This window comes from Molothrus aeneus, chromosome 1 (assembly GCF_037042795.1).
Source record: "Molothrus aeneus isolate 106 chromosome 1, BPBGC_Maene_1.0, whole genome shotgun sequence".
Classification (NCBI taxonomy): Eukaryota; Metazoa; Chordata; class Aves; order Passeriformes; family Icteridae; genus Molothrus; species Molothrus aeneus.
Window position 1 is genome coordinate 93,242,769 of NC_089646.1, and position 142,716 is coordinate 93,385,484.

General features: G+C 41.7%; 5 protein-coding genes across 8 annotated transcripts; 3 read left to right on the plus strand and 2 right to left on the minus strand.

Moving 5' to 3' along the window:
• The first annotated feature begins 660 nt into the window (after positions 1 to 660).
• RIPOR2 (RHO family interacting cell polarization regulator 2) lies at positions 661 to 53,761 on the plus strand. Of its 2 annotated transcripts, none has more exons than XM_066560949.1 (22): positions 661 to 816; positions 19,337 to 19,463; positions 20,605 to 20,760; positions 21,398 to 21,476; positions 21,692 to 21,715; positions 22,709 to 22,762; positions 25,578 to 25,727; positions 26,616 to 26,679; positions 30,404 to 30,447; positions 31,720 to 31,845; positions 33,244 to 33,392; positions 34,468 to 34,597; positions 36,619 to 37,308; positions 39,910 to 40,094; positions 41,867 to 42,035; positions 43,468 to 43,603; positions 44,502 to 44,663; positions 45,648 to 45,806; positions 47,252 to 47,454; positions 48,914 to 48,997; positions 50,895 to 50,985; positions 52,139 to 53,761. In XM_066560949.1, exons 1-22 carry the CDS (start codon positions 729 to 731, stop codon positions 52,237 to 52,239), a joined length of 3,171 nt encoding a protein of 1,056 aa, XP_066417046.1. In that variant the 5' UTR covers positions 661 to 728; the 3' UTR covers positions 52,240 to 53,761. The 2 variants fall into 2 exon arrangements, with proteins under 2 accessions (XP_066417046.1, XP_066417054.1); XM_066560957.1 differs by lacking the exon at positions 39,910 to 40,094 and adding an exon at positions 40,455 to 40,525.
• A 2,140-nt stretch (positions 53,762 to 55,901) lies between these two features.
• Positions 55,902 to 64,418, minus strand: GMNN (geminin DNA replication inhibitor). Of its 3 annotated transcripts, none has more exons than XM_066546089.1 (7): positions 64,335 to 64,418; positions 63,622 to 63,686; positions 61,862 to 61,960; positions 61,372 to 61,504; positions 60,626 to 60,708; positions 60,435 to 60,545; positions 55,902 to 58,873 (listed from the first exon to the last, which is right to left on the minus strand). In XM_066546089.1, the coding sequence occupies exons 2-7, from the start codon at positions 63,676 to 63,678 to the stop codon at positions 58,670 to 58,672; spliced, it is 687 nt and encodes a 228-aa protein (XP_066402186.1). In that variant the 5' UTR covers positions 63,679 to 63,686; positions 64,335 to 64,418; the 3' UTR covers positions 55,902 to 58,669. The 3 variants fall into 3 exon arrangements, with proteins under 3 accessions (XP_066402186.1, XP_066402194.1, XP_066402199.1); XM_066546097.1 differs by lacking the exon at positions 64,335 to 64,418 and adding an exon at positions 64,096 to 64,107; XM_066546102.1 differs by lacking the exon at positions 64,335 to 64,418 and adding an exon at positions 63,994 to 64,029.
• An 8,346-nt stretch (positions 64,419 to 72,764) lies between these two features.
• C1H6orf62 (chromosome 1 C6orf62 homolog) lies at positions 72,765 to 80,118 on the plus strand. Its single transcript, XM_066560970.1, has 5 exons — positions 72,765 to 74,974; positions 76,783 to 76,959; positions 77,370 to 77,492; positions 78,193 to 78,327; positions 78,831 to 80,118. Exons 1-5 carry the CDS (start codon positions 74,846 to 74,848, stop codon positions 78,954 to 78,956), a joined length of 690 nt encoding a protein of 229 aa, XP_066417067.1. The 5' UTR covers positions 72,765 to 74,845; the 3' UTR covers positions 78,957 to 80,118.
• Positions 80,119 to 86,850: 6,732 nt separating this feature from the next.
• ACOT13 (acyl-CoA thioesterase 13) lies at positions 86,851 to 93,033 on the minus strand. The gene is made up of 3 exons (XM_066560994.1): positions 92,881 to 93,033; positions 89,692 to 89,876; positions 86,851 to 87,536 (listed from the first exon to the last, which is right to left on the minus strand). The coding sequence occupies exons 1-3, from the start codon at positions 92,959 to 92,961 to the stop codon at positions 87,380 to 87,382; spliced, it is 423 nt and encodes a 140-aa protein (XP_066417091.1). The 5' UTR covers positions 92,962 to 93,033; the 3' UTR covers positions 86,851 to 87,379.
• Positions 93,034 to 93,052: 19 nt separating this feature from the next.
• On the plus strand, positions 93,053 to 99,045 carry TDP2 (tyrosyl-DNA phosphodiesterase 2). Its single transcript, XM_066560982.1, has 7 exons — positions 93,053 to 93,276; positions 93,351 to 93,439; positions 95,541 to 95,708; positions 96,371 to 96,462; positions 96,929 to 97,047; positions 97,427 to 97,597; positions 98,397 to 99,045. Exons 1-7 carry the CDS (start codon positions 93,091 to 93,093, stop codon positions 98,676 to 98,678), a joined length of 1,107 nt encoding a protein of 368 aa, XP_066417079.1. The 5' UTR covers positions 93,053 to 93,090; the 3' UTR covers positions 98,679 to 99,045.
• Positions 99,046 to 142,716: the final 43,671 nt, after the last annotated feature.

The following is a 142,716-nucleotide window of genomic DNA, read 5'->3' on the forward strand; positions in this document are numbered from 1 at the left end:
GTGAGTCTACCTATCCTGACCCAAATGGGGAAAGATGCAGGGATATGGGAAGGGTATCAGCATTGACTTCTCAAGCCTCCTTGGTAAATTGTGTATATTTACCAACCCCATAGATTTGCCAGGGATTTCCTCTGCCCCTCACTCCCTCTTCCCCCAAAAAAGAGCCACTTGCAGCTGTTTAAGAGGCACAAGGGAGACCTTGTTTGAAGGACCCTACAACAGTTTTAAATGCTGGCAGAGGAACAGCAAATCATATAGAAAATACAACGTATGTTTGGTACTTCTGTTGGCTCATGTAAAGTCCAGTATTAAAAAAAAGTCACAGAAGAGAAATGAAGTCCTAAAGGTAGCAACAAATATATGCAAAATCCGTATCTCTCTAGAGAGATATATTGATAGTAAATAAGACTATGTATTTTGGAAGGAACACTACATTTGAAGAAAATACCTCACAGTCTCTGGGAAAATACGGCCTATTTTTTCTTGAGGTAACAGAAAAGATGCTTAAAGGAAGAAACGCAAGGTCCATTCATTGCAATGTTCTTTCATTTATATTCGCCTTTAACTGCTGTCTTCAGCCCGCCCAACATCCAAATTTAGAGCTTTCATACACACTCCCGACGGCAGCGGAGGCTGCAGCGAGTGGTCCACCGGCCGCGGGCAAGGCAGGCGGCGGCAGCCCGTTCCCTGCCCCACTCCAGGCGGGAAGGGTCAGAGGGATTTTGCAGATGTTCCGCCTTTGGGACAAACGGCCTGAGGGGCCAGACGCATCGAGCGAAAAAAAGGAAGAGCAGCACAGCCGCTTCTCCCAAAAAGGTACGGGGGCACCGGGAGCGCCGCATCCCGCGGGGCCAAGCCCGGGGGGCTCCGCACCCCCGCACTGCCCGAGGGTGGGGGCGGGCGGCAGCAGCACCGCCTCCGCCGCCTCCTCCGCCCCCGCCTCCCTCCCGCCGCGGCTCCGCAAGGAAAAGCCGGCAGCGGCTTCGCTCGCTGCCAGAGCGGCGGTGCGCGGCGACGGGAGGCGAGCTGTCCTCGCTTCTCTTCATTTTTGATTTTTTGTTTTCATTTTAAAGCTTTAATTTTATCCTTTTTGTTTTTAGAAATTATTATTCGCTGTTTGTTAGTTTTCCAGCTGCGGGCGCTGCCGCCCGGGATGGGGCACCGCGGTGCCCGAGGAGCGCTGGGCGGCGGCGGGCGAGCGGCGTCCCGGAGCGGGCTGTGAGCCGCGGCAGCAACAGGTACCCGGCCGGGCTCCCGGAGGGGTGCGGGGCCCGAGCCCGCGGGGAAGGAAGGAACGAAGGAAGGAAAGGGGCGCTGCCGAGCGGGGACGTGGCCGAGCGCAGCTCCGGGGCTGGGGGGCTGGAGAGCCGCGCTCACAGGAGCGGGTCCCGACCCCGCTCAGCTGCCGGCGGCAGCGGCAAGGTTTTGAGAAGGGCAGAGATGCTCTTTTGGGGCGTCCCGGGCATGGTTTTGGGCTGTGATTGTGAAGAAAATCTTGAACGTGGGTGTTCGCTGAGGGACATGAAACTGGCTTAATATATTCTCACAGAGCGTGGAAGTGCTTAGCCCTGTTTCCATAAAAAAGTCTCGGCGTTTCCTTAGGTCTTGTCTTTCTATTTCCAGAGGGCTTTTATGGTATTACTGGTTAGAGGAGAGCTTAGACCCTCTTAAGTTCCCTTTACAGTCCTCTGGCTCGTTCCCAAGGACTGATGCAAACCCATTACACACTGGCATTGCTCTTCAGTTTACCTTTGAATGCCCTGGTTACAAAAGGTCACCCTAATCCTGTGACTGGTCTTTCTATTGCTGTGTTAGCCGAGCATTTTGCTCTCTCTCATTCAAAGTTTCAAAACGCTTTCTGGAAATTGTGTGCTTGTGGCCATGCTGCCTTTGCACCCTTTCATCCGTCTCGCTGGGAAGAGCTGAGTGTATTCCCAGTGTAATTTCAGCATTCATTAATCTGGCCATGCATCCAGCCACACTCATTTTAATTACTGTGTTTGAGCTGCTGTCACGCAGCTGGAGCCCCGGGTAGGGAACACGCTTCCAAACAGAAACATCATCTTCTCCAGTGGTTAATTAGGTTTCACAAGTATCCCTCTCCTGCATAAACAAAAGTAGGAGCATATCCAAACAGAGAGCTTAAGGAAGGAGACAGGAGGAAGGTGTATGTCCTGAAAGATTCCTGTGCTGGTTGCCCAGCTGTCTTGGAGATCTTCACACAGTGGGAAGAGATACAACGTGATGTGGTTTGTGTGGCCAGACTCAGAAAGGTATCCACTGGGATGGGTTCAGAGCCCTGCTTTATAACCAAAATGGGCAAATGTGACAGATTGTTCCACGTTTAAATGAGTGTGGGTGGGTATATATGTTGCACAGTGGGAGTCTAAAGGAAGCAAAGTTTCCTTTTTTCCCATAAATCCAGTGTTTTCTAAGCTAGCAACTGAAGATTAGGACAGTCACTTAAGATGGTGTCTGTGCTGCCTGCAAGTGCAGATAAGCACTTGTGCAAAGTGAACTTTGACAATCCCAGCATTCATAACCCGATGCTGGTTTAACTTTGGCATCCAAGCAGCATTTCGTTGACAAAGTGTGGGCTTTGGGGGTTTTCTTTGTTTTGTATTGTTTTTAAAAAGCAGCATGTTGAATTTCTTTCCAGGATCCTGCATAAGGAACAGAGCACTTAGCTTTGGCATGTTGCTACTCCTCTCTAGAACAACAGTACAGTTATACCTTAGAGCTTTTTCTGCTGCAGAATTAATATTTCTTAAATGCTTGGGAATGTGTAAGTGGAAAAGTGTGTGGTTTGTGAAGGAGCATCTGTAAGTGAAAAAGGTGCTTTTCTTCCCTTGTGCTTTCAAGGCACATGACCATTTTATTCACCTGTATCACAGAGCAAACACTTGGGCTAAGAGTGGTACCAAGCTCACAGTGGCATGCTTACATGCCATGCAGGGTTACCTTTTGCTCTTTGATATTTTTAAACCCAAACAGGCAGAAAGGTAACTTCCACACAAAGTGCACTGCTGGGAAAGGTCTGGGGAAGCCGCCTTGCTTTCCTGCTGGGGGAAGTGGGAGTGAGAGCTATAAGCAGCATTGGCTTTTTCCAAAAAAGGGATGGCTGGTTTGACACTTTTTTTTTCCTGATGCTATACATGTGGCAGTGACAAGCTGCTCCCAGACAACCCACTTAACTGGGGTAGTTTTCATCAGGCAAGCTAGGCTGGGAGCAGCTGGGAGATAGACAGCTTGTGTCTGTGGCCATTCAGCCTGCACAGAGCATCAGCTGAAAGCAGACTGGGAAGGAAGTGAGGACAGCAATGCCTGAACACACGCTCCTGGCACGGGCTTGTTAGAGAGGGCTGGGATGTGAATTAGTATCAGATAGGGGCCTGTCACATCGCTTTGAAGCTGTGTGGTTCCTGGATGACTCTATTAACAAAATGGGAGGGGGGAAAATGGTTATTTTCTCGCTTAGCAGGAGCTTGGAGGTAATTTTTTTGTTCACTCAGCTTAGAGTGCCTGCTGATTTTCTGAAAGGGAGGTTGCTAAAGGAGTTTCTTACTAAGAGATTTTCAAAATTAATCAGGAAGAGCACACACTGAATTTTTTTCCCCTCCACTAGTTTTGCACTGATTGTTGCATTGATTCCAAGATGTGCTTGCCCCTTTAGCAGGCAGAGAGAAAGAACTGGGCCCACTTGGAATTTAAAGTCAAATGTGAAGTCTTTTGAGAGCAGAAGCAATTTTGCCCTGGAAGACTTTACAAACCGTGGTGGCTGCACATTAAACACATCCCAGTGTCAATGAGAATTTAAGTTGCCAACATCTTTGTTTCCCATGCTGTCCTTTGTTCGGTTACACCAGGGCAAAGGGCAGTCTGTGAGCAGGGCTGGAGGAGGAATGGCCTGATGGGCTTTGCCAGCTCCCCATGAGAGAGCTGGAAGAAGGTCGGCAGCAAAAGCCAACCCTGGATGTAATAAACTGGATCATATTATAGCTCTCTGTCTAATGTCAGGAATGGCTTAGCTAAGGCTGGACAGTCAGCTCAGTTTGAACTCCGTGGCTGTCCCTTCCCTACATGCCCCAAATCAAAGCAGAAACTGTGTTTTCTTGTCCACAGCTCTTCTGCAGCTTTATTTCTGCTTCTCAGTGCAAATGCTGCTCATGCCCTCACTTATCTGCACCCTCGTAGGCTGTGTGGCTGGGCTGGGGATTAATCCTGTCCTGTCCCTTCCCATAAAGCTGGTGCTCTGGCACCTGGAATACCTCCAGGCAGGTATTTCAAGGGGAAAGGAAGCAGTGGGTACCTGGTAATCTTCTCTGGCAGCTGTCGTTATCCCCATCTGGTAGCTTAGGGACAAACAACCTTCAGCTCTTGTTTTACCAGTTTTATCTCAACCTTCACAGAATGATAGAATGGCTTAGGTTGGAAGGGACCTTTAAAGGCCATCTAGTCCAAGCCCCCTGCATTGAGCAGGGACATCTTCAACTAGATCAGGTTCCTCAGAGACCTGTCCAACCTGACCTTAAATGTTTCCAGAGATGGGGCATCTACCACCTACCTCTCTGGGCAACCTGTGCCAGTGTTTCACCACCCTAATTGTAAAAAGAAAAAATTCTCATGTCCAGCTTAAATCTGCCCTCTTATATTTTAAAACCATTACCCCTTCTCCTATCACTACAAGTCTGCATCCAGGGGATTTGGATTAAATCCCTTGAATTTTTGCTCTTCAGCTCTAGCTTTGAAGTGCTTTTGCTGCTGGGTCTGGTGCTGTTTGGGAAGAAAGAAGATTCCACCTCTCTAGTCCCATCCAGGTTAATTAGGGAGCTGCCAGGAGCCAAGCCATGATAAAAAATGACAGTCTCAATACATGCTGCCCCACAGGATTTGGGAGGTGTGGAGAAGGGCAGGTTTATGGTGTACTTAAATTGCTTTTTGGTAGCCACAGGTACAGACCTTGCCTTGTTCTTTGCATACAGGCTCTGCACCCAGTGGACTCAAGAAGTGAGTCCTCTAAGCATGACAGAAGAAGTAACTGGCCTTTTTTTCCTAAAGTTATCTTTTTCTTGTGTCTTTTTATGTTGCAAGGGTATCCTGTAATTTTTACTTCCCGACCAGCATAAAAGAAATGACGGATTAGCACAGAAGTATGCGAGCATCTTTCTTCTTTTCAATGGGAGGAACAAATTGAAGCTGACAGCTCCCTGGAACCAGTGCAACACATGAAGTAGTCACAATAATACATTTTATCTTCCAGCCCTTTTAGAGCATCAGAAGCTCTCTGGTCTCTGATGCCTCCAGTAAGCTGACCTTGGCTGGCAGAGCCAACCATCTCATTACTGCTGTCCCACTGCTCACAGCCTGCCCTCTGTCTGGGCCCTCAAACAGCCTGATTAGCTGCAGCAGCAGCTATTGCTTTCCAGGTTGTGCAGCCTGCTGGTAACCCTTCAGTAACACCAGAACTGTTTCAAATAATCCCTTCTGTAATCAACCTATTTCTTTTGTTTAAATGAAAAAACCTCATCTAGCTGCAACGCCCAGAGATTTGTTGTAGATGGTTTTGTCCTGAAAAGCCTTATCAACAGGAAAACTTCTAGTCATCCATTAACTCCAAAAAGCAGTTGCAGCAGAGCAAATCTATCTGGTCATCACCAAGGTTCTGGTTTTAGCTTGTGCCTTTGCCTCTGCAAAACACCAGTCTAGACCAACCCTACCTTTTACTATTTATACATTTGTATTTGAGCTGACCAAAAGAAGGAACTCATTTTCAGTGAAATCTGTAAGAGACAGGCAAATAAGCATCTGTACATAGTGGCAGAAGGTTCATATTTCAACAGACCATGCAAGGTTGAACACCTGAACTTCCCTTCTCTTTCCTCAAATTAACATCTTTCTGTCTGACAAGCCAAAACTGCTTGATTTGTGCCTCAGTGAGGTGTCTTTCTTCATTGTCAGATTTGTCTTGCATCCGCTAGAAGTCTGACTCTGAACAGAGGAATAAAACTTTTGCTTGTAGCGAATGCACCCCTTGAGGATGCCTTAGAAGCCTTGAGGATCAAGGCTTGTGCTTGAGCTTGAGATGGTGACAGTGGTCTGTGATACTGCTGCAGGCAGGGCAGATGGTGTCACTCTGTATTCAAAGTCTGATAGGCATTTTTTTGTTGTATAACATGAAGGAAAATGTATTATAGAATATTAGTCCTGATGTTTCTGGGTGTGTCGTGCCTGGCTTCATCTAGCCCTCACTGCTGGACCAAAGGCTGCAGCTGTGGTATTTTACCCCAGAGATACCTTTGGCTGGCTGGATGCTGCAGCTGGGCACTCGGAACAAATCCAGGCAAAGTAGGAACTCAGTTTACCTTTGGTGGAAAAGGTTCAGGCGACAGTGAAGAGAAAAGGAGCGGGTTCTATCGTAGAGTCTTAATCCAGAGTTTTATTTCAGGGTGCTAGACTTCTGAATGTGGTAACAGCTCACAATAGAACTCCCGCCCACATGGTCTCGTGTCCTTTTAAGCCCCGGGGACAAGGGGTGGGACAAGTGAGGGCCAACCAGGTGTGAGGAGGGGAAGGCTCAAGGGATACAGACGCTTGGACAGGCCAATGAACCCAGACCAGAGGGGCATCTTTTGAACTTCTGCCAACCACACGACGCCTTGCTGGAATGTTAAGATTGATGGACAGCTCTTAGGCAGGAAGGCAAGAGGGGGAGGGGGAAGGTTGGCACACCTGAGAAGTTGGGATAGGTGAAACAGGAAATCACATTGCAACAATGTATTCTCCATAATTAAGCAGGTCAACATCCTCTGTTAGTATTTAATTTTAAAATGTTTGGTTTTAAAACTTTTCAACTGTGGTACAGAAATAGTAGTGTATGTTACAGCTCTGTGCCCTAATATCCCTGCAAGTAGTCAATGAGTCTCCTTGGGTATGGACACACCTTTTTCTCTGGTCACCCCTGTAAGCATTGCTGGATCATGGCAGCAACCTGTGCACTTTCCTAACCACAGAGGCACGTCAGTGGGTGACAGTGCTGTTGCCAATGCTCAATTAAGTGTGTAATGTGTTGCCCTGCATGACTGACTGCCCTTTCCTTGTCTCATTCAGTACGTCCACAAAACAGTGTTCTGTTAGTTCAAAGAAGGACTTAGGTTTTCACAAAGAAGTCCTGCTGGCATTGGAAGAGTTGGCTGTGAGGTGCTCTTGGATTCATTCACAAGGCTTTTTCTTGAATTCACTGTGGCACTTGCAGGTCACATCTACTTAGATATACATAAAATCTTGTGTAGGAGAAGAGATGTTTGCTAAAATAGAGAAGAATGTTTAGTTTATTAGATGTTCAGATTAATAAAGCCAGGAGCTGGAGTTGCTCACTGCAGTAAGTCATCTGCACTACACAAAACCAAACCAAAGCTATATTAAAATGCTAAGACTCAGCTGAGGCCAGAGAATAATCAGCTTAAAATTCTGCCTGCATAAACTAGGGTTTTGCTTTCTTTGAAATCAGAGGGAGATGTTGTCATCATCTCCCCAGATGACAGCTGGACCACAAAGACTTGTTCTGTCATGCAGGTGCTGGACTGGAAGTACTTTCAATACATTTGATTTCCATGCCCTACACTGAAAACAGAAGTTCTCTGAATGTTAGATGGCTTTTCATATGCAGTTAACCAGCAAAGGGTTGCTTTTTTCCCATTCTCTCCTAGCTCTACCCTTAAAAAGAAAACACTCATCTTTCCTAGTAGAGAAGGTGGCAGCAGTGGATCCAGTGTAGCAACTCCTATCTTAAACTGAACCCTGTACACAGGGTTCTTCCAGGCACTGTATTTCTTGTGGGCATGCCATGCTGCCACCAGCTGAGGAAGACAATTGCCTCCATTGGCAAAGGGGCAAAATAATTTTCCATCCTCATGAAAAGCCATAATATCCTCCTTTTCCTATATCCTTAATGATGGTCTGTTAATAAGACATGAATAGGAAAATGCAGAAATCAACAGAGAAGGAAAGAAGAAAGGAAGGGCAGCAGAGGACAAGGTACGGGGTCATTCCTAAAAGCTTGTCATTAACCTGCAATGGCCCCAGTAGATCTTTCTTTTAAATGGCATACTGTGGAATAGCAGGGATGTGCCAAGATGCACTGCCTTAATTTGTGTAATGAAAAGTTACACAAGATAATTACCTTGTAGTTCAGTGACAAAAGCCCTGTCAGATCTTTTTGGTTCAAGCTCTGTTTATCTGTAATGTCTCTGTGTGTAGAAAACTCACATGGTAACTAATCCTATAGCATAGCTGGAGGATATGGCATTTTAAACTCAGGATTTGTTTTTTTTTTTAATGTCCACTACAAATTAAACTTATCAATTAACCCTGACTAGATCTACCTGCTATAGATTTAAGGTTTCATCCGGTTTGCATTGGCTTTGTCTGTGACAGCAAACTACAGACATTTGTGAATGTTTTTGGGCAGAAACAGCAGCAGGCACAGACCAGCCTGTATCTATGGCATTAAGCTCCCCTGCCTTTCAGAGGAGAGAAGTACATCAGGACTGCTTTGGGAATGATCCTTGGTCCACGCTTCCCAAAATATGCCCAGTAGTTGTGTAAGAAAGTCCTTTCTGGGCCAAACCAGAACTGTGCCAGTGACTGTTCAGCGTAACCTCCTTTGCCCCAAGGAGCAGAAAGCCATTGCAGAGACAAGAGGGAACAGTTTTTCTGTGCTGAGAAACTCAAAATTGTAGAATGGTTTGTGTTAGAAGGGACCTTTAAGGGCCGTCTAGTTCCAATCCTGCCCCTATCCTTCTAGTTCCAATCCTGCCCCTATCCTGAGCACCTTCCAGTAGACCAGGTTTGCTCAATGTAGAGTCCAAGTCAACCTCAAATGTTTCCAGGAATGGAGCATCTGCAGCTGCTCTGTTGTAGATTTTCCAGTGTTTCAACACCCTCATTGTAAATAATTTCTTCCTTTTATCTAGTCTAAATCTACCCTCTTTTAGGTTTAAAAGATTGCCCCTGTCCTGTTACTACAGGGCCTGCTGAGGAGTTGGATCCCATCTTTCTTATGAGCCCCCTTCAAGTACTGAAAGGCTACAATCCAGTCTCTCTGGAGCCTTCTCTTTGCCAGCTTACCAACCCCAACTCTCTCATCCTGTCTTTTTAAGAGAGGTGCTCCATCCCTCTGATCATGTCTGTGCCCTCCTCAGGACTCACTCCAGCATGTCCATGTCTTTCCTGTGCTGAGGGCCCCAGACATGGATGCAGTACTTGACATGGGGTCTCACCAGAGCAGAGGGGCAGTGTCCCTCACCCTGCTGCCCATGTTGCTTTTGATGCAGCACAGAATATTGCTGGCTTTCTGGGCTCCAGTTGCATATTGTTGAGTCATCTTGATAAGTGTTGAAATGAAATGTGGTTTCACAAAGTGGTGGCAAGGAGAGAAGGTCTGCCTAAAACTCTAGATGTTTTTTCAAGTGGTTCCTGTAAACACTTGTGTGTCTATAAAGCTGTTCTGCTCTTTTTGTGGATACCTGGTATAAGATAACTGTGTGGGACAGGGTTAGGATAGCTGTGTCTTGTGGCAAGTCTGCACACAGCTATCACCTTTTGTGTTTTGCTCAGCTGCCTTATTGGTCCTCAGCCCTCTTTTTCCAGCACCAGTGTCACAAACACAAGCTTTTCCCAAGAGGGACCCTAGCATAGACCCTTACCCCATTATGCTCTTTCAGATGCTTCTTACAAATCCTTTAATGACACTGACCAGAGAAAATAGTGATATTTTGGGAGAACTTTAGGCTGTTTCATGGTATTAGATATGTACTCTTATATCCTGTGGCTTCAAGAGGTTTTTGAAGCTTAAAATACTGTAGCCAAAGAGAATAATATACTCTGCCATAACTTTAAATAAAATTTATTGAAGTAATGTATGTAAGAAGACTGAAGTTTTGAATTTGAAAATGAGCTGAAGCCAAGAGACAAGCAAGTTGCATCAGAGCAGACAGGCATTCTTGGTTGTGCATGGGCAGTGTTCAGCTACTTGATGTACTGCAAGAGAGCTTCAGACAGATGCTATAGCCAAATGTAAATGAAGTAACACGGGACTTTTATGGCAATGCTCTTTAAGTGGCCACTCTTGTAAGGTGTCAAAAAGAGTAAATAAATCCATTTCTGCAATGCTCATGTCTGGGAAAAGAACATCCAGCTTTAAAGATCTTCATCCTAGGACATGTAACAGTGTATCTTGAACAGTATTTTAGGGAGCAGTGTGCCATTACGACACTCCTGGAAATAGAATGATCATATAAACATCCACAGAGCTTTAAGTCACCCTAATCCCATGTATTTAAAGAGGAGCAGCAAAGCGTTTGTATCTCATTAGTGGCTGAAGGGATTTGACAACAATGATGTTTTACTTTCCTTTCAGGGATGAAAAGCCTGGCGTACTTGTTTAATTTAGCTCACTCATGCTTATATTAGAACATACCTGGAGTGGATACCGAGAACAGCCAGTTTGTCTGTCTTGGCTGAGGGAAAACAAATAATCTCCAGAGCAGCCCACTGGTTATCCAAACCATCCTGCATGTGTTTACTTGATGCATTTACTTTCCTGCAGATGCAAAGAAATGGTTTCCTCAGCTTGCTGTCCTTGCCCATGTTGCTACCATCTGCATTAAATGAGGGTTGTCAAGCAGCAAAAATATTGGTGCAAAGTATTTAAAGAAATCTGCATTCTCAAGGACAACTTTGCTAGCCATTGCTTTTTTCTCCTGTCTCTCAGAAGATTTTTATATTCCTTCCTTGCACAGTCTGAGAAAGTGAAGACACTCTGTGCTGCTTACACTTGACATGCAAATTTAGGTCACTGCTCAGATTCTTCATGGATTTTGCCAAAGGACTCCCACTGGAGCTGCATCTATTGACATCAGGGCTGTCTTACTGCACTTGTGCTCAGATGGACTCCTGGGCTTGTTACTTCAGATGTTCCTGTTAGTCAGTAAGGGTCAAGGGAGACCACCCGCAGCACTCATGGGTTCCTAGGCCTCCCCTAACGCAAATGCTTGCCAAAATGGGCAATCAGTTGGTCACTTCTTGTGGTCTGAGCTAATAAATTAAAATTCTGCCCAACATCTATGGTCAACTGGGCATATGCTAAAAGTGGTAGAGAAGTAGCCAGGCTGCTCCTGGCTGGAGGAGTTCCCACAACCTATTTTGCATCCTGCTAGTCTTACTACTGCTCACAAGATTGCTCCTCGTAGTTTATCTCCTGATGCAGGGATAGATAACAGGGCTGCCCAAAGCCTTGCACCTTTATGACTGTGCAGTGCTGCCAGAATGGCAGTGTGGTTAATTGTGTGCTCAGGCCACTCTGCTGAACCGCTTGTTAGGGATTTTGTGCAAGGTGGATTTAAAGCATGAGAGGATTGTTCTCAGCTGGGTTTCAGAAGTGCTTTTTCTTTAGATTATTTGCCAGCGCTGGAATGGCAGTGGGACTTCGTTTTTAATTAAATCTTACATTGACATAAAGAATTATCAGTGATGAGTAGAATTGGAGTTGACTTCTAATCAAAGATAATTCTGCATACTGGGGTGGGTTTGAGATAAATGAATATCAAATGTAATTAGATGGTCAGATTTTGATCCCTCAGCCACACTTATAAGTACAAAAACAAATTTTGCTTATTTATGCTAATGCCAGCTGCATATGATTGCCCTATGTCTCTAATGCTGTAGGGAGCAAGATTAGGGAGGGCTTCATGTGGGCTCCTGCGCATGCTCACCCCAGCCACCAGTGTGAAATAAATGTTGGAACTGAAAAAAAAAAAAGGAGGTCAGCTGCCACGAACCCATCTGTTGTGTGCGGAGCCATTTAGGATCAAGTTTATTTTCCTTGGGTTTATTACAGTGAAATAACTCATTTGCATTTCCCTCTCCTTGGGTTTTCAGCTCTACCAAGGGGAAGGTGCAGTGTAGGTCTTTCTCTGAAGGGACGTTAAGCAGAGGCTCCCTGGCAACAAAAACAGAGAAACGGGGGCATTGCACTGAGAGCTCTTGTGAAGGAGTAGCTGCAAAAAGGGAAGGAGGAAGGCTAACTGTGGTATGAGACAAAAAGGGTGGTGATTTCACCTTAGCCACTGCCAATCCTTATTTCTGTGTTCTATGAGGTGATGAGAATTAGAGCCAAACACATGTTTTACAATAAAAATAAAATTAAATGCAAAGTCCTCACACTGACTTTGGTACCTAGACTGGTATGAGAGATAACTTACAGAATATATGGAGCTAATATATTGCAGTGGGAGCATCAGCTATCAGGTTCTATGCACTTACAGCCATATCTACTTTACCATTGTGCTCTTGACCTGGACTGTTAGCTTTCTTCTTACTGTTGCTTTTTATGCAATAAAAAGGTTCATGTACATCATCTAGTTTGGGTAGGAGGAGCAGAAGAAGAACATGGGCTGTTCCAGATGGTAGACAATTTGTATTTCTGGTCAGGGTGTCTAGTGATGAACTAGCATTTGAATTGAAAATGCTCTTACATGCAACATTTAAAATGTTCTTACAGAAATGAGGCCATAAAGTACAAGTCTTTTTCCTAAGGCTTGTTACAATTTGAAACAAAAGCTGAAATTTGGTACTGAAATACTACATTTTCATTTATTAGAAACAGGTAATGGCACCTTGTGCTCACTTGCAGGGATTTCTGCATGAAAAAGTAAAGCTCCCAGCTGTGGGCTTAAGAACTATAAAAGATGCATCAGTTGCAGAAACATTTCTTTGTGCGTTGTAAGAACAGAATCCACCTGAATTGAAGGTATTGAAATACAGCTAATACAGGAATCACTGCAGTGTCCCTGATGGACATAAAGTCATCAGTGAGAAGTCTGCTCAAGCCTTCAGAGAGATCCTGCTGGACAGTCAGTGCTGAGGATGTCCATGGTGAGGGAAGAGACCACCTCAGGGAGACAGGACAAGCTGCAGTGGGCTCAGAGAAGATTCTTGCTGCTGCAACAGGCGGGGCAGAAGTTTTCCTTCCTGTGCTGTGGCTGCCAATGGCTTTGATGCCCACCCAAGCGTGTCCCATGTGCTCCCACATGTCTTGTTTGAAGGAGGGGGCTCCATCTCAGCTGCAGCTCCTTCTCTGTGCAGCACTGCTCTTCAGCCATGTGGGGAAGCCCACGTGGCTCATTCTGTACGCTAAAATTAATGTGTGGAGCTCACGGGTGTGCTGGCCTTTCACCGGCTGATGTAGGCTTGGGAAGTGTGCCTGTCGGTGCAGCCATATGCTACTATTTAGGAATATCTCTAAGCCTTGGACTTGGGTGGAACAAATGCACATTATTTTATTCTGGCAACCAAGAATAGTTCGTCAGATGGAGCTCACATGTCTGTACAGTTCTAGCAAATGCTGCCCTGCACAAGGGAGGAGCAGCCCAATCGTTGGAAACACAAAATGTGCCATGGAAGTTGTAATTTGTGTAATCGAGTGACCAACAGAAGACACCTTTCTACAGGTGCTTTCAGGAGACCCCCACCCCACAGAAATCTTCCTGACACGTGAAATTATGAGCCTGCTCACCCATGCTTAAGAGTTTTTGTCCTGAAAGTGTAAAAACTCTTGTGCAAGAATTTAATTTCTTGTGAACGTTTTTATAATGCTCCTGAGCACTCTTATCCACATAGCACTGTCAAATTTTTATGTTTAAAAACCCAAAAGGATGTCTACTTTCTCATCCAAGATGCATGCCTCTGTACCTTCTGGGAGCCTAGGAAGCATGGAAATCATAAATTCCAGGTGGTTATTTGGGCTACTAGCCATGCTGGCCTTGTATTGCCAAAGTGATTCAGCTAAATCAGAAGGAAGAAGTTGGAAAACAAATATTAAAAATTACTAGACTTAGGCTACGAAAGCAAGCAGCATGAATTGAAGGTGCACTGAATGAACTTGGCACTGAGCTGAGCATGTGTAAGTTTTAGAATATAATTTTGCTCTTTGGGCTTATGAGTGCAAAGCAGAAAGAATTGACTGTTTTGGAGGATGACATGACTATTAGGGCATAACAGTTCCTTCCCTTATTGTGGTTGTCTTTTGGAGAGATGCAGGGTCCTAATTGTCATCTCATTGCATTTAAAAGTTTTTCTCCTTTGTAGGTCAGCCAGCCCAATAAGCAGAATATAGACCTTGGCATAGATGGGAGAGGAAAATGTTCTTTCCTTTCATTAGTCACAAAGATATCAGCTCTTTTGTCAGACATACCCCAGGTTTGCAGGTAAGAAATGTTCCTAGCACAGCAAACAGAATTGGTTGACTTTTGTAGCCATCCACTCACATTAGTTAGTGGACCCCCTCAGCTCACCCTAACCTAGATAATTATCACTTGATTTTTAACAGGCAGCCTGCAGACCATCATAAATCAACATACAAACCACCTCACTGCAGGGATTGCCTCTCCTTAGGTCCAGAATGGACCTTGAACCATGCATCACACAAGAAATAATACAGGAAGAAAGGATGATCAAGGATGCTTTCAGTCACTCAGCCCTATCCCACATTCCCATTTAATCAGTGATTATACATAATCCCAAAGTGTCCTCGAAGCCTCGGCTGCAGACAGCTCCCTTACACCTTACAGCAAATTCTAGACCTGGAGCCATAACTGTAGCTGCTACACAGAACAGGAGGAATCAAGGGCACCCTCCCCACTGTATATTGCAGCTTTACATGGCTGTTAGCACTTGTCTAGCAAAACCAACTTCCCCTTGTCATGTGGTAGGCAAAAAATACCATCTCCAAACTGGTCATGGGGAAGAAGCAAAGAAAAAAAGGCTGTGCAAAAGTTAGATTAGATTTAGCAAATATGTTTCAGCCTAAATTTCCCCTCTTAGCTTGAATCAAACACTGTTTACCAAATATTTTGGTACTGTGGGAGGTAGAGGTCTATGCTGAGGGTGATGAAGAGAGGGCAGCCCTGTGAAAGTGATTGTCCCTTCCCCACTCATTAGCTCAGGCTCAGCTGCTTCCCCATTTCCAGACTGAAAGAAGAGCTGAGAGAGGGGACTTTTATTTCCCTGGGGACAGAGACATCATCAATTATCTGCCATTCTGTGTTGCAAGCTGTCAGCGAATAGGGCAGAGGAGTACTGATAGGATTTCACCTTATCCCTTGACTCACTGATGGGCTCATCATTCAACTGCTGTGCACTTAGCATGGGCTGTACTAATTATATTAATTATACTTCTACACAGGGCATACTTATATTAGCAGTAAGGAGACTGCTGTCTTTTAAAATGAAACATCCCTGGTTCATTAACTATATAGATTTAAAAGTGTAAGTGTAGTCATTATACCCACTGCTGAAGTGGACCTCTCAAATCACAGAAGCATTTAATATCATTTTGGATGTGCAACTTGCATTATATTGAGAGCAATATTTATGCTGCATGTAGAAGACAGTAGCATTATATCACATAAGTGCTAAATGTAGACTGAGAAACTTGATCGCTCCCTTGGCGTAGCACCAGAATGCCCTTAGCAGTGTTCAGCTGTGGGGATACCCATCAGGTCAGTAAGAGAGCTGGGTGAGTCCTCAGGGGCTGAGCCTTGCTGAAATTATACTAGCAACTGCACCCATGCAGATCATCAGGATACAGCTGTATTATTAAATTCAGAGGTAGGTTTATGTAGTTGATAGCAGAGAGACCTGTGAATGGTTTCAGAGGCAGGAAGAGAAACGCCTCTCAAGAGAGAGTGTCACAACAACATGACAGATACTCATCACTCAAAGTGTATTTGTGAGATGGGTATCATTAATAATCCATCGATGCGGTGCCCATATGCAGCCATTGTTTCTGTGAATCTGGGCCAAGGGGCTGATGCAGAGTCTGCAATTTTCTGAGGTTGGTTGGAAGTGTCTGAGATGTCATATTATGAATATTAGTTTAAATCTTAAGGACAGATGGTGTTGGTGCAATAGAGTCAACCTTTATCCTGACCAGTGGAAAATAACTGAACAGAACTGGGAGATTTCACCAGTTCCTACTGCTACCTCCTTTTATCTCAGTTTTCTTCTGTACAGAAATTAAACATACATTATTCACCAAGATTATATATAATATATAGGGAGAGGCCACAAGCCTATCTGGGCTCTGAGTTCTGACCATTTTATGCAAAAGCAAAGCAAAAGTAGCTCCAGGCAGGTCTTCAATTTCTATTTCAATTGCACTTCTTGCACATTTTTCTAGTATCTTGGGGATAGTCTTAGCTACTAAAGCCTTTCAAAGCCATCTGAGTGCTTGAGCAAAATAAAGAAAATAAATAAGTACATTCCTTTTCCAAGATTATTTATTTTTTAAGTTTGCCCAAAGGAAAAGAAAATCAAAACAGTTCCAGTGTTTCTGCACAGTCACATTTGGACACTAAGATTCTGTTCAGAGTGAAAGCCATTAGTGTTCTGATCATGTTAATAGAGAAGAGACATCATGCAGAAGATGCTAGCATTTTCACTACAGTTTTGAATCTAAAGCCCTTTTCATAGCCAGTGTAGTTGTGGTTAGCACCCAACTTCAAGTTTTGTTTTATCTCTTATTTTTTGAGAAATTGTTGGTGTTTATGCTGCTAAATCTCCTCTGACTGTCAGTGTTGTTTAGCTCCTCCTAGGTCTCCAGATGTTGTCAGGGTGTGTGTGTTAATCATCCTGTCAAGCTGTGCAAGTACTGAACACTCGCAAGGGATTTTCTTTCTGCTCCTTGGCACTCTGGACCAGATTTTTGATGCAAATCCTTGTATGGGAGCATGCAGATTGCAGCCTAATTGTCTAAAGTTTATTTGCAAACCCAAAGGGAACTTGCTGTGCAGCCCCCAGAGTACTGTGGTCGGGTGGTTTCCGCTCTGTCTCGCAGGAGGTGGCTCTCTGTGCAGTTTGAACTGTTAGACATAAGCTGACCCAGGGAAACTCTCTACCTTCTATAGGGATGTGAGGTTTGACCCTGGAAGCTGCAAAATGCCTTCTGGCAAGTGCTGTGCCAGGTATCAGCAAGCCTCAGCACAGCTCAGCCCCTCAGAGGTGTGCAGAGAGCCTTATGCATGCAGGGGTGAGTACAGAGCCAAATTTGGGCTCTCATTGAGCAAAGACTCAAGTACCTCCAGCTGTGGCTGGAGCATGTTTGTCCCTGTGTGAGTTAGCCAAAGTATCTTCTGAGAATTTTCTGGTATCTTCTGAGTTGGTGAGGAGCAGCAGCTCCAGAGCCTTTCTACTCCTCCATGCTCTCCCCTTTCCGTAGGTTTCTGCCCAACACAGGTACTCATGGTCCTGCTCTGCCTGAAAGCAGCTTCTGTGTCCCAGGGATTTATCCTTGCTGTGGTTAAACTCTCTGAGCTGAGTTGGCTGCATCTGGGCTAGGCAGGGACACGAAGGGTGAAGTACCATTGCCCGCTATCCACAGGGGAGGAGAAAAATGTCTTTCACTGCACCCCGTGTGGTATCTCTGAAGCTGTTCAGTCAGGGGGACACCCTCACTTCCAAAACAGGAAGATGTACTCTGGTTGAGTTGTGCAATAGAGAAAATGTCTCATTAGCAGTAGTGCTGGCAATGCTGGGACTGGAAGAAGTGTTTCTGGCAGTGTTCTTGCAGAAATATTCCTGACAAAGCTGTTTCTTGGGCAATGCAGTCTCCTCCAAAGAGAAATAGTAGTTCCTACTGCCACCCCAAAGAGTATTTGCCCAGTTTAACACTCCAAATTAAATATAACTGAGCAGTGCACAATGTTTCCCCACATATTTGCTTTCTGCAGTGAATGTTTGCCATGCAAGCACCACGTAGCTCTGGTGCTTATCATTAATAAATATGTTCAGTTGTGAAGGCTCACAGTGTAGATCTCTGGCTTTCACAAATGGCTGTTTTATTGGGCACTCTCAGTCATTCCTGACCTGTGGGGATGAGAGGGTGGTTTAGACTTGCTGTCACCCCCTCAGCCCTGTAGGTCAGAGTTTCACAGAACATCAGCTCCACTGCCTGCAGGCAGCTCCAGCCCCTGCCATACCACCCTGCTTCATTACCAAGCTCATCCCTCAGCCCAGCTACTGGAGTGAAATGAACTGGGGCCATGAGGCAGGCTGGGTCCAGCTTTTAAAATAGATGGAAAAGAACTGCTAAAACCCCTCTTTTTCATTTTCTGTCAGGTTATTTTTAAGCTGGCCTAGTTTCTCAGTCCGTTTCACACCACAGTGGTGTCATCAGCTGAACTGACATCCCAAGAAGGATGGAGGCAGTGAGAGGATGGGTCCTGCAGGATGGGGGAGCTGTGTCTGGCAGCACCTGCTGACCAGCACCCTATTCTCCAACATCCCCAATTTCCTCCTGCTCCCTGCCCTGCTGCCTGACCTGTGTTGGCCATGGTGCTCCTCACAGATTGGTGGGGCCATTCCTCTTACCGGAGCAGCACAAAACCAAGCCAGCAGAAAAATCAATTTAATTGTCTGCCGAGGGCAGAGACAAGAAAAACAGTGGATTAAGAAGAAAAGGAAGACAAAGGTGTCCCCCTTTTCCCTTGTGGCAGCAGACAGAGCTGCTGTGAACCGTAGCACTTCTCTGCTATTTATTTGTGGATGGATTGAAATCATCCTAGTTTAGTGCAGATGCCAAGCTGGGCATTGGAAATGAGCACACAGAGGGCAAGGGCTTCCTCCCTGCTGAGCCTCCCCCTCCCCCCCAGACACATGAAATGCAGAGCATACAGTGCCTGGAGCTTGTTTACTCCTCTCTCTTCACAGTGGAGGGCATCCCTCTCATGGCATGTCATGGCTGCACACACAGCCACTGTGTCTTCCTTCTCAGCAGCCCCTGGGCTGAGCAGCCATGGGAGCAAGGATCAAAAGGGAGCTGCAGGGCATTCGTGATGTATCAATCCTTTTTAAAATTATTATTGCGTATAATCACACTTTGCAGTGATGGTGAGAGCCTCCAAGAGCTCTGCATGCTCCCATAATAATTCCCAGGACAGATCGGGATGCTGGGGCTGGGGGTGAAGCATGCCAGGCATGGCAGAAATTGGGGATGGAATTGGGATTATCACATTGAAGCATCTGATTTCTAGTCCCACATCCAGACCCTCTTTGTGTCTCTGATACATTTTTCAGTAGACCCTGGGCTGGAAGTCAGAAGTTAAAATAGGATTCTTTTGGTCTTGAGTGGAAATGCACACAGATTTGTGCCCTGGCTTGCAGCCCCTCGTGGGGTTCAGGTACCCCTTGATGTCATGGATGGATACCAAGCTGTCTGGCCTCACTGCCTGCCTTTTACTCTAATTCCACCCTCACTGACATGCTTTCTGTTGTTTTTCAGGAATATCTCCGAGGCTCCCTGACATCATGTCAATAGGATCACATTCATTCTCCCCAGGAGGTCCTAATGGGATTATTAGAAGTCAGTCCTTCGCTGGCTTCAGCGGGCTCCAGGAAAGACGGTCCAGGCAAGTGCCCTTGCTCTCTAAGGGGAATTTCAAAATCAGGCTGTAAGGGACTTCTGGGCTTTAGGGGATGAAAGGGGAAAGGAGGTGAGAGAGGACTTCTATCTTTCTGACTCTCTGCCAAATAAAATGTCCTAGGCTAAAATGTCTCTATATATTTTTTGTATAACTAAGGTGTTACCCTCAGCCTGTTTGCCTCTCCCCCATTAATGCAGGGCTTCCTCACATGCCTCAGAGCTGTGAGAGAATTTCAGAGAACAGTTTTAACTTATGCAGTGATCTTTTCAACATGTGAAATGTGCAGGAACACTGCACATATACACTTGCCATCATCTCCTGTTTAAGACCACTGCTGCCTAAAAGACAGTTTTCTCACTGCTGCACCACCACGAATCCAAAACAAAGCTGTTTCCCTGAGCTTAGCTGCTGAGCCTTTCTGTGCACTGCCACTTAGCTACACAGGACTTAGGGCTTTGAATCAGGCATGCCCAAGCCATGCAGTCCTGGATGCTCCCAGAGGCTACTTTACAATCGATTTTAACTTGTGTAGTCTCCCAGTGCCAGACCACCAGTTAGCAACTGAGGAGTAACAGCAGGCAAAGGGCTCCCACTGTCAGCCCAAGTCAATGATGGCTGTTAGATGCTGACAAAGCAAAGTCCCCAAAGAGGCACCTGTATGCAGCACAACTGTCCTCACTTTGCCATACACTGCATACTCAAGACCAGTGGTGTGATGCTGTTCTCCAGAAACTCTCTTAATCAAATCCCAGTCTTCCTTAGGACTTGCAGGCTTTACACCTGAGATTATCTGGGCTCCCCTTTCTGTTTAGCACCTGGATGTAGCTCAGCTCTCTCATGGACTCTCTAATGTGAGTTAGGACAGGTATAGTGTAGGACAGAGAAATGTCTGATGAGCCTCAGACTTGGCCTTGCATTTCCAGACAAGCACTTATGTCTTGGGAAGCAAATAGCCCAGGCTGCTCAGATTCTTAACCCATAAAGAAATGCAGACCTTTAACTGGCAGGCACAGAAGCAGATTCATTTTTTGCTAGCAGAGATAATATCAGAAGATTTCTTCAAGCTACACTCCTTTGAGATTTCTGATTTATAGGGATTTCTTCTCCTTTGATGTTCATTTTGCAGGTGTAACTCCTTTGTTGAAAATTCCTCAGCGCTCAAGAAGCCCCAAGCAAAGGTGAAGAAAATGCATAACTTGGGCCATAAGAACAGCACCACGCCCAAAGAACCCCAGCCTAAAAGGATGGAAGAGGTCTACCGAGCCCTGAAGAGTGGCCTGGAGTAAGAGCTTTTATCCTGTTTGAAGGATGAAGCTTTCTGTGACATTTTAGATCCTAGAGAAACAAAAACAGGGACCCTTCCTCCTAAGAGACGAAAATACACCTCTTGAAGTCTGGATTGTGACACTTGGTATCTAAAATATTTGTATGGGAAACAGGAACACAGGAGGCAGAATCCCATTTCCATTCACATTTTGAGAAAAGCTCCCAAATCTGGGATTTCAATTTCCCTCTGAGTTTTTTTTCCCTCTGAGTTCCCTAGAGTCCTATCAAAGGCTTGTATTGCCTTTCAGATAACATCCCAGATCATAACAGGGCTTTAATCAGCCAGATACAGGCATAGCGACTGGAAGGCACCAGGCCATAAACTGAGCAGCAGATTAGCTTACTTGAAACTGGTTGTTCAGTGTAAAGAGAACATTGAGCTCTTACACAGTTAAATAAGTGGGCTCCTATTTATTCCCAAAAAAGCAGCAGGGAGCTGCTTTTACGACAGATCAATGTAAATGAGTTTTTTGTCTGTAAACACATCCAGTGAGGAAAGCCATTTGTCAGGCAGATTTTCTTTTAGGATGGTCATCAGCCAGCTTGGTATGTGCTGCAGAGCTCATGCATCGTTCTCTGGTTTGTGTTTGCAGTGAGTATCTGGAAGTTCACCAGACAGAGCTGGATAAGCTGACTACTCAGTTAAAAGACATGAAAAGAAACTCACGCCTGGTACGTGCCATGCTTTTTCATGTGTAGATGTACAGTGGCCTTCTTGAGGTGCTGGAGCAGCCAAGGGATGGGTGTGGGATACAGGGAATTTGCACTGATGCTCTTCTTCCCTTCAAGCCATTGTCTTGTTTGTGATTTCTGTTGAATGTCAAACACTACTTTCTCATGGTGCTGTTGTGTTGCAAAATTAATCAGTTTTGTGTTCTCTGTTGCAGGGAGTCCTGTACGATTTAGATAAGGTATGCTACTCCCTTCAACACTCATTTTGCAAGGAAGCATTAATATCCATACAATGTACATGGAAACCTTTCTTAGAGGGATCTGCTGGCCATGCCAACACCTGCATTTTCAAAGGAAGAAGTTCCAGAAGTTCCACTCCCCTCCTCTTCCCAGGGGGTCTGGTATTGCCTACTAATGCAGCATCAAACACAGTGTGCTCACTGATCTGGCATCAAACGTACCCCACCAACCCTTTTTCTGAGGTCTGCCAGGTCAGACTGGCTCTGGGATGGCCACAGACAGAGAGACAGACCCCTGCCAGGCAAGGAAGGAAGGAAGCAGAGGAGAGACTTCCTTTTTTCTGTCAGCTGACAGCCATTAAATCCATTCCCTTGTGCAAATTCTCTTAGCCAGCTCCAGTCAGATGGGGGCTGATAGCAGTGCACCAGGGGGCTGGGGGGGATCCAGATCAAGCCCCAGTTCATTCCTGCTCCTGTGAGTTCTGAAGAAAGAAAAATTGAAAATACATTTTCTCTGCAGGAAAATTTGGGTGAAAGAAATTTTTCAAAAACATTTCCTGAAAAAGTCTGACTTTTTTTTCAGTCAAAATGCCAAGCTTGAGTTTATTCTCAAAACCAGCTTGCTAAGGAAGACAATGGATCTTGAAATGCAAAGCCTGATCAATATTAATATGGGATTTCAAAGTACTGAAAACATTATTTTTTAACCTAAAAAAAGCTCTGCTTTCTTTGTTGTTTTTTTTTAATAATTAAAAAATAATTAGAAAATGTAATTTAAAAATATACATTAGGTAAAGGAGTGAAGTCGCTCCATTGTCAGCAGCAGCTTAAGAGTAGTAGGGTGGGACAACTGATTCTGGATTCATGGTCATGGAAATCCTATGTGTTTTAAGGAGGAGTATCTTGGATCCATTGGGACTAGCAGAGCTAGCATGGCAGTGGCTTACTGATTTATTTAAACGTGCCTCACCTCTGCCTTTTCCTTTCTTTCAGCAAATCAAAGCAGTTGAGAGATACATGAGAAGGCTGGAGTTCCACATTAGCAAGGTAATGAGCTCTCTCCTATCATCTTTCTTCTGCATCTGTTCCTATATTATTGTGGAAACAAACCCTTGGCCTCCTGCTACCCCTTTGTGCTGGGGAGGCTGCTCCCAGATTGGTTGGTTTTTCCATGATAGGCTGTTGGTCCGAGCCAAAGAAAGGGTTTCCACATAGAGCCCCAAGGTCCAGCCATGCCCCGACACTCCCACATACTTTTAGGTACAGAGAGAACATTGGGTTGGAGACCTGCTGGGAAAAGTCTATCTCACAGCATGCTTATTGTCAGACTTGGGGTAGAAGGAGAGTTGCATCTGAAAGTAATTTAATTCAGCAGTTATCTCTAGCACACACAGCAGCTAGTTTGGATTTATTCCTGGATTTCACTGCTAATGCTTTTGCTGTGTGGTTTGGGGCCCACATCCACTTGAATGCATTGGTGAGAATATTGGTGCAGGTACTTGTGATTTACACTAATACATTTTAGAGCTGCATGAAATCCATGGCGTGTATTCTCTTACTTATAAACATATCTGCTAGTGATTAGTTACTTTTTTGAGCCTGACAAAGGAATGAATTATTTTTGACAGATGAAATGTCTTTTGAGAGTCATTTAAAAAGCATTTGTGCAGCTTCAAGTCCTCTAATTATGACAACCTATCCAAACCTTTTAATTTCAGTCCTCTTACTCTTGGAGCAGAAAATAAAAATATAAATCATGAGGCGATAGACTGAGATTTTGTTCCCCAAGCCACCTACTCCCTTGCTGGCAACATGAATGGCAAAAATTAGTACTTGAAGAACATTTCCATTCAAATCCTTCCCACTTCCGCCTGCTCAGAGCTAATTGGTTCTGGGTTTATAATAAGAGTGAAAAGCACCAAACGCAAGAGGTAATGCTGGTCAGTGTTACTCAGGCTTGCCAACTACGTGAGTTCACTCTCTGTAACCCATGGCAACAGAGACAAAAGGAACCAAGTGTGTGGTGTTAAAGCCCACAGGCTTGGGCAGGTGGAGAAACATCTTTGTTTCTTATGACGGAAAAGGTTTTTTCAGCAGTTTTTAATCAGGAACACAGAGATGCCCTCTGTCTTTTACCTGCCACTGCTTTGTAAAGGAAGCAAGGCAAGGAAAATGGGGTGCACCACAGCAGATCCCACATACATGGGGAGCAGATGAGCATGTCCTAGCTACGCTCGCATGGGCAGGAGCAGGATATCAATCCCAGACCAAGGCTCCACTCCAATGTCAGAAGTAAATACCAAGTGACAGCTATTTATAGTAGCTGTCTTTAGCTTGCTGGCTAGCAAGAGAAACAGGAATGAGTATGAGTGCAGAAAGCTTTTTTTGTATCTTCAAAATGGTAAAATGTTACCTGTGTCTTCATTAACTTATGCTGAACTCTTTCACTTTGCAAAGCATGCCCTGTTTTGGGTAGGGTGCCCTCAGGTCAGAGACTTCAGCCACCAGTTATCCAAGGTAGCCTTGTAAAAATTGACCCAAGGCTTTGAAGCCATCAGGAAGACAAGTCCTGTTCCAAACAAATTAGCAACATCACTTTTTGTTACAGGTTAAGCAGGCTTGAAAAATGGGGTTTGAAACATGCCTAGGTTGTCACATCAGGCTCATCTCTAATGCAGCACACAAAGTCACAGACTGATGAAGCCAAGGTGCTGGATGCTTTCATAGAGAGAAATTCTGCCATGAAAATCCATTGCTGAGCGGGAGCACTGTGGGACACAGAATGACCTCTTCATTTCAGTGATAACAGTGGAAAAAGAGTTATTTTAGGTAAAACCCAAATATCCTGTTTTAGGAAGGGTGTTAGAAGCAGAAAGAAGAGACAGCTTCTTCCATTCCTATCCTTCTCCTTACCCTGATAGTCAGGTTAGAAAACCCACATCTTCTGTATCTGACAGATTTAGTTTATAAAAATATAAACCACTATATATAGCTGGAGTATATATGTACATAGATTACTCAGTTGGAGTAAATGTGTGTGTTTAGTACAGGGATTAGAGGGAAAAGGGAAACCAAAACATGAGGTGTGTAAATCCATTGCTCCTCTGAAGCTAGATCCAGGTGAGACTTCATTCAAACTGTGTGTGACTGTGCTTTGCAAAACTTCAGAGCCCTTACAATATGTTGGGTCCCTAAGTTATGTCAAGGGAGCATAAAAAAATGACTGGATGTAAGTGTCTGGGGGGGGTTGAAGTTCAAAATACTGTTTTAACTTGACATCAGCTGCTTGTAAGCACTTTACTTGTGCTGATTCCTAGTATGACTCCCAGTTTCTGGAGGATGAATGGTAAGAGTTCAAAATATCAGTCCCAGCTTCCAATACTACCTATCAGTCAAATATTGCAGCAGCCTTGATCCATGGCTGATATTAGGGAACCAAAGCCACTGCTGACCCTGCTAAATGTGCCATTTACCACTTCCAGTTGCATTTGGCAGTGTGGGTATTGCAATTGCCTTTTAAAGAGCTCTTCCACAGCGAGATGTTTGAGAAGCTGGCTGCATTCCTGCCTCGCTGGTACGATGGGGAGGACACGAGTAACAATGCTTAGAGGCGTGCAGGGCAAGCAGGTGAATTGCTGGCATCTACTGTTGCTCTACTGAGATTTTTACAGTGGAAGTTACTTTCATCTTGTGTTTCTTTTCCACAGACTGTTACACTATCATAGCTTCATTTCCTCAGCCTCTCCATAGGATATAATGGTTTGGCTGAGTTTTCTTTTAATTCAAATTACTTCATTGTGTTGGCTTTATTTTGCTGGGGTTTCTGGGGTTTTTTTCAGTACACTTTCCTTGTTCCCACTAGGTGGATGAGCTTTATGAAGCCTATTGTATCCAAAGACGTCTCTGTGATGGTGCCAGCAAAATGAAGCAAGCTTTTGCAATGTCTCCTGCCAGCAAAGCTGCTCGAGAGAGTTTGACTGAAATCAACAGGAGCTACAAGGAGTACACCGAGGTACATCCCCATCAGTTCATTCTTTTCACTCTCACACTGTTTATAAGCCATGGGAACTTTACCACTAATTTCAGGAAGAGTTTCATCCAAAAATAAAACTCATCAAAGAAGAATTAGTATTTGTTTTTCTTCAGGTGAATACCTGATAACTGACAAAGACAGGTTACATGGGCCCAAAGAGTTCTTTGAAATAACAGTTTAGACTCTATAAGAGCAGGATTATACTGAGGAACTGCAGCACAAGAGCAAAAGCATAAATCTGCCCAAACCTACTTAAACTCTACCTCCTTCCCACCTGCAGATGTAGGGATGGCAGCTTGACTGGAAATGATGCGCCTACAGACATATGCTGCATCCTGTGTGTTGTACTTGCTGTGATCAAAATCTATTTTATTAAACAGACAGGAGATGATGAACAAGTGTAATAGTGTTACAGACTTCCCAGCACATAAGCTGTGACAACCTTCCAAAACCTGAAGGAAGAACTGGAGAGGGACTAATATCCATCTCTCACAGCCTTCTTTCTTAATGTAGTCCATGTTTCTTGAGAGATTAAATCATGCTGGGAGCCACTTTGCCACAGAGCTGCTGCTGTTGGCACAAGTCCTGGCTGGAGAGGACCAGAACAGTGAGTAGGTTATCCTCCACAGCCCAAAGCTTCCCTTTTGCCATCATGAGGATTAGCATGCAGCAGCAGAGAAGCTGCTGGTTGAAGTGTCAAAAAAAGCAAGCATAGCTGCCATTTTTTAGGGCCAGACCTAGTTAAACAAGAAGGATGGTTCTGAGATTGATTTTCTTGCAAAATATATTGAATCTATCCTTACAAACAGACCTTAAAAAAAATCCCAAAGAAGTTGTCTGGCCTCACTGTTCTCTTTTTCAACACAGAACATGTGTACCATAGAAGCAGAGCTAGAAAACCTATTGGGGGAGTTCTGCATCAAGATGAAAGGTAAGTGCCTTTTCACCTTTCCCTTCTTTCTCAGAAACAGTAGCAGTTGCTGCACACATTGGTGAGGGAATTGAGACATGCTGTGTGACATGCTTTATGACAGGTAGGGTTTCTCACCCATTGCTGAGCCTTCAAACCCTCTATTCACACCCCTGCCCACTGGAAAGGATTACAGAAACAGGAGCACCAATGCTTACAGACTTTCTGAGATTCTGCTTTTTGTTTTCTAGACTGATTACTTCCCACAAAGACTCCTCCCAACAGCCAAAGCAATTCAGTTTTGAAGACTGCTGTAATTTTTGCCTCTATTTTCAGTAATTCTTTGAGAAGGTGACTGGGAAATTATCTGAATTTCCATGGAGCTGAACTTGAAATTTAAAATAGCTTTTTAATTTGACATCAGCTATTACTAACTCCTTTACTAATTGTGACCAATACTATTTTTGACCAAATGTAAAAAGGCAAAAAGCTGGGGATGGTTTTCCTAGATAACTCTGTGATGACATTCACCTTTCCATTTTATTCCTTGTCTTTATGACAGGGGAGTTTATGGGATTGAATACAATAGACTCAATTTTACTGGAAGCCTCAATGGATCATCAGGTATTGCTAATGCTGTTATCCCTTTAAGACTCAATGTCTTAAATAAGAGATTGGGAGGGGATATCTTTTTTGGATCTTCAGTCACTGGCATGAGAATAGTTCTATAAAACAAAGTCAGCATCTAAATATCCATGAACTCTTAATTCTTCACTTGGTATCTTGCCATTTAAAACATCCACAGTATTGCTGGTGGAGTGTAGAGAGCTCACAAATCTCATACAAGGTTTTGATTCTGCCTGCCTTGTCGCAGTTGTTTCCTATGATTGCATCGCATAAGATTAAGATTAATCTTAGATTAAATTAAAATAGCTACTCTGCGCTCTCATATTAGAGAAAACAATCGCAGCAGATGTTGGAGTTCTCCTAGCTCCATCCCTCAGGTTTTAGATAAACACACAGAGACAGATATTTCTGTACAAGAACCCACAGCAGAACCACAGCATGGACATGTTGAATGAAGCAATGTCACAGAGTGTGTAAGGGGATTTTCCAGCTCCCTTGGAGCATTTCTTTACTTGCTGTAAATGCAGTGCACAGTTCCTGTTGCTGAAGGTGTCACAGTGTCACAAATGTCTTGTCTGAAGAGGTCTGGCCCCTTCTCTTTTGGATGCCAAATCCTCTGGCAGAACTCAAGGGCTCTGGAGAAGGCAGGTACAGCACTCATGTGCAGGAGCAGAGCACAGAGCACAAGCAGCAGCTGCTTCTGAACACAGTTCGCATCACGTGAAGAAGCCCAAATTAGAAAACAGCAAAGAGAAATGCCATACTAAGTATTCTCTAATTAGGGCATCTGAGATTTCTATCTAGATAGTTTTCCCTAGGAATAGGAATCCTATAGGACAATATAGCCATCGCTATTGCTAAGGCTTGCAGCAGCTCTGGCAAAAAAGCCTGCAGATCACACAGCAAGTTTTCCCCTTAAGTTATACTGCAGCATATCCAGCTAACTTTAGGATCTAATTTAAAATCAAAGCATTCCTCTCCCTAAAGCTTATCTGTTCCTAGCCATTCCAGTGAAAGTTATTTTTATTTTGTGCCCTCTGTCACTTACACTGAAAGCAAGCCAACCTACACAATGCTGTCAGGAAGCAGGGGAGCTGCACAGAGCTTTTATGACTGATACTTATAGAAAAAGAAAAGCCTAATCATTTTGCAGAATCAAGATAATAAATGTGCCAGCAGGCTTAGCTAACTGGTCAGGATTAATCAGTTGTTGAAATTTACCAGGGAAACCGAGTGTGGAAATTCCTGTATGGAATCTGTGTGTCCTGTTGTGATGTACAGGAAAGTGCCCTTATAGCTGTTTGAAGAGCCAGGACAGCAGGAGGTAAAAGCCCAGATGTTTCACTCAAGAGAGAACAATTTGCTAGCCTGACACACCGGTGGCTCTGCTACACAGAGCCCACCACCAGCAGCCAGGAGTCCAGCATCCTGCACACCAGCAGAACTGCACGTGCTGCATGAGCTCCAGGTGGCACTGCCTCCTTACCACAGCCCCATGATCACCCTGTCCCCCTGTTGTTTCATATGAAAGTGCTTATGCCCTATTGTCAAGTCAGCATTTAGCCTCCTCTTCGTCATGCTGAAAAGACTTGGCCAGCCTGGTTGGGCCAGTCACAGCTCACATACTTCAACATCCATATGGAGTTTTAAGCTGGAGTTTCCTCACCCACCCTCCCCATACACTGGGCAAAAAAAGGACCTTTTATTTTCCTCACATGCTTTTGGTGATGTGTCCCAGGAGAGATCAAATTCACTTTTAAAAGCGTGCCTGGGGAGAGAGAAGCAGTGGTAGAGTGCTAGTAGTCTTAAATTATTTATTAACAGTAAATAAATTAGAAAGGAATTGGTAATATGAGCTCTGTGCAAGGGCCTCTTTGTTCTGCTGAACACTAAGATGAGCAAAGAAAACTATTTTCTGGTCGAAGAAGTGGAAGAGGCAGATAAGCAGGGACAGCCCATGACTGTATGCAGGGGTTGAGTTGCTCCTACAGTACAGCTAGCAGGACTAATTCATCCCTGCAAATACAGCCAGCACTACTAGGGCTCCTCATACTTGCCTTGATTTTAACACACCCCTGTGTGTTCTGTTGGGGCATCCCTTTCTCTGCCACAGGCTTTGTATGTGGCCTCAAGACAGTTTCTTTGGGCACTGCAATACTAGAGGCATAGATTTAGGCTCACACAGGCAAAGCTGGGTAAGTTTTTATACCAAAACAAGTGCAATGGCTGCATACTGAGGGGAATATGTGAGAAAAAAGAAGCTCCCTCTGTGGGAAAAACAACCAGTTGAATCCTGTGCAAATGCAGGTCAGCAGGCCAGGAGTGGGGTGGTAATTCCCCTTGGATTTCAGTGTGGAGCCTTAGGAAGCTTTCATTTCATATGCACAGTGCTGATATAAAAATAGCATTGTTATGTCCTACCTTAAAAAACCCCAAAACCAAACATAGATCACAAGTGCTTTGCTGTGCTACTTCTCCTGCTCTGGGGAAAAATGGGATTAATCTGGTATTAAAGATGTCAGTCATATTTTGTGATGCACTTACTATTGAAAGACACGCAGCTATTATGGGAATGATAATGTTATGGAAACACCAAGCAGAAAGAGGCCCTGTTGCTTGCTGTGTGTCTCTGAAGATGTACTAAAAAGGGATCTGTGTTGAAGTGTGGAGCTCGGTCAGACAGCGCTGAGCAGTACTGCAGGGGGCTCAGCAGCTCGCCTACACCTCGCCATGGGAGGGGCTCTCAGCTGAGGGTCTGAAGCCAGATGATGTCAGGAAGGTGTTTCTCCTTTTTCTGTAGTTACTATATGAAAGGAAACTTCAGGCTCTAATAGGAAAAAAAGCTGGAAGGTATAAATCTTGCATGTGCAAGAAACCACAGTCCAATGAATTTTGCACAAAATAAAGAAGAAAATTAAGGTGGTGGGTTGTGTAGGTTCAGAGGGTGCACAGGCAGCAGTGAGAGTGGGATATAAACAGCAGCTGGGGGGCTGTAGGAGAGTGTTGGTCTCTTCTGTCCAAGTGTGGCTCTGGGCACCCCACTGCACCCCATTTCTGGGCTCAGCCACACTTGGCAGCCCAGGCCCTCCCACAGCCCCTCTGTGTCTTTCCTTCTCAGGTCTGGCTGGCTTCGCTCGGCTCTGCCCAGGAGATCAATATGAGGTATGTCTGCATCAGTTTGTTTATTAAATAGCCAAAGAATCAAAAGGAAGGCATACCTCTGCTGCTTTTTATGTCATGATGAATAAAACCTTTTCACATCAGCACCTCAATGAACAGCTATTATTTTTCCCATATGTTCTCTGAAAAGCCTTGCGTTCTCTGTATGTCTGCTTTTGTCAGGGCATCTGTCAGAAGACCTGGATTTTGCATTCAGAGAACTGTGTGATAGCTGTTAGAAGAACTTTGAGCTTTTTTTTTTTTTCTTTTAAAAATCTTATTTTTGACAAAAGTTTCTAATTCCCCTGGAAAAACTCATATGCCCATCCCATACACATAGGGCAAATGGAACACATCCTTGCAAGCATCCTTTACTGAATGCATAGGCTCTACTTCATCACAGAGCTCAGTGGCAGAGAGACACTGAATAACCATTTCTCGAGACCCAGATGTTACCTGCTGTGAGGCTGCATCAGGATCTCTGGTCATTGTAGTGTTTCAGTAGAGATCATCAGGAGTGTGTTCATTACAGATGGATTAAAATAAATTCCATTTCTAATCCTCCAGCTCTACCAGAACAGAACCAACCTTGCAAGAAACTTGCTTTGGATTGATAGTGGATCCCTCCAACCAGTATAGTACTTCCTAGCTGCCTTGATCACAGATTCATTTGTTGCCACTCTCATTCCCTGTGACAAATGACTCCTGCTTCCTCTGTGGGGTCAGTTAGTTGGTGCCGGTGTCTCCCACCTGGCCCAAAGTGGTCTTCCTGCTCTTGATCCTTCAAATTGGGTTACTGCACTACAGATGTCATCCATTTCTATCATGAGACAGCCAAAACCTCACAGCTGAGGAGGTCTCTGATGGGGAATGGCCAAAAGCTCACTGCCTAGAAAGGCAGATGATCCAGCAAGTTGTAGATGTTAGGATAGACCACTGGTGCTTTCATTCTGCCCACCCAAATCTCCCTTTCTATGCCACTTTCCCTGTAAGTGGAATTAAATGCCTTGCAGCTTTGTTATGAGTCATCAAGTTACATGAAGTTAAAAATTTGAGTCAGGGGTTCACTAACAAAAGGAGCAATTAGGAGAGCTGAGAGAGATCGATCCTCCAGTAGATTTTTCCTTCTGACTCAATGGGAAGTGGAAGGGGGGCAGCACCTATGCCACCTAACTCTTCCAGCCTTTCTCAGACTCTTTCCCCAGTTCTGTTTTTGATATTTGTGCATCATGAGAACAGATTTCTCAAGAAAATGAGAGGATTTTTCTTTTTCAGATTTTCATGCGTTACGGTCGCCAGCGCTGGAAACTGAAAGGCAAGATAGAAGTGAATGGCAAGCAAAGCTGGGATGGAGAAGAGATGGTTTTCCTCCCTCTCATTGTTGGACTGATCTCCATTAAGGTATGCATGCTGACTCCTTTGCCTGCAAGCAACGCCGGAGTCAAGAACCTGCCTTCTCATGCACCATCAGCAAAAACAGAGAAGCAGATCATCAAACTCTTTAGAAATGAGCCATAATTAGTATTTCTGACACACCTACTAAAATGCTGTAGTATTGTCCAGTTTAGATACTACAAGACTAATCCGTTTGTGAGAGTTGTGGAAGAGATTTTCTTCCCAGACTGGAGTCTTTTCATCACTGATCCATATCTTCATTGCCCTCAGTGTCCCAACACAATTTTCTCCTGGCTGGAAGTCAATGTGCTTTCTCTTCCATAAGCCTTCAACCTAGAGATACCCATTCTCTCATCCCTGTCTAGAAATTGCTCCTAGAAACCATTCCAGATGTCCCTGGTTAGGAAGCCTAAACAGAAGAATGTCTTGAAAGTTTTAGGGGAAATGGCTCTCTTAGACACTGCAAAGACTTTATGAAAAAAAATGCAGGTGATTACAAAACCCACAACCAAAATAATCCCAGATGCATGAGACAGTAGGTTTTCGATGAAAGGCAAGTTGTGACACATGCTGAATCACTCTCCTCAGTCTAACACACAGGTTTAAGGTGGAAAGTTAGGAGAGAACCCCTTTTTATAGTACACAAGAATCCCAGTATTATTAAGGTTAATGTGTATATTCTCTTCCCTTTTTGGACTCTGTCCAAACACTTTCACATAAAAGGCTCAAGAACTGACTTTCAAGCAAACAGCCAAAGGCTGATTTGTGTAGGAGCTGCATATAGAACTGTCACTCTGAATTCCCAGGCAAATATATCTCTAAATCTGAATAGTGCTCTACTCCTACTGTAACAACATACACAGAGGTGTTTCCTCAACAGTAGATCCGTGGAAGTCCTCACCAAAGGCCATCCTTGGTGCAAACAATTACATGGCTTCAGAGTTACAAGAGAGATATACCTGGAAGAGAGCTCCCTTGGGAATTATTAATTAGGCAAGTTACATCAGGAGATTCCCAGTCGGGAATTTGTCAGCTACTGAGACACTCCATGGCCTCCCTGTTCTCACTCTTCCCTTGGGCTCTGGCTATCATTACTGCAAAAGATCAAATACAAGACTAGATAGGCCTTTGGTCTGAGCCAGTATGTTTGTCCTCTTCTGACTCCTATTAAAAACATAAAAATAACACGGAATCATGATCATATGCAACTATGCATTTCCAAAAAAAACCCCAAAACAAAACCACCATCAAACCCAGATTTTTTCCTTAAGTAATGCAACAGACAATCATATTTTAGAAGCTCTTTGGCAAGGGGGCCAGGCCAGACAATCAAAACTATTATCTTGAGATTAGGGATTGTAATGCCTTTTGTGGTCCTAAATATCCTGTTCTTGTCTCTTACAGGTCACAGAAGTTAAAGGGCTTGCTACTCATATCCTTGTGGGAAGTGTAACCTGTGAGACAAAAGACCTGTTTGCAGCTCGGCCTCAGGTGGTTGCAGTAGACATTAATGACCTTGGCACAGTAAAGCTGAACCTTGAGATCACCTGGTAGTAAGTAGAACTCCTTGGTCAATCAATCAATCAATCAGCCAGTCAGCTGTAAAACTTCAACCAAAGAAAAATGGTTCATCTGTGTGGGTTGTTCTCTCCATATTTTTCCCTGCTGAGGAAGATTGTGAAGGAACTGTGCCCCAAATTTGGTATATGAGAAATAGTTCATGGTCAGCCACAGTTTGCCTGCTTTTCCTGTGGTTAAGAGGGTTGTGCCTAGTTTCAGCTGTTAAATAAGGTTTGGTAAGAACTGACATTACAAGGTATGGGAACTGCTTAGTGATGATTGATCTCGGAATTGCCTAAAGCTTACTTCAAAGCTTAAAAATGGGATATGACTGATTGCTCATATATAAATATATATATAATTTCTATATCCATATAATTTTTATTTACATATACATATATATGTATATTTTTTTTAAATAATTTTATGGCTTTACACTAGCATAGCAAAGTTCAGGAGGTGGCCCATCTTGAAAAGCTGGCTTTTAAGGGCTTCATACACCACAAGAGTGATGGTAGATGTCTTGGTGTTTTCTATTCATTGGTCAGCATAGGTGAGCTGGTAGCCTTAGGATACAAACCCAATTCTCACTGCATTTTAATGAAATAAGTAAATGTTATTTCTGAAGAAGCATTGATGCATTTAACTTTTTACAATCATGTGTGCTGTTTCTTTTAATGCAATAAACATGAAGGCAGCAATAACAGCTCCTGGTTTCCTTTACAATGCAACAGCTCTATTAATAGTTGAGCACCTTTCTCATTAGCATGTGTGACACTTGGCAACTCAAATGCAAGAATACTTTTCATGTGAGAAGAATAACATCAGACTACACTACATAAATGATTTCTGAGGGAACACTTTTATCAGAACCGAAAACCACACTTCTGAGACTGCTGTCTAATTAACAACATTTTCTTTAAACACTTCAGTTTAAAAACTTGCTACCTCTGGGTTTTGATGTGCTAATAAACCACCCTTTCAAAAATGCTTTCTATGGACCTGAAAGTCCCTCTTGCTCAGCCTAACAACCTCTTATTTTCTCCCCTCTTGCTTGTGTATCTGTAGCCCCTTTGATGTTGAAGACTTGACCCCATCCACAGGAAATGTGAGCAAGGCATCTGCTCTCCAGAGGAGAATGTCCATGTACAGCCAAGGCACTCCTGAAACACCAACCTTCAAGGACCACTCATTCTTTGTAAGCTCTGTTTGGATTCGTGTTTATGTAATGAGAAACCTTAGAGTAGTTCAAACACTGCAAACATTTCACTGCTTTACATGTCTAAGCTTTTTTTTTCCCTGGTTCCAGCAGGTTACCCTTACAAATACTTATAAAGCAAGTGCATTCCTAGCTACTAATCCTAAAAGAAGGTGACTATGATCCTGGCATCTTTGAAACTATGTGGCCAATTAATGCATACCTATCCTTCCTGCCTGACTGCTGTGATGCTTGAATAATCTTAAAAAATGTGTTTTCATTTTGCAACAGTAGTTAAGCAACTATTATAGCACAAGTATTTTTAAGTATCCTGTGATAAAATTTGCCCCTGTACTGAAGATATTCACAGGGTGTTCCTACATTTTGCATGAATCGAATTCTGAATGCTTAATCAGGCCATCTGTACAGAGATTAACTTTGCAAGTGCTGCATCCCATGCCTGTAACTTAGTACTCTGCTGCAAAGCATTCATTTAACTTGCCCTTCCTCACACCCTCTTTGCTTTAACTGTTGAAGAAATGGCTGCATCCCCTGCAAGACAGGCCAAAGTTGACAATCTTAGATGCTCTTCAAGACACTTTCTTTGACAAGCTTCGTCGCAGTCGCTCTTTTAGTGACCTGCCATCGCTCAGGCTAAGCCCAAAAGCAGGGCTAGAGCTATATGTGAGTCCTGGTTTTTGTTTGGTGAAGGATTTTTTCAGTTCCTGTGTGGCATTTCCATTCCCACGCATGCTTTGTGTGTCGCTCTCTGTTGCAACTCGCTCATTTTGCTGACTGATTAGAGGGCAGGACATAACTGTGAGCCCATGCAGCTCACATTGAATCAAAATTCCTCTTGGTTTCTACAGAGATAATGATCAGAAGTCAACTATCTGTGGGCAGAGAGCAGGGCAGGAGTACAAGCCACCAGTGTTCTTGAAGATCACCTGCTACACTGATTGACGCTCTACATTTGCCTAGTAACATGACTTTCAGAAGCTAAAAGCATACCCATGTCAAGGGAAAGAAGAAATAAACCTTTGACTGTGATTATGTTTAGGGAAAAAAAGCTCCTAATAATACTAGAAAAAAATTTCAAGTTTTGGACACTTAACCCTTAAGCTTAACAACATGTGGATGCCTGCAGTTCTTTCCAGCAAATTGTCAGCAAAATAGTAGTTGCCTTCCATCTGTGTCCTGTATTTCCATGAGTTGGCCACATGAGCTGGCCACAAAGCAAGGTTTGTAGGTTAGATAGGCAGGTTGTCACTCCTATAGTGATTTTTTCCCCATATATCAGTCAGAGATGAACATAGATATATATCTGCCCTGATAAGTCTGGAGTCTGCATAGGCTGGTTTTGCTTCTTTAATGATCAGTGTCCTGCTCAATACACCACCAATTCTGCTGACTCATTTGAGCAGAAACTCATGTTAGACAGGATATAACTCTAGGTCAACAGTTGTTACAGACATCCATGCCACATGCAGGACATTGGATAAAAAGAAATAGCACAGTATTATCACCACTTAACCACCACAACACTAGAGAAACTTTTGGAGCAAACTGTGTTACGTTTTACAAATTGCTACTTTGGAAGTCAGAAAATAAGTAGAACAGAAATCTGTAATGAGTAGGAAAATGCAGACAATGTGGTTTATGTACAATCTCATTAAAAAGAGCCATGGTACAGGAACTAGAGCAGTGCACTGGAAATGCTGTTTGAGAGGATATAGAAGGATGAGCAGATTTCATGACTCTCTCTGGAGATCATTTCCTAGAGCTCTCTATTTAGCAGAGGCATGGCTGAGCCCAGGTTTTCCAGAAGTTTTCATGCTGAAATTGAGGAGCTGTGCCAGATGAAAGCAGAAGTTTGATTTAAAATATTTTCTCCATCTCTCAAGTCTTGAATGCTTCTTTAATCTTTTGCCTTGCCTTTTTCTTTCCTGGGCACATGCTGTTATTTTTTTCCTCTTTCCAATGCTGCATTGATAAACACTTTCTCCCTATTGTCTTTTCAGTCGAATTTGCCAGATGATGTCTTTGAAAATGGCACAGCGGCCACTGAGAAGCGGCCTCTCTCCTTCACTTTTGGTGACCTGCCTTATGAAGATGCTGTGCCCCCTGCCAACTCAGCAGAGTCCTCCTGTGCTCACGTCAGCTCCAGCCCTGACATCACTGCCACCCCCACCCAGCACCGAGCCCTGGAGTCCTCCCAGAGCTCAAGCCTAGACTGTAGCAGCAGCGACTCCCACAGAGACTCTGTTGCTGAGCCAAAGGACCTGCTGTCCCACGGAGAGGGAGCGGTGGCTGAGAGCAAGAACACCCCCAGGGCAGCTCCTGAAGTTTGCCAAAAGGTCTCTGATGCTGGGAGCAATCGTGTCTTTGTGGAAACGAGTGTCCCGGTGTCTCTCCTGCAGGACACGGATGAAGGCTCAGAACTCAAGCCTGTGGAGCTGGATACCTATGAGGGCAACATCACAAAGCAGCTGGTCAAAAGGCTTACATCAGCAGAGACACCCCTGACCCCAGAGAGGCTGCCTTGTGAGGGATCCATTAGTGGGGAATCAGAAGGATATAAGTCTTATCTCGATGGAAGCATTGAGGAAGCCTTGCAAGGGCTTCTCTTAGCTCTTGAGCCACATAAAGAGCAGTATAAAGAGTTTCAGGACCTGGATCAAGAAGTGATGCATCTAGATGACATCCTAAAAGTGAGTACATTTTCAGAAAATGCTACCCTAAAGAAAATCTGAGCAGGTAGAATGTCCTTGCCTGCCTTGCAAACATCAAAGTAGGCTTTCTGGAGAATAGTAGAATTCCCTGGTAGCAGTAGATTTGCTCCTGCTTGGAGCATCCTTTCACAATGTTGCATTTTTAAACTTTTGTCAGCAATGTGCTTGTCATAGCCTTGTGTCCTCAAGCAACAGATCTTTTGTCAAAACCTGGGGGAAAGAGAAAAAGGTGCTGTGACAGAAGGGTAATGAAATTATACCCTTCTCTGAATGCCTTGTGAACCATTGTGAACCACCTCTTGTGAACCCATTGCTTGTGCCATACTGGGGATCAAATATAGCCAAACTTCTGCCTTTGAAATCTGTGAGTCACATCCTCAGTGGGTGTACTTTAGCATACTGCCCCTGAAGTCCATGGAGCTGTGCAAAACTGCACCAGCTGAGGATCAGGCCTTGTAGCCATACAAGCCGAATTTTCTAAATTGCCAAAAGGATTTAGAAGCACAAGTGTCACTGAAGGTTGCTGTCTCCATGTCACCTAGGCATGGCCTTTTCCTTTTTCCCCTCATCCATTTTCATAATGAAAGACATCCTGTCATCACATCAAGATGCAGAGAATAATGTTAAAAATCAGAAGAAAACTGTGTTGTTAATATGTTTACTGCAGGTCACTGTTACTTGTATCTCCCCCGTGAATAACAACTCGTGACACGTTACTCTGCAAACAGTATTATATGGAAAATAATCATTTCAAATGCTTCATATTCATATGCAAGTTGGTCTGCTAGTCATTTAAGCCTCATTATTCAAAAATATGGCTGAGGAAGAAGCAGGGACTAATTTATTCTTCTGCATTATCTTTTTACAAAGAAACTTTGTTTACCTCCTTATTTCCATTGCATGGTACTTTCCCAAATCAAGCATTTTTTGACAGCCTGCAGCCCCCCGTTCCTTGCATTATTTATTCCTAGAGAGGTTTGAGCAGGCAAAGGTATCATTACTATTATTTTCTAACTTGGTACAAGAGGTTGACTATCCAAAGGCCAGAGAGACACTGTTTATGTAGGCTGCTTTGATCAGAAGTTACAAACAGACAGACATGGGATGGGGGCAGAGAGGATGGATGTGTGCGGACAGGATTCCTGCACACTCGAGATGGATGCCTCTTCAGATCTATTGAAGTCTGGGTGTCACCTGTTGATCAGCTCACAAACTGGCACTCAGCATCTCCAGCAGCCATGCAGAAAAGGGCTCTTCATGCAGAAGGGTTGAGCTGGAATCCAGCTGTGGCTGAAGAAACCTCTCTTGGCCATATTAGATGAGCAGAGAAAATGGCCCACATGTTGCTGTTTCCATATGCTTGAAGAAGCTGCACTACCAAGCCCTGAAGAAAATGGAAGCTGAAACCATTGGTGCTGCACAAGAAGCAGGATGCAGCACTCATCCTTGTCACAGATGTGTTGGGAAGTGAGTTTGATCAGCTATTGACTGTACAGTCAGTTTAAGGACTCAAACATCCTAAGTGCAAATGTATGACCATTAGTATTGTGTGCAAATGAATTGCAAATGGAACTCCAGCTCCCTTCAGCTCTAGAGCACCTGGTGCTGGATCTGAACTCCTCAGAGGCCAGTGCATTCTTCTGTGAGCTGAGACGAAGTCATGGGTCCTGCTTGGGACTGGAGGATGTGGCCTGTGTAATGGCACCAGTGACTCATGACTGTTTCTGATCAAATAATCACATGGTCTGAAAGATGTTGAAGTCATTGCACCAACCAATGGAGATGATCCCTTAACTTATATCTGATTCTTCAGGATAACCCTGGAAGCAATTGGGCACATGTGGATGAATTGCCGCATGAGGCCAGGGTATTTCATACTTCCTACAGCAACAGCAAGGTTCCTTTGCATTTCTTCCCTGCAGTGAGGTGGGGATGGTTTCCCCCCTCTCTCTAGCAAGGTTAATTTCTGAGTTACAATACTGCCTTTCTCTGTCACCTAGCAATCTGATACCTTATTGGCTTTTCCTTGATAATCCATTTGGCTTCAAAGGCCGCAAAACTCCTTTCATTCCATTAATATATGTGCAGCTATGGGATGAAATTCATTCCTGGCTAAGGTCTGTTAGAGTTACGTCTGGAATAAATCAGGTAGTGCCATTGGATATGTATAAATTGGCTTCTGTAGCTAGAACAGCAATTAAGGAATGTGCCTTCCCCTTTCAACTTCCATTGCATTAATTCCCCTCATTCCTTTTGGAAAATGCCGAGAGCTGCGAAACTTGGATTCAAGAAGTACTTCTCATTTTTATAAAACATGTTGACTTTTGCCTTTGAGGGTTTTCCTTTGGGGAAGAGAGTGTGTAGCATGAGGAGGGGAGGAGGAATGAAAGGCTTTCCCCAGTTCTCAGGCTTTGATTGTATATGCTATGAATATGAAGGCTTGAAATGAAACACCCAATAAAATGAAGTTTTAAAAATAAAATGAAGAATTTGAAGTTTTAAGCTTTATCAATTTTTTTTCTTATCTTTCTTGTAGTAGCTAATATGTGGGGTTTTCATTGGTTCGTTCTGCCTTTGCAGTGCAAGCCAGCAGTAAGCCGAAGCAGGTCCTCCAGTTTAAGTCTAACAGTTGAAAGTGCTTTAGAAAGCTTTGATTTCCTGAACACCTCTGACTTTGATGATGAGGATGGTGGTGGTGTGGAGGTTTGTAATGGTGGAGGAGGTGCAGACTCGGTATTTTCAGATACTGAGATTGAGAAGAATAGGTAAGTTTGTAGTACCTGTCAGCTGTGCTTATGCCAAACTGACACCCTGGCTCTTTGTCACTAACAGGGGATCCTGGTGCACAATTTATTCAAGGAAGACTGACTAATCCTTGATGAGTTTTAGGGTCCGAGGGCTCCCCATGGCTTCTGCATACAAAATCTTTGGTTTCCAGGACCATTTTTTTCCCTCTGTTCAAATATATGCAATCTGTCCTCCAGAGGAGAAGGGTAAATTAAATTAGGCTGACATCAATACTGGCAGAGCCTCTTCCTTGACATAGGTTTGGACCTGGCTTTCCTTGGATGTAATTACTAATTCCTCTGTGGTTTTTCCCCCCTCCCTTTGTCTTTTCTCTCTAGCCGAATGAGTCTTTGCAGTGGATTAAGCTTGTCAGTAACACTAACACAGGGCCAGATTTAAGCAGCATGATGTAGGTTGCCTTTGGAATGTAAGAGTGATGACTGGTACTCTGTTCATGGCCCTGCGTGTTACCTGCCCTTCTTTCATCACTTTTGGTCTTTCTGAGAAAAAAGAAAAAAAAAGCAAAAAAAAAAGCAAAAACAAAAAAAAAAAAGCTGTGGTGTTGTGCCGTGGCCTGCCATTGTTGTGTGACTTTAAGATGCTGTGCTTCAATCATTAGATCTTGAAAGCATGTTTGCCTCCTTTGAGCTGACACGATGCCCAGCAGGCACGTAAGCGGCACTAGAGCTGGAAAAAAAGAAAGGAACACCGTTCCCTCCCTGCCTGTGCTCTCCAGCCAGGGAGCTGTACTACTCACAGCTTGCTTAAAGCAGTTTGAGTGCAATGAGCAACCACTGTGCAGTTCCCATCATCTCATGTCCTCATTCCAGAATAAGGCTTGGTGGGAAAAAAAATTTGGGAAATTGTGTTGCTTGCTAAACTGGCACTCTGACCTCAGTCCAGTCTGTGCTGGATTTAAGGATCTAGCTTCAACCAGTTAAAATAGAAATTAAAATTTCTTTTTTTCCCCTCTGGCTCATCCCCAGACAGTGCAGATTCCCGCTTCCATTTTTAGATGTGTAAGTGTGTGACTCAGTGTAAAGATTGCAAGTGTTGAAACTTCTGAACTTGCAGCCAAACACACTTGCCATCTGGGGACTGACCTCAGGCTTTGCATTTAAACACAGGGAGGATCATTTGTACAGCAAGACAATATTGGAAATAATGATTTAAAACACAGTAAGACTAGCTCAACACTCTTGCAGAAACAATTGGCAAAGTAAGCTGTACACATTGTGTCTAAAACTGCATATGAAAACATCATGTCTCTTACTTCAGACGTGGTTTTCCTTTCCTTCTGCAATGAGCCTTAAATTTGATAGCAGGAGGACTCTGCGAGCACAGAGCTGTTCTTAGCAGCTCAGTGCTTGGGAAGGTACAAATTGTCATGGTTCTTAATCCAGAGTGACTGGGCAGGTGATTCATCACAGATGGGAGAAAGCTGTCACCACCAAGGGATAGTAACAACGACAAACCTTGCTGTTGAGGACATCACATCACTCAGGGCAAGCCAGTCAGGGGACAGGTCTGTCCCCTAGATGGGCACATCCCTCCTGTACCCAGGCAGGGCAGCCCTGCTCCTTTGTGGTATGATGTACCCATCACCAGGTTTCTGTGCACTTTCAGCTCTTCTGCCGTGCTCTTTGCTCATCCCCTTGTGTGTGAGTGGGGCTGTGGGTGTGGGTGTGTGTCTGCTGTGGCAGCTGCCAGCCCTACACTGACCTCCTCCTCCTCCCTGCCTCCTCCCCAGTTACAGGACGGAGCACCCAGAGGCCAGAGGCCACCTGAGCGAAGCTCTCACCGAGGACACAGGCGTGGGCACCAGCGTGGCTGGCAGCCCTCTGCCCCTGACCACAGGCAACGACAGCCTGGATATAACCATAGTTAAGCACTTGCAGTACTGCACCCAGCTCATTCAGGTACCAACCCCACCTCATTTGGGCATTTATTTTAAAATCATTCCTGCCTGCAGGCTGGCAAGGTCAGTGCTGCTCCTGCAAGGCAGTGGGAGCTCAGGACTGGGACAGACACCAGAAGCTGGGGTTGGATGGTGACACCCTGACCCCAGCCAGAGGTGCCTCCATCATTTCCATCCTGGCTGGTTTCGGAGCAGACCTGACATGTGAACTAAGGGGGGCTTGGCATGAGCTGCCCAGGAGGGCTGAGGGGCAGGGCAGGGTGGGACAGGGGCATCCCCTGCTCTGGGTTACAAACTCCTGCTGGCTTTGCTGGGAGGTCCTCAGTGAAGTCGGTTCCCAGTTAAAGCAGCCCATGTCTTCAGAGGTAAAACAGAAACCCTGTCTCCACTGTTTAACTGAGATGAGCTTGCAGCATTCAAGAGCAGAGATTAATTTTTGCACGAGGCAGAGAGATTCTGTCTGCAATAGACACAGTGAAGGCAGCATGAGACAGCCCTCTCTGGGATATCAAAATTGTCAGTTCGTGCTCACAACTAGAGGGGTTTTTCTGTAGGTTTTTTTTCAGAGCCCATGCACAGCAAATGCAAATTTAAACATCCAGTAGGTGAGGTCATCAGGGTTTTCCTGACAAATCAAAACATGCTGCAACTTCCTCATCACAATTATTTTACTCTTCCATCTTAGTTAAAATTAGCTTTATTTTCCCAAAGGCTCATTGAAGCAATAGAGCGTGAGCCTGATTCCAGCACCCTTAGTGCTGAGCTGGAAACTCTGCTGACTCACGCTATGAGAAAAGGGGAGGTTTTTTTGGTTTCAATACAAGAGTATTCAGTAAATATGCAGGTGAGCGAGGTGAACTTGAACAACATCCACACACAAAGCAGATCTGATATGAATATTATTTACATAGACTGCTGAAGAAGATGTAGATAGCAGCAGCAGGGAGTATTAGCAAGGATTAATTAATTAATAAAATTAATAAAGGCACCTAAGTAATTGAGCAAAGCTGAAATGGAATAGAGAAAGAGCATCTTGTGGTCTTCCTCTATGCAGGGTTGTCCTGAAAGTCTATGGCCTGTGTTGTGTGAAAGTCAGACTGATATTCTTGCCTGGCTTTAAGTCTCGTGCTGATGGGTTTCTTTAGCTTTGTGGAGTGTGTAAATCAGAAATTACTTACACAAATGGCTACTTGGATTCTCAGGTGTCTGGATGTGAATGTAGATATTGAAGGTGCAAGTAGGGATGCAATATCAACCAGGACCAAAAAATATCCCAACAACGAAAAAAAATTTAAGTTAAGGAGATCCTGTGGTTTGAGGAATGAATTTGTTGTTGCACTTCAGGTGGTTTGGAGTTTTTTTGTTTTTTCTGAGGCTGGGTTTCTTTTTGGTTCAATTACTCCTTTTTGTCTCTTCCCCTTTGTCTTCACTAGCAAATTGTGTTCTCCAGTAAAACACCATTTGTGACAAGAGACCTCCTGGATAAGCTGTCCAGGCAGATCCTCGTGGTGGAGAATATTGCCGAGATCAGCACTGAGAACTTGGGAAACATCACCTCTCTTACTGATGGTAAGAAACAGTTTAGGGGCTTTACTTCTGACAAGGATTTGCCTGGGCATGTGTGTCTGCTGAAATAATCACTGTGCAGAGCTCACCAGCAGTGCACGAGAGGCCTCTGTAGTAAGGGCTGGTTCAGGGTCACCAGGAGGTGCAGCAGGCAAGGCAGGTGTCACCTACATCTGTCTTCAGCACTGGTATCCAGAAGCATGCAAGTGAGAAAAGAAAGGACTTCTTATCCAGCTTGATGTGCAGAAGATGGACAGGTGTCATTGGTGTTATGTGGATACTTCCACCTCTGAAGACCCAAATTCTTCTTCCACCTTTCTTTCCTGAGGAAAGACAGGATTTGCATTACAATATCAAAGGCATAATACAACTTCCTGAACATTTTAATTTTTTTCTCTATGGAGAACTTCTTAGTTATTTTTCTTTTTGCATCTGTTTTAATACTTGGAAGAGTTTGACAAACACATAGTTACCCTTGTGTACACTCTGGCAGGATAGGTAAATACTACAAGGTGTATTTACTATATCAGAAAGTTGAGGCAAAAATTGAGTGATTTACTTGAAGCCATAGTGTAGTGCTAGGACAAGGACCAAACTTGTGCAAACCATTTGTGGTGTGTTCCCCTAGAATTTTGTGCTATTTAAAAGGAAGAGACATCAATACCGAGAACTGGATCAGGAGCAAATTTACTCACATTACCATAGGAAACAGAAAAAACACATTACAAACCTGGGGTGAGCACATGATCATGCTCTGTGAGGGTAATGGCTCAGGGAGACCCAGCAAACAGTAGCTGTTTATCAGTGGGATTGGGTGAGATGTCCTTTATTCTTACCTTCTTTTTTCAAAGCTGATGTTTCCAGCATGGCTTTGTTTCATTATTCATTTTGTCTTCCCCAGCAATTCCAGAGTTTCACAAGAAGCTGTCACTGCTGGCTTTCTGGATGAAGTGTACTGGCCCTGCAGGAGTGTATCACACCTCTGCAGACAAGATGATGAAGCAGTTGGATATCAATTTTGCCACCACTGTGAATGAGGAGTGTCCGGGACTTGCAGAAACAGGTACAAACTGCTGCAAAAAAATGGAGAACAGTTGTGTACTGAGCTTTGTTTTCCAACCCTTCAGAGATCTGTTTGGTCACAGTTCCAAGATCTAATTTGAAAACTAATGCTACAACTCTTGAAACAGTTTTGGCCCCAAATAATGAAACAAACAAAAAAAAAAAAAAAAAAGGTGAGGTTAACAGAAATGAAAATACTGTTTTAAGGTTATTGAGCTAACCAGAAAAAAAGTCTATTCCCAAATACAGATTTGTAAGTGATTCAGTGAATCAGGAATCCTTGCACTTAATTTTGTGTATCTGTATAATTCCTACACCCCATTACAGGGCACTGGGATGAAATTAATCCACATTCAAGTGAGTTTGTCTGAGCACAGGTTCTTATCCTGTGGAGGTTGTAGCACACCTCAAACTCCAGCTATACTGACTAGCTCTCCCTTGGACAGAATGGGGATGGAGGCTGATTTGCCCAGGTGTCGCCACCTGCACTGTTGATGCCTACACAGGGCAGTGTTCTCCTTCCTGCTCCATGCTACAGCTCTCACAGGCAGTGCCTCAGACCAGCTTTCTGCCTGCCACACTAGTGCAGGAACATGAAAAATAGCAAAGCCAAATCCTGCCTCAGTGGCACTGTGGGGATGTACAGGCAGTGCATATGGAGAGGGGGTTATGATGCAGGATATTGTTCAGGTAGAAATGATGCTCTCTTGATTGCACAGGAAGGTGCACTAGCCATCTGTAAACTGGCAGAGGTTCATCCTTACAAAGAAATTCTCTGGCAATGAGACCCAGACAGGGAGAAGGCCTGTCCAGCTTCTAACCTAACCACAGCTGAGCTTAGAAACATTGGGCACATCACTTAGAAACATCACTTATCTGGCCTTGCAGATGAGGTTCTTTCTTCCCGGTTTTGAAGTGGACTGTGTAATTTTGCCAGCAGCTTTTGCTCTCACTAACCTGTGCCTTTATCCATGGCCTCCTGCAGTCTTCAGGATCCTGGTGTCTCAGATCCTGGACCGGACGGAGCCTGTCCTCTACTCCAGCATGTCCTCCGAGACCATTACTGTCTTTCAGTATTACAGCTACTTTGCCAGCCACAGCGTCTGTGACCTTGGGAGCTATTTGCTGCAGCTTGCCAAAGAAGGTAGGGTATATAAATTCTGCTGGCTGGTTAGGGAGTACCTCCCTGTCCTTCTGAGCTCAACACAAGGCAGGCCAGCCCTGAGGCTGGTTTTACAAAAGGAGGAGAGAAAAGAGACAAAGAAGTGTCCTGGCTATTAAGTGAATGCACCTGAACTGTTGTGCATGTCAAGGGAAAGGAGGTGATGCAGATAGACTCTCAATCATTTCTATTTCCATATTCAAATGGGAAAAATTGTTTTGAAAGCACAGTTTTTCAGGGAATGGCTGATGGTTGTGGGCTGAGCCCATGGTCTGGGAAATTTTCTGTGCCCACAGCTTGGATGATTGTGGTGGTGTTCACAGGGGTCCCAGAACGAGGAAAGAGACGAGAATCTTGACTCCATGTTTCAGAAGGCTGATTTATTATTTTATGATATATATTATATTAAAAGAAAATTATATATTAAAACTATACTAAAAGAACAGAAGAAAGGATTTCATCAGAAGGCTTGAAAGGAAAGGAATGGAATGATAATAAAATCTTGTGACTGACCAGAGAGTCCAAGACAGCTGGACTGTGATTGGCCATTAACTAGAAACAACTAACACGGACCAATCAAAGATGCACCTGTTGCATTCCACAGCAGCAGATAACCATTGTTTACATTTCATTTCTGCTGCCTCTCAGCTTCTCAGGAGAAAAAATCCGAGCAAAAGGATTTTTCATAAAATATGTCTGTGACAGATGATGTCTTGGTCTTTCACCACCTGTTATGGAGAGACCTTCTGAAGTGCTGAGCAATTCTCAGGAACCAAGGGATCACAGCACCTCAGAGTTTTGCAGGCTCTGCCACCAAGAGCTAAAGAGAGAAGCAGATGCTGCACAAAGTGTGCTGAACTGCAGTCCCTGGCAAGCCAAGTTTTCTTCTCTGTCTGAGAGGGAGTTTGAGCAACCTTGCCTAGTTTTCCTTTTTATTTGGGCATACGAGGGAGCTTTTGCTCAAAAACCTTGGAAGCAAAATGGCATTTCAACTCACCTCTGAAACATATTAGTCTAGCTCTTGTTGGCAGACATCAATCTCTCCAGGAAAAGCTCTCACAAGGATGCTCTGAAAGTCAATACACTGGCAAGGATTTTTGGTCTCAATTGTTAGAGTGAGAATTGACATCTTCCAGCAGAAAGCAAAGATTTGACAGGGGTGTCTGTAGCTCTGGGTAGGCGTAAGGGCTGCACTTGGGCCCATCTTCTCATCTCCTCACTTGAAGAAGGTATGAGAAACTGGCCCAGCTTAAAGCCCAGACAATTCCCCATGCAGACACACTGCCATTCTGCAGTTGCTCAGATGGCAATATTTTCGTATCCTCAGTGTGTGTAGTACAAATCAAGGATTGCTAGAGAGGAAAGGATCAATCCAAAGTGCTGAGAGGACAAAGTAAGTAACACAGACCTTTTTCTTGCACTTCTAGCATCTGTGGTTCAGGTGCTGCAGTCAGTGAAAGACGGAAAACTGCAGCACAACATGTCCAAAATAAACTCCAACAACCTTCCACCACAGCAGGAAGTTTTAAGAGCTTTGGCTTTACTTCTCAATGAAAATAAAAATGAAGTCAGTGAGACTGTGGCATCACTTCTGACAGCAACTGCAGAAAACAGGCACTTCAGGGAGAAGGTAAGTGGCAGAAAATCACCTGTCACATGACAGACCTGTGTCATCATGACTTTTTCTACCTGTATGTCTCAAATATCTGTGCATATGAAATCACTGATCCAAGCTTGATTTAAACTGATCCAGAGGGATATCCTGTCTAATTTTTCTGCAAATGTGAAGGTCTGTTTCTGTCTTTATGCCAGTCTGCTTGTACCTGTCATTAGGCTAAACAGGTACCAATCAAAACTGCAAATACTTACTGAGTGCTGTGCTCTCTAGCTATCTTCCACACTTCAGCATTTCTGCTGCCCTGTCTCAGACTTGGCTTCAGTCCAAGGCTTCAAGGTAACAGTCCCCAGCACCATGAACATGCAAAGATGTAGGTCTCAGATTTCTTTTTTTCCCCAAAGGAGTCTGCCATCTATGGGACTTGCCACCATTTCCAGAGGGGACAGACTGCCTTGGGCAAACACAGCTCAGCTGTGAGAACTAAGATTTGAGTCTATCTCTGATACCAAATGCAACAAGCAGGGCCAGGTTAAGCACAAAAATTAAATAGATGGGAGAAGGAGGAGTAAGAAAAAATTAGGGATTGGCTCCTACCCTTTCATGGCAGACCTTTTCCTGCTATCCATCTTGTTCTCTGTCAGGAAAGAGCAACAGAAAAGGCAGCTGGAAGAGGAAGAGTGGCAGAAAGAAGGCAAAGGGAAGAGAAAAAGTCTTTGCTTTTCTTGTCTTCTCTTTGCTTGCCCTCGCACTTCATCTTCCATTTTTGCAGCCTCTTGGTATTTCATACCATCCTTCTCCCATCCCCAGCTTCCTGGAGGCAGCATCTCAGGGCAAATATAACCTTCTCCTGGAACAGGCATGTGTAGCTGATACCTGGTCCACTGCCTGCAGGAAGACCACACAGTGGCTTCTGTGAGGGTATTATGCAGCCTTATGCTGCAGATGAATTCACTGTGCAGCTGAGTGCTGCTGAGATTTGCTGCTCAGTAGTAACTACTAATTTCCAGGGTAAAGCAGTAAACTGGTCTAGCAGCTCATGCTGACATTGTAATCATTATTTTAAGTCTCCCTGGGGTCTATACCAACTAGTTCATCATCATCCCTACATTAAAGAGACCATCACAAGGGCCACCTCTTGAGATATTAGACTCCAAGGCCCATTGGAGCTCAAGGCCCTCAAAGCTCTTTGGTGATATATGGTGAAAGGCCTTCAAAGGTGCCAGATTGTGCATCTCACTTAACCATGAACTTCTCCCCACCAAAAGCTGCCCTGAGACTGCTGATCTATAACTGGTGGTCTGGCCTGGATCTGCTGTAGGGAATTATCCCACCTGTGCCATCCCACATGCTCCCTGCCAGGGAGGCAGGCTGCAATTGCTGTCCTTTAACAGGGTAGCAATACCTCCATGCTCCACCCTTCTCTGTGGAGGCACAGACATTTTCATTGCTGTTCTTCTTTATCTGTTTTCAGGCCTTGATTTATTACTGTGAAGCACTAACCCAGCCCAACCTCCAGCTGCAGAAAGCAGCTTGCTTGGCTCTAAGATACCTCAAGGTAAGAGACAAGAAATACACTGTGGTGCTTGGCTTTGCTTTTGAAAGGACATCTGATAGGTACAAACAACAAAACAGAAATTTCAATAACAGCAGCACTAGTGTTTTTGTTTTGTGTTGCTGTGCTCCATCCTTTTTCAGATAAAGGGAATGGTTTAGAACCTTCTAAACCACAAACACCTGGGTTCTGTGACCTTGGCAAAGTTTTATCTTTTGCATATCATCTTTTCCTCCCTCTCATAGTGACTTCAGGAGACTCAGTTCCACATCACAGACAAAAAAAATGTTAATCTGTAAAGTATTGACTGAGAAGGATAAAAGAATGCTTTCCCAGGATAAAATGAGCTCTAATGTATGTGGGCTACAGTAGCAGAAAAGAGAGATCACAGCTTGTTTTGTGACAAATAACTGGTCATAACATGTGGGCACTGCAGCTTCAGCTAGCATCTGGTACCATCTTTGCATTCCAGCCTATGACAGGATGGGAAAATTCACTTTTACTTTGGTTGTATAGAGCCATGGGAGACAGCAGCCACCCAAGCCTGGCTGGTATGGGACACTGGGGCAAAAAATGTGTTCCATGAGACAAATGCACTTTGGACTGACTATTTCTCCTTCTAATCCGTCCCCTGGAAGGCCGTTCTAAACTGTAACTTCATCCCAGTCACAACTGATGCTATCCTGCACATAATCCAGCATTGTTTAAATATGAAAAACCTTTCCCTTAAATGAGAAGCTAGCAGGCATCCCTGAGAGGCAATGGTGAGGGACATGTGGGTGCAGTGGGGTTTTTCATTGCTCAGGAAAACTCAGACTAGGAACCAGTGGTGGGAACTGGAGCTAGGCAAATTTAACTTGGGCAATGTGGCAGTGAGTCTTGAATGGTGAGAATGGCTGTGGGAAAAAAGCTACTGAGGGAAAGTATCTTCATGTGGAATCTTCAAAGAAAAAGCTGAAACTGGAAGTTATTATTTCAGAGATGGAAATGCTACAATGGATAGGTGGCTGTGGATGGGGTAACCCAGGAGCAGTTTAATCCACAATTGGTTGCACAAGGGCCCAGTGAATCTCTGAGGGGTTTTTCAGATGGCAGCAAGCTCTGTGTGGCTGTGCCCCATCACTTTCAGGCATTTGAGCTGTAGTCACCAGTGCAGCCTCAGCCCAAGTCACACACGAGTGGCCACGCTGAAGACAAGGTGGTGAGATGTAATGGCTGTGGCAGCAAAGCCCTCATTCAGAGCATGCAGAGCAGGCCTTGTGCCCCTTGGATTGACAGGTCTCATACAAATACTGACTCTGTGGCTCAGTGCCTCTTCCAGGTGTCACACTGGGGCAGTACCTGCCCTTCCTTTCACTCATCTCTCTTGTAGTATTAAATAACCAGCCAGAGACACTATGATAGCTGCTCTCCCCAAAGACCTGACATTTTTGTTGCACAGAGCAGGATTATTCCTTGCTTTCTTCCCAAAAATAGCAGAGGCAAGGCAGAAGTCTGCAAATACTGGTGAGCACAGGCTTGACATGCTTTTTAGGAAACCTATTTGCTAGATCCCTCCTGTTCATTTCCCTGCTATACCCTTGCATTGGCATTTTATGGCCTTGGTCCACAGTCCATCACCTATCCTACAGTCAGAAGTGGCAGACATAGCTGGTCTGTCAGATTTATGTATGTAGTGCATAGGGTAGGAAAATTAGGAAGGGTCCACACCAGCAGCAGAAAATACACCTCCTCCAAATGCTTCCCCTCAGGGAAACCCCATTCCTCCTGTCTCCACCAAAGCCCTTTGCTTGGAGTGGGGAGGGCAGTGCAGAGGATGGTTACTGTTTACATGCAAGGTTGTGGAAAAACCCCAGAGTGTCCTGTGTGGTGCTAATGCAGTTCTCTTTGCTCTTCCCAGGCTACTGAGAGCATTAAAATGCTGGTCACGCTCTGCCAGTCTGACAATGAAGAGATCAGAAAAGTGGCATCCGAAACCCTGCTCTCCCTTGGTGAGTTGCCTGGTTTAGAGCAGTATTTAATTTTATTTTTTAACAGGGCAGCATGTAAGACACCTGAGCTGTGTAAACGTGAGACCGTAAATTGAAACAACACTTTACAGAGCGACTTAAACCAGTCAGAAAATACAGATTCTTAAAAATCATTCCTTTTGAAAACGAGCTAAAAAGAGAAATTGAATTTTGTGAGTCTGGAGGGGGAAGTAGTAAAAGGAAGGATAGCAAAGGAGAAGGAGAGAAACAGAAGGAATTGATAATTAATCTGCACAGTTTCTGGGCACCAGTACTTCAGTGGCACAGAAAAATTGTGTTTTTCTGGCCTTTCGGCTAGGCATGAATTTCTGCTCTAGGGGGGAGGTGTCCTTGTGTTATTTTAATTATGCAAACCCTTCAAAAATGCTCTCTTCCATTCACCACTTCAGCAGGAATTCCGTCTGCTGTTGGACGTGTTATTGCTCAGATTATAAAACAACTAGCCCAAGGACACTTGAAAACTCTGATTGTTCTGCCATTCTTCCAGACAACATACAGAGATCATTTTTGGTTCCTAATTGCCAGTTCAACACATTAGGCTCAATGCTGTCTTAATGGAAGTGCAGTTAGATGGCAGTAGCTAAGGAAAAAGGGGTTGAAAGACACAATAATATTTAGCAAACATACTCCTTCCTCATTTTCAGCAGTATAGAAGTAACATTGTGGATAGACTCACTTCTTTAAAGTGCCAGGAAGTGGGAGGTGGATAAACTTTATATTTTCCAAGGTTGAAGTGGATAAACATTTACCTCAAGTACATCACAGCAGCAGCTGAGACCTTGAGAAACACAATAGGTCATTCAGTATGACAAGTGTGCAAGATACTGTCACCTCATCACAGAAGCCACATCTGCTTCTGTTTGGCTTTAGATAACCTAACAGGTTACATGAGAAATTTAAAAAAAAATAATAATTTGAACATTCAGGGCATGTTTAACTTTTCCAAATAATTTCTGAAATTGCTTCTAACAAAATAAAGTTTAGGAATGGCCAGAAGTTACTGGCCAATCAGTACCTTCTAACAGCAGAGAATCCAGTATTTTAAATGTTCTAGGGCAATGACATAATATATTATTATGCTAATATATATCATAATATATCATTTTGCATTTAGGTGAAGATGGGAGACTGGCATATGAACAGCTGGACAAATTTCCCCGGGAATTTGTTAAAGTTGGAAGCCGCCGTGGAACTGAAGCTGCCACAGCTTTTTAGATGGAAAAGAACCTGCTAATATTTAACAGACATTAAAGTAGAAGGAGTTGCACTTCAGTGTGGGGAACAAAAGGAAGACTTTAAAGAATTCTATAAGAATGTTCCAAAATGTAGCAATTTACAGACTTCTTCAAGAAAAGCAAAATCTAAAATCCAGCTTAAGGATTCCTATTGGCTCCTAGTTGCAGCTCATGATGGAACAGTCAGATGCTGAGGAACAATACTTTCTTGACTGATTCTAAACAAATAATATAATTGCAGTTATTCAGCCTCAATGGACTTCTGTGAGGTTTTTAGAATTTGGCATCTCCATATATTTTCCTATTATATTTACCTCCTTGAAGTTGTTGTGAAAGCTTGAGACGTGATACCGTATCTATCAAGGACAATCACGAGGCCACCTGAGCAGGCATGCAAAGTTTTCCCTTGAATCCCAAATGAAGTGTCTGCTGCCTTGCAGTGTCCCCAGCAACACTCCAGTAGCAGGAAATGCTGCTCAGCTTTCTCAGTTGTGTCTTGGTAATGAAATACAGGGAAAGTTCTACAAGTTTTGCCTTGAGAAACAGCATGATGTAAACCCTGGGAGGTGTCACTTTGGTGACTCATTCTAAATGCCTCCACTGGTCTTTTATTCCCTTCTCTTGCCCTCCAGCAGCAAACCATCATTAATCCAGCAATTTCTGAGGGGGATCAAACAATCATGTAGGTTTCTGAAAACTAAATGAAAAGGTAAAGTGCATTTATTTATTCTGAGAAGAAGGAGTGAATACCGCTAATTGCACGAGTCCCCAAAACCATTTTGTCCCACAAGTTGCAGGCAGGATTGGATTTTGTACATTCTAATTAGAGGAGCATAGTTTCTATAGAGTGATTTCCATATAAAGAACAGAACAAACTCAAGTGGACCTCAGAGGCAGTAATAAACAGAGGGGGAAGTGAATGCACCTCCCCTCCCTGCACTGCAAGGCTGAAAGACAGCGAGTGCTTCAAACTGTTGATTACAAGCCTTAAGTTAACAGAGGAGGTGAATAGAATTTAACAGAAGAGTGTTCCTGTACTGTGTTCATTATGCATGAAATGCTATTTAGATGTCAATTGAAGTATCCAAATTTGCATAGACGACATAGAAAATATTGCAAACAGTTCACATCAAGAGGAAACCTTGTGAGCCAAACACTTTGGCAGGCAGGGGTCATTTGTTTTGTTTTTTTTACTCTGAATGTTACAAGAATGTACATATCTGTATATTTATAAATATATATATTCTTCCTTTAATTAAAGAAGTACATTTTGTACAGTGCAAAATGCTTACTTGTTTACTGAGGAATATAAACTTTTTGCAGAAGGTGAAATAGTCATGTTATGGTTTTTATATTACACCTGTCCCATCAGTTGAATTCTTTCAAGGTGTCCTTTTGTATCTACTTTTTTTTTTAATTTTTTCTTTTAGTTTTGTGGCATTTGTACTCACCATATTTCCTATCACATTTAAGTTATAATAAAGATTATTTTTAATTACTAAGCACATCAGTCCATATGTATAGTCACCCTTTCCATCAGCAGTCCTTCACTATCAGCCTCATAGTTTAAGTTTAGAGCAAGCCAGTTTTGTGTATCATTCAAGATGCTTACCAAGAAAGGCTCCACAGGGACTACCAGAAAATGTGCTGGAGAGCCTCCAGGATTGTTACCAAACTTGCACTATTTACTTCTCCCTTCTACAAAGACAGACTCTCCTCAGACAGAAGACATTCCTTCCATTCATTTTCCCTTTTCAAACATTAAGGCTTACAGCACACACCTTGGGGAATGTAGAGCTACCTATGGAGCAGGGAGCCAAAGCCACAGGGAACAGGGAGCAGCTCACATACAGAGATGCTGCATCAAATGGAGGGTGTATCTCATCTCCCTGTAGTTTAAAGCCACCCTTGGAGAAGTTCACTAGCTACAGCTGATCTGCTACACCATTGCAACCAGGATTCTCCACAGCTGTGACAAAGTGAACAAACCTTAACGCTTCCAAAACCTGAAGGCAAAGAAAAATGACCAAACCATTTATCTGTCTCCAAGCTTGTACATGTTTATGCTTGCAGAGCTGACAACACTGCCTTTTCCTGGCTCCTTGGTGGAGTAGGAAAACCAGATGCACAGAAGTGAGCATCACAAGGCTTGTGCTTGCCAACTAGTAAAGAAGGAAGCAGCAGGCAGTAATTACAAAAGTTCTTAGGGCTGCAGCAGGCTTACCTGGACAAATTGAAAGGTCAGGGCCACCCCAGGAAAGTGTGTTAGGAAAAAGTTCCCATACAAAGTAGCTCAGCAGCAGTGCAGATGGAAGAGATGGGCAGCTCGCTATTAGTGCACTTGGGAAAGGGGTTTGTTTATCTGGTGGTAAAGGTATCCTTACCTTATGCTGTGGTGGTTTTTACTACTGTGGCATGCTGTCACTATCTCAGCATGTGGCCCCATAAATAGAAATCTGTAGCACCCCTATACTCCTGTAGCTACAGCAGCAGCATGTTAGGCTGCCCAGTTTCACACTGCTACTGGCAAGGCTTTTGTATCCATCAGATTTTCAAAAGCTATGCTCTATAGCTTCACCCTGTCCTGCAGTCTGTGATATATACTTTATAAATAATACTTATCAATAATGTGGACTTCAAAATTAGGAGTCAACAACTGCCAGACACTGTATCTTAAGTATGGCTCCCTGCTTTGCAGTGGGATTGTCCTGAGAGGATCCACAGCACCCAGGTTCAAATGGATGCAGTGTCCTCGAGGGTAGGATAGATGTGTCCTCACATTTCTGATCACATTTCATTGCAGCCATCTGCCAGCAGTTCAACAAACAGCAGCAAATTACAGTTCCTCATAACACCATTATCAGCTGCTACACTGTTTTGTCTTATTACAAGAATGGAAAGATAAATGAATAGCACAATAAACAATAAATGCTGAAAAAAAACATTGATGACAATACAACTCAGTCTTAAGAACACTGGAGTGCTGGAAAAGCACAGCCTTGGCAAAGTTTGCACTTCTTATAAAATTCTTAAATCCAGTTCTGAAAACAACCAGAGATGGCCCTTGAGGAGAAGTAAATGAACATGCATCACATGTTCTTAACAAAAAACAACCTATGACTAACTTCATGACTTATGCAGAGGCCACACCATAAGCTGCAGCACAGGACAATGCTGCAGCCCTTACATAAGCAATCCATGCAAAAAAACAAGTGAGTTTCATCTGCCCAAACAAGGAGCTATTATGGTCTGATTAATTTCTCTACACATTGTCTTAAGTACAATGGGTGCTTAGCAAAAATAACAATTTTTAGTGTAAACCAGTTATGAGTTCTTCCTCACACAAACAATCCACCTGCCCCATGGTTTGCTTGTCCCTGCAGAGCTGCTCATTCTTGAAACATCTGCCACCTGCAAATGACCCACCTGCCCTTTGCTTTTGCATGGCTGAAATTCATGCCCTGCTCAGACACACACATTTTATGTGAGAAGTGCTAGGACACTGTAGATACATCCCACTTGCACACAGCCTGAGCCTGCCTCAGTGAAAGACAGATTGTGTCTGTACCCTCTGCAGTGAAAAGAAGTCAACAGGCAGGTAGCACAAATGCATTTGGCTTCTTGGAAAGAATCACACTCTAGTTAGGTTCCAGAACTGATACTTTTATTGTGCTAGATAGAATGTTCTCTCTGTAACTTAGCTGGATATAAAGGTTGTCTTTAGTGATGCTGATTTTCAGCTACTACATGGTCATGTTCAGTGACAAATGAGTTCCCCTATATACTTAAAATGTCAGATGGTTTTAAGATAACTGATCACAAATCTCTGTGTAATTTCTACACCTTTGACAAGCTGTGAGCACATAAATACCAAGTTCCTAGACTTAATATGTAGCACAGTGCTGCTGCATGCATGTTCAAAAAAAAGCACTCAAGAATTTTCAGAACAACAAACTCAATCCTTTTAGAACTTTTTAAACAGCAGTTAGTGCAGCATCCTAAAACTGCTGGGAACATTTCCATACATTTATGTCTGATACAATAGGTACAGTCAGTGTTTGGTCAAGGTTCAGTGCATCTGTGACAAAGCATGTGTAGAGGTTTTATTACTGTGGCAGTTCAGCTCTCACACCTAGCCTTCTGGGGCATCACGGGTTTTTTCCATTTATACAGCAAACTACCCACTCTGCTAACAAATTGCACTTAATGAAACCATAGTAGTTTTGGTTTAAAACATCAGTATGTATGACTAAGTGGCACATGCCTTTTTGATGTAAAAAATTTACTCTATTAGAGGTGGGCCAAATGCTGCAATACATCCATCAGCCTACTTGCAGAACTTCCATGATTTATTTGTACACAGTCTATTTCATCAGAAGGATCCAGCATATCAACAGACTGTCACATTTTGTTTTTTATTTAAATAAAATCAATCCAGAAAAAGCTTAAGAGTTAAACCTAATAAGCATTCTTCTTGATCAGCCTGAAGGTAAGAAACACACAGATGCAGATACTGCACACAAATTCTGGATTTGTCTTTCTGGCAGTTCTGTTCCAACAGCAGCACCTGTACTACAGCAGTTCACACAGCAAGAAGTGAAATAGTAGAAAAGTTGCACTTGCTGTCTCATTTTGGTTTGCTAGTCATGCCACAGTCCTTTCTTCCCTTCTACAGCCTCTGCAAATACAATATGCCTGATGTTCAAAAATAAAGCCACCCCTAAAAACTACAGTTAACAATCAAACTAAATTGAACTGCAAAAAACAACTACATCAAAACGAAATTTGTGTCCTTATTTACTAATGTTGAATTACTGTGTTAAGAAAGTTGCTTAGAATGTGAGATAGGAGAGGTCTAAGTCACTCGACAAGCATTATCCACTTCTCATTAACAGAAAACCAAGGTTACTCTACAAAGCATTTGCCCAGCACCCAGTTTAGTTTCTTCTTCAAGACAGCATCAGTGCAAAATAAAGGACATCTTTCCCACCTTCATCCTGTGATGGAAAGGAACATGTCTAAGCAGCCCTTGGAGCACACACTGCAAGATACAATCTTGTGCTTACAAAGTCCACAAGAAATTGTGATGCTTTGTTTTCTAATCAGTATGCTTGAGGTAAAATGGCAGCCAGGAGTATTACCTCCTACAGTGGTTTCTGACATTTCCTGGATGTCACAACTAAAATCACTTGTAAAACATCTGTTAACTTATCAACAGCCACAGGAAGTAAAACAGAAGGAATATAAAAGTGCCCATCTGATAGCTCCAGAGCCATTCACACATACTCTGAAGCAACCATCTTTGGCAAGGCCAGAGAGAGATCCACGAACCAGGATGCTGCTATTCACTTCTGCCTCCTGAAAGCCACTCAGCTTTAAGCTCCTCCCAAGATATGGCAACAGGTCCCATTATTAAAGCCTTGTCACAGAACAACTGCCCCAAGTTCACTCAGTACTGGAAAATCGGTATCCAACTTTCCCGCTCCATCACAGCCCATGCAGATACCAGATAAGGTGCTCAAGGTTTTAAAGACCTTTTCTATTCCTGTAAACTTTCAGAACTGAAGTACCTTGGTAAAAGGGTGTCTCATCTCTTGGTAAATATCAGAGCAGTACCTTGAAAACACCAAGTTTCCTTTTAGAACAGCTCTGAAGTACAGGCTGCTTTGTCTCCAGCTAGTTTTCAGCACAGCTGCTACTGGGACCAAGAACATACCACCTTCTCTTCCTAAGCCAATTAAAGTATTACTAACATAAATGGTCTAATACTTCCTATTTAGGGTCTCATTACACAAATTGCAAAATGTTTCCTTAGCAGGCAGAGTAATTTTAAAAAACCTGAAAACCATAAATCTAACTGACCTTTAGATTTTGACTCTCATTACCCAGGAAGATTTTCTGAAACCTCACCAACAGCACACAAATTTTTGCTTTCCCCCCCCCCCTCTATCCACAAGAAAAGCAATTTTGTTCTCCAGAATTCTGCAAATCTAAAAAGAACTAAAAACTGCCCAGGCAATCCCCCCAAAAACTGGAAAGCTTCCATCTACAGGAGTCATAATTGGTTTGAACCAAGGATTAACTATTCCCCTGTCAATTAGGACACTATTTTGGTAATGCAAAGATTTATTTATCAATTTTCATGCACCATGTCAGAATAACTGATAAGAAAGATATTTACACAACAGTTGAAATACACAGTATTTGCATTTCCTACAGGCAACTACATGCAGCCTGTAGTAAATTTTCCATGCAGTATTCAGATACTCCTCCCACTGCTACATAATTCCAGTTAAAAATACCAACATCTGTAATGTTCCCACAAGAGTTTCTGTACCTGAGGTTCAGTATGTGCTTTCAAGAGGAAGTCTGCAATTAAAAGCCACATACATAAGCCTGTTTAAAGGTTGTCATTCCAGTTGCAAATGGCTTGCTTCCTTTGAAGGAAGATCTGATCTATTCTCCCTTAAACCAGACAATATTTGTGATGGCTCTTCTTCAGAAGGGCTGTCTGCCTCATCTCCACAGTTGTGGTCCTCATTTTCCTGTCTGGATTCCTCTAGAGCCAAACTCTCCAGTGTCTCAAGATTGTCAGGTGCTTGCCCAGTTAGCCTCTACAAAGGAACAGAAGACAGCAAATTTAATATTTTTCTACTCAATAACTATGAAATAGTGAAAGAAGACTCTGCATATGAAATTAAGCAACCTAATTACATTCATTTGGAGGTTGTTGACATAGTCAAAACATTCCTCAGTTACAAAAACCTTAAGATATAAGTTCAACTCCAATTACTACCTCTTGTAAATCACATTTGCTTGTTCAGTTTTTCTTAGGTTCTTCAGTAGGACAGGTTTCATCTCAGGCAACCTAAAACATGGGAAACTGGTTCCCAAGTTAAGTATTTACTATAGTACCCTACAGATTTAATTTTAGAAAAATTACTGTACAGCCAATTTACTCAGTTTTTAGTTAGAGATGAAGCTACATTAAGTCGAGATGAGCTTTGAGACCCAGCAGTCTCTAGCACTTTATCAACCTAGAAGTTCCTCACCTAACCTGATCTAAGGAAGATAAACAGGACTGTGAAGAAGCTGATTTTGAAGCTTCTGGTTGTTTGAAGGATCCCTTAAGGCTCATTTAAGCCTCAGAAGGGAGCAGCTTACAACTAATAAGTGATCATAACTTTCGAGAAACTGCAGAGACGTTTCCATCTATTAGTTCAAGTCCTCAAGTAATGTAATTTCTGCCAATGGTTTTATCACTAACAAGCAGTAGTCCCCAAACACCAAAAAAAATTCAAGTGTAGCAAAGCAGTCTTTCAAGGCTGATCTAAATAACTGCACTAATTGAAAAGTAACTCAATGAAATTTAATTCTCGATTACACAAGTTACTTGCAATAATATCGCATTTTGTTTCCACCTCTCAGTCCAGTCATCACAGACTCAAGGTATTTGCCAGGCATCCACCTTCATACCCCAGCTTAATGAGAGCTTAATTCCTGCAAAAACAACCTCATGGCTCCACACCTATCTATGTATTTATCACAGCTTCAGAGGCTCTTACAAACAATTCTCTCCTGCTGAAGGAGCCATGGAATTAGTGACAACCACTCACCCCAAGGAACTCTCAGAGGGAGCTGTTACGAAATTTGAGTTTATAAACCCTAGAGACTGTGTACAGCCCTTTTCGGGCAGTGAAACTGGCACTTGACAAGAAAACCTTGACCTTAAAGAGAATGGTGCTCCCTCTCACTGCTCTACTTTGTGACTCTGTTGCAAGTTCAGTTTCTCAAAGGACACAGCCAGTACCAACCTATTAAGCATATTAATTTAAGTAATCCCAAAAAAAGTGAAAAACCGACTCTTCCTTCCCTTATCACAATCTCTAACATGCAAATCCTAATGCTGTTAAGAGAGTAGATTGAATTCCTCCTTCTTAAAACATCAATCTTAGTATTCTCACTACTCCTAGGTTCTAAGATGGGAAAAATTCATCCCCTAGAAGGAGCTTTTTGACTCTAGAATTAGAGTTATCCTGCAGTAAACAGGTCAGAGAGCAATTTAAAATGAAAACTCATGTGAGCACATATAACAAGTCATGATTCATTATAAATACTTTGGCTGGTTTCTCACTGGTTTGTTCCACAACATTAACTGAAAATTACTTTGAGTACCTCAATCACACTGGTCATATAATGCACATGCTCAGCAAGGGACATCAGCTCTTCATTTTCTTCTTTTAGGCGGGCAATTTCACCATCCTTCTGCTCAATCTCTTTGTGCAACTGAGTTCAAATAACAAAATGTTAGAAGAGGAAAACAATAACCAGGTGATCTTAGCAGTTAGACATCTTTGAGCAGCTACCTTTTCGTTTTCTTGAAGCACTTCATACAGAGCCTTCCTCCTTTCTTCAGCCACTTCTTTCCAATACCGAGATGAAGGATCTCCTGAATTTAAGAGGCCGCATTAAGTCTGTGGTAAGACTGACTTCTTAAGAGCACCTTAAGATATCTAACTTGTATACAAGTATTCTGCGAGCTGTGATGCTAAAAATTCGCTCCATACAGTGTTTTCAAAGATTAGTTGTAGAACTACAACTAGTGACACAAGCTTACAGGAAACAGATCCTACGCTGCATTAATGGCTGTACAGTGCCTTCAGGAAGCCACCTCAAGCATGGCAGCAGGCTCTGCAAGATGGCCACACTTGCAAATCCTGCTCTGAATGTGCACTTTGTGGAAGACAAAAGTGTTACTTCCAAGTCACTGTCCACACTGGTTCTGAGAAACTGCACAAACAACACACTGTGGCAGAACAGGCTTTGGTTTCATCTTAATTATTAGTCAATGGAAAACTTATTTCCTTTGTCATTTAGATAAAGGCTTTGTGAGTTTTTCGTGATGTCTAGCGGGAGTTGATGATACTTATCCTCTATATTTAATATAGATGTCTGGTATTTAAGGAGTTCATGATAACCAGAAGCTGAGAAGCATTGTGTGCAGCAGTGTTGTACCTTGTTATTTTGGCTGGGCTATATGTTTCAAAAGTAGCACTCCAACAGCAGCATAGCATTTAAAGTGCAAGAAAACATTTCAGGAATTACCACGTACCTTTCATCATGAGATCTTCAGCTTGAATGACACCATTCTCATTCTCTTGCTCCTTGTTCACAGACACCTCAGCTTCAGAAGACTTTGAGGCAAATTTGTTATTCCAGAGCTTCCTTCTGACTGCAGATTTCTTCTGCATAAAACATGGGCAGGTTTAAGTTTAGAGGAACATCTCAGCCTACACAAAAATACAAACTTCTGAGCCTGCACACTCATGACTGCAAGTGTCTAAGTCCTGCTTTCTTCACATTATAGTTCTAGTTTAAACATCTTCCTTAATACCCAAAGAACTCAAATTGCTAGGTTTTAATATTGTTTATTACTAGAACAATTAATATTAATTAATATTGTTTATTACTAGTAAGCTTGTGTCATTCTAGTTAGCACATTGCATTTTTTTCAAATATATTAGTTTTCAGTTAACAGCTCAAAAGCACTTCACTATGACTAGAAATAATTCCATATTTACAAATTATCTTTTAGTTTATACCTCATTATGCCTGCCAACCAGGTTACCAGCTGCTGAAGGCTGGATCATTTTAAGAGTTGGTCTTCGGGCAGCACTGCATGTGCTGTCTGTGAGGTACTTCTGAAAAGACAAAAATGGGTCAGACAGCAGCCACTCTTCTTTACATCTACTGAAAATTAGGGATCCATCATGCTTCATTAAGGTAACACAATTCATCTTTTCAAGACAAAAAAAAGTGACACTGTAGCCTATATTAAGGCTTTTGTAAGGAAGGGGATCTAATTATTTCTACCAGAGATAGATCTTAATCACATGAAGCTATGATCAATCCCTGCCTCTCAGGAAACATTTACCTTTCATAAAAGAACTTCAGCAGAAATACTCTGATTAGATTTCAAGGCCAGTGACTTTAGCTGGACCTCTCAAACTCGAGTTTGAGAGCAGCAGTCTCAGACCCTTGGGGACAGGGACAAAAGAGACTGCAGGTGCAAGGTTAGGTGGTAAAGGCACATCAGGCAGCAGCTGTTTTTGTAACCTGTGAACACACCGTCAAACAGTGTTTATTTAAATAGATGTGTTACTTTGATTATCCATTAAAATGGATCAAAAGTTTCCTTGCTCCGATCCAGAGAGTCTATTGTTTTGCCTAGCCAGTATGTTTATCACCCTTGCTATCATGCATAAATGCCTCTTTCCTGCATCAAAGCTTTCTGACTGGGTTGGTTACACTGCCACCATGGGATAGCAAACAATGGCAGACAACCAAGCAAGAGCAGCCAGGATACAATGCCACAGCAGCGTGAGAAAGTCACCGATTCACACCGTACTTCATAGGACAAGAGCTCCCATTTCCCACGGTAGTTTCTGCCACCAATTATCCTACTGTTCCACTAAGGACAAACATTAACTGCTGTGGGAACAAGAATCACACCGTGTGTCAGACACTGCTTGCTGTTACTTAGGATTAGAGTTAGCTATACTCTGCCAAGAAATTATTGGCCAATACTCAAGTTAACTCACTGAAAGCGCAAAAAGCCACACCGAGCAATTCACACCCTAGAGACACTATGGGACAAGATTGCCATAAGTCAGATCTATCAATTAGCAATTTTCACTAATACCTGAAGCTTCCATTCCAGTCACTATGCCTCATCATACAAGAGCCACTAGCCTCTATTTTATACCCTTCTGTACCATTCTGATTAGGGCCTACATTGAAAGACTTATCAAGAAAAGTTACTAAGATTTATTCCTAATCAGTTAACTCTTAAAAGCCTAAATTATTTAAGTATTTCCACCACTTCCAAGGCAACTATTATTCACAAAAGTGACTTCAGAAAGTAAATTGCCTGCTTGAATACTTCAGTTAAAACATGTCCAACATAAGGCAGAACTCTTCATAAGTTCCCACTCACAAAGAACAGCCTACAAAACCTACCCCACAACCCCTAAACATAAGCCAGACAGCTTCAGTAAGCAAAGGCACATAGTCAGGACAAACAAACCAAACCAACCCTGAAAACTTAAACAGAGAGACAGTAAGCTCAGTGTCAAAGTAAAAAGGACTTGCTGAGCAATAGGAAAAAAAGTAGTCATAAGCACATAGACCCAAGCAGGACAGCATGTTCCCAAGCCACAGTGTCTGCCCGGACGTTACTCAAGCCAAATGGACATAAGCCAGGTGGAAGCACATTGCAACAGATCCCTTTATTTTCCTTCAGTGGACAGAGAAGCTTGTGTCACACAGAGAGGTACTAGCTTCAAGGCTTTAAAGCCTATACCTGCAAAGATCCTGAGGACTTCTCCGCGGTCAATTTGTGTTTCATTTTGGAATTCATGAGATCAACTGCAATAGAAAAACACTACAATTAATACAGCGTCCCTCTACTCCTGAAGTTCGGGAAACAGTAGTTAGAGAACATTACCATCTGGTATTACCGGCCTTCATGGCTGCCTTAAGCAGTCAGCCATGTACGGCGTGGTCAGTGGGCCCCTCCCGAGGCTGCACCGAGACACGAGCGGCGGAAAGGCACAGCGCGGAGCGGCCTACCCGCAGGGCTGGCGGGCAGTCCCCGGCGCACACCCGGAATGGCTGTGGGAGGAACGGGGCACGCACCCACACTCGGAATGGCTGTAAGGAACGGGCCACTCACCCACACCATGCCCTAGCCCCGCTCCCACCAGCCGAGCTCGCAGGGCTGGCGGGGCTGTCCCAGGCGCACACCGGGAGTGGCTGTAAGGAACGGGGCACTCACCCACACCATTCCCCCGGCTCTTCTCCCGCCAGGAGCTCGCAGGGCCCCTCCCTCCCCGCGCGCCGCCGCGGCCAATGGGGAATAGCGAGGCAGGAGCCCGCCAACACCCGAACTCGGCCACGGAACCTTGCGGCCCCAACCCGCCGCCGGTGGCAGGGGCTCAGCCGAGACGGAGAGCAGCCTCTTCCCGCCTCTCCTCGTCCTTCCCGCCCCTCTCCCGGGCCCGAGGCCCCGCTCACCGGCGGCTGCTCCCGCACGGACCCCGCAGCGCGCACTCGCACACACGGCCACCTTCTTGCGCCCGGCGCGCGGCTATAAGGAGCGCGCCGCTGGTCACGTGACGCGGGGGCCCTCTACGAGCCAATCGCGGGCCCCGTTCCCCCCGCCCCGCGCGCTGCGGCCGGTGCTGAGGGGGCGCGCGCTGCTGCGGGCTGTCCTGCGGGCTTTGGTTCATTTCTGGCTTTTGGTTTTTTTGTTTTACTTATAAAGGAATTGTGCCAGATCAGATTTAATCACGTCTCCGCTTATTCTCATCACTCCTGTCTAAACGCGGTACGACCTGCAAAACCGGGGAAGAAAGTTAGCAGTGTTAAGCCACAATAACTGCTACACAACACTAATTTTTCGCATGATATAGACTACAGCTCTTATTAATTATGCCGCATGCGTGCTATTAAATTTGTTAGAAGCCACTTGACAGTTATATTCGTGCAAATATTTGCACATTTATCTTTTATTTATACTAATGGTATCTTCTGCTGACTTGTGAATAAACAGTTTGTCGAGTTAGGGACACGTTCCTTACAATCAAGGTCTCACAGAACAGCTATCAACGTTTTTCCCAGGCAATATGATGGAGCTATTAGAAATTAGGATAATTACAGAGAGAAGCATTTATTTAGCCTGCCATTCTGTCGGTCTCCTGTTTGGAAATAAATTCTACGGCATTTACGAGAATGTTTTAAGTAGAATGTCACGGTCCGATGAAAGCAAGAAAGGCAGAACATAAAAAAAGGATGCATTAGGAAATCTTTAAACAAGGATAAGGAAATAAAGCTAATCTCTCTTGTTCAGTGTGTCATTGACCCATTTAAATTTTCATTGTCCACAATATCCTTTGGCACATACCTCTAGAGCTCAAATAATCTTTGGTCTGAAGAACACCTTTTTTTTTTTTTTTTTCTTTGAACCTGATTCCAATAGTCACTTGATGTCCCCAGTCCTTGTACTGGAAGGGACAACAAACAACCTGCCCTCATTTAGACCACTGTTACACAGACTGCTCTTCAGTTCTCTCTCCCAGGCCTACTTAGCCATCCCAGACATGAAAGCTGTTCCATCTTCCTGCTCTTTTGTGAACTGTATGGCATTTGATTTGCCACTGCTGAACTCTGGGCTGGCATTTCGGTGAAGAAATCTGCCTTAACTCCGAGATCTTATTCTTGAGTGATGGTCAGTTCAAAGTTTTTCATTCAATGTGTGAAATTAAGAGATTCTTTCTTATGTATATTCTCTGATGTTTATCTGCATTGAATTTCATTGCTGAATTTGCCCATCACTCAATGCCATAATGTCCTTCTGCAGTTTTTCAGTCAGGTCCCTTCTTGTTATTTTGAATAATGCATTGTCATAAGCAAGCTGTCACCTCAGTAAGCTTTGTCTTCTATACAAAAAATGAAAATAACACATGCAGAAATGTCATCTAAATTAACATTGTTCTGTTACAGTATTTAAAAAAAAGTTAATGCTCTTAGGTTAAATTCTTGTTGAATCTGGAAGAAAAGTTGAAATTTCTGGGTTTCAAAACACCAGCAGGTATTCGTAACTGGTTATATATGCACACAAATCCTACCAGCATTGAATGTTCTTTCAGAAGAATCTCGATACAGGTAGCGCCTATATGAGCACAACATAAAAACATTACTATTTTTACATTTTATGTTTTCTTATTCAAAAATTTTAAAATCCAATAAAAACTATACTAAACATTTAAATTAGATGCATGTTATTTATGATGGTCAATTTCTATCATAAATCATACTTTAGAGGCACTGTGTGCATTTTAGGGCTGCAATATATAAATTGTACATCTTGTAAATACTATATTTTTGAACTAAACTTTCTCAGACATTACCTTTTCAAAATTCAAGTTTAATTCATAAAAAAAATTTCAGCTGGATTTACAGTTCAGAAGTGGAATAACTGCTTTTGGAGATGTTGGTAATTGGAAAGGTCCAAGGTAATGGGAGATGGTTCTGATGTGACAGTCTTGTTTGTTTTTCCTTTTAATTTGTTCCTTGCTGGAGGCATACAATCTGGAGGTTTATTACAAAGCTGCCACTCCTTCAATTTATCCAGCTGAAGAACCTGTCCTCTTACGAACCATGTCCCAGAGTTCAGTCTCTTCAGTTATAAAGGTTTGTAAAGAACCCCATCACCATCTCAGAAAGAACACTTGGAGTTTATTATTAGAAGCCTATTCATGGCCTTAATTGTGGGAAACCAGTATAAAGATATAAAAACCTCACCAAAAGAACCAAATTAAAAAAAAAAAAAAAAACCAAAAAAACCCAAAAACCAAAAAAACAAAGCCAAACAAGCATCCAGGTTATTTTACTGTATTAATTCCCCTTTTGTAGCCAAAGTTCCAAAGTTTTAATTTAAACAGGGAATAGGGCATGTTTACATGCAAAAAATCTGTCAACCCAATGCTAGCAGAGTACATTTTTCTTCGGACTGAGTGCAATATAATGTATTTCAGCTTGTTTGTTTCATAAAAAAATGAAACCCTCTGTCATGAATACTTATGACTATTTGCACTTCAAGTGAGCCTAAGCAAACACTCCGAGGTTTCCCACAGAACTCAGCCAATTTGTTAGATTATTCATGGCAGCAGAGAATGTGTACTTTTTAGAGCTTTTGTATTCCATTGCTGTTGATAAATGTTATCAGTTTTTACAGCAAATGACAACTTGGAGGACTTCATGTGCCTGAGAACGTGGGAATAGGTGGGTCTCCAGCAGCTTGGGAGTCCTGTATTGCTGACGTGCCAGTGTGTGGAAACTTCCTAAGCATTGCAGAGGGAGAGTCTGGACTTGGCTATCTGAATGAAGTGCTGGCAAGGACAAATTTGTACTTGACAGTCACACCGAGCCTTTTGTCAAGGCCCTTTCTGTTCTTTGCAGATAATGATCTAGCTCTGGGCTGCCTAAGGACTCTAATTCTACCTGCCACATTAAGTACAGGTAAACCACATTGTGATTTTTAAAAATTTTGTGTACTATGTTATTACATTAATATCATAAAAGAGCTCTTATTTGTTAATGTTTACTGTAAAAAACGACTGTAATTGTTTGGGATGCAGAGGAACACCCTGGGAGAGGGCCAGGGAATGTCTCACCGCAGTCCTGCCCTGGCCGCAGCCCTGCAAAGGGCCCGGGGAAGGAATCCCCGAGGCCGCCTTTGGAATCCCTGACCCAGTTAAGACCTGTGTCTCTCGGGGTCCCTCGCTGATTTTCCCTTGGCCCTCTTGTCCGATATTTATTTCAGGGATGAAAGGGCTCCCCGCAGTCCGCGGGGTGACAGTAGGTGGCAGCGTGGCATCATGCTTCCCCTCCCTCTGCCTCTGGTTTCTCCGTCGTGCTTCGTGTGTTACCGACAAGAAATTCACGGTTTGTCTTCTTTTCTCTGGGTTAATCAGCATGGAAAGCTGCATGCTAGTGAAACTCGTGGATTATGTAGGCGGCACAATCCAGGTATAATTCATGAGGCCGACTGGGTTTTGGTGATGGCCACTGTTAATAATTAGATCTCTCCAGAGAGTACACAAATTTCATGTATCAGAACAAAAGACTGTCCTATGAGCCGTGATCCTGAGGGCCTCAAAGGTGAAAAGTTAAAAGAAAAATCTGCATCTCACCTGGTTATTTTTTTCCCTAGTTGAGTATTTTGTGAGCCACTAAGACATCCTTTAAGATACTGTGAGGTCCTAACCCACAGCTTCAAAAAAAAATTTATAAAAGTGCTTAAAGATTTAAAAATTAAACATGCTCTATAAAAGCTACAAATTAATAATAAGCTAAAGCTGCTGTTGCCTGCAAGTATTTAGAATATTATTTACAGACTGAACAAATAAAACAAGTTTTTTCAAATTTTACTCTTATTCTTGCAAGCATCTGCTGATTAAAACACAAAACCTACATTGTTTAATACCAGTACCTCACATGCCCAAGAACTTATGTCCCATTTTAAGACCACAGCCCCCTGAAACTAGAAGGTGGGGCATAAGGAAGTGCCAAACAAAGGTTAATATTGTAGCAACAGCTGTGCAGTGGTGTGCTGCTTTTGGCAGGGGTAGAGTTAATTTTCTTCTGTCCCCTGCTGTCCATCACAAGAAGAAGTAGACAGTGGTGGACAACCCAAGTCTTTCTATGATTCTGTGATTCTAACTGGGTTCAGAACACGATATAAGGAATGTTGTACACATTAAACACTGACATTTCTTTGCACAAAAGCATTCCTCTTATGCCTTAGAAACTGCTTTCTCTGAATGTAGAAAGGAGTGAATCAGTACATTCTGAAGTATATGAAAGAGTTTTAATTACCACCTAATTTGTCTTGTTTGAATTTACAAAGAATACGAATTTATTTTTGTCTGATGCATAAATATTTGGCACTGAATTAATCATAGTTCTGTTTTTGAAGCAAGTAGCTTCAGGGCTGATTCTACTTCTAACATACAGTACAGTATGTGTGGAATGTACAGAAGAAAGATAACAGAATCCATCTAATCTCTTCCTAAATATGTCTATAACGTACATATCAATTTCTGACAATTTATTAAAAACTAATTATTAACATGAAATTATTAATTTTTAAGTAATCATTAAGCTGGAAATTAAGAGCAGAGGCATTAGAGTACAATCTTGCCCACATGCTTATGAGTAAACATGTAATTTTGAAAACAGGAATTAGACTCTGAAATTAGAGAAATTTTAGGAAAAAGAAACCCAAAACAACAAGGTGTATCTATAAAGTTATCAATGGTTTTTAATTTACAGAAAAAGCACAAGTTATTATGCAAAGGAGTGCTTGGTTTCACTGAAAATAGTGAGGATATGACAACATGGTGACTAGAATATACCAGGTTTTCAGAGAAGCATAGCCGGCAACCAGGTATTTTAAACTTTCAAACTTTTTTCAAACAGATATTTTAAACTTTTGCTTCTCAAAATTCCATGACTCACTTTCTCTCCCAAGGAATATATTTTTAAGACAGTAGAGTATGTGACTACCTTCACAGGGGCCATTTCCATGTTGCTGGATTCTGTATTTCTGCAGGATGGCAGCCCTGATGCTGCGATCCCAGTCCTCAGAGGGGTCTGTGTGCACCTGACTCCTCCAATGGTACAGGACTGCAGCTTTGTGCTGGTGTACACAATCCTCCTCACTCAGTGGAAAGCCTCAAGGACACCAGCTGATCTGTGCTGTGCTAACCAAGCAGAGGCTGACCCACTCTGCTTGGCTGTTTTACTCAGCCTGGATTTATCGTGCAAAAGAAACACTATTTTTGCTGTGTTAATGGGATTTAAGCCTAAAAAAAAGAGAACTATTACTGCATATAATGCCACAACCTACTTGTCAGGTTTTTTTTGTATAACATGCACATTCCTTTCTTCTCAGTGATAAGCCTTACATTGTTTTAAATTAGATTTGAAGAGAGGCTGTCTATCATTGGATCGAGTGTTATAATTGCAAAATACACACCCAGCTTCCAGGGCCACAAGCTTCTTTTATAAATGATGCAACATTGCATAACCAGCATGAAGCATAACAACAATATGCAATTATGTAGTCAAGAGAATTATGGATCAATAGCATACAAATATTAATTTTGCTAAGTCTTAACTCTCCCTTCATTAAGAGATGTTATTTTTTGACAAATGTTTTAACTAAGATGATGAGATTTTTCTACCCTACAAGCTTCTTCAGGATGGAGAAACAGAAGCACAACCATATAAAAGTAGGACAAGACTCAGCCAGTATTCATGAATTTAATAGTGCAAAATTTCTGCATGTAAATGTATAATAAACATACTTGGGTTGGTTAATTGACTCATTTGCGTAAATGTTGTCAGGGTACCTTTACTAGACAATGAGCAAAAGGGGAAAAAAAATCTTCTCTGAGCTTGCTAAAGAAAGGAAGTAGTCTGTATAAGGAGGAGCACCAGTCTTTACAGAAGGAAGCTGGAGTGATTCCAGCTCCCCATCCCTTTCTGAAAGGATTTGAGCAGCCTGAGTTTGCAGAAGACAGGTGGTGGCTGCTTAACATGTAATACTTTGTACTTGATCTCCCTTTTCCTTTACACACAGACACACACATCTATATCTGTATATGTATATTTCATCTAAGTATATATATTCCTCTCCTCATAGCTCTACTATAAAGCCCTCCAGAAGGAAAAGTGCTCTTACGCCAGCACTACATTTGACAAAATTTTTTGGGTGCATTCCTCAGCCTGAGGCTGGGCAGCTGCCCGATCCCTTGTGACTGCATCCCTACACTCAAAAGGGCAGCTGGAGTCCCTGGGCTGGAAGAAACGCCTTCCTTTCCCCTCCGCAGGAGGGCAGGGCGCCAGTCCCCCCGCGGGCCCTCTGTGCCGGGGCAATCCCCTCGTCAGGCGCTGCCGAGCTCTCGCTGCGCTGGCACAAAGAGGGTCACAGGCCAAGCGTGAGTCATGCCTTAAAATAGCAGCGGGCGCAAGACTGCAGCACAAAATGTCGCACAGGGCAGCGTGGAAAACAAAACTGGACCGAACCGGCTGGAAGAGCTGTTATCTAAACGCTGCTCTCCTTAAGGACAGACTGATGTTGTTAAAAAACTCATGTCAGTCTGAAATAGCCACAGAAGTGTGGAGCTAATGTAATCCTCCTATTTACCTGCCTTGCTTTTTACCACCAAATAAAGGGTTATTTTCATCGGCATTGCCAATTAGGACTGAACAGCAATCTCTAAGTAGGTAAAAATTATGTTTCTGCTCTGTTCTTGTTCAAACAACAGAGGAATGTTCCGGGCAATGCCCGTGTCAGGGAAGAGGACTGCTCGCATCGGAGAGTCTGGGTAACACCCGGGGAAGATAACGAGGTCCAAAGACTGAACACAGCTCCTGACTTCAAGACAGGCAGGAGAGACATGTCCGAGGGAAAGTATGTAGAGGAAAGGTGTGCTAAAGGAAAATAACTAATTTGAGGGTCAGGAGAGAACAAGGGGGATCGGCAGGGACGAGTAAGAGACTGGGGGACCAAACACTGAAATGTGGAATTACTGGAGAGTGCCATTGGCATGCTACATGGGCTTTGAAACACGATCAAGTGAGAGAGAGGGTGCCCGCACTTGTCTTCTGCCTGTAATCTCTGTAGTATCGCCGCTGTTCCGTGGAGTCACAGGCGCCAGCTTCCAGGGAAAGGTGGGAGCGCTGCGCTCACCCACCCGGGCAGCCCGGGCCGTGCTGAGGCACACACCAGCCGCTCAGCACCCCTCGGCTCCCGGCACTGCGAACCTGCGCTGCCGGCACCTCGGGAGCAGCCCCGGGCCGGGGCATGTCGGACAGCGAGGAGGTTTCCTTGGCACGCAGGGATGGGCCAGCAAACGACCGGTGCTGCGATGGTGATTCCTCCTACTCGCCCTGGGCCTTCCCACAGGGAGAGGGCCCAACAACAGGCTGTGTCTCGCTTGGCGTCCATTGGTCCCATGACATTCGTCCTTCCTTCCAAAGAACGGGAAGGAAAGGAGGGCATTAGCCTGTCCTTGTAGTGCAGAAATAAAACCGCTTACTTCTCTCCAAGGATTAGGTTTGTGTCTCTGGAACAGCAAGTACTTATTTATCAAACTTAGCCAGCCTCCTCGGAAGCGCTGCGGCCGCCATGGAGGAATACGGACTGTCACACTGGCTGCCGTGGCGAGATCAGCGCTGCAGACACGCCCTTCGCCATGTCAGCTTTGAAAGCATGTTGGACTTTAATTGTTGTTTTATTTACAGTTTTACTTTGCATACGTGGGACAGGCTGAATACAAACCGCGATGGACCAAATTACACAAAACATGCCATTACAAGACTTGTTTACCTATAACATCACCACACTTAAGACTGATACAAGTTTAAGTATTCCTGCAAAGTAACGGAATTTGAGGATCGGGCGTTCCTCGGGTGGGACGGAGGGGAGCTGCCCCAGGCACATACCACCTCGGGCGGGCGGGGGGGTGGGGCATGGCTCTTCCCTCCCCTTTGCCTCGCACCCTGCCCGTTGTCGTTCCCCGGCCCGCCCCCCCCCCCCCCGAGAAGGGCGTTGAGCAGCCCCATCCGGGTCCCCGTCCCGCGGGCACCACGCGGGGCGAGCGGGCGGTTACACGAGGCGTGACCGCGGGGGGTGGAGGGGAAGAAAGTGTAGGGCAATGCTGATTCCTGGCGCGGTGAGAACTCGGAGGCGCTCCAAGCCGCTGTTGTACTTTGCTTTCTGCCATTCCCGACAAGGCGTCCCCACGGTGGTTACCGAGGTTGAGCTCTACCGCCTCGGCCACAACAGTGCCTCGCCCCCCCCCCAGAAGCACGAGGGCTTGGTACGCGCCGGCGGTGCGGGTAGGGCGGTGCCTGTGTGACTCAGGCGCTGCCATTTTGAGGGGTCCGTGGTGGCTGTGTAGCTGCACTCCGCGCTCGCTCCGTGCCGAGGCACAGGCACTCCCGCTCCCTCCTGCCCGCTCCTGCCGTCGCCCTCGAGGACGTCCCGGGACCGCCTGGGCGAAAAGAGGCTCTCCTCAGCCCTTTCATCATTCTTCCCGGCCGTCCCGGTCCTGTTCCGACGCCGCTCCGGGATCTCTCTATGCCCGCCGCCCTCCTCCGTAGGAGCCGCTAGCGCAGGGACAGCGTCCTCTTCCTCCTCCTCCTCCTTCCGCCGCCGTCGCCTCTTCCTTCTCCTCTCTCCGCCACCATTTCCCCACTCCCCGGCCCCGGGGCGCTGAGCTAGACTATGGGGACCAGGTCGGGGCCGAGCAGCGGCAGAGCGGGCGGCCCGGTCACCGTGTTCCCTGCGGCAGGGATGGGGGGGCTCCGCGGCTTCGTGGCTTTATCTTGACATGGCTCCTCTCCGTGCTGCCAGCACTGCTGCCACCTCCTCCTCCACTGCTCCTCCTGCGCCCGCCGGCTGCGGGTAGCGAGCGGGCCACGGTCCCGGGCTCTCGTCGGAGCCTCTCAGTCTCTTGCTTTACTCGGGGGGAAGCTTTGGGAGGGGTTCTTTTTTTGTTTGTTTGTTTTTGTTTTCCTTTGGTTTTTTGTTCCTTTCTCTCCAGGGAGAGAAGGGGAGAAATACTTTTTTTCCCCCCTCCTCTTCTTAACCTGGTCCGACGAATTTGTTAACCTAAAAACTTTTTAACCCCGGCTAATCAAACACCTGGGGAGGGGGAAAAATGTCTGGAGAGAGGAAGAAAATAACCTGATAATTGGAGATTTGCTTTTTTTCGGGGGAGGGTGATTTAGAGGTTTAAAATTGCAGCCTAGGTTGCAATTAGAAAAAAAAAGCAAACAAAAACCTCGCGAAAAAATCTGTCACCGAAAAGCAGGAGCAAAACGCACTCCATGTTTTCCGAGTCGTGGCCATGAAGTGAGAGAGGCGGTGCTGCTGTGGGTGTCCCGCTGCCCCGGGCGCGGCCGCCCTGCGCGCAGAGAGAAGCCGAAGGGAAATCCAAGAGCGCCGGCCATGCACAGCCTCGGCTGACCGTGCTCGCAGCAGCAGAGAGAGAGAGAGAAGGGAGGATCCCCGGGGGATCAGCAGCCCAGGGAGTGTATGAGGTGTCGGGGGATGTAGGGCTCTCCCACTGCTAGGGAGCAAGCCCGGGCTTGGGGCACTGATTCAGGTTTAAGTCTCTCGGTGAGAAAATACTGTCCTTTGGAATCCCTGCCCGCCCCTTGTCAATGGCCATCATGATCCCTCTTCTCTTGGGCAGCAGTAGCCTCAGGGTAGTGATGAGCAGGATGAAGTTAGAAATGACTCCGCTGTCTTTTCTCTTTGCTCCCCTGCAAACCAGCGCTGTGTTGTCTGTAGTTGATTTTGTTGTTGTTGGCGGCAGAGAAATGTCATACTTCCCGGGTTGTGCACTCCTCCTTTGCACCCTTTTCTCTGCTCTCCACCAAGTGTAATAATTCTAAAGAAAAAGACAGGCAACATAGCAATAGTGGAAGGCTGAGAATAATAATCAGTAGAGTCATGAATCTGGCTGGGGTAGAACGCAGTTTGTAATTTCAGCTTCGGGTTTTTTTTTTGTAAGCAGAGCAAAAGTACCCCCCCCCATGGATTGGGCTTGTGCCAGTTGCTTTTTATTGTACACATAAATTGTGATAAGATTTGTTTGGGGTTTGTTTTTCTTTTTTTCCCCCTTCATTCTTTCCCACTTATTCCTGCAGCTAAACTGTTCAAATTTTTCTCTTCGAAATTCTTTGAGGTTTTTTTCTTGATTCATTGTAAAACCTCTTGTCCAGCCATGGCTGGACAACTACTTTCTTTGTTTCTTGACCCCTCCAATATGACATTCTCGTAAAATATTGCCTGAGGTGCGGTTCTGGGTTACATTAGCGTTTGATCTATTCAGTTGTATTAGCAGGAATCGAACGACTTGTTTCTGTTGTACTTAAGTCTTACGAAAAGGTGCCCATAGTTTAGCGACAGTTTCCAAAGGCTTTAGTACCACCTATATTACAAAATGGGGGACCCAAACTCCCGGAAGAAACAAGCTCTGAACAGACTTCGTGCTCAGCTTAGAAAGAAAAAAGAATCTTTAGCTGACCAGTTTGACTTCAAGATGTACATTGCCTTTGTGTTCAAAGACAAGGTAACTTGGTTTTAAAGTATGTCTGTGTGTTTGTTGCATTTTAAGTGTTCTGTGCAAAGTCTTACTGCCTGATTGCATCAAATGTTTTATCCTTAACAGAGTCCACTGACTTTTAATTTTTTTTTTAAATTGCTAATTTCTATAATACTCACTTAGTTCACGTTTGTAATTTTGACTCTTTGTGTTTCGTAGTTTTGTAAGGCAGGGGGTTCCAGTGCCTCTTTAAATGGTTACTTAGTAACTTCTGTATTGGGTAGATATTTTTCAAAGTTAACACTGTAAATCGTTGAGCCTAATTGGGGTCTGTCCTGCCCCGTTGCCGGCTGTGAAGGCAGTCTGGCTGGGGCGATTGCCGAGTGTGTTTATCTGGTGAAAGCAGGAGGGAAGACCTGGCAGCTGAAGGGAGGAGTCGCAGGATGGGATGTGGAAATGGCCCAAGTGCGCAGGCACATGTGGAACTCTGCTGTCATCTTGAAAGGGAATAAGGAGGGCAAAGAGAAAATCTTCATTTGCTTGGCTGCCTCCTCTGCTGCTGAATTCCACACATCTGGGTGGGGAGCTGGGTCTTTCTAAAGCCAGCTATAGACCCGCAATTGTGGGGGAGTTTTTATCCACAGAACGTTAGGGGAAGTAGGTACTTAGAGGGAGGAAGTGAATGTGCTGAACACATGATGAGGAAGTGAAGGTAGAAGCAAAAGGCAAAAGGCAGCAGAGTACATAATGCATGTAGATGAGCTCTGAAATTGTTTAATCTCTTCATATGTATAGATTTTGTTTTTCCTTGAAAAGCTTCTTTAAAATTTCTGAGTTGAGTTTTTCCTCTTGTTTGGATTTTATTGGGATATAATTTCTGGGTGCTGTGTAATAGTAACATAAAAATGAATGTTTAAGCAGTGGCAACAATTAGATTTTTTTAGATGGTACAGCTGTAACTTTTAGTTGGACATTGATACTACTTTTTGGTTGCTTTGTAGAAATTCATGGCAAATGCCTGTTTTAAATTTGCATACATCTCAGTGAACTGAAGATGTCCATCCCATACCATTTTGCTTAAAGTAGGAGTTTAGCTCAAGTCAGCATGGTCAGCAAATAGTTGCCTGTTACCTGTGTTCTGATGGGGGGGGAAGGGAAGTGGAGCATTATTTGGTGAGATACATTTTGTCTCTTAAGTAGGTCAAGACTTCCAGTGCACTCTAAGAAAGCTGTTAGAAACAGACATAAACTTTATTGATTTTACATTCTCATAATGTTTTGGCCTTGCTTCAGAGATGCTGAAATATTTGTAATGAGTATAGAAGTTATATAGCAAATGAAAATAGTTCTCCTTTCAGAGGGGATCTCAGTCACCCGCTGTCACCAAATGTGGCATTGAAAGATTTCATTTTTCATAAAAGGCCAACTGTCAAAAATTGAAAAGGAGAAAAAAGGTGTTACCTGATTTGCAGAGAGAAGCTTGCAGAAGTTCTTGGTCATCCCAGAGTTGTATACTCTACTTGAAGAAGGAGTAATTCTGTTAATGTTTATATAGAATCTTAGTGTTTTCAAGATTGATATGTAAATGTGCATTTTTGGAGACTACAAAAATCCGTGCAGCTTTTATAAAAGTTGTCAGTCTTTTTCAGTTTCAGTTTAATTTATGAACTTTTTTGCATGTGAATTTTAGAGTGATTTGTGTTTTGTGTCAAAATCCTAGTCTGTGTGATGTGTACTTTATACATTATACAGAAAATCACAAATCCTGAAATAAACTGTTACCTATAGTTTCCTAAAAAGGATTGTAATCTTAATGTAAATTGTGCTTTTTTTAGAAGAAAAAGTCAGCGCTTTTTGAAGTGTCTGAAGTGATACCAGTCATGACCAATAACTATGAAGAAAATATCCTGAAAGGTGTGCGGGATTCCAGCTATTCTTTGGAAAGTTCCTTAGAGCTACTGCAGAAGGATGTAGTACAGCTCCATGCACCCCGCTACCAGTCCATGCGCAGGGTAAGGCTCCTTTTTATCCTTGCTCAATTGTACTTTTCCAACACTTGTGCTTTTCCTTGGGAATCTTAAGGCTAATCTTCTTGCCATCTTTGTCCTTTAGAAGGCATGTGTTAATAATTCTTGCAACAGCTCCTGCTGTACATCTAAGTGTTGTTGCTTTATGAATATTGGAAGACAGACAGTCTTTGCTAATGTTTTCTTAAAGTTGTAGTTTATATTAAGTAGGTGATGATGCTAAAATTCAGTGGAATGCAAGAAAGACTTCAGCTGTGGTACGAGTAATGCAAATGGAAAATCGAACAAATGTTGTACAAGTATCACCTCTCAAGTATGTGCCTGTATAGATAAGTTGCTTATCTGTGTCTTTGACCATTGGAGGGAATGTAACTAAAGAACTTTATTGCTCACAGGATGTGATCGGCTGTACCCAGGAGATGGACTTCATTCTATGGCCTCGTAATGATATTGAGAAGATAGTCTGTCTCCTGTTCTCTCGGTGGAAGGGATCTGATGAACCCTTTAGGCCTGTTCAGGTACTTGGTTTTGGATTTTGACTTCAGTAACTAACTTGTTCCTGGAGGGAGTGTTCTCTTTAACCACTAAGTTGATAAGGTATGCAAGTTCTGTGGATGCTAGAAAAATATGCTGTCTGCTTTTATTTATAAAGCAGTCAGTGTTCTGAATGCCAAATTCTGACTCCTATCTTTATGCACTGTTGTATTAGCCCTTCCAAAAGGGCCTTTGCAAATGACACGTATGTATAAATGCATTCAGTGTTTGTATTTGTAGGAGTGGATTAGATGTGCCTCTTAGTACAATTGAATCTTTGTCTAAATGTGATAGTGTTGTTAAGGTTTTGTCAGTATTCCAAGTTGCTGTATTTGATTAGATTGAAGAGTGAGATGGATGGAACCTTTCCATTATAAATTGTTGCACAGGGATCTTCTGCCATAGGAAGGTAAATTGGGTTTTGTATATGCTGCAGGTAAAGTTGTACCTTTGAGTTGTTAATATGTCATTGCAATGGCTGATGTCAGTGTTGGCAGAATGAAATTAGGGGATTCTTCAAATTGTGTCAAGACACTGCCGTGGTCCTCAGTTTCTGCTTTTCAGAACAGCTCAGAAAAGGAAAGAACTAAAGTGGTTGTAAAGCCTCAGACTGAAGAAAATTAATGGGTTACATGTGAGCTTTGTCTTGAAAAACATTTTATTTCCCTCCCTCACACCATGTAGGCCAAGTTTGAATTTCATCATGGTGACTATGAAAAACAGTTTCTGCATGTTCTGAGCCGAAAGGACAAGACTGGAATTGTTGTCAACAACCCTAACCAGTCAGTGTTTCTCTTCATTGACAGACAGCACTTGCAGGTAAGCTTCTTTTGTCCTTGTTTTAACAGGTGTACTTTAATCACAGAAAGCTTTTTCTTCTTGGGAACATCAGTGATTTTGCTGCAAGGTACTCAAGTAGAAAAACTGATCATGCATTCATGATTGCATTTTGGCAGTTTCAGGGGAAACTTACACTATAAATAGGACTCATATGTGCAAAAAGTAACTATGGGCCACATATGTGTTCACATAGAACAAGAAGACATAATGTTCTTGTATTAAAAATTAAAGAAGTTCTGAAATAGGCCTAACAGTGTATAGGAAAAATTAAAGCATTGGTTTGGTTTGGGTGACAATACGGAAATAATTCAAGTGAAAAATAGTGAAAACATCTTATGCATTAGAGTTTGCAGACTAATTTTAAGCTCTGGCTGTTTATGTGTATGAAATAGTGAATTTTAAATGTCTTTGGGGGTCTGCCTACTAGTCCTGAGTTAACTTCTCGGCTTAATACCTTTTCTTTGGGTTTTCTTTGCCTCTAGACTCCAAAAAACAAAGCTACAATCTTCAAGTTATGCAGCATCTGCCTGTACCTGCCACAGGAGCAGCTCACTCACTGGACGGTTGGTACCATAGAGGATCACCTCCGTCCCTACATGCCAGAGTAAGGTACTGGCCAGCAAAATGGGGAAGATCACAGAATGCAGCAGTGGATGTTCACTTTCCTCACCACTTCATTCTTTCAGAATTTAGAAGAAAATGGACTCATGTTCAGAACACTATACATTGTGAAACTTGATCATCCTGGATTTTTTTTATCAGTTGTATCTCAGAACTTTGCAATTTTTTTTTAGATGTTTTCTGCATGGACCTTGTGAAAGAGAGGATGCTCTGCACACTTCTGCACTGCATCAGCATCTTACTGAAATGTGAAATGAAGGGACTGTACATTGAAACAAATGTATCTGAAAGCACAAGGTGATCATTTGTGGTGGTGTTCCCATTTGTGCTGGTCATGCCCCCTAACATCTCTAATGTTAACCATCAATGTTTTGAGGGTGAGAAGTGAATGTAACGGGTATAAAAGCCTTATAGCTTTGCTGTTCATGATTGTATAGACGAGCACTATCATTCATTCTAATGAACGAAGAAGTGGCTATTGCAATAGCAAGTAAGTGTGGGAAAGAAATCTTCCTTAAAAAAATGCATCTCATTTAATGTATAGGCATTTTTTGCCTCTTTTATTTTGCTGGGCCATGTCTTAAGTTTACTGGCACTTTTGTTTTGGATCTCTTTCCCCAAGTTGCTGTATAATTGTATGAAGGTATTCTTTTGAGTTGGATGCATTTACACAGATGAGGCAGACCTGGAGTCTGAAGTTGCTAAAGCAGCTCAAAAAAGGTAAAATAATAGCTGCAGAAACAATGTTGGTAGAGGATTATTTTTTCTTAAGAGTTGAGACTTGTAAACTTGCAGGTGAACTGTGCAGGAAATACTGGTTTCTAAAACATTTCTTACAGAAAACCCATTGAGGTTGTTTTTTTTTCTTTCTTTTGGAATAGACATTATAAACCAATGTAAAATAGTGTTTGGAGTGTCAAAAGTTGGTTCTGACAGAACATTTTAAGATTGTGCAATGATAAAAGAAAGACTACTGTATAGTTTTGATGACAAAGAAGGCTCTGCTTAAGGGTTGAGTACTTTACTGGAGTAAAACTGCATAAGCCTACTCCCTTTGGATAAAACTAGTGCTTACCTGTTTAAAACTTGTATTTAGCTTTTGTTTGGAATTGGAAAAAATTGAAAATTAAATAAATTAGGTAAAAGATGGCTGGTTTTATTTATGGAAATCCTATTAATTGAATCTTAGTAGCATCTTGCATCTTAAGAGCGTCATCCACTACAAACATGAAAATGTACAGACTGTAAAATGTTAAGATGAGTCTCAGAGGTGTTCTTGCAAATGTGGGCTGTATGTTTTAAAAAGTACTGGTCAGAAATAATGGCATTGCTAGTATCTTACTGTATTGGTACATAAGTATTTTTACTTCCAAGGTTATAAGTTCCTACAGATTAATATGAAGCACTCTACAAAAATGCCACCTGAAAGCTCCAACTTCACTTTCATAGTTGCCTTAAGTTACAAAGAAATAATGCTAAGACTTTCTACAATATTTAGTAACTACCATGCCTGCCAATAATACTGAAAATTTCTCAGCTTTAAGTGCCTCTTCTTTGATTGATCTGTAAGACATAATGCAAAATGTCCACATAAAGCTTGAGCTAAGTTTCATAGGGTCTGGAACATTTAAGTTTCTGGATTTTAGAATTTGCTTAGTAAGTGCCACCCTTTGTTCTTAATTTGTCATTTTGGACATCATCTCACCACAGTGAGAATAGGGTTGTAGTTACCTTGATTAGCAAACAAATGACAGTTCTTGCATTAGGTGGTTGGGTTTTCTTCAATCTGGTTTCTCTTAGAAAAAGCCTTGAGATGTTGGTCTGAGTGGCTGTGTACACTGCTTTCCAAGTGTCAGCAACCATATGGATTTTAACTTTATTCTCTGTATTACAGGAAACAACCTGTTCTGTTTAATTCCATTTTTAGTTCTGTACACGGTCTGTAAGACAGGCTGCTCATTTGTTCCTCATGACAAACCATACCATGCTTCCTTGGGAGAGCACAGGATTAGAGGAAGCAAAAAATTGGAAAACTAATTTTGTTAAATGTGGTCTATACTACCCAGCTAGCAAACCTTATTCTTCTGCTGTGCTATCAAAGTGAGTTGAGAACCATCTGCATTGTCTACGTGGCGGGGGAAAAATGATAAAGGACCAACAGATTTCAGAGCTGAGAATGTGGGGGGATATATGAGTTTGTTCTTGTATCATTTGGCATCTTTGAAGTGTTTCCCCTTAAACAGGACAGCTTTTGAGGGAAGAGATTCAATTCTTGTTCCACTCTTTGTCAATGGAACTTGCAGTTCAATCTCAAAATATTCTTCCATTAAGTTACTTTAGCAAAATGCCCTTCAGAAGTGAATGGAAGTAGTTCATAACATCTAGCTTTTAGTTTCAGGCCCTCTTTATATAAGCTTAATGGCTTTTTGGTAGTCTTTTTTCAAAATGTAGGTTTCATCTCACAAAACTAATTTTCCAAAGCACAGTTTGTGATAGTGTGCACCTCATTTTTGGGGCTGTTTGTAAATACAGAAAGGCTCTCTTAAAAGAATTTTAGTTACTGCCTATTGTCAACTGCTTGTGTGGCTCCCTTGGTCATACTAATACCAAGAATTGAAATACACTCAATATTGCACCTGAGAATGGGAGTTTAACCGGGCTGCTGCTTAAGGATTTGTCATGAGACCTTGGTAAGTGCCAAGGGGGCAGGGATAAAATAAGTAAACAGAAGACTATTAAATATTAAATGCACCTCAGTGAATTGTCTGGTGAAGGGAAGCTTGTGTCAGGTGCTTCCTGGGTGATGAGAAGCTTCTTAAATGTTATAGTCTGTACATGACTATGAAGCTTCTCTTGACTTGTCAAGCTTTTTCAGCTGTGCAAGAGTTACCAAAATATGGTAAGATGGAGAACTTGTACAGAACTGCTGTACAAGTACTGCCAAAATGCAACAGGCCTGTAGTTAGTTGGCAGTTGATGTCCTTTGTCATGTGTGTCTCAAAGTTCCCCCTCAAAAGCTAGATTATAGCTTTAGTGTTATTTTATAAACATGAAAATTTATGTTAAGTGTTAGATAGTAGAAACACTGGGGTTAGTCAGTGTTTCTCTTAAAAAGAAAAAATTGGTTACTCGATTGGTTAGTAATCTCTGAGCATTGAGTTTTAGATCAAATGTACTGATCTCTCGTTGCAATTTCATTTTTTTTTTTCATTGCAAAATGTTAAGTTTGTTAGAAAAACAGCAGGTGGAAAGATGAAAATTGGAACTTGTAAAATGACCTAAACTTTTAAAAAATTGATGTTTCCGAAAGACCTATTTGATTGTACTTTTAAAATACAAACCTGAGGATCAGCCTGCACTACAGTAAGTGGCTGTGATCCTTGGGAATGACCACATCTATTCCTTGATACATAAGATGCAATGGATTAGTTTTGAAATTACTTTAAAACATCACACAAATGCCATAAAGGCTTGGTCCTTGCACATACTTGCAGCCTGTGAGCTGAGGAGAACTCTGTTTTTTCTTGCACTCGTGTGCTGAGTCGTTTAGGTTGCGTGCAGTTACTGAACACCAGCTTATGTTGAATCAGGATCTGGGGGGTTGAACAGTGAGAAGAGTCACTGAAGGGTTTTTTGCCTCTTAATAGTGAGATTAGTCTAATGGACTGTTGGAGGCTTCATTTAATATTGCATTAATGTTACTGCCATTGAGCGTGATAGCTAAAGTCAAGAATGGGTAGAGAGCATTTACATTCACCAAGCAGACAGACATGCCATGTGAGTTTACCTAATTGCTATTTACTTTTATTAGTCTGGAAAATCATCTCAGATTTTTCATTTTGCATTTATTGCAGCAGTAAATTCACAAGCTGTGTAAGCCTGCAGATTCTGGAACAGCTTTCTGGAGTGAAGCAATGAGACAAAACATTATTAGAACCTTTCAGGTCTGCAGCAGTAGGTGCTGCTTTGTGCACTGCAGCTGGGAGGGAGCTCATGAGGCTCACTGGACAGTGCAATGCTGCAGAGGGACGACTGTGTCAGCTCTACAGGTTAACTGAAGCTAAGTGTAATTTCTCTTCTGCTTGGGTGACTGAAATGCTTTTTAGGGCTGAAGATATCCGTGGCCTACTTCTGCTTGGAAAGGATTTACATATGGAAAGGTCCCTTAATTTAAGCACAATTACTGTATGCTAGAGCACCCACTAAAAAAATTGCTGTTCTGAACTCTGGAAATCTATTCAAGCAGCTACTGCTTTTAAGCAAAAGAAATCAAAGATCCAGAATTTTACTAGAGTTATAAGCCCCAGGTACTGTCTTAGTAAACAAAATAGAGTTGTTTTTTTTTGTTTAGTTCATTTATTTTTGGTGTTTTTCCTGAAGGATAGCAAATGTGTCTTGTTTGATGAAAGGTGGCAGGTAATTTATTCTCTTTTAAGTGAGAACTGTATAACTGTATATGCTGCTGTGTCCCACAGCCATGGCAGCTTGGGATCCTGGTCTAGTGATAGCAGTGGTTCAGTGAATGCATTGCAGAATCATGAAGGTGATAACTCTCATCATGTTGGCCCTGAACTCAAGTAGCAAAATAGGCATATAAGTGGGTTTTTTTTAATTCCTGGGGATAATGAGGTAAGGAAGGTTTGGGGGGTTCTGCCTAAATGTTTTATTTGCAGATGGAAATTCTAAAATTGTGAATGATATAATGCAGTCGGAAATTCTTCCATATGCCCTGGCAGTGGCTCAGAGCCAGTCAATGAAGCCGAAAAGATTTGAACTGCTGTTCAGGACAGTTACTTAACAGCCTAATTCAGCTGATATCCCTGCCCTCCTGCTCCATTCCTATTAAGTGGTGGTTTGTGAATTTGAGAATTGTAAACCAGCAGCTCAGCCACGAGAATACTGTGATGGGTGGCTTGACATACAAGAAGCAATTAGAAGGAATTCTGATTCTTCAACACTTGTTTCAGCAGTGGCACCCTTCCTTATCTTCTCCCTAGTTTATCACTGACATCTTCTCAAGAGCTGGAATCCTTAATGACTAAACCCCTTCTCACTGCATCTTAATTTGTGATCTGTATCTGCCCTGATCAGCATCTGGACCCCTGGTTTCAAATGCCAGTGGAAACAAGTCTGTTCTGATTGCTTATTTTCTCAAGGCATCTGTAAAGCACAGCTGTACATGGTGCAAGCCCGTGGGTATCAGTCCAAATGCGTTTGTGCAATAGCAGGGATCCGAAACCAGCATGAAACTCTTGGCTGGACAGGGTATTGCATGAAGTGGGAAGCTGAAGTCTCACTGAGAGAGACAACTGTTCTTCAACATTTCATACCACTGGTATGAAATGTGGCATGAAATGGCCACTTATGTGGCTTCTGTAAGAACAGACATCTAGATGTAAGTATAATTTGGGTGTTTGGTATATTTAAAAGAAAAACCCCAAAATACAACAAACTGCAATATGGGAGGGCTGGTCTCATTTTTAGCTGTTAAGAAGGAACTTGCAGTTGTCTGTTAGTTACTGGATATGTAATCTGGTGTACTACTAAGACTCACAAGATGAGCTCATGAAATCATTATTTGCTTGCTTGTGGGAATTATGCCTAAATCTGCAGTGATGGAACCAGGTCAGCTCCACAGGAGGTCTGTTTGTTCTAATGCCAGGTGGAGCCATGTACTACTTGTCCTTATTACGGTAATTTGTTTCCATTACTTTGAGATTCAGCTAAGGTAAGATACAGATTTTTCCACATGTCGGTTAGAGTGAAATCAGTAAAGAACACTTCCAAGTATTAAGTCTGATGCTTGACAGTTTACTCTCAAAGCTACGCAAGCTCAATTGTGTCAATTCCTTCTAAGATCATCTCTGCACCTGAGTTCAGTTTTAAAATAAATTATGAGGTCAACATACTGCTGCTGGTGAGGGATAACAGACAAGGTTGTCTTAAAATAATCCATTTAATTAACTGCTTCTGAAATAACTGGCCTGCATATTAACGATGTCCCTCTTATTAATTAGGCAGTTCTAAAATACTGTGTTGAATAGTCTATTGTAAGGGAGAAGAGAATTCACTTGTTATTTCAGGAAGGTTTATTTCTGTTTCCCTCTCAGCCTGAAACAGTCCTTGCCAGGCTTGAATGGGAACAGGAGGATACTGCTGTTTCCGTGTTGAGGTTTGCCACTCTCAATTGGCCTGGATGCTTTTCAGCTGTAATTATGGAGATATGATGAATGCTAAGTGATAGAATGGGACCACTTAACTCTGATAGGTTCCTGAGGCAGCCAGTGCTGATTGAGGAAGTCATGTTAAGTTGCAGTGGGACAGTTACACAAGGACAGAGTGGCCCCAGCACATGCAGCTGAGAGTCTTCTCAATATTTTGGCACATATTGAATTTGGCACCTGCGTCATTCTCACCCTCTGCCTTTTATTTCAGGTAATAGTCAAAATCACTCTTGTGTTCCAGTGAGGGGAATGGGTTTATAGCAATTGGAGGGGAGTGGCTTTAACTATCTTCTTGGACTCTACTACATGAGTAACCCGTGTAAGAAAACTGGTAAACTTAAGAGTGAGAAAAAAGGTAACTGGATATGCCAGAACATGTTAATAGGAAGAAACCAGAGCAGCAATCGCCAAAGTCAGGAAGTGCATCCAGTTGATTTGATGGATCCTCTCTGCTCATCCAAATAATTGCAGAGGAACTGGAGATGCTTAAGACTCCTAACAGTGCTCCAGGCTGAGGGAGCTGTGACGTGAGAATTTCGTACAGTGCAGCATCTAGCTCTGATGAGCAAAGATTTAAACCAAAAAAAGTTCCTGGTGTAGTAATCACCTTTGCAGAGCTGTTTCAGCAAAGCATTGTGTTCCTTTAAATAGGATTCAGGGATGATTTCTGAGTATGAGTAAGTGCAACTCCTGTGGGAAAAACAATCGCGAACATACTGCTAAAGAGAGGATGCTACTATTAAAAGTTAAACTAAGCACAGGCATGTAAGCCCTGTATGCTTCTGAGGCAGCCCCAGAGAAAAAGTTTTTCTGAGAATGTATATACCATGAAAAACTGTTCTAAACTTGCAGCAAAAATACATGCTGGTAGCTTGAGCCCACTGTAGATATTTTTTTAGAGAACTTCCACTGAAGGGTTAATTATCTGCTAATATTAGTTGTTTAAAAGTCATTTTGGAAAGATGATTGATACATTAGTAAACTTAATACAAGTTTGTATTGAAAATCAGTCTGCATGAACAGGTCACCTAACTCATTGAAAATTACTTCTTTTGGTTTAGGAATGCAGAGAAGAAAACCCTAACTGCTCATCACAAAAGTCAAATAACTGAAGACAATGACTCAACTTCCACAACGAAAAAGGACTTACACATGCCCTTTACTAGTGTAGATCAGCTTTTTGCTAGAGGAGACAAACATGAACTGTATATGTAGCATTGCTGTTCTTATTACAGCTTGATAATCTTGCCATGGATCATTTGTCAACAGTTTGAAGAAAGCAGTTAAGCCTGTCCACAACATTGCAAGAGGAGACTGGGCTTCAGCTGATGAACAGCAGCTTAACTCTACCACATTTAAGCCAGGTCAGATAATCTACAGCCTTAGCCTGAATGAAAGCTCACCAAAATTAGTTTTTTACATCTGTTACATGCAGCTGATGGATTTTAAACAAATATAACCACAACCTCAGCTAGAGAGAGCTGAAAAGCCTACATGATATAACTATTTTCACGTTCCAGGATCAGAGGGAGACGATGACATCTTGGGTGAATTTATGTACAAGGATTCCACCAAACCCTCTCTCAACTACTCCATGCTGACAAGCTTTTACTTAGTGCAAAGAGGCTACAAAACTATGAAACAATCCTTAAAAAGGTAGTTTCAGAAACCTTTATTGAATACTTCTTAATTTATTACAGCATCAGTAAATTACATTTTGCATTAGCCTGCTTTACACTTTCAAACCAGTTCTGGACAATGTTGCAGGAACTCTGTACTACCACCTCAGGGAACAAGTACAGTTGGGAAGCACTTCTAGTGGTGTTTGAGTGTGACAGTGACAGGCATGGAGACAGGGTTGCCTTGTCACATGATGCCACAGGTAGAGAAGGCAGATCTCTTAAAATGCTTTCATGCTGGTTAACCATATGGCTGGCCCAAAGGCTCTTCCCTTCTGCTATCTTGACCAAAAAAAGCCAGGTGCATCCCTGTGCTGTCACACTCTGTTGTTCATCCCAAACCCAGGCTGGTGGTAATTAAGAAATCTGTTTGCTTATTATATAATTGAGACAAATTCACTTGATAGCAACTATCACAACTTTGTGCAGATGATATTGCATAAGTGAGAAAATAATTCTAAATGGGATTCTGGAGTCCAACATTCTTATTTAAAATACTTTTTCATATTAATTTCCCAAGAACTTTGTATGTCTACCTTGTGCAATTAACTTTCCTGTAGCCTTATTTGTTAAATCCACAGTGGCAAATGCAAGAGTTTTTCCTTGCTTCAAAATCTGAGCTGTAATCAGTATGTCTTCTCCAATCTTAGCAGCAGAAGTGTATCTTCAAGGAAGAAAAAAAGGAACAGGTAAGGAATTGTACAGAGGATAAATCCAAGAATATTCCTGCATTTTATATTATCATGAAGGAATTAGTAGAAGCAAATAATAAAGCAACATCTCTGTCTGCCTGCCTACTTGCAAGCCCCCACTTAATGGATTTGAGCTCTTCTAACTACTGGCAGTAGTAAGTAAGTGTAAGAGTTCTCTGAGAAAATGGAGGCTAGAAAGAAACCCATTGGCATGGTTCTGTGGAAAAGTCTGTTTTGGAACAGAAACAATGAGGTATCCAAGACTTCAGTTAAAAGTTCAGCTCCAAGTCCTATTCCAACCACTGCTGGCTTCCTACAGCCTTTCTAAACTAGTTTGGCTGCTTCAGCTGCAAAATGTCAATGTCACAAAGGCTCCAGAAGGTCATTTCTGTATGGAACTGTAAGCATAGGTTAACTGTTCCTATACCCTGGTTAGAGGAAAGTCATGGTAATCTGGACACCCTCAAATGTTGTTTCCATTCATTAGAAAACTCTTTGTTTTATTTACATGAGCAGGAGGGTGCGCTTTTAAAACACACTCTTCGGGGAATAGGAAGAAATTTCTGCACAAAAAGTTCCCCTGGAACAAATTAGGAGGAACATGATCCAACCATGATCTGAAGTAAGGGAACAATATTCAAATGTTAGAGCTGCAGAGGAAAATGAAGAATTGCTGGATGTTAATCTTGTTGAGATAAATTTCATCAACGAGTCCATTTTTATACACGACGCCATGTCACAAGAATGTCAGCCACGCCTCATGCTGATGTAGCACCAGCTCCATTCTTGACAAGGGCAGGATTTCAGCCTTGTCTCATTTCCAGAAGCTACTGCTGATCCTCTTGTGGTTACCAAAAAAAATTTTCTCTGTTTCTCTCTGTTCTTTCCATTACTGAAATAGCTTCCTCATGACAACTTTTTAAAAAGCTCCTTCCCAAAAAGGAAAAAAGTTCTTGTAACAATATTTGATATCCAATCTCACTTGTTCAATGAATGCAGTAGTCCAAGTTAAAAAAAGATATTAATATTGCTTCATGTAACATTGCCTAAAGGTAATTTTGGATCACCTCCAGAGACAGCAACTTCAGATTTCAGCCCTTATGTAATTGGGTGAACATAACTGATAGTGTCAATAATTCAGATGTCGGCCTCTTGTTATACTACTGCAGGAAAAAGCCAATAATGATAGGAGAATTTTAGGTTTTAATTTCCAGTGAGATCCTAGTCATCACAGTGGTAGCATGAAGCTCAAATAAATGCTTAATCCCCCATCTGCCTAGTGGAGAAATCAGAAGGTGCTGGGAGAGAAAGGAGGGAACCTGGTAAAGATACAGATCACTCCCCACACACTTTTAAAGCTTTTTGTTTTTTAAAGGCAGTTTTGATGAGGGGTTACTTTTCTAACATTTTTAATGCTCTGTGTTAGTTATTCTAAGTAGGATTACTTTAGTTCCAATTGGTCATAATGCCTTCATTAAAAGTCATGAAGCAAAGCTGACAAGCTACAATAGCATGATCAAAGAAAGTTTCAGAACAATTGGTTTTTTAAGACACCGTGCTTTGAATTTTCATTACAGGAAGAACTATTCTCAGTATAAAAGTACCTTAAATTAACCTAAAGCAAAGGATTTTTTTTCCACTGAGAAATTCTGATTCAATCTGTAATTCACCCTCTATACACAACAGAGGTAAACTCTGCTTTTTCTCTGGTTTATGGAGTAATACTAAAAAAGGGTTTACAGAAAGCTGCTTACCCTAGAGCTTGGGTTTTGAGGAGACATTAACATACCTGCACAAGCAAAAACTGAAACCAAACCAATTTCTTAGGAGTAAAATTGTTGACATATCAACATCCTGTTACATGCATTCTGTGAAGGAATGGGCACTGTCTCATAAACACATATAACAAATAAAAGCTTAAGAAGGTCCAACTCAAAATTTGAAATCAAATGTCAGTCTCCAAAAACACACATGCAACCCCTTTAATTTATCAAAACAGGACTTCTGAAACCAAAGAAAGCACCCATTTTTAGTAAATGCCACAGCACAGAAAAGATGTACAATGGAGTCAGTCAATAGGGGAAGAAAAGTGAGTATGTTTTGGTAACCATAGTGGACGATACCTACGTGATGTTCATGTCCACACTGACCCCAGGCGCTGCTCTTTCTGTGTACAGCAATGCTGCTGTTGACACCACATCCACAAGGGTGGCTGTCAAACCTCCATGTAATGTGCCACCTCTGTTCGTATGCTCCTCCTCTACTTTCATTTCACAAACGACTTTTCCAGGAGTTGCAGAGTGAAGTTTCATCTGTATAACCAAAAAAAGGAATAAAAAGCTTAGTGACAGTAGTACCAACACCTAATATTGCCCTCAATCAAATTGAAAGTAAATTTTTTCTGACTCTGGACTCATGAGACAAATTAAAAGATGGAAAATAGAGTAATTCAACTCAATGCCCCATTAGATATTCCCATAGATTTTGAGCAGAAGACTGTTGCCTTAGAAAAATCTGTACTTCTAATGCAGACAAATATTTAAACTGACAGCCTAACAGAACTTCAATAGGTGCTATGCTGGCATGAATTCCTTAGGAGGAAACTGTCTTCAGTTTTCCTTTTGCTTTAAGCCATGAGTGAAAGACCAGATTAGAGGGAACACAAAACTGCTCTAAGTATCTGTGTGTACCACGGTTGTGAAGGCATTTGTTAGCTCACAATATAGTAATGAGACCACCAGTAATTCATTAATCATTACATAAGAGCAACCTCAATAAAAATCAGTATTTTGAAATGAGCGTTGGAAATACTAATCAGATCGGCCTCTCTGATCAGAATTCATATTCATGAGTAAAAGTATCCAAGGCTGTATCACAGTGTTACAGCATCATTATTTGCATATACAGTTTTATTCCGGCCCACAGGTGGTAAATCCAGAATTACAGTTCACCTATGGTACCATGCTTCCCCCTATAACAGCCAAAAGAAGCTGGAATTTTGACACCAAGAAGTTACTGCAATTCAGTATTTGAAAATCTCTATTTCAATTTCTTCAGTCAGTAGCACTATATTCAAAATCTGAAAGCAGATGCAAAACTGGGGTAAGTTCCACATATATTTACATGTATAACTAAGACTTTGAAGTGCCTTTAGACTATTAAAAGTGAAATGTGGACATAATTATATATTTCTTCTTACTAATTTTCAGGTTTTTTACAAGGGTTTTTTTAAACTTGAATGTTTCCGTTCTGTTACCAGCTGAGTTTAAATATTTTTTAATCTTAAACGGTATTAAGGTTGAAATGTTTCCAGTTTCATTATAAATTATATAAATTCAGTTCTTTATTTATGATGCAATGTAAGAGCTGAGTTTTACCCTTTCTGATAAACCAAAGTCTATCCAAATTTTGCAGACAAATGATACTAAGATCAACGATGATGTAGTACAGTCTTCTAATGGAAATAACTGGTATTAAACAGAGAGGAAATTACTGAGGCAACATCTTAATGCAGAAATAGCACCGATATCAATGAAAACCTCAAGTCCTAAATCAGGCATGCTGCACTGCCCTGGATGCCTGAGCTTCTGACAGAATTTCTAAGGAGAACTTTACTGATGCTCAACACTGGCAGCAGATTGCTTCCACTCCCATCAGGGACTGGGACTGGTGCTCCACCTCACCAGCGAGGTGAGGAAAGCATCTGGTCCCATTTGTCATTGCTCTGAGCTGGCACAACATGCCTGCTCTCCTTGACAAAAATAGTTCAGTACTTGAACGCTCCCAGGACCTACTCAGCTGGAGCTGCTGGTCTGTGCTTCTCCCAGCCCTGCTGCGCTTGTCCTCCCACGCGTCTGCCTCGGGGAACAGCACACTGCTTCAGCTTCCAGGCTTTAAACACACAGTCATTAAAGCCTGGGTAGATACCACATTGGAGTTACACCAGAAACTAAGTCTGAGGCTTGAGGTGAAAGGTTTCAGACTAAAATGTGTCTTCCCTGGAATAAGAAAAACCTTGAGTCATTTACTTATGGTAAGAGAGATTTCAGGGATCTCGCAGAAAAGCAGCAGTTACTTTTAATTCAAACTGCACTTTTATTGTTATTATCATCAGATTCCTAGCATCCTAATTCTAGAAGGTTGCAGGAAAAATCTGAAAGCATTCCCCAGGAAGACGGGAAACCTGTCTCCCAAGGCTCACTTCCAGGCAGTTACCTTTACAAGCTGAAATACTAATATCTGCTCACCACTAATCAGGATTTAAAAGGAGCGTGTATTTATCACAGTGAAGTGGTGACTAAGAACTAAATGGACTCCATAAATATATAAACTATCTTCTTAAAGCTTTATACATTTTTTAAAAACTTTATACTCACCTACATGTCTTGGAAAAACATGACTGTAAAAATTACTTTGTTAACAGTTGGTTTCTATTAAGTGTATCAGATCATGGTGCTGTCAACAAAAGCACTGCTTCCATTATAACATTTACTCCTCTATAATGCAAAGCCATTTTTACATGGCTGATTTTCTTAGCTATATTTACTCCATCACTCCATGTCACAGTTACACAACCAAATAAAAATTAAAGTGAAAATTTAATGAGAACACTGAAACTGCTTCTAGAACAAGAACTTTCCTACACAGCCGCTATGCTACTGCATGCTACACAAGTTGCAGTAACTTCAACTTTTTTTTGAGCATAATGTAGCATGACACTGCAGCAGTACCAGTCAATTACATTTCCTTGCACCAGAATGTGCAGTGAAGGTATAGCGTAAGGCCTTGTGTAGAAATTCAGAGAGCACTGGGGTGTGCATTGTGCTGTCAGCCTCACCTCAGGCTCAGGAGATGTCATAACGAGACACCTTTCTAATTTCAAACAGGGAAGTTTATTTTACAATTGCACAGTCCCGGAAGTTAATGGCTTCGCACGTACTGCGAAAGAAAGAATGCCACCTGCTGAATGACTCCTAAAGGTTATTCAGTACGGCCACCTTCAGAGAGCTGCTGGAAGGCAGCTGGAGGGTTTAACGAGAGTTACTGAATAACAATTGAGTAATTATTCTTATTGTAACAATTGTGTTTTCTACCCCGTGTTAGCAGCACGGCCACACGCCAGGGTGCGAGGCCTGGAATGCGGGGAAACACGGGCGGCCTCCTGCCGTGCCCGCAGCCCCGCCAGGCTCGGCCCCGCGCAGCCCCCGCGGGCTGATCCCGGTCCAGCCGGTTATTCCGGGAGGGAACAAAGGCCGTACAGACGAGCTGTCCCGGCGGGGCCGCGCTCCCAGAGCCCTGCCCTCCAAGTGCCCGTACCTTGCCGAGCACTCGGTCGAAGCCCTTCGACTCCACCATGTACTTCATAGCCTCCTTCAGGCTCTCCACCGTGAGCCCCATGCTGCTGCCGCCCCGCTGACCGCCGTCCGTCCGCCCGCCCGCCCGCGCCCCGGAACGGCAACCCCGGCACAGCAACGCCGGCACGGCAACCCCGGCGGGCGGCGCCTCTCCCCGCCTTCCGCCGCAGCCATGGAGGAGAGGGCCGAGGCCGCGCCGAGCCCGCCCCCGGCGGAGCACAAGCGGGAGCAGGAGGATGAGGAGGCGCTCCACGTCGCCAAGCGGCGGAAGGTGCTGTGCTCCGAGTTCGCCGCCATCACCAGCAGCGACGAGGCCGTGGCGCGCCGCTTCTTGGTCGGCAGCGACTGGCACATGGAGGTACGGCCGGGGCCGGCGGGGCCGCGGGGCTGCCCGGCGGCGGCCCCTCGCTGACAGCCGCCCCTGTGTTTCAGAGGGCGCTGAACGCCTACTTCGACCCGCCGCAGGACACGGGGGCAGCGGCGGGCGGGGCGGCCCCGGCCTGCGCGGACAGCGGCACCTGGTAGGTGACAGGGACGGGGGGATGCGGTAGGAGGAGCGGCTTGGGGAGCGGAGCCTTGGGGAGCGGGCAGGCAGGTTTCCCTCCCCGGGGGCAGGCAGGCTCGCCTCCCCGGGAGAAGGCAGGTTTCCCTCCCCGGGAGAAGGCAGGTTCCCCTCCCCGGGAGAAGGCAGGTTTCCCTCCCCGGGAGAAGGCAGGTTCCCCTCGGCAGGAAGGCGCTGGGGCCCCCACACCCGGGGAGACATATCGCTGGGCCGAGGTGTAACCTGGGGAGCAGCGCTCCCCTCCCGCCGGGCATCGCACCTCGGCTGAGGGGCAGCGAGGCAGGCGGTTCCTGTTCCTTTTCTGCTGCCGTTCTCGTCCTCTCCCGACGTTTTTCTCTCACGGAGAGGCTCTCAGGCTTTTGGACTGCCTTTTCCCTCTGTGGATCCTCCGGACTGGTGGATTGTGAACTTTTGGAGAAGGCACAGGCATATTTTCTTCTCTTTGCCTTGTGTTGTGTAGTGATACGTATACAGATTTTACCATACACACATCTGTATATGAGTAAATTATGCATATTTGTATTATAGTGGATGTATGCATATTTTTATCTCTATAAATAAAATAGGTTTGTACATGCATACTTTGTTAGATGTACCTGTGAAAGTTAAGATGTAAGATCTGTGTTCTATGTATACCATCTCATAGCATACCTGGAGGAGGTATTGAGTGTACTGATCTGCATGTGGAATTGAACTTTTCCAGATCTCCGCCTGCTGTGGTTTAACCCCAGATACCCACTCACTTGGACACCCTGACTTACCATCACTCTCTCAGTGGGGTGGGAAAGAGAATTGAAAAAAAAGATAAAACCCATGGGTTGAGGTAAAAAAACAGTTTTACAGTAGAAATAATATTAATGATAATAATATAAAATTAACTGTAATGAAATTTGAGATAACAAAAAGAGAGAGAGAAATGGAAGCCAAGAAAGATAAGTGATGCACAGTACAATTGCTCACCACCCACTGACTGATGCCCAGCCCATCTCCAAGCAGCAGCTGGCTCCTCCTGGCCAATTCCCTCCGAATCCATCACTGAACATGATGATCTGTGGTATGGAGTATCCCTTTTGCCAGTTCACATCAGCTCGCCTGGTCATGTTTCTTCCCAGCTTCTTATGCACCTGGCAGAGCATGGGAAACTGAAAAGCCCTTGTCTTGAGGTAGGCACTAGTTAGCAACAACAAAAACATCAGTGTGTTGTCAGCAGTATTCTGACCAGGTTTGCTTGGCAAGGTTTGCGTAGCGAGGGGTTACAGGCGTGGCTCCTGTGAGAAGCTGCCAGAAGCCTCCTCTGTGTCTGACAGAGCCAAGGTCAGCTGGCTTCAAGGCAGACCCTCTGTGGAACAATGCTGTGCCCATCAGCGGTGGTGGTAGTGCCTCTGGGATAATGTACTTAAAGTTAAAAAGTTGCTGCACCACAGCATCTGCAGCAGAAGAGAGAACTGAAAACAGCCCTGCAGACACCAAGGGTCAGCGAAGAAGGAGGGGCAGGAGGTGCTCCAGGTGCAGGAACAGAGATTCCCTCAAGTGTGCTCCTGCATGCCCATTGGAGAACTACAGTGGAATAGAGATCCTCCTGCAGCCCAGGGAGGACTCTCCACTGCAGCAGCTGGGTTCCTGAGGAAGGCTGATCCCGTGGGAAGCCCACACTGGAGCAGGCTCCTGGCAGGACCTGTGGGCACATGGACAGAGGAGCCCATGTAGGAGCAGGCAGGACTTGTGACCCCATGGGGAGTCTACTTGGAAGCAGCCTGTTCCTGACGTACATGGGGAAAGAGTGGGATTGTGGGGAAAGAGTTGAACTACTCAAGTGCTTTGGATTTTGTTGGTTACCATCTGCTCACATCAGAATGGTAAATGTTATCTTCCATCCATAGGTGGAGAAAAAACCACTTACTTCACCTGTGTACCACAGCTCTGTACGTCAGGGGCCTGTATGTTTTAGTTACTGTGCTTTTAAATGATGTTGAGATCCATACATGCTTTAGCAGATAAGTGAGGCAATCGCAGAGAGGTCAGTGTTAGCATGTTAACAAACAAATACACTCTCTCTTTAGCATTGACCTCACTGCAGATGCAACTACAAGTACTGCTGGTGTCAATGGTGAAGACTCGCAGCAGAAGGAAGATGACAGCAACTTCTCGCTGATCACCTGGAACATTGATGGGCTGGATCTGGGAAATGTGAAAGATCGAGCTAGAGGAGTCTGTACATACCTGGCATTGTAAGTACAGCCTCCTCTTTGTATTGTCAGGTGCCTGGATTCAACAGAAAAATAAAAAGGCTTCTTGATTTAAGAATTTAAAAATCTTCATGTCCCAATTATCTTAATGTTAGATGCAACAGATCAATCACCCTATAAATCCTAAATGGCTGAGAGTTGTTATACTGACTGTAAAAGGTGTGAACCTGTGGAGCATCCCAGAGGTTAAATGTTTCCAGATGGCTACTTTAAATGTCTAATAATGAGCAATATTGTTCAAGTTGCAACCATACATCACAAACATAATTCATAATAGCATCCGGTACATGAGAATCTTCTGGGAAACATGTCCCAAAGCTACTTTTCAGCTGCTTAAGATGAATTCCTCATGTTATGTAGTATAAACCTGCAAGGTCATGGTAGAAGGAAGTAATGCATTTTATTACCGTGTTGGTTTCATGTTCATAATAACAATTGTTTCCTCCCTTTTAGTAAGGGTGGTGTCTTTGTGCTGCTAAGTACAGTGCAGATAGCTTTTTCTTTTTTTAAAGAGCAGATTCTTACAAAACCTAGGAAAATGAGGGCAAGGTGCACCTGAAATCCCCGACTTTGTTCCATTTGGCCTCAGTGTTGCAGTACTACTCAGTTATTAATTGAAATTTTTCTTGCCTTGCTGATTTCAGATACAGTCCGGATGTTGTGTTTTTACAGGAGGTCATCCCACCACATCTCCCTCTTCTCCAGATGAAAGCAGGCAATTACACTATTATTCCAAGTAAGAAAATACCCTCAGGTGCTAAAGACAAAAACCAGAAAGTAAAGGTTGGGTTTATTCTGTTTCTCTTGCCAAAACCTCCAACCATTTTAAATAATATAAAGAAGGAAGCATTTGATGTTTCTGTGTTTTGGTATCAGCATGTAGCTTGATGCAAATTATGCATGTGAAAAGCTTGCTTTTCTGGCATTTTCCTTTGTATTTCTTTCTGCATTTTGAAAGATTGGTAGCAAGGGTAATCAAAAAGTACCATAGATAAATAATTTTTTTTAGGTATTTGCATTTTAAAAAAATCTGGAAAATTCAGACCATTATCATGTAACTTTTCACTAACGACTTAAAAATCAACATATTCTCATAGGTTGTGGTAAAAAGGTCTCTTTCAGAACCTTAACTGCTTTATGGCAGTTCTGCTGTGGTACAGCAGAAGATGTCCTCAAACATTTCTTTGCTTGGTCCTCTGTAGGTAACATAGATGAGTATTTCACTGCTGTAATGTTAAAGAAGTCCAGAGTGAAGCTACTGAAACATGACATAATACCTTTTCCAACGACTGCCATGAAGAGGAACCTTTTAGTTGTGCATGTGAGTGAGTCAGGATGTACTAAGACTAAGCAGCTGTACTTCTGCCTTCCAAACAGAAAATCCCAGGAAAGGCTGAACAGGCTTTTTCTCTGTAACAGTCTCAAAGAGCAGAAAAACTTTTCCAAGCATACAAGCCCAGTGGCATTTGATACCGACAAATCTTTTATGCAAGTTACTTACCATACTTTGCTTTCAAGTCTCATAACGTCTGAAAACAAAACTAAAAGCCTGTTATCCTTCTGTAAGCCCCTTTTCTTCAATGTAAAACTAATATTAACCAGAGCTCTAACATTCAGTCATTTGCTTTGTGATAAGATTTTGTCTCTGAACTTCTTATCATGATGTGGATAGCAATACTGCCTCTTTGTTTCACACACAGGTGAGCATATCTGGTATTGAACTTTGCCTTATGACTTCTCATCTGGAGAGCACTAAAGATCACTCCAAGGAACGGATAAAGCAGCTGCAAATAGTGTTAAACGAAATGCAGAAGGAGTCTGAGTCCACCACTGTTATATTTGGAGGGGATACAAACCTCAGAGACAGCGAGGTAAATAGAAATAAGCAACTTTGTTATTTAGAGAAGGTATTTTGGCAAAACCTTCTCAGGCTTTTCTGTTGTCTTTATGAGAAATTACCTGCTTAGGCAGAGCAGAGATAGTCAACACTTATTCTTAAGATGTGGAGCTGTGACCAAGTAGAAGTAAGCGTTGTTTTGGCTGAGGTGATATATATGGAGTCCCTTTCCAAATAATAAAATGTTTTAATAACAATACTTGTATCTGAACAGATGCAGGCAGATTTGATGGAAGTTTTGACTTCAAAAACATTTTCTCATTTTGAGAACCTGGTCTTTACTTGTTCAACTCTCCAATTCTCAGAATCAATGAAGAAAGAGGGTGGTCTGGAGAAATAGATTTTAATTCCTGGCAATCCAGACATTGAAAATTAGAAGTAGTTTTTTTTGGCTGCTGATACTAAAAGGGAAATTTGTGCATTATTACTAGAAGGTCAGAGTATCACCTCTCATTATCGTGAAATTCCATTGCGGTGAACTGGAATGACGTTGGTTTAGGAAACATCATGTTGGCCCCTATGCCTCAGCATTTCAGAGCTGAACATTTATTTTGGAACATGTTTTGGATTTAGAAAGTGCTACAGGAAATGGTTGTGCTTTAGACTATCTGGAGAAATATCATAGTTTAGAAACATCTCCAAGATCTTTGATTTTTAACAACTTATGTTTTACAGAAAAAAATCCAATGCTGTGACAACTCAGTTCTATTTTTTTAAGGTAGAATTTGTGAATTCACTGTCCTGTGGAATTTTTTCCCTTCTTCTACCTTCAGGTTACTAAACTGGGTAATCTGCCTGGCAACATTAAGGATGCCTGGGAGTTTTTGGGTAAACCTCAGCACTGTCGCTACACTTGGGACACGCAGTCCAACACCAACCTGAATGCAGCCTACAAGTGCAAGATGAGGTTTGACCGCATTTACTTTCGGCCTGCAGTAGAAGGGGGGCATTTCATTCCACGAAGCATGGACTTAATTGGTTTGGAAAAACTTGAATGTGGCAGGTTTCCTAGTGATCACTGGGGCATTCTGTGTAATTTTGATGTTATATTATAAAAAAGAAAAAAACCCTCTATCTTCAGTTTTTAGGTGATTTATTCTTGTTTTTACAAAATTTTACCCTCTCAGTTTAAGGTAGGGTGTAGTTAAGTTTTCAACCCGTTCTTTGTTCTTGGCTTCTGCAGGAATGGCTTTGTTTCAAGCCAGGTTTCCCTTTTCCTATTGTATGCATCTTTTCTTGAATCATGTTTTATAATATTTATTTTTGAAAATATCTGCAAAACCAAACAAATTCTAGTTTTAAAATGGCAGGAAAAACCTGTAAATACAATTCATAAACATACACAGTGATTTAAAAGACACTTTTATTTTGGCATGTATTATGATCTCATAATAAAGGCTGCTTTTTTGTATTTTAAAACCACTTTTATTGTGCCTTCATTGTTTATTTTGTAACCATTCCCATCATCCTTTATGACCTTGTCTTTTGTAGGATGTTTTATATTGGCTTCTGAAGTTTGTGTTGAATGTACATGCCCCTTCAGGCAAGACAGTAAAGGAGCTGAGGAAGGAATGACTAGCTTCTCACAAAAGACAGGTTTCAACTACGGTTGAACAGATTTAAGAAAAATATGCCTTCTATTTGACAAGAAAATGATATAGGCAGATGCATGGAAGTTGTTCACTTGGGATGGTGTACACCTTACTTGGTGTTTATAAGCCTGGATATGAGGTTCAGATTAAGATGTTTATAAGGGAGCTCTTATAAACTGCTGGGCAAAGCCTGAACAGCTCAAGGCCTTGCTGACTTTCTTTGCAGAAGGTCAACCAGACCTTCCTACTCTAGGAACTGTGTAGTCAATCTCATAGAAGCTGTTGTTTTATAGATGTGCAAAAGGGAAAGCCTCCTAACTTTCTGATGTGAAGTTCAGTGCACAGGCATGGAGAAGGAGAGATAACCTGTCAGTGACGTGAAGTGAACGGAGTTTGACAGCCTAAATTCTTCTTTTTGTTGTTGTTGTTGTTGTTTGTCTTTGGTCTTGAGCCCAAAGCTTACAAACAACTTGTACTTTGCTGCACTACTGTGGTGGCTTGGTTCCACCTGGTAGCCAGTCTGCCACCCAGCCACTCTCAATCCCCTTTCCCAAAGAGGTGGGAGGAAGAAATCAGAATAAAAAGAAAATACAGGAAAGCTGATGGGTTGAGATAAAGACACTTCCCAGTTATCCTCATGGGCAAAACAGACTTGGTTTGGGGGACTTGATTTGTTTTGGAAACACATGCAAGGAAGGAAGTTCCAGGAAGTTCAACTGGAACATGAAGAAGAACTTTACTGTGCAGGTGGTTGAGCACTAGATCAGGCTGCCCAGAGATGGGGTGGAGTTTCCCTCACTGGGGATAGTGACAACTCACTCCTTACTAATGTGCTCCAGTGGACTGACTGTGCTTGAGCCAGGAGCTAAATAAAGTGTTTGACCACTCTTTCAGTAAAGAAATTCATCCTCGTGTCCAGTCTAAACCTCTCCTGAATAAGTTAACCAGTTCTTCCTCTTGTCACAGGAACAGGGAGGCCTGAGGTAGGTGTGGTTTTCCTTTCATTCAGCAGGAGCCCCAGGTGACTTTACTAAACAAGCAAATAAGCCTCAGGATGTTAATTCATCTGCACAGAAATCAGCTGCCGAGATCTCCTGTTCTGCTTTCACTTCTTTAAACGGCAAATTCCTTTTATTAAAGGTGAAAGAGAACAGCCTGTTTTGGGAAGGATGTCCAATCCTTGATTGCTTTCAACATATCCCATTATTTTATAATAACTCAGCTGCAAAAACAAGGAGGGAGAAAGCACTGATACATTTTTACACTCATGTTGAGCCCATAATCTCTTCTTTCTATTCCAAAATAAATAGTTCTATAAGAAAGGGAAAAATAGGCACAACTGCCAGGATTTTCCAACTGCCAGGCTTTTTCTTCTGGGCTTAAAATGGGGCTGGCACAGATCACACATTATGACTCGCTCCATGACAATCTTGTTCCTTACTAAGCCTCTGAAGAAATGTCATGGGGTTTGTTGTCAGGGCTTACACCTCCTCCCCCTCCCTGGTAGTTCCAGCCAAAGGATTTGTGGGGAAGGTGAATGCAGTCTGACTTTTCTAACAATGTTTGAGAAGGGAAAAGCACAATAAACTCATGTTTCATCATCAAGAAACACCAGATTCTGTGGCCTTCTGTATTATGGCTGCTTTTGGTTATGTCGCTGCACCTTCTGGACTATTTTGGAAGACATGAAAGAGGCTGACTCCTGTTGTTCTGAAATAGGTTTTTGAATCAGGGATAAAAAAAGCATTCAGAGTAGTGTGTGACGTATCTCGATACCTAAACTCCATATCTCTTTCTAGCATTGGCTGATTCCTCCTTTGATCAGCAGTCTTTCCTAACCTTTGGAATAGATAGTGAGGGGGGGACATAAGAGCAAGCAAAGACATAACATTTATATGGGTCAATTAATTTAATTATAAACAGTAGGTAAGAGGAAGACTCAATTCAGTGCAATTAGTGGTTAGTCATTCTTTTAAAATGAGGAAATTATGCATACATCCTTTGAAAGCATTCTTGAACTACAGAAGTGGTAATACTTTATAAGAAGACATAAACACTACATGTTTCACTGACTACTGGATGTGAAGCAATACATCTTTAATTAAATGTACTTTAAACCACTTAATAAGCATCTAAATTGCTGACAATCAAGGGCAGTCAGAGTCTTTAAATTAATTTGCCTCTTAATTTAATCAGTGATGTAAAAGGTAAAATATCTGCTGAATACAGCAACTAAAACTTAAAGGGGTAGAAACAGCAAAGTTAAACCAAACAAAACATTTCTTGGCCTGCAATTTGTAAGTTGATTTATTTTCTTGATTCAGTAGCATGATATTATGGCATCTATACAGCCCAAAGGAGTTATGCAAATGTGAAAAAATTAATAATCAACAGTAACCTGTATTTGTGGAAACCATGTACAATTGGAGGCATAGTTTTATTAATTCTTTGATCCAGTTATCAAGAGAAGAAATTTCTTCTGAGAACCCAGCCAGTCCTAAACAACCCTACATGAAAAAAGCTTGAACTTACTAAAAGAGAAGTGATATACCTAGAATTAAATAAGGAAATGTTAAACATATAGGGAGTCAAATAATAAATAGATGTATTTAAAAAGAAGAAAAAGAGGGGGAAAGAGCCGGTAAATTTCCCAGGGTTTTGTTCACTAAGATTATATAATGTTCATTAATGAAGATGCATAGATTTTATCTTTTTATTTCTTGGAGACAAAGTTTGTTGTGTAACATCAGCTCAGAGGAAAGAGACTCCCAGTGACTGAGAAGTCTTTGGTGTAACACTGACATTTGAGAAAGTAGGAGGCTTAAACAGGAGGCACAGTGGGCTGAAACACTGCTTAATTACAACAATTGAAATGAAAGTTACACTGTTTCTGCAGTGATAACTCTTACATGAAAGACAAAAAGGAAGGATTACACCATGCCATTAAAAAATTTTGCGCTATAGTTTTTCCTGATACTGGTGGGACAGAGGAGCTAATAATTTGTTGAGGCAGAAGCTTGACCTGGACCTGGAAGTAGATACTGCATGCAAGTATAGCTGGCAAGGCTGGACAAAAATGTCCAAGAAAGGGAACTCACTTTCTTGTGGCTTTCAAAAATTCTCCCAATTATTGAAAAACCAGAAAAAAAAATCTGTCTCGGATGCCCTGGAGGTGAATGCAGTTGTCCTTTTCAGTGTTGGCAGACACTTCCTTGGACTGAAACAGGTCAGAATTTTTTCCATTTAGGATGGAAGGTGGGGCAAAAGGGTCTTTCTGCAAAAGCACAAAACTATCTCACCAAGGTTTGGTAACCAAACTTGTGCATGTTCCACATCTCCAAGTAGATGGCTGGCTTGTGAACAAGGCAGATAAGGAGGGAGAGCAGGGTTCAGGGTGCCCAGGGGGCTGCACCAGCCCCCTGCAATGGGAGAAACCTCCCAGTAATGCTATGCCTCAAATCAGGGCTTCCCTGCCACCAGCACCAAGTGGGTGGCAGAAGCACCATTTCATGTTAATGGAATGGGTGTTTGCCAGGTCTCCTAACTATCCCTGGATGTCTGACAGTGAGTGCTCAACTGAGTGCTCCTACTGTGGAAAGAAGCTGGAGGTAAATCAACATTGATCCGTGTTTTAAAGCTTCCATGGTCTTTAGATAGCTTACATCACACTCAGTCTATTAGTTCACCAGTGTTAAACCTATTAGCTCATCAGTGTTATGAAAGGCAAGAATTGGCTCAGCAGGAAAATACCATCTTATCCTCTGCCCTATGCAGTAATCTGCTTTCTCGGTCTGCTCCTCAGTTTCATGGCATTTCTGGAGCTCACAGGCAGGGAATGGGCAACAGGAGCTGCTGCTGGGGTTCCCAGTTGGGAGCTGTTGGCTCGGATGCCTTTGTGTTTGCATGGGACTGGCTGCATCCTGTTTGTTCAATGGAGAAGGAAAGTCTGCTTGTGACAGAGCCAAGGGCACTGGACCAGCTGCTGCTGTGCAGAGAAAGAAAAGGGGGACATTTGCTGCTTTCATCCTTTCCCCTACTTTCACTAACATGGTGGGAGGTACCTCTGTGCAGGATGAGAAGAGGGCTTATCTCCCTCAGCCTGCACTGCACCAAGGAGCCCTTTGCATACTTGCACAGATGGTTCAGAAAGCTCTAGCTTTGAGCATCCAAGTGAGTATTTTTTTCCTGCAGAAGAATCTGAAGCTATATCTGGTGCTTCTCCAGTCAGTAAAATTAGGAACTCAGGAGCATGCAAAGCATTGGAGGTCAATCATCTTCCCCCACTGGCTCTGTAAATCACCCCTGGGTGCTGACAGGAAGGCTGCAAGGCAAGAGAAAGGGGGCTGCCTTGGTAAGGACAGATAGCCAGGCTTCCTCTCTCTACACACACTTCCTTTTCTAAACTGAGCAGTCTCAGTCACCATCAAAAAATATACAACATTCTCATTGATCTTTTTTTGTGTTATTATTAGAACAATTATTTTTACATCAAATAAGCAGAGTTCAGCCTCCCTAACTGTGGCCTAACCGTGGAAATCACAGAAACTGAGGAATAAAAATTGACATAACAACAGAGCATGAAAATTATTTTAAATTCAGTCAGACAATTTCAGAGTTACCGTTCAGAGATTCAAACTCTATATTTACAGAGCTTGCACCAAGGGAGATTTGACTATCTTCAGGAAAAGTCATACATCCTACTGTTAAAAAAATATTGGTAAGGTGGGAATCAAAGGGGGAAGTAAAAAGACAAGGCAAAACAGTTGTATAGTGAAGAGATAACATTTCTCTTTACCTTTTTAACTACTAATGAGAATCACCCTCATATTGCCTTAAAGCTAAATTAGTCCAGCACTGCAGAGAAGTTTGTGGTTATCCTTTCATGATGACACCATCGTGGATTGTACCATGTCCTTGTTTTGGTCTATCATGTCAAAGCTTATCTGATGGTCCATGAGCCAGGAAAGAGCCAGGGAGAACATTTTTTACTGGAGCAAGGTTCCATTTCATCTCAGCAGCTTTCACTTCTTCACTGGCTCCTAGTGGTAATACTAAGAAATAAATTCCATATCTCTTCTTCGTCCCACACCTGCAACTCCAGCATAGAGTTTCCACAACTAGAGTATAAGTGATCTTGTGGTTTTGCTTTTGAGGAAAATCCTATTTTATTGACATCTAGGATTGCCCACAAGCAGAGGGAAAGAGTCAAGTCCGTGAAAACTTGGGAAATAGGTTTTGGAGCAGAGTTGGAAAAATTCCCTTCTGCAAGGAACAGGTTATAACTTGCCACTGCAAGGCTGTCACATTTCAGGTGTTTAGAGAGTGGGGGAACCAGTATCTTAATATTCCCTTATTTTTCAGAAGAGTAACTGGTAAAGCAACAAAGATCATTCATGCATACACATGAAACACACAATGTGTTTTCCATGGACCACCTGCTCCACTGGTTTGCAGTCTGGGTGGGGTAGAAAATTGAAACTTTCTCAGCTACTAAAAGTTCCCCCATGTCTGTGTGGCCTTGCTGGGCACTGGACATGCTCCATATTGTAGTATTATCTGCCATTACAAAACATTCTGAGGAGAACAAGGCCGCTGAGTGAAATGTAACGTTTTTTATTAGATTGCCAGGAGGGGGAGTTTATTAGGACTGGCTGGCAAAAACCCTCTCTGTGTTAGGCTTCTGCTAATAAACTTTGCATGATTTCTGCTTGATGAGCATGAAGCAAGGAAAAAAGAGGGATTCTTTTTGTTGCAGTTATTTGCAGTCTGATTTTTCACGCCAAAAGATAGTCTGAATGATCTTAATTATAAATATACAACAGAACCAAAGTGAAGCACAAGTCACACAGGATCCAGTAATTGTTTTCAATGGATCAGCTTCTCACACAGTATCCTTCAGTTGAGGCTTTCAGATTACTTAGCTAGGTTGAAAACAAAATGTTCTTTCACAATGTATTTTTGGTTTGAAAGGGGATTGGTAGCTTTTTTCTGTCTGCTTGAAGCCCGCTGCGCTGCATGTACTGTACTCTCTCAAAGCTTAGTTCTTTGCAACTCTGAGAATAAAATACTGCACTTGCTCCCATTGGCTGACTGAAATAATCTATGATGCCTGAGCAAGTCTAAATGAAATAATAATATCCTTATTAGTGAAAACCAGATTGTTGATACGATAATTGAGCAGATTTATTGTCATCTCCTTGGACTACTCTGCTGAAACAGCTTGATGTTTTATTTAATCTCATATCAGAGGAATTGCAGGCTTGTAATCCATCATTAAACAACATTTAGAATGATGGATGAAAATGTCAGCTTTCCCAACATAATCAATCCATATCTCATTAAAACATATTATTTATGTTTCTTATAATGGAACTGCAGGGGTTTCCCGAGGAAATAGAGACATCAGATGTTGTTGAAAGATGAGATGAGCTATACTGTAATTTATGAATTAATAAATGCATATAAAAATACTTATCCACGCTATCAATTGTCTTTTACCTTTTTACAAATAAATTGAGTGCCTTGGCTTTTTCCTCTTTCTGTGTATGGCAGCATTTTGTTATGTTTATTTTGTTAGTAATAATTCAGTGAGGAAAATATTAAAAAGCATGTAGGAGAGACCATTTTGCAAATTATTTCCCAGACATGGTGTAGGGAAAAGCCCTTGAATGCAAATTAGTAAGAAAGACTTTACTGTTCTGTTGCTGTTTGCTAAGGTCAGCTTTTGTCTCCGTCAGTCCCCATGCAGGCAAAGCAATTCATTTCTATAACTACAATAGAGCTCCATTTTAAGGATACTTTCTACTGTGTTCTGGCTCAAAAATGAATGAAACTTTGATTTATGTGGTTATGGTGCTATTGTAGTCATTGTCACAATGGCAGCTGTTGCCTCACTTTATATTTGAGGATCACTTTATGCTTCAACTCCTAAACATCAAGAAAGGAAAATGAGTAGTAAATGTCTGCCTTGTGTACAACAGACCAACTCATATTTCAGATGAAAGTGAAGACAAAATGTAGGTTTGATTTGCCTGTGGAACTACCATTATCTGCATCAGTGGCAGAAGGGAGTTGGCCACAGGAAACAGTTCCTATCTGTTCAGCAGCCAATGCAAAAGAAAAATTTTGCATTTTTGTCGTAGTGTCTTCTTTATCAGGTCATCCTCATTGCACCAGACCAGTGACAAATGTATGTGTTGGTCAGCTAGAGGTGCTTTGAATTCCTGATCCTATATGGGCTCTGGGCACAATGCACTTCCAAAATTTGTTTCTGAGTTAATTTTACCAAAGGCAATGCTGGCTGTGAAGGGAGAACAGTCTCTACAAGCTGTTAGCTTTCCAGATAACAGCCTGTGTGTATGGCAAACCAGGTATAAGACATAAAGATCTTATATTTTTCTCCCCCTTAGACCTGCAGAGTAGAGATATTTTTCTTCTTTTCAATTTTCTTTGATTCATGTAACTTCACCTTAGTGTGTGTGAGGGGGGATCTGTATACACAAGACAGAAATTTTGGCTTGGTTGGTGCATGGTTCATGGAAGAAAAGGTTTTCAGAGCACAGCACAGATTTAAAAAATGTTACTACTTGTATATCCTAAAGAGGGGGAAAAAAACTCACTTCTTCATGCAATGATGACATAAATTACATTATCAAATCCCCTAGCCCAATCATAAAAACAATCATAATATTTTCACGCTTACTCAGAAATCTATCAGTGAGCTACTACAAAACTGGTTATGCAGATTATATGTCTTCTGAAATTACAATGATACTGTCTTCAGATTAAATAAAGGTACATTTTATGGCAGCTGGAAGAGTAACTGGAAGGCAGAAAAGATGTCCAAATTTCAGCAGTGATGTCCAGAGCAGAAACATGAATATATTATAAAAAAATGGCAGAAGGGAGAAAACATATTTGGTTTCTGTCAATAAACCAGAGAATGCACATATATGTCTGATTTAGTGCCTATCTCTGAAGGGCACACATACATCAGAAAATATCTGAAAGTCATATTTGGGGAATTTTTCTTATTCATTCTTCTCAGGCAAGGGAGAAGAGAATTGTGTTCTATATTATGTTCTCTCCCACCACAGTTTTCTAGGGAAAAAGAAGAGTTTAATCCCTAAGGAATTGTTCAATCAGCTTTATGGTAACAATGAGACTGATGGTGCCCTTGAGAACCTGTATGAGATGGCTGTAAAAATAGAAGATGAGGCCATCTTGCATAGCCAGCCCTTTTCAGTAAGAAATAGATTCTCTTTTATCAGATAAGAAATGTGTCAGCAACAGGAGACACACAGTCTACCTTTTCTAGTCATGAGAATACTTTTCCACAAACACTGAGATTTTTGAAAAGACATGTTTATCTTTTCTCCAAGCTTAATTTTGACAATGTTGTAAAGACTTCTAAGCGACCTGAGGATTCAGTAAAGTTGTTCCTGTTCTTTAGCAGTATTGTGCTTTGCCAGCAAGTGAGTAATTTTCAATAAATATGCCATTCAACTTCAAAAAAACATGGACTAATGTTAGTCTGATCCTTTTAGTTGAATTCTGTTTATTTTTCTGAGGCCAAGAGAAATAAAAAAGCACCAGCAGTGTGTGGGTTTTGGAAAGAAAAATCTGGGCAGCACTGATAACATTCAGGCAATCAGTGAAGCCAAAATTCATTCTGTTCCAAAGAGAGGCAAGGTTTTAAATAAGTACAAATTGAAAGCATATGACCATCAAAAACTATGTAAGGAATGAAAAGTGTTGAGAATCCACAGGTATCAATGTCCCTTTTAACATGTTAATATATCACTTTTAGTGAACGAAAGTGATGTATTTAACCACAATGCATTCTTCAGAAAAGTTGGCACAAAGAAAGAGAAGGTTTTGTGTTTATTGTTATTAAACTAGGTATAAGCTCCAAGCAGAGCTACCAGATATGGGTTGGTTTTTTTGGTTGTTGGGGTTGTTTTTATTGCTGATTTGTTTTCTTTTTTAATAGTCCTAAAGGGATTAAATGTCAGAACTTAAAACAGGCCACTGAATAAGAGCAAAGAGGAAGTGGGACAGTGGATCCAAGGAGCAGAGAGATTGAAAGTCATTTGGGGTGAAGTTCTGTCAGATGCAATTTGATATCTGTGGGCTATTATTTTGTGATAAATACTTCAGGGTATTGCTATTTTTCATAATTTATCATATGGCTTATAACTAAAGCTAGGTTACTACTTTAAAATTAGACTGTAGAAATAAAGGCATGGCCACCTTCTTTAATAGCAACAAGTGATGTTTTAATTAACTTAAGAAAGAGTGGATGGTAAAAGAAGGAGGAATTGGATGGTGAGCTTTGAGACTACTTAAGAACTGCCCCAAACCTGTTCAGGGCACAGCTATGATACAGGTGAGTATCATTCTAAGGCACAGTTAACGTGGTAAAAAGCTTTCATTTATATTTCAGATGTGGTTGGAGAAATTAGGTGTCTTGCACTAAATATTTGTGCTAAAGTATTTTGTGCAGTAAGAGAAAGAAACAATACAACTCTAACTTTGACACTAATATTCATTACATGTATTATCTGTATGAGCCCACAATATTTCAGATCCAGTGTCTTTTTTATAGTGAGTGTCTTTTCTGTAGTCAATTTTACAAATAAGCATTACATAAAAATGTGTTATCTGTATGAATCCATGATACTTCAGATACAATGTCTTTTTTATGGATTTTTTTTGTATATAAAGAGTGTCTTTCAAATAATTGATTTTCACAAATAAGCATCTTAAGTAAAAATACTAAAATATAAATATTTACTATTCTGTATTATTTCTATAAATCAGTTTCTGACTTATTTTGCTAGGAAGAAACCATCCCTTTTTGCACTTAGTGGGTATGTAGTCTGCAATATTGAATGAAAGCACCAGTATGCACTATTTTATGATGGAAGCTATCAATAATCTGTACCTAATATATTGTATTGAATGAAAGACTACATAAATCAGTTATACAAAGGATAGTACAATGCTTTTAGTGAATTTCCAGAGAGTCAGAAAACCTATAAATCAATGTATTTTTTAATCAATTCAATGACAGTGGGTTTAATTAATTCAATTTGCCTGAATAAAATTAATGATGCATTTTTAATATTTGGATTTAAAACAAATATTCAGAATGACATCTTTTATGTTTATAATGTTAAAAGATAACAGTGAGTGAGTGAGTGAGTGAGTGAGTGAGTGAGTGAGTGAGTGAGTTAGTTAGTTAGTGGATACTGTGCATCCACAATGTGCCAAGGTAGTTTGATTCAAACCTGAAATCTCTGAAGTTGAATTGTGAGAGTGAGAGAAGATTAAGACACCAGAGTGCACTGAAGAAGGATTTCCACAGAATATCTGGGTAGACTTTTCAGGTCATTTCCAGTGACAATTTGAGGAATACAATTTTAACTTGTGATGGGTGACTTTGGCTGGATGCCATGCACCCACCATACTGCTCTATCACTCCTGTTCTCAGCAGGACAAGGGGTGGGGGGAGAAACTAAGAGAGAAGAAAGCTTGTGGGATAACATAAAGGCAATTTAATAAAGGTCATACAGAAGCAAAGGAAAACAAGAGATTTATTGTCTACTTCTCATCATCAGGTTATGCCCACCTCCTTCCCAGAGAGCAGGGCTTTAGCACTCACAGTGATTGTTCTGGAAAGCAAATGTAATAACAAATGCCCCTCTCTTCTCCCCACCCTTACCCTTTGTTTTATTTGCACACCGTATTAATTTGGTATGGAATATCCTTTTGGTCAGTTTGGGTCTGTCCCCAGCCCACTGGTGAGTGGGGAATGTTGAGGGACAGTGCTGATGCTGTGCCAGCCCTGCTCAGCAGGACCCAAAGCACAGGTGAGTTATCAACACCTTGCAGAGCAGAGCTCTGTGGGGTCTGCTGTGGGAAATGAGCTCCAGCTCAGCCAGAGCCAGCACATTCACAAATCCAGTGCTCTTCAGCTCAGAGCAGCCATTTGGAAATGGAGAGCAATTCTGTGGTGGGATCATTGGGAAAGAGCCTCTAGACATGCAGAGATGCTCTAGTTTATGCTCCATCGAAGGACACAAATCCCATGGCTGGAGTATTTCAAGTGAAAGGATCCAATAGCTTTGAACAAACTTCCAGCTGGGTACAGCTGTCAGTAATTATTAATCTCACTGCAGATATGAAACACCACGGAATCAGTAACCCATATTTCTGTCTCAGAGAGGTAGAAGTTGTTCTAACTCTAGAATGAATTGCTATGGTCTTATCTTCTCCTGTACTGATTTGTTCTGTTCCTCTTGATAAAATAGAACATACAGTGCAAGAGGGCAGAACACAGTATCATTTCTGTGTGGAATAGTAGTTTCAAATCCCATGTAAGTGCTTTAATACTATTCTGTTCAGGTGAAAATTGCAAAAAATATTTATCTTCACTGCTAGTTTGGCACAATTTTTAAGGTTAGCACCTGGTTTATGGTGTTGATGTCAAAAAATTAAAGGCAGTTTAGTCTATGGATTTCAAGGAAGGCAGTTCAAAAATATGGGAGAATAACATGCTTTCTCTGAGCCTCACTGAAAAGAAAAGCTATTTTAGTACTTAAACCAGCTATCCATGAGCTTCACAGAATATAAAAACATTTGACAGCAAACATGATATTTCTTCACATATGTCTCCAAGCAAAACTTTAAACTGAAAACCAAGGAAATGCTTCTAATGCAAGGTTAGTGGGATCTGCCTTTTGATTTTATGAAAACCAAAACCAAGTGATGGCACATGTTGTGGGACTGATACAGAGAAATCCTCATTCTGATAAAGGCAGTAGTTTCCTAGCTCCAGACTCACAGTCAGTAAGCAGGTGGTTTTCCTTGCATGTGTGTTTTGCTAAGATGGAAGCATAATAAGAGTTTTTAATTTGACTTGGCTTGATAGAATCTTTATGCTCACTACAAAGAATGGAAGAAAAGCCAATTTGAGAGAAAAAGAAGAATTTTTACATCACTTACCAACATATTTATATTAGACACAGTGTAAACAGATAAACTGAAAGTATTCAATACATTTTTTGTTGTACTGCCTACAAGAAAACATCATTGAAACAGCACTGATTTTTTAAAATGAGATGTTGTCTAGTCACTGCCATGTGTGGAAGGTCATCAGTATTGTCTGCTCCTTGGTACACCTTGGAGATATCACAAAAGCTGAAGACCTTAGAGATTTGAGGTGCTTCCACTTGAAACTCTAGCCAGCTGATGACTGATTACTGGTTATTTGAATAGTGAGAACAACATTCTTACAAACTTAATAAATGTTTATGACTAAAAATGATGATTTAACAATGGTTAGTTTAACATTCAGCTAGTGATTAACATGTGCCACATGTGCTTCATTATCAAAATTGCTAGGAAAGATACTTTTCATGAAATAAAAATATCATTTTTATTATAATAGTAATTCCATGCTATATTCACAGTATCTCAGATATTTTTGTTTGTTTGTATTATTTTGCACTGAATAAAACAATTCCATCTGTTCATGTTGTGTTTCCTGGGAACTAATTCTCGACCATTTGTCAGCTGGTTGCTGTTTTTTTTAGAGAAGGATGATTTTTTGTCATAACTCCAGTAAAAGTTAATGGGTTCTGACTTCCTGGATCAGCTTGTGGGTCTCTGTGCACTGTTTCTGCTTTAACACATGATGAGCATGCAGACCCTCCTGCCTCCAACACTCTTTAAGAAGCTTTTGCAGTAATGATTTTTGGGAACCCATGGAGTCTGACATTTCAGGTTTAAAGAGGGAACTGCACACACCTCTTGAGGGCTCTGTGTGAGACCTATGTTGCTGGTACAGAGCTAAAGCACACGGCTTCTCCTCCTGAAAACATCCTGGATGTTAGCACCACAGTAGGTACAAACATGATAGGACATAACAGAAGCCTTGCTACTGGCATAGACCTAGAAGGAATTTAACCCAGGGTGTCCTTCTAATATCCAAGCATTTGCAGGAAGAGGATACTGGGTAAGAACTGTGCTACTCTCTTTCGCAGTAATGTGAAATCAATGCTTTTGTTCTCAGCCATAATCTTGAATGTAAGAAAGTCTAATGGGAACACTGTATATACCCTCAGTCCTCCAGAAACTCAAAGTAAGTACTGCTTTTCTGTTCTTGCCTTTCAGAACCTGCTTGATAGTTACCAGATGCAAAGACACTGGTAGCACAGACTTGCTGAGTTATATGGTATTCAGAAAAAAACTTGTAATTGTAGCAGTTTAAAAGCTTTGACTGTTACTATAAGCACCACTTCTGGATTAAATATGGTACCACTTTTTCAAAATAAATATTTTCAGCAGGCCCTGCAGTTAAGTGCATCATTATGATTAATTTATGCAGAATGAAGCAGCCTTTTAATTGGTAATGATTAGCGATCTCTCTAAATCTGTAAAACTTCAGTAGGCCTAAGCTTTCAATATATAGCACTGTCTATTTTTACACCACAGCTTCCATTTAACAGGACAGGAAACATCTCATCCTGAAACTGCTGATGCTGCAAGCTCCAAAATAAAAACATAAAAAAAATAGGCTTTTACTTCACCTACAGTGCAGCAGGAGTGTCAGCCCATATTAGTTTTTATCTGACCAGAAAGCAAAACCTATGAATTTTTATCACAGCATTATCTAGAAATAAACAAAAATCCTCCTGCTACAATCTTGACCCAAACTTACCTTGAGATCAGAGATTAAACAGAGAAGAAATGAGGGTGAGTAGAAGTAAGTTTAACTTTACCTTTTTTGTTTTCTACCAATTAATTATGACCACTGCCTGTTTTGTACTTAAATTTGATTAAACACTTCTTGTGTAAGGTCCCCATTAATTTGACCAGTTTCTCAGCCCATGTTTTAGAAATTTGGAAGGTAAATACATAATTATTTAATGCATAATACCAATATGTGGCACCACTATGTACTCAGCTGGATCTCTTGTCTAGGCCAAGTGTAAATGCACTGTAATGCTCAGGGGAAACTGGTGTGACACCAGTGTAAAAGGCAGGAGAATTAGAGCTTTTAGGTAAAGTGCTTTCATATTCTCACCACAGCCTTGTCTCTTCATACCTGTTCTGCATCATCTCTTTCTGAGCACACTTGGGTCAGCTTGGAAGGAAAGCTGTCACCTGAAGTTTACATGCATATTGAGAGAGCAAAATAACACCCTTCTAAAATGCTGTGAGACTTCAAAGCCATGTATACCTGTGCTGTATTTTGTGAGCTACAGCACCTTTACATGTTATGACAGGATCAGCTGAACTCAAAAACTGTTTTCTTACCAACTGCTCAGAACCAATTGGTGCTGTTGCAGCTGCTTTACAGATTTCTCATGGCAGCAGGGAAGCTGCATGGGGAGGTCAGTGCCACAGCACTTGTCCAAAAGGCAGTTGTCAAAATGTCTGAAGTACCTGTTCCTGTCCTTAAAGAAGATTATTCTTGATTTAATACAACTTCACTTTCACACACAATGTAAAGCTTATAATTATCTATAAATGTAGTTCACTGTGCCCAATATATATATATATATAATTTCCTTCTTTTTTAGGCTGTGAGACAAGAACAAACTTATGTCCCATACAAAACCCCATTCCAAGTCCATCCAAGTCCATTTAGGAGAAGATATTGTGGGTACTAATTCAGCTCTGTATTGTTCCTAGACCTTGTAATACAAACAAACACAAAGTCAGAAAAATGAACGCACATCTAAGTTACTTCTACGCTTTTTGGCCTTTAGTGCCTAGGATAAGAAAAAACCATGAACGTGTGAGGTGCTTCATAAGCTGATTGCCTACATCTGGAGCATAAATGTCTCCAGAATAGCTGCTTAAAAAACCATATTGCTGAATTGTGATTTGCACATGACATACTATAATTAGAAGGGGAAGCTACTTGGGGAAAAAACAGACTGTAGAAGCAGCAAGCAATAACGACAATGTTTCCATTTAACTTTGTTTAGTGCAAAAGACACAAAATGACAACAACATTCAAACTCTATTTGTGCAGATGGCCCAATCAAGGGTACTTTATCTCTCGCAGGTTAACTCCTTTAGTCTGTTTTGGAAAGATGCTACATGGAAACACTTATGTTTGTCTTTCTCTAACAATGTTTTTTCTCACAAGGTCAGATTTACCAGCAGGACACCAATATCCACAAAAGTGCACTAACGAGGCAAACATGGATTTGGTGTCATTGAGTTCCTCCCCTGGTGTTTCAAATGGTAATTTCATGTGGGTGAAGTGAATACCATGTGAAGTGACAATTACATCGTGAATTGCTGTATTCTGAAGTGGAAATGAGGCAGTCTATCTATTATGCGGTCTATCTGTGAAATGACTCTTGCTTGTGCAAGTGCAGGTGCAAAAGGAGCTATTTGATCAAAGCGGTCCTGCTGTGTAAGATACATGCAAGTAAAAGGAGAGAAGACAGGACTGCATTTTTACCAATTATCAAGCATTAATAGAAAGTCTACTTGATTAGAAGTGGGACTGTTTCATTAAACATGATCACTACAGTTTATAGGGTTTTTCAGTTCCTTTCTTCGCGGTGATTTCTCTGACTGCTCCATGAGTTACCTTCTTCCCAGTCATTTCTCTTGTCCAACCTTGACCCACAGATAGTCTTTGGCATTTCATGATATTGTGGCTTGTGGTAGCAGAAACTGCAGAACCAAATCTTCCCTGTGGCCTCAAGCCAAAGTGTTAGTTGTTGGCTAATGTTTAGAATGGAATGCTGACAGCCATGGGTGAAAGAAACCTGACATTTTGCATTTCTGTAAGCCTGAAATTGGAACAAAAAAATGCACTGAAAAATCCACATCCTTGCCAAAATTTTTTGATTCTTCAAAGAATCAAATGCCTTTGCAAGATTGCAGTAAAATTTCATCCAAATATTCTTTTCTCATATCGCATCCATTCTCAGTTGTTTAAATAAGGAAATCATGCTTTGTAGGGAAAAAAAAACCCCAAAAAACCACGAACTAATAATAAGCTCAGATTCTTAGGAAAGGCAGGGAGTCAACATTTGCCATAGATGCAGTCATCCATTGAAGTAGATCGTCATACAAGGAAAAATTAAGGGCAAGCTTTGACCTGTAAGTAAAACAGCTTTTCTTCTAGCAAGCCAATAAAGTGAAATATATAGTCAGTTATTATCAAAGCACACCCTTCACTCTGCTTAACACATTGCATAATTTCTCAGGTTAGAAAAGACACCAGGCTCTGCTATGCAACATTTTGACCATGCAAACTTTATTGTTGGTATAACGATGCAACTCAATACTTTCATTAAGCTTTTGGTGCCTGACTGTAGTTATCTCACTTTCCACATTGAAGTTTATGATCTGCTCCTCATTTCCCAGTCAAAAAATTATCATTAGGTACATAGCTAGCATACAGGTGATTCCAGTCTTGGGCCTTTGTCATTAGAATGAGATCCATCAGTGCTTTAACACACTGAAAATAATGATGATAAGAAAGGTGTGGTAAAGAATGAGTCTGCCTGGATGGAGTGGTGAACACCATTTCCCATTCTCAGCCAGGGTGGTGCTCCTGCATTTGGACTTGAAGGATCTGACCTACCTGAGGCTGCTTTCTGGGCACAGGTGGTTTGTGAATACACAAAATTGCACTGGCAATCTCTTAGTGCTGCACAAGGTTGTAGGTCCTTTCTAAGAGAAAATGTTTGCTAGCTGAGAACGACAAGAAATTTTGTGGGAGGAGGACATCTAGTGATCTGATAGGTATTTACATGAGCTGTGCCCTTGCACAGCTGAGTCAGCCAGCTAACCAGCTACAGGATTTCTTGCACAATAGTGAAGAAGGGGGCAGGTATGCTTTGCTATAAATCTTGGGCTTTTGCTGAGATGACACCCAAAACAACAGCAGCCTTTTAACTGCCTGATTTTCAAATCAAGGCTCTTGAAATTAAATGCTGCATAGAAGTAGTGATTATGGCTACACTTCTCCTCTACAGCCATGCCATCTCCCAGCCTGTTTTGATGACATTAAGGACTACTTACACATTTCTAGCAGAATGGCCATTAAGATCCTGATATATTTACTCCTAAAGCTTCCCCTTGGACTACACATCTGGTCAGGATAGCAGCATCTCTGAAAAACACTGACAACTCCTTTATAAAGATTTAATTAAAAATTATTCTGAAAGCATGGTTTATTACATCCCAGAGTGATGAAAATCAGTTATTCAGCATTGTAACTGCAGTGGGAGAATATCTCTGTAGTTCATGCTATTAGCCCCTGACAGATTGGATTTCTCCTTCCAGATTTCAACTTTGAAAAACCCTGCTAATAACATGCAGCTTTTTATGCAGTTTTTGTACCAAACTAGTAACTGCTGGGGTTTAATGTCTGTGTGTGTGTGTGTGTGTGTGTGTGTGTGTGTGTGTGTGTGTGTGTGTGTGTGTGTGTGTGTGTTGCAGGCAAACACCAACATGAGTGGTTTTCAAAGTCACAGGGAATATCCAGAAGGGTTAAGAAAATCTCTTCAAACCATGCTAAGAAATCACATCCTTGATTCAGGACTGAAACCCACCCGTTCATATCAGAACATATCCTAAACACAGAATCAAATTTTTAAAGAATAGCTTATACTCATAAATCTATTACAGTATGAAAATTCTAAATCTGCTTTGAATTTGAGGGGGATCAGTCCTGCCCTACATAGTCTTAGACTTGTTATGCTGTATGATGCTTGTAGGTGGTATTCTTCCAGCTTCCTAATACAAATATTCCTCTGAATAACTGATTTTTCTGGGAAGGTAACAGCAAATGATAGATGATAGCACTAATACTGGTGTACAAGTCATATAACCATTTTATATAGAGAGACAATTATTTAATCTTTTTCTCATTTTAGCCAACATAGCCCATGGAAGCTGGCAGCAGAAAGAACTTTTTAAGGAACAATAATCCTGGGTGTCTTATCATAACTTTTTCTTGAACTCCTTTGGCTATTGAACAAGGAATTCAACTTTCCCTGCACATGGGCAATTTCTCTCAGGGTTAGGCAAGGTTCCTTTGTCATGTAGAACATTTTAATTCCAAAGTTTGATAAACAAAGTCAGCATTGACCTTGCTGTGGTTATTATTCTGGTTTTTAATATTTTCAAAATGACTGATACTTTGTCTTCTTAAATAAAGAAAAATCCTTCTCAGAAGAAAAATATATAAAAATATATTGCTTCCTTCTATTTCTGGATTCTGAAAATTACCGGGTGCCAAGCTCTGAACATAATAAAATTGAAGACTCATGAGGGTGACCTAAAGAATCACAATGGTGAAGAATTGTGATATAGTGATTTAGCTAATTTTGTAGCAGCTGCTTGACCCTAGAAAAGTGAGAAATGAGTTTTCTGTTGCTAAATTTAATGAATTCCTTTTCTGCCCTCTCATAAATTGCCAACCTTCATAAATGAAAACAAAGATGAGGTGCATGCAAATATAAAGGTTAATATGAAAATACATAATTTAAATGGAGAAATGCTGCATATTGCCATAGGAGGATTTTTTTGCATCAGATATTGCATAATTCTTCTAAATAAGGTATTTTAAAATTAGCAGATTGATGTAACACAACTTCTGTATCTTCAGAGCAATTTTCTATTATTTGCAAAACTGGCTACATATTCAAGAGCATAAATATAGCTGAGTGACTTCATTTCAGGGTAATTTTAAAGCCTCATTTACTTCTATTTTACTACAATCTGTAAGTTTGCAGTAGAACAAGGCAGCCACTTTTAGTTAGAATTAGATTTAAATACCTTTCTGAATCAGACCATGAAGTGCCTGATCATTTAGTAGGAACATGACTTACTCTTTTAGTTGTGTTTGCAGTTGTATTCAATTCAGTGTGGCTCAGCTTGATTTTGAAGGAAGCAATAGGTGTCATTTATTGGTTGATGCCACATATGAATAAATGTACCATCAATAAGCAGTGGTCAAATTTCTCTTGATGATCACTCTAAAATGCTCATAATTACAATTTAATACACTTATGGTAATATTAAAACTAGAAATTTGCCAAATGGGGCAAGTTTCAATGTATCCCCAGCCTCTAGGCTAGGCTTTTACTAGTCAGACTGTTCTGGGTGTACAGTGGCAGTCACTAGAGTCCCCCAGCACCTAATACTCCCATATTCCATAGAGCTCTTTCAACCCAGCAGATGTTCCAAGGAACCTTATGAGTTCATGCTCCTTGGGTTTCTGTGGTTGAGATCACTCTTGAGGTATTAGAAATAGGTGATAGGTATTAGAAATAGGTGATAGTTATTAGGAAGTCTTTTTTCCCAGCCCCAGGACTGAAGAAGTAGTCAAGATTCATCTGTTCTGCTTTTCAGGGTTGTTTATTTTCTCTTATCTATAACATTTTTCCCTGATCTGCAGGGATCTGTCCAGCAGCTCATGTTGTGGCACAATGCCTACCCTTGGGGTGGTGTTATATTTTTATGCTAAGAACTACATGTACTTTATTTACAATAATTTTCCAATACCTATCACCTATGTTAGACAGTCTGTCTCTACTCTAAACCAACCCAAAAGTGCCACCATCACAGCAGAAGATGTAGGACAAGAAGAAGAAGAAGAAGAAGAAGAAGAGGAAGAGGAAGAAGAAGAAGAAGAAGAAGAAGAAGGACAGGACATGCCCAGATTCCTTCATCTTGCTTCTTGATCTCCAATTCTAAAACTCCAAAATTCTACTTTTTCACCCTGTGACAAATAAACTATTATTCTACTCAAACTTTTGTGGCTTGTAAATCATCAAACAAAGTTGGTAATTTTTTCCATGGGCTAAAATCGAAGTCACAAATGACTTTTTGACTCTGTGCCAAGGTCTCTGAGCCCCTTGCCAGGGTTTCAAGTCATGCAGGGTAGTCAGAGGAATGTCCTGGGTCCTGACACATGCTCAGGATGAGTTTCCCTGTGAGCCAAAAGCCTTTCTGGCACAAGACTCAAGTTGCATTTCCCAGCTCTTGTGATATCACTCCTGTGTTATCAGTCTTTGTGATAACAACTTATACTTTCCAGGATATTTAAGTACTATTTATACATTTAGTAAAGGCAAGACTTCAACAGCTACAAAAATTATATGTAATTTTCTTTTATGGTCTTTGCAGGCGAGTGAAAGACAATGGATTTCTGTTGGATCGGCGGAAGAAATGCGGCACTCAATATGAGTGATCAGCAAGTCTCAAACTTTATTGATAGTTCACACATATTTTATATTGGTGTTAATGAAGCTTATACATATTGCAAAGCTGAGCTCATTATATCGGTCAACCACGCCTACTTCTATATTCTTATGGTTATTTTGTTACTATTTCTACATTTTTGTGGTTATTCTGCTGAAACTATCCTCATATTTTTGGCAAAAGATTCTCTCCTCTATCCAGTTGTTGCATCAAGGGCACAATGTCCTTGTCAGTGGTTGGACACTGACTGCTGAATCCTAGACTTGCGTCCTTCTAACTTAACCAACGGTATTATGTCGACGTGACCTTTCTCAGCCAGCCAACTGTCCACAAAGCTCTCCACAGATTTCTTCTCTACAAAACTCGAGGGACGCTGGAAGTCATCAAGCAAGTCACACAAGTGAACGCAGTTGCACAGGTCAGGAAACGGAGATGTCCCAGTAAATCCTGCTTGAGTCAGTCACCAGTAACTTCACTGAAATGAGCAGGATACAAAAGGAGTGCAACCAGGATCTGCTAATAATAAAGAATGTGTTCTTGGGGTGAGAGGCCTCCTGGTACTTGCTGAGGAACTCTGCTGAAGAAAGAGCAGTGTGGCTTCAATGTCTTTGGAAGCCACAAAACAGAATTTAATTTGTTGAACCAATCTGGTAAACAATCTGTGCTCTAAACAAATCACACAAAATGTTTTCAAGAGGGCCTCTGCAATGGGCCTGGGAGCAGCCAGGGCAAGTTATTATTCAGGCTCCTCCTGCTGTTGTTGTTTCTCCATGCTCCTTTGTGGATGTGCACTGGAGCTTTTACCACCTTGTCTAATAGACAGTGCATTTATATTTTGATCATTTTTAGAGTGGCTTATGAATATGAACACTCATTAAAGTTTTTTCCCCCAGAAGTATCAAATTAGATGTTTTCAAAATTTCCTTCACTTAAAAAATATGCTACATTGAAGTTAAATTAAGGTTTATTTTGAATTTGTCAAAATTTACAAAAAACTTATTTAGGTAATATTTAGTTAAAATATTCCACATTTATTAAATAAATACCTTGCATTGAAGCTTAACAGATGTGCAAATCTGAAAAAATGCCATTATATTCATTACCCACCGCACTCCACTTTTATTTGGTTTAGTTTTTGGTGTTTTTTTGGTTTTTGATTTGTTTTTGGGTTTGTTTTTGTTTTTGTTTTTTGGGTTTTGTTCTTGTTTTTATTTTTGGTTTTATTTTTATTTTAAATTTATTTTAAATTTATTTTAAATTTATTTTTATTTTTATTTTTAATTTATTTTTATTTTTATTTTTGGTTTTGTATTCAGGTTTTTGTTTTTGTTTTTTGTTTTTGTTTTGTTTTGGTTTTTGTTTTTGGGTTTTGTTTTTTGTTTTTGGGTTTTGTTTTTTTTTTGTTTTGGTTTTGGTTTGGTTTTCTTTTTCTTTTTGGTTTTTTTTTTTTTCAAGCAAGTAGACCTAGTAGGAGTTGTTTGCAGAACACTGCCTTCAATATTTGTGGGTGAAGATCTTAAAGTGTTCCCTGAGCGTGACCCATCTTGGATGCACAGTCGTGACAATGTGGGTCTCTGTTGGGAAACACTCCTGGAAGAGCAGTCCAGGCTCCATCACATGGATCATCCCCGTAACGTAAAGCTGCTTTTGTAGGGCAGCAGACAACCAAAGGGTGGCACCCTGAGGATTTGCTGCTTCTGGGCTACTGATAGTTATTCAGTAAATTTTAATTAACTTACCAGTTCCAGTATCTTTCCAGTTATACAAAAGTGAATAAAAGGAAGACCACACACATTTCTCTACTTGTGCACTAAATGTGCATTTTTTGGAACACAGGAGGCTTTCCAGGACCTGGCATATTTTCATGTGTACATGTGCTGAGCACTCTACACCTACAAAGAGCTCAAAGGTCATGTCTGCATAGTCTGACAGACTGCACAGCTTCCATTTGAAAACAGAGGCACAGTGAGAAATAACTTTGCTTTGCAAAGGCAAGAGAAGCCTGAAGCAATAAATCCCCCACCTCCCTGCAAGTAGCATTGGTGCCAACATCATAGTAGCTGTTCAAAACATTAATACTGGGATGTAGAGAACAGTTTTGCATAAGATCCAAGGGTAAGGAGTCAATCACTAATTTACACTGTCATGCTTATTTAAGCACTATTTTGTGTTTCCTAGGGACACAACATAACTTGGATAACACTTACTGACAGATGACAGATTGTCTCCATAGCTTTATGCAACCTATGCTCTGCAAAATACTGTTCACTACAAGCAAAATTGGTACTTATGATAAAAACTGATGAAAACATTTCTTTCCTCTTTTGCCAAGGTTCTCATGTTAAAACACTTCAACTCAACACAGTTAAAAATGGAGCAAGTAATATAAATTCAGTATTATAATATTATACAAATTTATACTCAGTCAGGTGCCAGCCAAAAGATGGAACACAGATCTCATTTTCTTCTGGATTTTCATAGTAAATAAATGTTTACATTCTTCTTATCAAGAATAGTGCAACCCCAGAACATTAAAAAAATGAGTTTCACATCATAAAAACAGTATTAGGTAACTAATAAACGGACTCAGAATTTCATGGTTGTATCTCATTTTGATTAGCATGATAAAATGAAGAAACCAATCAGGATTTTTCACAAAATGGGATCTTAGTAAGAGTTAAATGTTGTACATGTCTTGTCCAAGATTTTAATTTTAATTGTCATTTAAGAGTGGCGTATTTCACTTGCCATTTTTCATAAACTCAAGTCCAGATTACCTGAGGACTCTGCAGCATCTTTCCTCTGCTGTCTCACCTGAGCCTGAAGGACCTTTTCATGGCATGAGCTTATTTCTCCTGAGCCAAGAATCTGGTACTCTTAGCTGTGCCAAGAGCATAAAATTGTCTTTTATGAGTGGGTGGCAATGAGTGGGAAGAGGTAAAGCAGTTTCCTTCCTGAGCAGCCAGCCTTGGGAGGAACAGGACTGATGGCTGCTATGAACAGCCAAGATAAACCCAAGGCAGGGTGCCCAGGGATGCAGAACTCACACAGTGGCGTTTGGCAGCCCTGTCCTGAAGGCCACCTGAGATCTCTCATGTTTTGCTGGGCTCTGGGCAGGCAGCTGCAGTTTTGCTCCTGCCACACATCCCCAGTGGGCAGTGGTCTTCAGCAGGTAACGTTTTGTGTTTGTTTGCTTCTGTTTTTCTGTGGAAAACCAGCCAGGAGTCAATTGTAATTCTGGGCTGGAAGACATCCATCACAAAATAAGATGGAGATTGGGAGAAACTGGTAAAACATGTTGGGACTCAGGACATCTTTCTGGCTGTCTTGAGCAGCCAAGACCCCTGCCAGGGGGCTCAGAGACCCTGGCACAAAGCCCAAGATGCCTGTGGTTTTGATTATGACCTGTGGAGCAAGTTACTAACTTTAGATGAAGATTTGCAAGCTATGACAGTTTAAGTAGAATGATAGTGAATTTATCACGGGGTGAAAAAAGTAGATTTTGGGGTTTTTAGAATGGGGGTTCAGGGAGCAAGATGGAGGAATCTGAGCATGTCCAGCTTTTCTCCTTCTTCTTCTTGGCCTCCATCTTCTGCTGGGATGTTGGCACTTTTAGACTGGTTTAGAGTAGAAGCTCACTGTCTAACATAGATGATAGGTATTGGAAAGTAATTGTAAATATTGTACACGTAGTTTTTAGTACAAAAAGATAACACCGCCCCGGGAGCAGGCAGAGTGCCTTGGACTGTCCTGCTGGACGGACCTGGGCAGGACAGGAGAAAGAATTTTATAGATAAGATACAATAAACAACCTTGAGACCGAGAAATGAAGAGCTCTGACTCCTTCTTCAAGCGCAGGGCTGGGAAAAGAGACTTTCTAACTTATCTTGGGGTCACTCTGACCAGAGAAAGGCCCCAGGACAAAAACATCCTAAGATTAATTATGCCACAGGCAGATGTTAGAGAGAAGTTAATTCCTTAAATCAGATCTATACATTCAAAAGTCTCTACCAGTAGGTGGGTACTCAAGATTTTAAGGTTGAGCGGGAGGTGCTGTTTTTTAGAAAGGGAGCGTTATACCAGTCAGGGAGAATAAAGAGTCTTATTAATTAATTAATTAATTAATTTATTTATTTACACTTTAGGACCTTCTTTTCAGTGATTCTAAAGTCTAACCTGTCTCTGGGAAGTCTGATGTTATGTGATGAATCCAGATCTCCCAGTGTTTTGTGTCATTACCAAAGCAGAAAAAGCCTGAAGTGTGCAAGAAGGTTACCACAAAATGCATCACACAAACACAGATGTTCTGAATTACAGGTTAGCATAAAATAGCTTACTTCAGTAAGCCCTAATAGTAAACCATGTAACGACATATCAATCAGTGTGATATAAATGAAAAAAATTACACTATTCCATTCTGATCATTCTGTGAAACTTCTCAGAAGTAGAATAAAACAAATGTTTATATCTCTCTTCCTCATAACTTAAATTAAAGGAGTATAATATTGCTGTGCTTATAAAATGATATTGACCTGCTTTTAAAAAGTCAAATATGCAAATGGTGAAGAACTGGAATACGATATGAAAAAATACAAATTATTCATCCCTGAAGAATTTTTGTTTATTCTGTATCTCAAGCCCTAAACCTCATTGGTTCACAGAAGTATTTCATTTAGTGTTCCCATGCCTTTGTTTCATGTTCCAGAAGATGGCAGTAGTCCCACGGTATCTTATGGATATATAACAGCTGTTTTGTCTCCATACAGATTGTTTTTTTCCAGCTGAGTTTCTCTATTTTACTACTTAAGGAGTAAATATTCATTAGCATTACTTCAGTGCTAACATACAGTTTGTACCTGAATTCTCTTAGCACCCATTCAGAATTTGCTTAAAAAATTCGTTTCCAAACAAAACTAAAATAGAAAAAGCATTTGTATTAAAATGTCTTATTTAAGGCCATGTAAAAATACTGTACATCTACTACTCCATTCTAGGGAGATACTAATGTCTGTTCTGTCTTGGGCTGGAGAGCAGAAAGGTATTATTAAGCTAATGATAGTTAAAACTGGTTTAATTGCAGCCCTGAGCAATCAGAAAACTTTAACACTTGAGCAAATATTATCTGTGCCTGCTGATGCATAAACTGAGGTACAAAGAAAAGCTTTTTCATTTTCATATTTGTGTTGCTAATCCTCCATTTAATCAGAAATCTTGTATTTGGTATTCTCTTAGACTCCATAAATCAAACCATGACACAATAAAAGCCTTAGGTCCTCTTTTTGAAAAAAAGAAGTGTATTACTCTGCAGTTGCAGCTGAAACTGAAGGTATAAATCTTCATAAGGTGATGTTAGGTGGTAACTGCAAAAGAGGATATCTGTAAATGTCTGTAGACATTTACAGCCATGTTTTGGAGATCACTGGTATGGCATGAAGCTTGGTGTGACTACAAATGCCATCACAGGGAGCACAAGAACATGGCATGGGTTGGGTTGGGAACATGGATGGGTTGTTTCCAATGACACTGCCTGCTGCATTTATGGTCTCTTGCTTACTGCAGAGGTTCCTGAGTCCCATGTGCATTACTTAGCTCACAATACTGTCTCTGGTGCATCAAAGCCCCAGTGAGAGCTGCCTCTTTGTGTACCACTGAGTCCATGCCCTGTCTCTTTGTCTGCATTTTCTCAGCACTTTACACAAAAAAGAGTTTGATTGGAACATTTGGATCTTACTTGATTAAATGTAATATATTACTTTAATGCCATCTCCAGTATTCCTAAAGGTCACTTCCTTCCCGAGCGTGTTTCAGAGTCTGTAGTTTCTTTTTCTTTTAATCTAGGAGCCAGCAATTCATTCCATTGTGATTAATGGAATTAATCACAATGGAATTATATTTTTGCCCTGCTTGCCGTGTGAACTGCAAAATACATGGAAGTTATTTTGGGGACAATGGATGAATTGTAAAGCAGCAATTGTGAAATTATCATGGTGAAATCCTAGCAAGTTTTTCTCCTTTTTTCTTGTTTCTCTTCCTCTTTCTCTGTTCTCTGAACTCAAGTGAGTTCCTGTCATGATGACCTGAGACTACTTCAAGGATAAGTAAAGGATGATTTATTCAATCAATAATCTCTCTTGACCTTGTTTCTGAAAGAAAAAGGAAAATGTGTTCAGAATAATTTAAAATCCTTCCCCTGTAACTTCAGCTGCCTGGAGCTGAATACATCTTCATTATTTTTGGAAAAATGACTGAAAGGCCCAATTTCCCTCTCCAAATCCTCTTGAATGCCTACTACAGCACTGAACTGCAATAAGGAAGATACAAGATATTAGGGATTTGGGCAAAGTCATGAGGAGAAAGATGAACCCAGTTTTAAAAGTCCAAGAGTTTCAGGTCCCTAAACTATTACCAAAAGATGAGGATTATCTGGTGAGAGATGTCTTTACACCCTGTGCCTATGACAAGCCATAATTTACTTCATTAATCACCATTTTTAAAGAAAGGACAGATTTAAGTGCTTCAGGGTCAGAAGCTGATGGTGACTCCTTTAAGTTGGACTTGAAACCACCTCTGATGCAACTGAGAGTGGCCCTGTGGCTGTGGCAGGAGGAGCTGCTGCATGTGTAAGGTGGAGTTTCGGAGACAGGAAAGGCATTGTGTTCTATGACAAAGCTGCTACAGAAAAAAATGAGAACAACAAGACAGCAGCAAGGGAGCACAATTAAGCATTCACCCATACATTTAGAGCGACCAATCAAGGCTCTACAGCAGCACATGACCTTACAGATCATCTAGTTCCAAAGGGACACCTTTACTCGAGCAGGCTGCTCAGAGCCCCATTCCTGAGGTGTTTGTTGCTGGGATAGTGGGTGAATAACTGCTGAAATTTCCTTTGTGCCTTATGAGCAGGAAAAGGACTCTATCCTTTTGTGATGCTGCAGGGAGCTACAGAGGAGTTCTGGTCCCAAGGAAGGTTATAGAGAAAATCTTCCTGGAAGTCATATACAAGCACAAGAAGATTTGGAACATCCTAATTTCCTTAACTAAAAGCATGTTTGATCTGACCACCCTGATGACCTGTGAGGCAGGGACAGGTTCTGGTGACTAGATGACAGGAGTGGCTGTTTTCTCACCTTGATCCTATGAAGATTTTTACAGTTTCACACAATTACCTCACAACCCACACACCAATATTAGCACAGCACAAGGATAAGGGGACAAAGAGGCACACCATGAAAGTGAAAGCAAGCTGGAGGGCACACTGTGGCTGATACATAGAGTCCAAAAATACCACATCACTTCCTGAGGAGTAATGCCATGGCACAGTCATAACTAAAACCAAAGTGGTTTTGATACATGCTTGGAGAGAAATTACAGATATTTATGGTGTTTAATATAATTAATTGGGTTAGTTCAAATTCTTCAAGTGTGTCTACAAGAACCCAGAGTTGTGTTTGGTAAATGAGGCAGTTTGGTTGAATGGTGGCACTTGTAGAACCTTGGCTCATTAAACTAGAGTAGGACAAATATAGGCTTTGTGAAACTCCCATGACAAACGAATTTCACATGCACATTGGATCATGTTGGTTGTTGCTCCTCTTACACTTATGTTCTCTTCCTATAACATGTCCCAGGGCTTTTCTGAGATAAATGAATCCTAAAATCCATACTGGGGATGAGGAACAGTAAATACTAATGTTATTTCCTTCCTAGCACTCTATTCTTTCCCCTAAATGAGCTGGCATTGGTGATGAGTCACAAAACATAACCAATTAAAACACATTGAAGATTATGTTACAAAAAGTTAGATGAACTCTTTTCCCCTTTCACTTTTGGCAACCTGTAGTTAATTTTGAGGTGAAAAAGCCTAATATGAAACTCCATGTTGTCCCATGTTGTCTTGGATCCTCTCTTTTATCTTGTAGAGAGGATGTCATAAAGCAGCACAACTAAGATAATGAAGTGATAATGGTTGAATTTACACTTATTTTGTCATATATAAACACATGCAACTTTTTGAAATTTCATACTTACTGGGCTTAAACATTGCAGTATTTTGCTTTGTCATAAAAAAGAACGAACCAAGGGAATGCTTCTTTCTTCTTGTCATGTTGTTTGTGTGTACATATTTATAGCAATAAACCAAAAAATTTTGTGGGAAGCCATGCCATCTATCTGAAATTTTCTGCTCTACAGCTTCTCCAAACAACTACAGCATGGATGTTTTTACCAGAAGATTTTTGTTAAATGAAGTACACACAAGTGTGTCTGAAACTCTTTGATGTATGTCCCTCAAAATTGTTTCAATTTTCCCTGTCTAAAAGACATCTTCCCAGTGCATGCTAAGTTGTTGCAGATAAATATTTCTCTTCAGCCACTTAGCTTTTATCTTTGCTTTCACTCTGCTCAAGAAAATAAAGTAGGGCTGATTCATAGAATTCTCCCTACATTCTCCCTACACAATTAAAGCAGCAAAGGAGATTTAGAGGTGAAGAAAAAGGGGGATTATCTGGGACTTCAGTCAAGGCAAGTTATCAAATATTAGCTAGGACAAGGGAAAAGGATAATTAATAACATTAGGCAGCTGTTCCCTTTTTTCCAGTTTAATGACACCTATGGTGTTCAATTTTCTTAGCATTGCATCTGTGGTTCAAGGAAAACACAGGATAGGACTGCATCTAGCACAACAAACCTTGTAATACTTTTTTTCCTGTGAAGTTACATCAAAGCTCACTAGTGTTATCAGAAAACCATGAGGTTAAGTTATCAGTATGCTCAAAGCAAAAACTAAAGTATTAATAGTCACCAAATACATGGCATTTTCCAGTCTAGGAAACAAAATGTCCTCTAAAGAATACATCACAAAGGGAGCCATGTGAGACTGCTGCAGGACGGTGCTGTTGTGAAAGGAAAGCAAACACGTCAATGCACAGGACCTCAAACTTGGATTGCCACCTCCTTCTAATCCTGACCTGACTACATGTGTCTTCACAAATCATTTCACCTCCATTCCTGACACTCTGCTCACATTGCCTACAGAGGCTGTAAATTTTCTTTTAAGTGAAGGAGCTTATTAGACTGAAGATGTACATTTTCTGTAAATTCTTGTAGAAAGACAAGTCACTGATGAAGCTGTCACCACTAATGGGTAATAACTATTTTATGGTGACAAACAGCAGAGGAGGTGAAGTGAGAACAGAGCCAGGGGAAGACCTGAAAGGAATGACAAGTGCTTTATATTTGACACTGTGCCTTTGATTTAATGAGTCTGCTTACAAGCTTCTGTTTCAAAGTGTACTTGTGTGAATTACGGGAGTGAAGATGCATTTTCAGGTTGGATCAGTTATGGAGCAGTGTTGATGAAAACACAGGAAAATGGTGGGAGCTGGATACTCTGTGAGCCTGGTATTCATCAAAGCTCACAGCAGTTTTTCTTGCTTATCATCAGCTCTGCTTCTTCTGACTATCTTCTAGCTTGCAAGTTACACAAATGGGAATCCTGGACTTGTAACCAGAATTCTCAGACCCATTTTTGTTATCTTTTATATTCCTTTTTACCCCCAATTTTTTTTTAATCAGGCAACAGTTTTTGCCTGCAGTTAGAACTATGGATTCAAACCTTTGAGGAATTTCTCTGTATTTGGCTGTTTCAACAAAGTATGTAATGCTAATATCCTCCTCTTAATTGATGCAAGCCAAGTCATTAGAGAGACAGACTTAAAATTGTGTAACGTACAACAAGCTTCTGGTATAACAGATTTCAAAAGAGCTCAACAAATGAACAGTTCTTTAAATGCATATACCAGTATGAACATAAGTTCCTTGTTGTCTTACTTCTTTCTAGTCAGATGTAAGCACTCTGGAATATCATGGAGGCACTACAGGCTATACGTGCACTCCGAGGGAACACTAGGATGAGTAAAGGAGGGGATCACAGGGTGGTATTCTTCAGTATTTTTACTGATAACTTGGCTGACAATTCAAAGGTCACTCTTACTCAGCTAGTAAGCAATATTTTGTTTTTTAACGGTAAGCAACATCAAACTGGGAAAAAAAACCTGGAATTGAAAACATCCCTGACTAAGTGGAGCTGAAATAAAATTCAATCATTCACAACTAAAAACAATGATCCATAGTCAAAAAATAAGCAAAATGTAAATGCATATGTGAAAACTGTTGTGTTATATGCAAAAGTTATTGACACGACTGTCTTTACAGCCCTCAAATTACTACTATGTGAAGAATTAACACTAAGTCAGTGATGGTTCTGTGTTTCCATGTCATACTTCTGTATGCAACATCAGTAGTGTGGCAATAATTTACTAAGGATGCTGACATGAATCTAACTTCCAGCAGGTAAAACTAACCACTGGCTTCTCAGACATACTTAGGGTGCAGGTCCTTAAAGTTATCTGTCCCTGAGTCTTTCTTGTTGTCTCATCAGTATTGAGAATGCTAGCTACCAAGAAACTGTGACTACAAGCTCATCCAGTTGCAGATGTTTAGATGTAAAAATATGCAGTACACTAATTCTAATTGCAATCCTTTTATTCATAAATAAATGGGTTTTCATTTCAAAGAAGTTAGAAAGAGAAAGCTATAGAGTTTGTATAATTATGACAGCCAAGCAGCTGTTGATTTGCTTGGTACAACTCCAGCAATATTCCTAAACTTCAAATAAAACCTGCTAAATCCTCCTTTTAGTGCTCATGGACTTTGAAGTCTGAGAAATTCTAGCAACATACATAATATATCAAGACTTGCTCGCTTCTTACTAATGAGGCAATGTGGGGTCCAAAAAATCTCTTCATAGCAACACGTCCTAGTAGCCTATCTGAAAACATGATTTCTGCTTCAAATACTGTGTAAGATTTAATCTACATCAGCAGATTTATGGTTATACATCCATATTTCTAGAAGCTTGCAGAGTTAAATGACAGGCATGAGGAGCAGTACCTGATTCTGTGGTGACATTAACATCAACATGCCTGCTTTTGCTATTTCTTGCGCCACTTTGTAAAGCATGCATCTTCCTTGTAAAATGACCTGAAAGCTTACCATTTCCCCCTAAATTTTATAATTCGTTTTCTGCAAGAAGTATTCAGTCTTCCACGTCTGAGTCAGTCTTTATATGCAATGATTCTTTTGGGTCCCTTCCCCTTTAGGATATTCTATATTTAGACAAAATATTTAGATGGACTCTCTTAGAAAGCTACACAGAAGAGCTGGGTGTCCTTATACATTTATTCAACATGTGATCTGTGTTTTATTTCAGCTACTGAGGTGGGAAAAGTTTGTAGGGAGTGGTGATAACTTGAATTAATTTTAGTCATAGAGGTTGGAAGAAACACAGGAGCTTTCAGCACAACAACCTTTCTCCTAGCCTAAGAAGAAATGCTTCCTCATCCCCAAACCTCATAAATGATTGGGTTTTTTTCCCAAGCTACAATAGTTTAATTTAAGAAATGCTTTTCTTATATCCCTAGACCATTGTAGTAACCACAGCATTGTTACCACTGCTGTATGAGCAGTAGAAAAAGGTTCTGACTCCAAAATAACTGCAGAGGGCACCATTAATTCATTATTTAAACCCTCCAGTGACAGGGAAGATCAATGTCCCTTGAAAATCCCAAATAATATTTTATATGTAAATAACCCAGGGCTTTGGCAACTCTAGCATGTATTGCCAAAAGCAAATATGAGAGGATTTTGTGATACACCATTTCTTGAAAAAGTGTGTAGCTACATTACATTAAAATTTTCAGATTCTGAATAGACTGAATATAGTGTTCTGTGAGAACCTATTCTGTTTATGCTTTATTATGATGTTACAATACAGTGGCATTTGGCAACAACTTTTTACAATATGACTAAAACCACAAAAGAAAGATTGGCAGAAAAACAAATTTGACACTGTTCTTGTTTCTCCTTGGTGAATGCCAAGTTAATAAGACTTACACCAACTAGAAACTAGTGCTTTTTAACATTATGCTTATTTTCACTGATATCCAATCTTTAGTGCTAGCGAAGATATTGTTCTCTTTGCAATTTCTGGGACTATAAGATACTTTTTCAGGGCACAGGGCAAATCTGAATCTTTGGTTATGGGTAGGTAGTCTTGTGAGAACATACTTCATGGGAAAGACTTCAAAATAAGCTGTCTTGGTTTGGAAAGACAGGTGTCTGCTAAGGAAGGCAGGAGCCTCCCTGAAATGGAAAATGTAATCCCCCTGTTTCCAAATTGCTATAAATTTTAAATTAAGGGGCTCTCAGGCAAAAATGTGGGAGCAGGAATAACAGTTCTTTACTAGGGAAGAAAATTAAAAAAGATAAAATAAACAATGCAGTGAACTAAACAACACTGACAGAGTCAGAACAGAACCTGACACCCTGTGGGTCAGGGTGTTGGTAGCAGTCCAATTGGAATTGTAGCTGCAGTCCTCCTGGAGTGGCAGGTGTGGCTCTGTTGGAGCAGGGATCCTGTAGAAAGGTGTAGTCTTCCTCTGAAGATCCAGTGGAAGAGGCAGCTGTTCCTCTGGGAAATCCAGTGAAGAAAGCCATGCTGGGTTTAAGAATCTCCAGATTATATCTGGGTAAAATGCTTGGCTCCTCCCTCTGGGCGGAGCATCTCACAATCCGATGCTGTAGTTCTTCTCAGTCATGCAGTGACATTCAATAGCCTGTTATCAGCAGATGTCTCCTTGGAGGGAGGAGTGGTTGTGGAAGAGATAAAGAAAACTTCCCACTTAACAGAAGACAACTGCCATGCAGATGGTAACTAGAACACAATTTGCTTGGCAATCTAGGACATATGCTTACCCTTTGTACATGAAACAAACTACAGACTTTTTTCTCATCCTCTGGAGCTCATCCCAGATCTCACTTATTTCCTCACTTGCAAGTATCTGGTTTTATGGGTCTCAAAATATTGTGGGAGCTCATTAGCGAATTTTCAGTGCAGAAGAGCAGAAAAAATGCATTGTTCATTCAGGCACTTGATGGATTTCTCAAGTCTTACTTAGTAAATCATTACTTTTCTAGGAGCCTTTCCAGAGTCTTGCTTTAGTTTGGAGAACTCATCCAACAAACCTTCCTTTCTGTTCTTATGGTACTGCTCCGTCCATTTAACCTGACCTTGACTTCTCCCTTTCATTACTGCCTGCAGACTAGGTATTTTCTAGTTATTAGCATTAGAATATTTAGTTGCACATTTTCCAGGGCCATGCCTATGTTAATCTACTCTTCCAGTTCAGTAAAACAAAATGTCTCTGTTTCTGAATGTGCAGTGCTTGGGGTGTGTGTGTACACACACCGTGGTCCATCTGAAAATGCTCTGAAGCTCAGTCCTCTGAATGTTCATCTCTGTGGATTCAGATTATAAAAGTCTGATGGGAAACCACCCTTTCTTCTGGGAACACTTCAAAACAGCTACTTGCAGCTGCCATATCTGCTCCACTTTTAAGTCTCTCACTGAGAAATTTCAATTTCAGTTTATGTCTTTCATTTGACAAATCAGAAAGCAGACACTGAATCTTGCCTCTAAACTGCAATTTTATAGAGCATGAACTGCACCAAGATAAGTCCTTCCCATCATAAGGAAGGACTCCAGTTCTCTGTCACATTTGCAGTACAAAATGGGCTGTCTTTAGCCTCTGACAATATTTGTTTAAAATTTATGGCCCTCACCCATCTGCATTTCCTAGTTCATGGTATGTATGTACAGGGAGAGAAAAAGAGGGGGAGAGAAATTCCTCCTAACATTTATTTAAATAGAAAAGTTCCCTGTTTAAAATAGTTGTTGATGCAGAGTTTTACTTAGAATTTATTTATAAAAGACTCCACAGATGCAAGTGGATGCTAGCTGCATACTGCTGAGGTAATATGTCCTGCAGCCTAAATAATATGTCTAACCATGCCAGAGCAGCCAGCAGGATGTGGACTAAAACTGCTTCATCCTGCATGCTGTGTAGAGACTGATTGCATTGGGGCATGATGATAAGAGTGGGAATGGATTTAAATGGCAGCCAGAAACTTCATATCACTGGGAAAGAAGATAGAGCTTTTCTACTTCCTAACTTTGTCACATGTCAACTCCTAAAGTGTGACCAACATGGAAGTTAAAATAATAAATAACAGCGCTATGATATTTGTTGCTGTTTTCCAAGCTTTTTGTCTCAATGCATATGGAAATGGGTTTTAGGACTTGAGAGGATTAACTTTTTGTTTCCTAACAAGATGTAAGACTATTTGGAGTCTTGGATGCATGAGGTAGGGAAGTTCTTATCAATGTATGTAGGCAATATATATGCTATTACCATGGCTTCATGGTAATAGCATCACACTGCTGGGTATTTGTGTTAGGCTTGAAACACATGCAAACCAGGTAATTATTGTATTTCAACACCAAGAGTCCTGATAAATATAAAAGGTGCCTTCACAGTCACTATTTGATGACAATAGCGATCCCAATGTCATTACAAGTAAGATTTAAGTCAAACATTTTTTCAAGAAAAATATATGTTCTGCATTTCACTAGGTAAAACCCCAATATTTGCAGATAAGTGATTCAATGGATTATGGATTAAAAACTGCAACTTTGGGATTTTTATTCTGATGAAGAAATGGCTGTTTTGCTAGGGACAGGCAGCTGCTCCTCGTTTTTTCTCTTCTCCACAAAGCCAGATAGACCCTAAGCATAATAACACACAGTTAGGATAATGTTATCACCATATGTTGTAACAAAATGATAGTTGCAATGTTATAAGAAGAAATAGTAAAATATGTCTCGTTATTTTTACTGTACAGTAATTTCTGAAATTGTTTTGCCCAGTTTCATGTGACTGCTTCAAAAGATGAATCTAATTAAGGACTAGCTGATTAAACAGCTGACATAACTTGTAGGAATACCCCTCCACAGCTTCCCTGGCAATCAGCTCTCTGAAGGGTTAACCCTGGCTGGACTCCAGGCTCCCAGCAAAGCCACTCTATCATTTGTCTTATCTCAAAAGGCCAGGGGAAGGAAAATATAAGTAAATGCTCGTGGATCAAGATAAGGACAGGGAGAGATCACTCTACTGGTTACTGTCAAAACAGGCAAAACAGACTTCACTTGGAAAAATTAGTTTCATTTATTACCAGTCAAATGAGAGTAGGATAATGGGATAAAAATCCAGATCTTAAACCCTCTTAATCCTATACTTCCCTTCTTTCCGTTGCTCCCAAGTTCTATCCCTCCTTCCTGTCAGTGGTGCAGGGGCACAGGGAATGGGGGCTGCAGTCAATTTATCACTCATTTTCTCTGCTGCATCTTCCTCTTCAGAGGGAGGACTCCTCACGCTCCTCACCTGCTCCAGTGTGGGGTTCCTCCCACTGGAGATAGACCTCCACAAGTTCTCCAGTGTGAATCTTTCCCAAGGGCTGCAGTTCTTCACAAACTGCTCCAGTTTGGGTCCCTTCCACATGTTACAGTCAACAGGAACTGGCTGCCCTAATGCATCTCCTCATTCCAAGGGGCCACAGGAAGCTTGCTACACGTGGGCTTCCAAGAGAGTCACAGCCTCCTTCATGCATCCACCTGCTCCAGAATGGGGTCCTCCATGTCCCTCTCCCTTCAGGGGTGCAGCTGCCTCAGCATGGTCTTCACCACAGGTTGCAGGGGAATCTCTGCTCCAGCACCTGGAGAACCTCCTGCCCCTCCCTCTTTGTCTGCAGAGATGTTTTTCTCAATTATTCTCACTTCTATCTCTGGTTGTACTGGTGTTTTCCAGCAACTATTTCCCCTTTCTTAAATCTGTTATCCTAAAAATGCCACCACTGTCACGGATGGACTCAGCCTTGGACAATGGTGGGTCTGTCTTGGAGCTGACTGGCACTGGCTCTGTTGGACATGGAAAACCTTCTGGCAGCTTCTCACAGAAGCCACTCCTGTAGCTGCCCTGCTGCCAAAACCTATCCATGCAAACCCAATACAGGCTTGTACTCCCGAAATTCCCCAACACCTTCTCTAAGAACTCCCTTCCCACTGCTCACCTGACCTGACCAGGCTGAGGCCACTGGGGCTGTGGGACCACCACAATAAAAGGTCTTTGGGCAAGACCCATTGTTCTTCAATGATTTTAGCAATGTTTAAGCCATTAACCATTTCAGTCTCACACACCTCTCTGGGGGATATAGCATATCTATTCAGGATCTTGTTATATGAGATGTATTGTCACAGTAATCCAGCTGCAAGGGAAGGTGTGAAAGACTCCATTGCGTGCATCAAAAAGGAGGCAGAATTTTAAAGCAGTAAATTCAGTACATTAATCTGTATCCATGTGTGCTATTCACATGTTCTTTGAGCAGAGAGAGACATAATTCTCTCTCCCAGGATTTTCCTGGGAAGCTGAAAGTCTGTGAGAAAGCTCAGATAAAGAAGAAAAACAATTCTTATCTTCACATGCTGCATCTGTTGTTTGGCACATGTGGAATGCATCATGGAGATTGTTTACCAAAGGATTTCTTAATTGGACACTGGTGATGGTGTTTTGGATTGATTGAGCAATTAGGTCAAAGCTGTGTCATGACTGTCTGTAAGGGGTCACGTGTTTTCCTTTAGTAAAATATGGTATAGTATTAGTGTAGTATGTAGTATAATGTAGTATAGCTTAATAAAGCATTTTGTTCAGCCTTCTGAAATCATGGAGTCAAGGCTCATTATTCTCCGCTCAGGGGGCTCACTGTTACAACATCCATGGTATTACTAGAGTGTGTGTCACACTGACAAGCAGTGGTGAAGCAGGGTTGAGGGTTGATGGTCATGGTTAGTGAGTCAGTGTCAGAGGCAGAGCCATAGCACGGTGGCTGGGGGGACTCTGACTTCTCTGTTGCTAGAAGAGGAAAACACATGCTGTGTTCATATCAGATGACAAATATGAGTCTTGTTCTGCTCCAAAACTTACTCTGTGAGATAACAGAGTGGAGCCTGTAAGTAATTTTCCTCATGGCATCACTGGATGCCTTGCTATTACCATTGCAATGAGACAAACCTTTTGTCCATGGGGGTGCAGTCACACATGGCCCACTTTTCTGTGATTAAATTCACCTCCCTCAGCTACATTGGCAAGACAAACTCAGAGGCTTTCAGGAATGCTGAAAGGTCTGCATACACCTTGGAGAGGAAATGCAATCATAGAATCATTTAGGTTGGAAAAAGTCATTTAGATAATCAAATCTAATCATTAACCTAAGACACCAGTGTTCACCATTTAACCATGTCCCTAAGTGCTACATCTACACACCTTTTAAATATCACCAGGAATGCTGACTCTGCCTTAGGCAGCCTGTCCCAACACTTGACAACCCTTTCTATGAAGAAATTTTTCCTGATATCCAACCTAAATCTCCCCTAATGCAACTTGAGGCTGTTTCCTCTTGTCCCATCTCTTGTTATTTGGGAGGAGAGACTGACCTCCACCTGGCCACACCCTCCTCTCAGGCATCTGTAGAGGTGATAAGGTCCTCCCTGAGCCTCCTTTTCTCCAGGCTGAACATCCCCAGCTCCCTCAGCCACACCTAAGATTTTGCAGATATCTATAATCCCTAAGTATTTTGCATACCTTACTTACCTGCTATGAAGTAATTATTTTCAATATGTTTCAGCCAATTTTTCTGAGGTACAGCTGATCTATCCAAAGGTGTCAAAGAGATCCTCTCCTTTCAATGTGTATTTTATCTATCAGGTTATTCTTTTGTGGATAGAGTAGTTCCAGTTATTTAAAGTGAGTGTTTATGACACCAGTAAAACATCAGGATGGCATTTAAACCAGGAGTTTTTGAAAAATAAATATATACCAGAAAGTCAATTTAATAATTAGCCATCAGGAATCTTCTGAAATGGACCCTTATAATTTGGCATTTCATGTAGAAATTGATGCTTTTTGAAATGAAAACCAGGTAGCTTTCATCTGTTGTGTAGCCTCATAATTACTATGCAGAAAATAGAGAAATTAATATATTTGTAGCAAAGAGTGTTATTACCTAATATTTCAAATAACAAGCATATACCATGACTGTATTACTGCTGTTTAAATGCCATTGGTGTGTAGGGCGAGTTAGAAAAATGTTTGCAGCTACAATCTTGTTATGGAAAAATGGAATGGAAATATTTCATAATTGGAAAGGTGAGCTAAGAATGCCACCACCTACCAGGAGTGCCAGGTAGTCCTACAGGCATTGGTTAAAATGTTGGAGCTGTGTAGGGAAGGAAAACCTGCCTTGGCAGAAATGAATGAAAACCAAGCATCATTTGGAGAAGGGAGGTAACAATGACAATGACAGCAAACTCAAATAAGCACACCTAGCATATTGAACCAACCCTAATGCAAGTGTTCAGCTTCTAGTGGTTGCAGAGAGCGTGTAACAGCAACACATGAACAGAAAAGTGCCCTCCAAAGTGACTCTGAATTTTGGGTGATTCCTGATCCTTCCTTTGAGCTCATAAACCATGAGGGGAGGAGGAGAAAAATATCTTAGCTGTGGCTATCTCTTGCTAACACTTAAATAATGTGTTTGCTACCAAAGGAGGAACTTCTGAAGGGTCACAAGGCTGACCTGCAGGACTGGACAGCAGCACAGATGGGAAACTCAGAGCACTCTGACAGAGTTTAGCTCTGTAGAGCCAAGCAAAAAAGACCCAAAATAAATTACCTCCTCCAAGTTTTTATTTCCTGGTTCCAGGAAATTAACTTTGGATTTTCTTTAATAGACACTGAAGAAGATTTTATTGCATATATGCATATAATTGATAACAGGGAGAATGTCCAGATTTTATAGCCCTTGAGCAGCACAATAGGCTATATTCAGTATCCTTACTGGAGGCTGATAATTTTATCTCTGTCATCCTCCAGCTATCTGATAAACAGCCTACATTTGCTTGATCAGCTGGTATGGCAACAAAACATGGCATTTATGTTCATTTTCTGGAGCAGGGGCTTCTATGAAATATCCATACTGCTGCAGTTGTCAGTGGTTGGTGGCTGTCATCCAGCTATGAAAATGTCCAGGGACACAAAGAACAAGCCAAATAATCTTCTTATTTTCATAATTTTCATTGCTAAAACAAGCAGGAGGTTCCAATGAATCAGTTGTATTTATTGAAAGAAAATAAAAATATACTAAAATGTAAAATAAGAAAAGTAAATTAGTTAGTGTGTCCCCTATAGCACAAATTAGGATTCTTGTTCTGGATGTTCCTGATGATATTAAGACTTTAGGCATTAGGAAAGCACCACATTGTAATTTTTTTTATTCCCCATGATGTGGATAGTTCCCTTCATTAATGCATGCTTGATAACAATTATTTTAGCCAAGCTGTAGATGGATATAAGAACAAAGGACCACCCTTAGCTAGGACAATGAATTGAATTTGACAATAGAGGTAATCAGGGCAGGAGGAAGCACTGCAAGAGCAGAAGCAAGTCCAGTTGGCGAGTCAAGAGAGACAGGCGTGTGTGACATATGGCAATGCCTGAGAGCTTTGCAAACTCTGCAGTAGATGTCACCCTCAGCAGGAATTTTCATCCCCTAAGCAGCCCAAAGTCAACACAAACTGCTAGGGAAAAAAGACCATCATTTCTCCACTCAGCATGCAGTGTCCTGAGCATTTCTTGGGAAATAGCAAAGTGCAGATCACTGATCTGATTGATTACTCTGAGACCACATCATCAGTGGCACTGGTCATGATTTTCAAATTTGCAGCTTTGCTGGCTGTAAGTGTGCCAGTGCAAGGGGAAAGGAAAAGCTACAGTAGCTCTAGTGCACAGACACAAAAGCCCACCACGGTTTGTCAAGGTGATAGCAGCAGGCTCTACAGCAGCAGCAGGAGGAGCTTGCCATTCCCCCATCTGGGCTCTCCAGGTTGCCAGTCACCCTGTCCATGTCAAGCATTCCCCAGGAAGGATGGGGTACAGGGCAGCAGGGGCAATGGTGCTGCTGCAGCTGCTGCTTCCACCCTGCTGTCCTTGCACTGGCAGCTGCAGCAGCATCACAGGGAAATATCCTTGGCAGGCTAGCCTTGCCTTTGGATGCTCTCCACTCTTCAGCAAATAAAGGATTATTCTCTGCAGGATAATTTCACATGTGGTTGATTGCCAGCTGCCTCACAAGCCCTAGCTCTGGTAAGAGAGCTTCTGCTGACTGGACACGACTGACATGGGACTGAAACTTCAGAATGCCTTCACTGCTGTCCTCAACACACTGCAGCACTCCAGAGAAACTCAGCACAGCTCTCAGGGTGGTGGCTGCTGCTGCTGGTCATCCCAGGCTGCTCTTGATGAGTGTGCTAAGGAACACAGGGGCTACAGACTGTTGTTGTTCACCTTTCCCGGGACTCTTTTGGAGATGACATCAACAAGATCAAGCAACAGCCCCAGCTGCTTGGAATTTATGATTTTTGAAGGAAAAAAAAAAACAAGCAGGAAAGTATTGACTATTAATTGTGACAGACATAAAATTTGTATCTTTCTTAGCCAAGAAATGATGATGATGAGTCACAAAATTCCAGTTCCAGTAGCTCTCCTAAATTGGCTGCTAATCCAGAGTTGAATCAAAACACAGATGAATTCATTTTACAAATCTGCTACTGGTAGGTCTCTGAGCCAAGAAACTCACATCTCTAACAGCCACAGGTGATAGGTAAGGTATTTATAAATGTTTGCAGAACCTTCAGTCATTTCCAGCTCACTTCTTTTAACTCCAATTTCAAACCTTTTGAGTCCCCAACAGAAAAAAGCTAGCAATGGTGGGGCCAGAAGCCAGGATGTTTTTTGTTCAATTTCATGGATGACAACAATCCAAATGCAGTTACTGCTGAGATTTGGCTTAAAATAATCTCCTTAATCTACTCTACACCCTTGTTCTCTAGAGACTGAGGTTGCTTTACTCAAATTCAAAGACAATGATAACATGAACAGAATAGCGTGGAGTGGGGCAGTAAACTTAAGACAAACTGGTAGAATAGAGATCTCATTTTTGGAAGACAAACAAAAAATTTCTTAAGGCTGGGTTCTTTTCAACATTCAACACTTAAAAATAACCAGCAGTAGTGGAAATCAGGTTTTCTGAAAATCCGTTCTCTGTCTCAGTGCCTCTGAAATTTTGTTGCTTCCTATAGAAATCTAAATTTATTTGAAAATGATCATTTAGATGTTTAAAGTCAGGCATCAAACAATGGGATCAACCTCTTGAGGAGGTCTTCTTTCATCCAACAGAGAAGAATGAGCTCTCACCATCTACTCCTACAAACTAGTTTTAAACAAAACTGTAGTTCAAATGTCTTTGTTAGCTGCTCCTTTCCAGTTACCCCCTTTTTTGTGCTAGTGACTGAAAAATGGATCGCAAAATTCAAGAAAGTTAACCTGAGGTACTACTAGCCCGAGAAAAATATTTTTGTACAAATAAAACATACAGAAAATGTTAAAGAACTCTCAAAGCTAGGTTAAGTAACAAACCCAGAAAAGTTACAGGGAGGAAAATTAATTTCTAGAGACTTTGGTCTCTGTCTAAATAAAACAGAAATAAAAAGAAAAACAGAATCAGAGCATATTCAAGATCAAAACACATCAAAACTAATAGCAGTGACTAACAAGAATGAAATTAAAGATTATTAAAAAAGTTAATTAATGAGATGCATAAGGTAAACTGAGTTAATTGCCGCAATACATTTGGTTTAATAAAAATAAAGACATTGGATTGGGGCTTTCCCCATGTTCAGTTTTTCCTGTTCCAGATCATAATTTATTTTTGATAAACTTGGAGACACATGTCTGGGAATAAGAATTGCTAATCTGCCACATGGCTGAAATTGCTTTTGCTGTTGTAATTTTATGGTGAATGCAAATGGGACAATACGATTCTGTATATGTAATTGCTGAATTTATTATTCATAGTACTGGATTTTTTTTAAATACACAGAGGAGATGATGAATTTGTACTCATTTATCTATTATCTGAGAGACCCAGATCCATTCACTTTGAAGACAGTTACAGAAACAAATAAGGAACAGCTATTTGCACGAAGTTTTGAATAAATAAATAGATTCAATTAATTTATTTGCCAGGGATTTGGGTCTTACACTGCTGTCTATACCTGTTATCACTTGGTTGCCTGCCCCAGTTTTCACTTCCAACAAGTTTTGCTTCTTCTGGTGCACCCAGTGAAGTTCTGGACTAGGAAGCTCATCCTCCCAGGCTCTCTGACCAAATGAACTGCCCCAGATTTCAGCTCACAAGAAGGCTGCACTAATGGTCAGTGACCTGGTGAAAACATTGCCCAACAAGAGATGACTCACATGCTTTGGAAATCAATGTAATTAATACTTGTTTTCAGATGAAAATACCCCCTGCTGTGAAATTTACATTTCTTTCTGTGTCCTCTGTGCATCACATTTTGAGTATGAGCATGGAAGGCATATTTTTCATGCAGTCTAAAACCATGCTGCTACCAATGATTTTGCACTTTCCCTGGCTGTGACTCTATATTCACATGTGATGGCTGAGCCTTATGAGTTTGACTATTTAATTACTCTGATTGAACATAAATCCTTCTTTTGTGCATAACATTTACTTTCAGCCCTTGCACAGCTAAATCAAAATCTTTAATTTAAATAAGAGCAAGTGAAGGGACACAAGACCAAAGTGTGGGAGGGAGCACCAGCATCTCCTTCCCCCATTTTGGTGGTATCATGTCTTTAGATTGGCTGGACGGGAACAAACCTCCTACCTCCAGTTAGGGTTTGTTTAGTAAAAGGAGTTAAATTTTGTTTAGTATCTGATGTTTTGCAAATGCAGCTAACATTTAAACTATGTAAAATGAGGCTGAAAGTCTGATGTTCAGTTAAAACATTTTGCTTTCAGATTTACCCTTCCTCACAGCTGTTTGCTACATCAAATTTTATTCCTTTCATTCTTATCATGTGACACTGTCTTTTCATCTCTTCCATCCGCCAGATTCCTTCCATCCTGGAATACATCAATGAAATCACATTAAGTTTACTCTAAAATAATTTAGTAGCATTTAACAGACTGTGGATTGAAATTCATGTCTCACAGGGTTCTGGTTTTGCAGTGCAAATTATCCTGGAAAATATGGCAGAAAACTGCAGGAATTGAAACACAAAGGCAGTTGTTACAAGAATCTGTGGTCAGTAATATCACAATAGTATATGGAGGAAGAACACAACCAAGCTGAAAATATGGAACTAATCTGTCCCAT

What these genes read in the sequence shown, in the direction of transcription:
- C1H6orf62 (XM_066560970.1), top strand. Translation starts at nt 74,846, where the DNA reads ATGGGGGACCCAAACTCCCGGAAGAAACAAGCTCTGAACAGACTTCGT. An exon ending in GCTACCAGTCCATGCGCAGG is followed by an intron (nt 76,960 to 77,369) that starts GTAAGGCTCCTT and finishes TATTGCTCACAG; the next exon opens with GATGTGATCGGCTGTACCCA. An exon ending in AACCCTTTAGGCCTGTTCAG is followed by an intron (nt 77,493 to 78,192) that starts GTACTTGGTTTT and finishes CACACCATGTAG; the next exon opens with GCCAAGTTTGAATTTCATCA.
- GMNN (XM_066546089.1), bottom strand. Translation starts at nt 63,678, where the DNA reads ATGAATTCCAAAATGAAACACAAATTGACCGCGGAGAAGTCCTCAGGA. An exon ending in AGTCCTCAGGATCTTTGCAG is followed by an intron (nt 61,961 to 63,621) that starts GTATAGGCTTTA and finishes TTGTCTTTTCAG; the next exon opens with AAGTACCTCACAGACAGCAC. An exon ending in ATATGACCAGTGTGATTGAG is followed by an intron (nt 58,874 to 60,434) that starts GTACTCAAAGTA and finishes GTTCCTTTGTAG; the next exon opens with AGGCTAACTGGGCAAGCACC.
- TDP2 (XM_066560982.1), top strand. Translation starts at nt 93,091, where the DNA reads ATGGAGGAGAGGGCCGAGGCCGCGCCGAGCCCGCCCCCGGCGGAGCAC. An exon ending in GTCTGTACATACCTGGCATT is followed by an intron (nt 95,709 to 96,370) that starts GTAAGTACAGCC and finishes TGCTGATTTCAG; the next exon opens with ATACAGTCCGGATGTTGTGT. An exon ending in GGAACCTTTTAGTTGTGCAT is followed by an intron (nt 97,048 to 97,426) that starts GTGAGTGAGTCA and finishes TTTCACACACAG; the next exon opens with GTGAGCATATCTGGTATTGA.
- RIPOR2 (XM_066560949.1), top strand. Translation starts at nt 729, where the DNA reads ATGTTCCGCCTTTGGGACAAACGGCCTGAGGGGCCAGACGCATCGAGC. An exon ending in TGAAAAGAAACTCACGCCTG is followed by an intron (nt 21,477 to 21,691) that starts GTACGTGCCATG and finishes TCTCTGTTGCAG; the next exon opens with GGAGTCCTGTACGATTTAGA. An exon ending in ATCTAGATGACATCCTAAAA is followed by an intron (nt 37,309 to 39,909) that starts GTGAGTACATTT and finishes CTGCCTTTGCAG; the next exon opens with TGCAAGCCAGCAGTAAGCCG.
- ACOT13 (XM_066560994.1), bottom strand. Translation starts at nt 92,961, where the DNA reads ATGGGGCTCACGGTGGAGAGCCTGAAGGAGGCTATGAAGTACATGGTG. An exon ending in TCGACCGAGTGCTCGGCAAG is followed by an intron (nt 89,877 to 92,880) that starts GTACGGGCACTT and finishes TTGGTTATACAG; the next exon opens with ATGAAACTTCACTCTGCAAC. An exon ending in AGTGTGGACATGAACATCAC is followed by an intron (nt 87,537 to 89,691) that starts GTAGGTATCGTC and finishes TCTTCCTTGAAG; the next exon opens with ATACACTTCTGCTGCTAAGA.